Source organism: Equus asinus, chromosome 26, assembly GCF_041296235.1.
Source record: "Equus asinus isolate D_3611 breed Donkey chromosome 26, EquAss-T2T_v2, whole genome shotgun sequence".
Lineage (NCBI taxonomy): Eukaryota > Metazoa > Chordata > Mammalia > Perissodactyla > Equidae > Equus > Equus asinus.
In genome coordinates, this window is record NC_091815.1 from 24,127,281 (window position 1) to 24,230,839 (window position 103,559).

At 53.4% G+C, this 103,559-nt stretch overlaps 7 protein-coding genes across 23 annotated transcripts; 2 read left to right on the plus strand and 5 right to left on the minus strand.

The window, feature by feature from the left end:
• Positions 1 to 17,887: 17,887 nt before the first annotated feature.
• Positions 17,888 to 24,987, minus strand: RINL (Ras and Rab interactor like). 6 transcript variants are annotated; one of them, XR_011498478.1, is made up of 12 exons: positions 24,850 to 24,987; positions 23,662 to 23,750; positions 23,302 to 23,461; positions 22,045 to 22,147; positions 21,039 to 21,111; positions 20,889 to 20,953; positions 20,458 to 20,607; positions 19,946 to 20,371; positions 19,272 to 19,589; positions 18,914 to 19,068; positions 18,578 to 18,741; positions 17,888 to 18,497 (listed from the first exon to the last, which is right to left on the minus strand). XR_011498478.1 is itself a non-coding variant. In XM_070498786.1 (12 exons), the coding sequence occupies exons 2-12, from the start codon at positions 23,709 to 23,711 to the stop codon at positions 18,441 to 18,443; spliced, it is 1,698 nt and encodes a 565-aa protein (XP_070354887.1). In that variant the 5' UTR covers positions 23,712 to 23,750; positions 24,850 to 24,987; the 3' UTR covers positions 17,888 to 18,440. The 6 variants fall into 6 exon arrangements, 4 of the variants coding, with proteins under 4 accessions (XP_070354887.1, XP_070354889.1, XP_070354888.1 ...); XM_070498786.1 differs by having other exon boundaries at positions 18,914 to 19,045; XM_070498788.1 differs by having other exon boundaries at positions 18,914 to 19,045; positions 23,302 to 23,580; positions 24,850 to 24,867.
• Positions 24,988 to 25,184: 197 nt separating this feature from the next.
• Positions 25,185 to 44,355, minus strand: SIRT2 (sirtuin 2). Of its 3 annotated transcripts, XM_014848689.3 has the most exons (16): positions 44,185 to 44,355; positions 43,329 to 43,375; positions 40,222 to 40,270; positions 39,847 to 39,960; positions 37,238 to 37,279; positions 36,979 to 37,085; positions 36,808 to 36,864; positions 36,283 to 36,351; positions 29,379 to 29,508; positions 27,610 to 27,669; positions 27,310 to 27,365; positions 27,080 to 27,156; positions 26,939 to 26,990; positions 26,209 to 26,279; positions 25,997 to 26,063; positions 25,185 to 25,907 (listed from the first exon to the last, which is right to left on the minus strand). In XM_014848689.3, exons 1-16 carry the CDS (start codon positions 44,198 to 44,200, stop codon positions 25,752 to 25,754), a joined length of 1,170 nt encoding a protein of 389 aa, XP_014704175.1. In that variant the 5' UTR covers positions 44,201 to 44,355; the 3' UTR covers positions 25,185 to 25,751. The 3 variants fall into 3 exon arrangements, with proteins under 3 accessions (XP_014704175.1, XP_014704176.1, XP_070354896.1); XM_014848690.3 differs by lacking the exon at positions 43,329 to 43,375 and having other exon boundaries at positions 44,185 to 44,352; XM_070498795.1 differs by lacking the exons at positions 40,222 to 40,270; positions 43,329 to 43,375 and having other exon boundaries at positions 44,185 to 44,237.
• Positions 44,356 to 44,534: 179 nt separating this feature from the next.
• NFKBIB (NFKB inhibitor beta) lies at positions 44,535 to 52,880 on the plus strand. The gene is made up of 6 exons (XM_014848691.3): positions 44,535 to 44,831; positions 50,244 to 50,349; positions 50,431 to 50,764; positions 51,701 to 51,789; positions 51,886 to 52,149; positions 52,710 to 52,880. Exons 1-6 carry the CDS (start codon positions 44,653 to 44,655, stop codon positions 52,803 to 52,805), a joined length of 1,068 nt encoding a protein of 355 aa, XP_014704177.1. The 5' UTR covers positions 44,535 to 44,652; the 3' UTR covers positions 52,806 to 52,880.
• A 179-nt stretch (positions 52,881 to 53,059) lies between these two features.
• CCER2 (coiled-coil glutamate rich protein 2) lies at positions 53,060 to 56,191 on the minus strand. Of its 2 annotated transcripts, XM_044760368.2 has the most exons (6): positions 56,058 to 56,191; positions 55,365 to 55,512; positions 55,082 to 55,122; positions 54,863 to 54,950; positions 54,034 to 54,566; positions 53,164 to 53,391 (listed from the first exon to the last, which is right to left on the minus strand). In XM_044760368.2, the coding sequence occupies exons 2-6, from the start codon at positions 55,444 to 55,446 to the stop codon at positions 53,299 to 53,301; spliced, it is 837 nt and encodes a 278-aa protein (XP_044616303.1). In that variant the 5' UTR covers positions 55,447 to 55,512; positions 56,058 to 56,191; the 3' UTR covers positions 53,164 to 53,298. The 2 variants fall into 2 exon arrangements, with proteins under 2 accessions (XP_044616305.1, XP_044616303.1); XM_044760370.2 differs by lacking the exon at positions 56,058 to 56,191 and having other exon boundaries at positions 53,060 to 53,388; positions 55,365 to 55,596.
• An 890-nt stretch (positions 56,192 to 57,081) lies between these two features.
• SARS2 (seryl-tRNA synthetase 2, mitochondrial) lies at positions 57,082 to 66,545 on the minus strand. Its single transcript, XM_044760360.2, has 16 exons — positions 66,279 to 66,545; positions 63,589 to 63,684; positions 62,132 to 62,161; positions 61,411 to 61,551; positions 61,278 to 61,332; positions 60,967 to 61,030; positions 60,650 to 60,755; positions 59,894 to 59,941; positions 59,542 to 59,650; positions 59,188 to 59,233; positions 59,017 to 59,104; positions 58,828 to 58,937; positions 57,991 to 58,084; positions 57,798 to 57,893; positions 57,631 to 57,696; positions 57,082 to 57,541 (listed from the first exon to the last, which is right to left on the minus strand). Exons 1-16 carry the CDS (start codon positions 66,543 to 66,545, stop codon positions 57,404 to 57,406), a joined length of 1,554 nt encoding a protein of 517 aa, XP_044616295.1. The 3' UTR covers positions 57,082 to 57,403.
• MRPS12 (mitochondrial ribosomal protein S12) lies at positions 66,521 to 69,195 on the plus strand. 4 transcript variants are annotated; one of them, XM_070498796.1, is made up of 3 exons: positions 66,521 to 66,652; positions 67,116 to 67,183; positions 68,380 to 69,195. In XM_070498796.1, the coding sequence occupies exons 2-3, from the start codon at positions 67,135 to 67,137 to the stop codon at positions 68,748 to 68,750; spliced, it is 420 nt and encodes a 139-aa protein (XP_070354897.1). In that variant the 5' UTR covers positions 66,521 to 66,652; positions 67,116 to 67,134; the 3' UTR covers positions 68,751 to 69,195. The 4 variants fall into 4 exon arrangements, with proteins under 4 accessions (XP_070354897.1, XP_014704178.1, XP_014704180.1 ...); XM_014848692.3 differs by having other exon boundaries at positions 66,650 to 66,827; XM_014848694.3 differs by having other exon boundaries at positions 66,650 to 66,822.
• A 392-nt stretch (positions 69,196 to 69,587) lies between these two features.
• Positions 69,588 to 96,037, minus strand: FBXO17 (F-box protein 17). Of its 6 annotated transcripts, XR_011498479.1 has the most exons (7): positions 95,394 to 95,881; positions 75,846 to 76,211; positions 75,039 to 75,150; positions 72,737 to 72,832; positions 71,831 to 71,966; positions 70,166 to 70,475; positions 69,588 to 69,853 (listed from the first exon to the last, which is right to left on the minus strand). XR_011498479.1 is itself a non-coding variant. In XM_070498793.1 (6 exons), the coding sequence occupies exons 2-6, from the start codon at positions 76,192 to 76,194 to the stop codon at positions 70,332 to 70,334; spliced, it is 837 nt and encodes a 278-aa protein (XP_070354894.1). In that variant the 5' UTR covers positions 76,195 to 76,211; positions 95,898 to 96,037; the 3' UTR covers positions 69,588 to 70,331. The 6 variants fall into 6 exon arrangements, 5 of the variants coding, with proteins under 5 accessions (XP_070354894.1, XP_070354891.1, XP_044616312.1 ...); XM_070498793.1 differs by lacking the exon at positions 95,394 to 95,881 and adding an exon at positions 95,898 to 96,037 and having other exon boundaries at positions 69,588 to 70,475; XM_070498790.1 differs by having other exon boundaries at positions 69,588 to 70,475.
• Positions 96,038 to 103,559: the final 7,522 nt, after the last annotated feature.

Below are 103,559 nucleotides of genomic sequence, written 5' to 3' on the forward strand. Positions count from 1 at the left end.
AGGTGTTGCTTAAAAGTTGTAATAAAATATACCCAGATGTTCACCCCTCAGCTTAACATCTAAAATATTAGCAACGCCTTCGAGGCCTCTCCATGTCCTTCTTGAATTGCATCACCATCTCTGTACTCAGACATAACCACTGCCCTCAATTTTGTCTTTCTAAGTCCTTCCTTTTCTTTACGGTTTTATGGATTTGAAAGCAATCTATCGTTTTGTTTTCCCAGTTTGGGGCCCTAATAAAAATGGAATCATACTGTTTGTATTATACTTTTGAGACTCCTCTGTGATGATTGGAATATCTCTTAGTTAACTCACTGTATGGACGTATCCCAATTTATCCATTGTGCCGATAGCGGTCATTTGAGTGGTTCCTAAATATTTGGTATCGAGAGAAAAATGCTTGGTCTCTTCTCCATACTCCACAGTAGAGGCAGAGTGGGGTTTGGCACAGAGGTCAGCCACCACCTAAGCTGAGAAGGGCCCCTTGCATCCGCTCACAGAGCTCCTCCCCCAGAAGCTGCCTACCCCCATGGCAATGTAGAGGGTCAGGGATGGCCGGGGAAAGGCCTGTTAGGCTCTGACTGTTACTGAGTTGATCCCTCGCAGACTTTTCCCACTTTGAAACGTTAATATAGCTGCTAGGAGAGAACCCAGTAAGGTTCCCTCTTTCCCTTTTTTTCCCCCTACTTCTGCATTTTACGCAATTTTATACGTCCATCTTGAAAGAAAATTGGAACTGCCTATAGGTGCTTTGTTGGGCACATGGTCTTGACTGTGAAACTTCCTGCAATCACAGCCTCCGTGAAGGCATCCACAATGCGACAATGGAAGATATGATCATCTAAGCTAATTTGATTATAGCTTATCAATAGAGAGGGAAAAGGTTTTAAAACTGGAGGGTTGGTGCTCCAGGGTTCAGGTAGTGGAGTGACAAGTTGAAGGCGGGCGTTGTTTACAAAGACTCTGTTGATCCTTTCTAGGATCACTCTTTCTTGCGCTGGTTGTCTGTTTCTTCCACCATAAAACAAATAGCAAAAGAACAGAATATAAATTATTGAATGTGACACATTTCTCTCGAAATCGGCTCCCACTGGCTGGCTGAGCTCCCTGATAAAAGATCGTGATGTGAGGGCTGCGTGTTTTTAAAAATACAGAGAAATGAAAGTGTGGAGAGACAGTCTCGAAGTTGAGACTTTTCTGTTGTGCTGATGTTGGTGCCTCAGCCACGGCCGAGGTGCCCAGAAGCAGCATTTTCACATAATCGGTGATTTTCAAATATTTTAAAGCTAGCCTTTTCCCCCTCTATATTCGCCACTGTAAGTGTAAGTCTTTTGTGTTCCTTCCTCCCGGAGCCATTTGTTTTGTAAACAATAAAGTAACAGAGGGGACTGTGGAAAAAAGAAAAGAAAAGAAAAGAAATGCTCCTTGGACCTTCCTAGTATAGTCTTTTCGTGCACATGTGTGGGAGTTTTCAGGGCACATACCTAGGAGTGGGATGGCTGGGTCATAGGATCATCTGCCTTCAACATTACTGGATAATGTCAAATTGTTTTCCAAAATGTCTGTACTGTATGTTCTCACCAGCAGTAACTGAGAATTTCTCATTCTTTTTAATGTCTGGATAGTTTTCCTTGGATGGAAGTCCCATAATCTATCTTATGGGTGGCCACTGAGGTTGTCCTCAGGCTTCTGCTACCACAAATAATGCTGCAATGGCCAGACTGGTACATACATTGATTTCCATATATGCAAATATATCTCTAGAAGAAATGCTGAGAAGTGCTGACTCAAAGAGTATGTACCTTTTATTGTATGAATTACTCTTCAGTATTACATTTGTTCTCTCTTTCTTTCTTTGGGTTTCTTCTGCTGTTCTCTTTCAAGACTTCTTAAATTGGAAAAGCTGATGAATTCAAAGCTTTTCTTCTTTTCAGATACAACCATTTGAGGCTATGAATTTCCCTCTCCATACTGATTTAGCTGCATCCTACAGCTTTAAATGTTTTATAATTTCCATTTTAATTTCTCCCAAACATAAGAGGTTTTTTTTTCTTCTTCTTCTCCCCAAAGACCCCCAGTACATAGTTGTATATTCTAGTTGTAGGTCCTTCTAGTTGTGCTATGTGGGGACGCTGCCTTAGCATGGCTTGGTGAGCAGTGCTAGGTCTGTGCCCAGGATCTGAACCAGTGAAACCCTGGGCCGCTGAAGCAGAGCACACGAACTTAACCACTCAGCCATGGGGCCAGACCCCCACACATAGAGTTTTTAGTTATCGCTTTGTTGTTGATTGCTAAAATAATTGCCAATTGGTACATTTTGCATTTTGTGAGATTTCACCAAATTACCTTCCATTAATACTGTAACAGTTTGAGTTCCCAACATTACTATATAAAAATACCTGTTTCTCCACTATCTCAAAAACACTGCAAATTTTTTTTACATTTACATTTTTACAATCTAAAGGGTAAAATCTGGCTTTAATTTACATTTACTTTATATTTCTCTCATTGAAAGTGAGTCTGTCATATATATACACGTGTGTGTGTGTGTGTGTGTGTGTGTGTGTGTATTTACATGCCATGGAAATAGCTGGGGAAAGAGCATTCCAGGCAGAGGGAACAGCAAATGCAAATGCCCTGAAGTAAGAACTGAAGGAAAGCCAGTGTGACGGGGTGGAGCAAGTTTCGGGGTGTGTAAGAGGAGACAGGTTGGGAGAGGTGATGGGAACAGGTGCGTGGGGCCTAGTGGGAGGTGGTGAGGGTGAGGACTTTGGTCTGAAAAAGGAACCACCAGAGGGTTTAAAACCCAGAGTGACCAGGGGCTGGCACGTCAACTCTGACGCGATTGGCACCTTTGGCTCACATCACATGTCATCTATTCAGAGGCCACAGCGTGCAGGCAGCTGAAGGTGGTGGAGTCTGTCCTGCTGGCAGTGGTGTACGTATTGAGCCCCATAACAGTTTCCCCAGCTGACCTGATCCCAGGCATGCAGGCCGAGTTCTTCAGTTGACTATGTGGCTCTGGATTCTCCGGTGCTTTTGGCACGACTCAGATGCCGTGCTGTGTCACTTTCCACACCCAGACCCTTCCCAGTCAAAGGATGAAGAATTAGGCATCCTTTCTGATGATGAAGACTGAAAGTGTAGATTCAACTCTTTACAAGAGCCAGGTGAGAATTTCAAGAAATCACGGAATTCATATTGTACCTTACAGTTGTAAATGGAAGTGTTTTGGTCAAGAATAAGGGGAAAAAAACCTGAGAATGACAGATCAGATTTTTTAAAAATAACGTCTTTATTGAGATATAATTCACATACCATAAAATTCTCTTCTTTTTTTTTTTTAAGATTTTATTTTTTTCCTTTTTCTCCCCAAAGCCCCCCAGTACATAGTTGTATATTCTTCGTTGTGGGTCCTTCTAGTTGTGGCATGTGGGATGCTGGCTCAGCATGGTTTGATGAGCAGTGCCGTGTCCGCACCCAGGATTCGAACCAACGAAACACTGGGCTGCCTGCAGCAGAGCGCACGAACTTAACCACTCGGCCACGGGGCCAGCCCCAAAATTCACTCTTCTAAAGTGTGCAATTTAGTGGTTTTTAGTATATTGACGAAGTTGTGCAGCCATCACCACTGTCTAATTCCAGAATGTTTTTGTCACCCCCAAAAGAAGCTCCATACCTCCCTTCAACCCCTAGCGACCACCAACCTACTTTCTACCTCTATGGGTTTTCCTATTCTGGACATTTCATATAAATGGAATCATACAATATGTTACCTGCTGTGTCTGGCCCCTTAGCACATTTTCAAGGTTCACCCATGTTATAGGATGTACTTCGTTCCTTTCTGTGGCCAAGGAATATTCTACTGTCTGTACGTGCCACATTTTGTTTATTTATCAGTTGGTGATCCCTATTCCTCACTTCTCCATGGTTTTAGCTGCCAGCTCACCAGCACTCCTGCTGCTCCTATCATCGTTCCTGGTGATTTCCACATCCAGGTAGGTGATCCTCGGACCGTCCTGGCCTCTCGGTTCCTAGACCTTCTCTCCTCCAGTGATCCTGTCCTCCCCCAGGCCCTTCCTCCCATGGGCATGCCTAGACTTTGTTTCAATAACTGCACCAATTTCATATGTATCACTCACGGCCCATCATATCCTTTCCTTCTAGATCATTCCCCCAAAACCTCAACTCCAACAATCCGTTAGCCCTACCACCTTTCCACAACCCCTCGGCCCCCTCATGTCTTCACACGGATTAAATTCGTTGACCAACTGTTATAATAATCACCCTCTTACACACATTCACCATACACTTCCCCCCCTCCACCCTGCTCTTCTGGCAGAACCACAACCCTTGTTAAATCTAAGGCTCCATGTATCGCATGGCTGCATCTGTGCAACTGAATGTGGATGGAGAAAAACACACACCCATGCTAACTGGTCTCGCCTAAAATTCACTCCCACTGACTTGGAGTGGCCCCAAAATGCTGCTCAGCAAATCTGCCTGTGTCCCTGGTCCCTTGGCTCTCCCAGATGACATATCAGACCTTCCACTCGAACCTGCAACACTCCTTCCTCCTCCTTGCCCTCAGCAATGGGCTTGTTCTTGCTTCCTGAGAAAACCACAGCCACTTTCCCGCCACATCCACCCTCCTCCTGCGTCTTCACCACACACTCCGCCTTCCCACCTGGGACTGGGGTAGCCAGCCATGTTCCCATCTGCTAAGTGTCTTTTTTTTCATATGCATGTTCTCATTTTTCACTTCCCCCATTCAAGAAACTGGTTCCCTGTGGGCTCAGGAGAGAAACGTGACAATCTCGAAAGCAGAAATAAGCCAACTTTCTCTTTTTTTTTTTTTTTTTTTTTTAAGCCCCTTTAGGGCTCCATGTGGAAATAACTTCATGGTCTATTAACCTCAGATTGAAAACTCAGATGCCCCCAGGGGCCAATGGGTAAAACCGGCCCCAGAGAGGGAAACCTCTTAGTCTCATTACACAGTTGTGGCACTTTTTTTTCCAGCTTTACTGATGTGTAACTGACATACAAGAAACCACACGTTTAAAATATACAAGGTGATGAGTTTTGACTTATGTATAAACCTGTGAAACCGCCGCCACGATCAAAATAATGACCATAAGGTAATGAACACACCCATCATCCTCAAGTTTCCTCACGCCTCTGGCAAACTCTCCACCCCTCATCCTCCACACACATCACACATCCCCGGACGACCTCTAATCTGCTTTCTGTCACTCTCGGTTCATTTGTATTTTCTAGAATGAAATTGTATAGTATATTCTCATGTCTGGCTTTTTCCATTCAACACAATTATTTTGAGGTTCATACATGTTCGACAATAATTCATTCTTTTTATTTCTGAGTACCAATGCATTGCATGGAATGGTTTGTTTACCAAGTCACCATAATTTATCAAATTATCAAAATTATCAAAAGTCACCTGTTGATGGACATGTGGGTTGTTTCCGGTTTTTGGTGATTTCAGATAAAGGTGCTGTGAACATCTGTGTACAAATCTTTGTGTGGACATATGCTTTCATTTCTCCAGCGTATATACCTAGGAGTAGGTGCCTGGATCATATGGTGGGTATATATTTAACTTTTTAAGAAACTGCCAAGCTATTTTCCAAAGTAGTTGTACCATGGCGTCACTTATTTAATAATAATAGTAATAAACTGGATGAAAATTCAGTCTTTATTTTAATTCCTTCGTTCAACAAATATTTATTGGGTACCACTCTGTGCCAGGCCCCGTTGTAGGCACCGTGGATTCAGCAGTGAACAGGGCACCCAAAATTCCTGCCCACGGGAAGCTGATGTTTGATGTGGATCCTCTCTCATCACAGCTGATTTGGTTCAGAGGTTGGGAGCATAAATGTGCTCAGGAGACAGATGGCCTGGGTCCCAATCCTGGCTCTGCCATTTCTTAGCTGTGTGGCCTTGGGCAAATCCCCCTATCTCTGAGTCTTATTCTGTAAAAAGGGGATGCTGATAATGCAATCTTTACCTCCTAAGGTTGTGGCATTGTTGGTTTGTAAACAGAGGGCAGGGAGAGACCGAAGAAAGAGGCAGAACTCTCCAGATTGGGGGGTGGCAGGTTTAATAAGCAAGGGAACTTACTTGCCAGGCTTGTCTTGGGCAGCTGCTAGACGAGTGGATCTCCGCACCCACCCACCAGAATCTTGGAAGTTGATCTAGACACTTAACTGGGCTCGGTCACGTCTACCGTCCAGATGGTCTCAACAACACTTTGCTTTCTTAAGGCTTGTGTCTTGGAACAGCTCCCACTGGGGGAACTGTGGGCAGAAGTACATTCCAAGCACAGCGGAGGGAGGGAGGAGCCTCTGATTGCCCAAGTCCAGCTCTCGGGTCAATGGGCGGTCACATCCTCCCGATGACCTCCTCCAACACTGCCCCCCTTGTGACCGGCTCTCACAATCTCACAAGCCCCCTCTTCCACAATGTGACCTGAGCCTCAGCAAGGGGTTTTGCGGCCATGGAGGGGGCTCATTTGGCAGCTGTCTGACTATATTGGGGGCAGATCCCACAGCAACAATACAGGCACATGCAAGAGAAAACACAGATTAAAATCAGGATTTCCAAAATGAGTGACAATTTTTTCCACCAAGAGCCCCATGACCCAAACCACTGACTTACTAAGTCCTCTAGGCTGGGATCGGATCACTCAGGGCGTTCACTCGTGCCCTTATGTGATTTAATAAAGACGACACATTAGCAGACTCATCAGATCTGAACACAACAATCTGTTTGGCTAACGGCCCAGGAGCCTCCTTGTAAGGCAGTAATAGGGTCCAAGGCCATCCTCTTTTGGAGGACAGCGTTTCCATTGAAGACATTTCAGGGTCCAGTAAGGACAGGCTCTGTTGGGTGTCATTTAAGGCTTGTTGGGTGAACTCAGTAAGGGCTTCTGTGTGAGCTACAGCATCCTCCAGGCCAATGGAGGGGACAAAGATGGTGGCCAAATGATCGTACCGGTGGGAAAGAGAATGTGCCCACCTGGCCTCGAGGAGAGGGGGGTTGGCAGCTTTAGGAACTTGACCAGGTTGTGCGAATCATACATGTCGTCCGGGGGAAGCAGCACTGTCAGGCCTGACGAGATGGACTAGGGGTGGGATACGCCAGACCAGGACCCCCACGGTCTCCCCTCTTTCAATGGTTTGTGTTGCTTTCCAGGAATAGTGCATTTCAACAGGTCCAGCTTGCAGCAGGACAATGGGATCCCAGCAGAGGTTGTGTCGCTCCCGCTCACCCAGGGATGCGAAGTAACTCGCCCGTCTCAGTGCGACATTTCACTAAAGCTCCAGTAGATCCGCCTTCCCTGGCATGACGGGCACGTGTTCTCAGCAGCATAGCACACTGGTCCACGGCGAGAGTTGGGCGGTGGCTGTTTCCCCAGACTTCCATCCTTTATGGCGCTGAGTGCCTCAGCAGGGTCCCCAGTCTGGCACATGAGGCAGCAGGCCCTGCTGGCTGATCGCTCAAATCTACTGAGGCCTGGGACGGTACTTAGCTCGCCCGGCCAAGGAGGCCTCACCTGTCAGCTATTTAATCTGCTGCTTTAAAGTTCCATTTTCCCTTCCTACCAACCCTGGTGCTGGAGGCTTATAGGGGAGATGGAACCCCCACCCAATGTCATGTTCTTTTGTCCCGTCTTGCGCATCATAACCTTGAAATGTGACCCTCAGTCACTGTCTAATCAACGAGGGCATCCATCCATGGGACTCAGCTTCTCTAATCCACTCATAGTGGCAGCCTGGTCTACACAGCAAGGAAAACTGGGGTTAACCAGAAGCGGTGTCCACACAAACCAAGGCGTATTTAGAGCCCTCACGCATGGGGAGGGGGCCGATATAACCCATTTGCCAATTCCTCACCAGTTGGGAGCTCCAGTGGACGGCAGGCTCCTTAGGCAGCTGCCTTGGGTGTTTAGAACATACAGGACATGCTGCTACTTCATTAACCGGGCCACTGTGTTTCAAGGGCAAATGGCATCCTGGGCAATACGCCATCCCATGCGGGCATGGCGGTGACCACTCTTTCTACGCACCCAACCTGCTGTATCTACTGAAGGGTCGATTGCCAGGGCTGGTCCCTGAGCTGGGGCATCAGCTTTCTGACTGTCAGGGGGTGTCAGCGCCTCATGACCCCAGACATGGAAGACAGCGAGGACTGCCTCAGGCTCTTGCAGGTGAACCCAAATGTCCCTCCACACATCCTGACCCCACAGGGGCGTATTCATGATCACCCACCCCTTGGGCTTCCCATTGTCCCAGCCACAGGGTTAGTCCCTTTAGAAGAGCCCGACGGTCAGTGAGTACAGCCTACTGGCTGCTGTGTTTGTTCCTGATTCCAGGCATTTGTATACTGGGCATCAGCGGGAATTGACCCCAATCCCTCTCTACAGGCTGCAGGGACCACCACAGGAATAGGGGCTGGGGCATCTGGAAGATCTACATCCCGTACAGGGCCAGGAGCCCCCACGTTTCTAGAGACAGCAGGCTGGTGGAGAGGGTGCCCCTCTGCTACAAAGAGGCATGCCACTTAGTCAATGTGGGGGTTTGAGGCATGGCAGAGGTGGGTCGATGGAACATATTCTCAACCCCGCCTCGATAAGAAGGGAAGTTCTTACCACGACATGCCGTTCCTTCGTGAGAGGCTCTACCCGGAGCAGCGCTGTGTACACTGCTGGGAGCTCTTGCTCTGTGGGTTATGTCAGCTTTCTGCCCCCTCCCAGACCTGGGACCAAAATCCTAGGGGCACTGTCCCCGCCTCTTGTCTCTGCCGCAGTGCCTGACCCGGAGTCACAGCCACATCTGACCAAGAGGCAGCCCTGCTCGGGAGATGCCCAGAGCTTCAATCTGTTCACTAGTATCGTTGTCTTTTCAAGGGTGGCGTGCTGCTCTGATCCCCAGACCCACATGTGCCCGTTCTTACCAGGCGACATAAGGGATGGCGGCCCTGTGCCACGTGGGGAATAAAAGTCCTTCAAACCCCCCCATCCCCAAAAAGGCTCACCCCTCTTCCACATTCTCAGGGTTGGATAGGCTCATACCTTATCAATCACAGCTTCTGGGACAATGTACATCTTACCCAACCAAACAGCTCCCAAAAACTCTATAGCGGTGGCTGGGCCTTGAATTTTCTGTGGGTTCACTGCCCATCCTCTCCCTTGCAAAGTCTGCAGAGTGTCCTCAGCAGAGGCAAATCTTCACATGTTAATATTATACCATCAGTGTAATGGGCCCATTTCACTGACACGGGGAAGGAGAACAGGGAGGGGTCTCGGGCGACCACCCCATGAGATGTGGAGGGGCTGTGTGGGGAAACTTGGGGAAACACCTGGAAGGTCCATTGCTGACCCTCCCACATGAAGGCAAATTATGAAAAACTTGTACTTGGCTGAGACTTTCCCATGAATCTCCTTGAAGATGAAGCACTTTTGCAAAAGCATCAGAGTAAAAAAATAACAGCCTATAAATGACAAAAGTCTTAAAAACGGTCATGGTTAAAGATCTGATGAGAGTTGATTATAATGCAATTGACAAGGAAGTCTTGTTATTTCTGTGACATACCTTTTAAAATTTTGACTGATAACATTATACCAGAGCATATCAGATTTTTAGGAATTTTATACAAATGTACCCTAAAGAAAGTTTAGTGTCAACTCTTCTTTGACAATGCTTCCCAAGTAATTTGAAGTATCAAATAAGCCTAATTAGTTTAATATCTCTCTTTTATAAGGAGAGAGAACACACCTTTTGAGATGTTCTGGGGTTAAGTTTGGCACACTCTGCTTTGGTGGCCCGGGTTCTTGGATTCGGATCCCAGGCACAGACCTACACCACTCATCAGCCATGCTGTGGCGGTGTCCCACATGTAAAATAGAGGAAGATCAGCACAGATGTTAGCTCAGGGCTACTCTTCCTCAGAAAAAAAAAAAAAGTGAGATGTTCCAAGGGCCCTCTGGAAAACCCCAAAGTTAGTTCAAGGTCAACAAGACTTCACTTAGAATTTGATTTTTGAGAATTTTGTCAAAGACGTCAAAAGGTTTTAAAACATTTGATTAAATAGGACCATAGGGCACTGGAAACAATGCTTAGTTATCCATTTAACCAAAGTGACAAAGACTTCAAAGGCAAATGCAGAAAGTTACATAGTTGTAAAAAAAAATTAGCTCTTTTAATAGAGACAACTCAGTTTTCTTTAGTAATCAAAGACCTGATAGGGGCTGGCCCAGTGGTGCAGCGGTTAAGTGTGCACATTCTGCTTTGGCGGCCTGGGGTTCACTGGTTTGGATCCCGGGTGTGGACATGGCACCACCTGGCAAGCCATGCTGTGGTAGGCGTCCCACATATAAAGTAGAGGAAGATGGGCATGGATGTTAGCTGAGGGCCAGTCTTCCTCAGCAAAAAGAGGAGGATTGGCAGCAGATGTTAGCTCAGGGCTAATCTTCCTCAACAAAAAAAAAATACCTTATAAAGACAACATGAAACACAGAAATTATTTTGATAAAGCAAAGAATCTTTGTTTTCTAGGTAGATTAATTAAAAGCTAAGAAGAACTGTTCACACTCCCATCAAGAACAGACCAGTAGTCCAAGAAAACTTTGTCCTTTTACCAGATGAAAGAAAATCCTTTCAGTTTTACGTAAGTATGCTATTGATATTAAAGCTTATTTTTCTTTAAGCCAATTAAATAGAACTCTTTTACAAATTAATTTTGGCAATACCTTCCAGAGGCAGAAAAACATCCCAAACACAACATATATCTACAGACATACGTAAACATACAGATGACACAAACAGAGACCCCATAGCTTTCACTCCAAAACTTCAGCCCTTGACAAATAATCTTATGAAGGCTGTGGATTTGGGGCAAAAGGGCTTCTAGCAGTGTATTTTAAAAAGCCTCTTCCCCCTCTTTTCCTTCTTCAGTCTCGCACAGTCATCAGCAGTTTATATTTCAAAGACGTGACATCCCTTCAAGGGCTAGAGAAAGAATGCAAGTCTTCTCCTAGGAGTTTTGGGGTGCATTTCTCTATTATGAGAAGTCTAAGTTAATCACTATTTAAAATTTTCCCTTTGTATTAGGGGTTGGATGGCATGGGGCACTCGGTCTGTTTCATTGTCAGTCATCACAACATCCTCCCCTTTGCTCTCCTCGCTTCCCCAGAGATTCACCTCTCAGTGTCCTACTCAGGCTCTTCCGTAAGTGTTCAGATCTTAATCTGTGTCCGTTGCACCCTCCTAGCTCTGCAAAATGGCACGCTAAGGTCTCCACTTACTATTCTGCTCTCCCACTTTGTCTACCAGCCCTGGAGCCAGCAGAGTGGTGAACAACCACCTGTGCTTCTCTAACTTCTGCTCTTCTTCTGACTTTATCACTTGAGTTTCAGCCTCCGGTTGGGTATCGCTGGCCAGCCGAACTGCCCACAGAAGAGGCCAGCCCTGCTTCAGCTGTTCATTTCCCTTGCTTGCCACAGTGCACTTTGCACAGCTCTTCAAACCAGCTCATTAGACCCGCTGGCGTGTTGGGGGCATCCCTGTACTCTCACGCGGTGGCCTACAAGGAGGTCGATGGCCAACTTGGGATTTCCTATGCCGATGCCCCTTTCCCAAGGCCCATTTCTTTTGTCTCCTGGCTGGCTTGTCAATTGTTGGTTCATAAATTGGCCCCTGTACACAAAGGGCAAGGAGAGACCAAAGAAAGAGGCAGACCCCTCCAGACTGAGAGGTGGCAGGTTTAATAAGCAGGAGAATTTACATATGTGCTAGATAAGCAGATCTATGCACCCACCCACTGGAATCTTAAAAGTTGATACAGAGCCTTAACTGGGCTCGGTCACGTCTACCATCCAGATGGCCTGGACAACACCTTACTCTCTCAAGGCTGTGTCTTGGAACAGGTCCCACTGTGGGAACAGAGGGCAGAAGTACATTCCAAGCACAGGGGAGGGAGGGAGGAGCCTCTGATTACCTGCAGCCAGCTCGAGGGTCAATGGGCGGTCACATCCTCTTGATTACCTCTTCCAACAGCCATGCAAGCCACTGAGCATTAGCTATTTCATATGGTGGGGAGAGCCAGCGATTAAACAGGCAAACATACAGTGTTCCTCAACAGATAAGAAATGGTGGCTCATTGTGGTTTTGATTTGCATTTCACTAATGATTAACGATGTTTAGCACTATTAGCCATTCACGTATCTTCTTTGGAGAAATATCTACTTAAGTCCTTTGTCCATTTTTAAATTGTTTTTGTCGTTGCTGTTGCTGCTGAATTTTAGGAATTCTATGTATATTCTGGATATAACCCCTTACGGTCTGCAAATATTTTCTCCCATTTCGTGGGTTGCCTTTTCACTCAGTTGATTGTTTCCTTTGATCCATGGAAGTTTTGAATTTTGATGTGGTCTAATTTATTTTTTCTTTTGTTACCTCTTCTTTTGGTGTCATATCTAAGAAGTCATTGCCAAAGTCAACGTCATGGAGCTTTTCCCCTGTCTTCTCCTTTTTTTTTTTTTTTTTTGAGGAAGATTAGCCCTGAGCTAGCTACTGCCAGTCCTCCTCTTTTTGCTGAAGAAGCCTGGCCCTGAGCTAACATCCGTGCCCATCTTCCTCTACTTTCTATGTGGGATGCCTACCACAGCATGGTGTGCCAAGCGGTGCCATGTCTGCACCCGGGATCCGAACTGGTGAACCCCAGGCTGCTGAGAAGCGGAGAGTGTGAACTTAACCACTGCGCCACCAGGCCGGCCCCCCTCACGTCTTCTTCTAAGAGTTTTGTTTTTAGTTCTTACATTTAGATCTTTGGCCCATCTTAGGGTGATTTTGGTACAGGGTGTTACCTAAGGGTCTGATTCCATTCTTTCACACGTGGATATCCATCCAGTTTTCCCAACACCATTGTTGAAAAGACTATCCTTTCCCCATTGAATAACCTAGGCACCCTTACTGAAAATCATATACCATACATGGGAGGGTTTATTTCTAGAATTTGCATTTTTAACAAGTTGCTGAGAACCATTGATGTATAGCATCAGGTTAAAAATAAAACAGGAAGGGAGGTGGGACTTTTCAAGAAGTCATATAGGAGGTGACACTTGAGCAAAACCCTGCAAGAGGCAAGGGAGTCAGACATACATGCATCTGGGGAAGATGTTCCAGGCAGAGGAAAGCCAGGCAAAGGCCCTGCGGTGGGCGGCTGCCTGGTGGGGGTAGGGAACAGTGAGGAGGCCTGTGAGGCTGGAGCAGGTGAGTGAGAGGAGATGAGAGTCCGACAGGTCGCGTGGGGCCTTGTGGGGAAGGACTCTGGCTTTCACGCAGAGTGAGTTGGAGCTGTGGGAAAACAGTGGGACTGTGGGATGAGAGGCCTCCAGATCAGCGGGGTGAGTTGTCTCCAGGTGACTTCTGTAAACAGGTCCTGTGACCAACCAAGGGGAGGTGGGGGCTTATGGTGTTAAAAAGGATGAAATTTTCCTCCCAGGTTAAAGTGTCTTCCCATCATAGTGGGACAAGGGCTCAATTTACATATCAAGAAATAAAAAATAAAATTATAGTTCTTGCAAACCTAAGTTCTGGCTTGGAGGTGGACCTATGATCTCTTTTAAAAATTTCCTTCTGGCTCCCATGTGGGTGGGGATTGGAGGGCATCCCCAGGACGGGAGCCAGGAGGAGGGGGAGGTTGGGGCTGGACTGGGATGTGGCCAGGGGAGGGGAGGACGGGGGGAGTGGGAATGTGGGGAGGCAGGTGCCCAGGACGAGGCTCAGGGCTCTGGCCTAGGGACTGGGGGATCAAGAGGGTCCCCTGAGAAAGCGACTAGAAGGAGGAGCACGTTTAGGGGAGATTATGTGGCCGTTTTGGGACACCATGGGAGTGGGAGCCCAAAGGGAGGCGTCCAGCATGAAGCCCAAGAGTGAACAAGAGGCCAAGCGTGATCCCAAAGCCCTAACCAGTGACACCCCAACATCCGGCCCTGGAGTTTCACCTTCCTACACTTCGCCACATAGCCACGCCTCACTGGACACTTAGCTACTAAATAATTTTTTTTAAGTCAACTCACTGTTTTTTTTTTAATTCAACACATTCATTTAAACAGGAAATGCCATTTCACCCCAGGAAGTGGAAAACTGCCCTAAATAGAATATAATAGCACAAATAAATCCAATGACTCAGCAAGGATCGAGAAGAGGTGCCAAAAGCATTGGGTGACAGCTTGTTGGGGGACAGGTTACTCACAGGGTCTCAAGGTGCCACCCATAGATGACATCATAATTCGAAGGGGGAGAGACCTGGTGGTCACTTCCTGTTATGGGCTGAATTGTGTTCAGCCTCATCCCAGGACCTCAGAATGTGACTGTGTTTGGAGAAAGGGCCTTTAAAGAGGTGATTAAGGCAAAATGAGGTCACAGGGGTGGGCCCTAAGGCATGATGGGTGGTGTCCTTATAAGAAGAGATTGGGACATTGCCATGCACAGACGGAGGAGCAGGTGCAGACAAAGGGAGAAAATGGCATCCACAAGCCAAGGAGGGAGGCCGCAGGATGAAATCAACCCTGCCAGCGCCTGGAGCTCACACTTCCAGCCTCCAGAACCGTGAGAAAGCAAATTTCTGTTCTTTAACCGCCTGTCTGTGGTATTCCGTCATGGCGCCGAGCCAGCCAACGAACAGCTCAGTGGGCAGTGGGCAGGGCTAGCATCACTGGTCCTGGGGCCCCGAGGGGATACACTGAGAAGGACACAGTGTCCCCTATGGAGTATTCTTCCCTTGACTGGACGACTGGAATCTAACCATGAGGAAATGCCAGACAAATCCAGAAAGCGAGGCTGTCCACAAGACATCCCCATCCAGAATATGAAGAACTCCAACTCAACAACAAAACCCCCAAATAACCCAACTTAAAAATGGGCAAAGGACTCGAATAGACATTTCTCTAGAGAAGATCAAGAAATGGCCAACGAGCATATGAAAATATGCTCGACATCAGTAATCATTAGAGAGATGCAAGTCAAAACAACGATGGGATATCAGCTCATACCCGTTAGAATGGCTACTATCAAAAACCAGAAACTAAGTATTGGGGTGGATGTGGAGAAATCAGAGCCCTTGCGCAAGGTTGGTAGGAAGGTAAAATTGGTGCCGCTGCTATGGAGAATAGTTTAGAGGTCCCTCAAAAATTTAACATAGGATTATCACATGATCTGGCCACTCTACTTCTGGGTAATATCCAAAAGAAATGAAAGCAAGGGGGCCAGCCCAGTGGTACAGCGGTTAAGTGCACATGTTCCGCTTCGGCAGCCCAGGGTTTGCCGGTTTGGATCCCAGGTGTGGACATGGCAATGCTTGGCACACCATGCTGTGGCAGGCCACATAGAAAATAGAGGAAGATGGGCACGGATGTTAGCTGAGGGCCAGTCTTCCTCAGCAAAAAGAGGAGGATTGGCAGCAGATGTTAGCTCAGGGCTAATCTTCCTCAAAAATAAAAAATGAAAGTAGGATCTAGAAAAGATGCCTGCACCCCCTTTTTCATTGCAGTTTTAGTCACTATAGCCAAGGGGTAGAAGCAATCCACATGTCCACAGAACGACAACTAGAAAACAAAATACGGAACACACACACACACAATGGAATACTATTCAGTCTTCAAAAATATGGGAATTCTGTCACATGCTACAACATGGATGAACCTTGAGGACATTGTGCTTAGTGGAATAAGCTTAGTGGAATTCACCAAGAGATGAATATAAATATGATTTCACTGATGTGAGATGTCTGGAGTCGTCAAAATCATAGAAACAGAAAATAGAGTGGTGGTTATGTTCGATGGGTGTAGTTTCCAATTTACAAAATGAAGAAGTTCCAGAGATCTGTTACACGACAATGTGAGGACAGTTAACATCACTGGGGGCAGGCCCCATGGCCGAGTGGTTAAGTTCACACACTCTGCTTCAGCAGCCTAGGGTTTGTGGGTTCGGATCCTGGGTGTGGACCTACACTCTGCTCATCGAGCCATGCTGTGGTGGCGTCCCACATAGAAGAACTAGAATGACCTACAACTAGGATACACAACTATGTACTGGGGCTTTGGGGAGCAAAAGAAAGGGGGAAGATGGGCAACAGACGTTAGCTCGGGGCCAATCTTCCTTGCCAAAAAGCAAAAACAAAAAAAATTACTGAACTGTACACTTAAAAGTAGTTAGGAGAGGAAACTCTACATTATATTATGTTTTTTACTACAATTTAAAAATAAATTAAAAATAAATACATATGAATATGTATACATACATAAATGCATAAGAAACATGATGAAATTCTTGGTGCCCTGCTTGCCCTGGAAGGTGGCTCTTTCTTGTAGGAAGTGATCCCCTTGCACCTCCTGGGGTCCAGCCGCCCCCCTCAGCTCTGTATGAACATGAGGTCAGAGGCTGCTTCCTCCGGTCTCCCAACCCCTGCTTCACCGCCAAGTGCAGCCATCCTCAAGCTTTTTGGCTTTCAAAAACCATTGCAAAAAAAAAAAAATCTCTATTCTTTGGCACATTTTTTAGTTGATATCTAAATTACAGAATTTTGATCACTATAAAACATAAAATTTTAATAGCAGTTCATCTCTTTGTGAGACAGATTGAGAGGACTTCTCCTATTTTTCTAGTTAATTCCTGTATCTGCAGATCAACCTCCCGTGTTGCTAGAATGAGAGTGAGTCGGGAATCAATTCTGCTGCTGTTTTTCCCTAAGTGCTGAGAAACCGTGTCAGTTTCCTGTGGCTGCGGCAAGAAATGACCACAAACTGGGCGGCCGAACCAACAGAAATTTGTTCTCCTCCAGTTCTGGAGGCCAGAAGGCAGAAGTCAGTGCCACTCGGCCGAAATCAAGGTGCCCGCAGGGCCCCACTCCTTCTATGGGCTCTGGGGAGAGTCTGCTCTTTGCTTCTTCCAGCTTCTGGGGGCCGCCAGCATTCCGTGGCTTGCGGCCGCGTCACACCTGTCTTCAAGGCCAGCTTCAAACCTCTCTCTGCTCTGCCTTCATGTCGCCTCCTCCTGTTTGTGTCAAATCTCCCTCTGCCTTCCTTTTATAAGGATACATGTGAGCCCACTTGGATAATCCAGGAGAATCTCCCCTTTTTAAGATACTTAATTTAATAACATCTGCAAAAACCCTTTTCCAAATAAGGGAACATTCACGGGTTTCAGAGATGAGGACATGGATATCTTTTGGGGAGCCATTTTCAGCCTACGACAAAAACTTCGTTCATTGAATTGCCCAGAAAGCATTTATTGAACACCTACTTTGTGCCAGGCATTGTCTAGGCTCTGAAGATACAGATATGAACAAAACAGAGATCCCTACCCTCCGGGAGCTGACATTCTAAGGCTGCACCATCCAAAAGGGTGGGGACGAGCCCTGTGTGGCTGTTGAGCCCTCGAAATGTGATTAGTCCAAACTGAGATGTGTCGAAGGGTAAAATACACACTGGATTTTAAGATGTAGCACACACAAAAATAATGTTAAATATCTCAGAAATTTTTCAAATTGATTATGTGTTGAAGTGATAATATTTGGGACATACTGGGCTAAATCAAATACGTTATTAAAATTAATTTGACTTGCTTCTCTTTAGTCTTTTTTTAAATGGAGCTACTAGGATACTTAGAATGACACGCGTCGCTGGCATTATGTTTCTGTTGGACCGTGCTGCTCTAAGAGGAGAGAGAAGACTATGGATCATTAACACAATAAATAAGTCTATTATATGGCACGTTGGGGAGTGATCGCTTCTGCAGAAAAAAATACAGATCAGAGTACGGGAGTGTATTAGTCCCCTGCGGCTGCGGTAACAAACCACCACGAACTTGGTGCCTTAAAACAACACAAGTTTATTGTCTGGCAGTTCGAAAGCTGAGAAGTCCAACATAGGTCTTAGGTACCTAAAATCAAAGACTAGGTTCCTTCTGGAGTTTCCAAGGGAAAATCCATTCCTTGTGTTTTTCAGCTTCCGGAGGGTGCCTGCACTCCGGAGCTCCCGGTCACCCCTCCGACCTCTGCTCACATCATCACGTCCCTCTCTGTGACTCTGACCCTTCTGCCTCCCTCTCACAAGGACCCTGTGACTACACTGGGCCCTGGGGAATCCAGTTTAGGGGGACCTAGGAGAGCCTCACTGAGAAGGTGACGTCTGCCTAAAGACCCGAAGGAAGGGAGGAAGGAGCAGTATGGATGTTAGGGAAGGGCATTCCGGGGAAGTAGGAACAGCCAATGCAAAGGCCCAGAGGTGGGCCTGCTCCCTTTTCCCGGGAAGCATCCCCTGCCCCTTGCTGCCCCTAAGCCACAGGGGGCAGAAGTTGGCGCTGTCCCAGGCGCCTCTCCCGTCTGGCTTGAAGAGCAGAAGGGTTTAAGACCCCTAATCCTCATTGATCTCTCGGCACCGTCTCTACCGCCCACGGTTCTTCAAAGGGCAGGTCGGCCTGCGGGGAGAGGGGCAGCCGGGTCAGGAAGGCAACAGGTGCAGCCCTCCCCTCCGCCCGCGGTGCGGCCGCGCGGTCACCTGGGCTCCGGGGCCGCCCTGGCGGTGCAGCGTCCTCCTGCTGTGCCACTGGCGCAGGGAGGCGCGGGCCTCGGAGCTGAGCCCCTGGGGCGCGCGGCCCGCGTCGGGCTGGTAGTGGGCGATGTGGTGCAGAGCCCCGAACCACGTGGTCAGGTAGTACCCGGCTAGGGACAAGAAGGGGAGGTCAGCGCAGCTCTCTCTGCCTCCCCGGTCGCCCGAGGCGCTCCTGCAGTTTGCCCGCCTTCCCAACTGCCCAGGGCGAGGCTGTCTGGGGCGCGGGCAGCCCCGGGGCGCCGCCCGTTGGGTGCCGGCGCTCTGGGGACGACGAGGGCTCACCCTCTCCTCGAAGTTCATCCGGATCCAAGAGCTCCATGAGAAACTCCACGTCCAGCTGCGTCTCCCCAATGTGCGGACTCCAGATCAGCTCCTCCGTCAGCGCCGGCAGGAAGGCGTCAGCCCCCATGGGCTCTGGGGCAGCGGGAGGACAGGCTCTGAGGTAGATGGGGGCGTGTGGACACCTCCCATCTGGTCCCCAGGGCCGAGGGCGCTGGCTGCCCTTCCCTGGGTCGCATAGACGCCTCCCACTGGAGCATGCCACCCTCTCTCCTCGACGTGCGAGCACAGGCGCCTCCTACCTGGTTCCCGCCACCCCCAAGCCACTCCACGTCCAGGTAGACGCAGACGCCTCCTTTACCTTGGTTCTCACCCCGAGCCAAGCCCGCGTAGATGTCACTGCACATCGCCAGCAGCAGCGCCACCTTGCGGCGTGGGGAGCAGGCGGCATGGAGATGCTCCAGGCGCGCGTGGATGCGGCTCCGCACGGCGGGGGCGGGGCCCTGCCCCTCAGGCCCCGCCCCCTGCGCTCCCGGAGGCCCCGCCTCCGCCCGCAGGGCTATTTGTCGCCGCCGCAGTCGTCGCAGCTCCGGGGCTCGGAGTGTGCGGAGTCGCGACCACAGGGCGGGCTTCAGGGGCGCCAGCACCGCCCGGCACAAGGCCGCCTCCACCGCGGGGCCTGCGAGGGGTTCGGGTGGGTGAGGGAGGGGCTGCCAGGCCGACCCACGCCCATCCAGTCGCTCCACCGAACCACCCTGGCTGATCGCCACCCCTCTCTAGCTTCTGGACACCCACCGGTGTAGACATGGGTGTGAACACGCGAGTGGGAGAGGGAGTGTGGCTGTCACACATGTGTGAGATGGAGCAGTGGGGAACAGAACAGGTGTTACTCTATGTAGAAAAGGGCATCTGTGTGCACGTGGAGGGAGAGATGGAAGTTGGGTGTGAACACATATGTAGGGCCAAGAGATGGCACACGTGAAACGGGGGGGTTCAGAGAGTGGCCGTAAGTTCCCTCCCCGTCCTCCTCATTACCAAGATCCTGGTCCTTCTGGGGGGCCCCAGGGCCCCTGCTCCCAAAGACGGCCCTGACATCTGGGTCCTTTGCTAGGTGATCCTGGAGGTCAATGAGCAGGTGCCGCACATCCTGGAGCAGCTCTGTGGCGGGGTCCCCAGGCCTGTGGGGGCCCCGAGCATCTGAGGTGAGGCGCGCCCGAAGGCTCCGAAATTGCCTGGCCACATAGCTGCTCCGAGCCCGGGCCAGAACCCGGACGTGTTGGGTGAGCACATCCTCAGGTCCTTCCTCTTCATCTTTGTAGTCGTTATGCTCCTCCTCCTCCTCCTTCTCCTCCTCCTCTTTCTCCTCCACCAGGCTGGTGAGAGCTGGCCTAGGATGGTGGCCTTCTGGGCTGAGTGGGCCTTCCACCCAGGAGACCCGGTGAGGGGTGGAGTGCCTAGGGGCTGGATGTTGGGAGAGGGGTGGGTCCCACAGAAGAGCAGCAGCAGCTCCCTCACCCCTCAGGGGCCCAGGGCCCTGCCCAGCGAACCTGGATGGTGTCTCTCCTCAGTCTTTGGAAGTGTCTCTGGGGGACCCTGGTCCATCCCCCACTCTCTGTGGGTCTCCAGGTAGAGCTTGTTCACCACGGAGAGCACCCTCCCTGCTGTGTTGAGCTGGATGCTGCCAATCTGCAGAGCATCTGGGGGCCAGCAGAAAGTGAGGTGTCCCAGATGTCTGAGGGGCCAGCCCTGGTTCCTTCAGGGCACCAGGAGACCTAATTCCCAGCCTCATTACTGGAGGAGCTGAGGATTGGTCCTGGGCCCCTCCTTGCTCAGGTCCAGGAGTCGAGCCTCCCCAACTCTCCCAGACCCCCACCCCTACCCTCCCTCGGACCCAGTAGTCTGTCCCCCAAGTGCCATCCTCCTGGACCAAGAAGGCTGGAAAGTTGGCCCCTCCCTCTCTTGGAGAACCATGCCTCACCTGTGTGTTGGTCTCCTGGCCCTAGAGTGGGAGGCGGCAAGAGCAGTGTTCTGGGCAAAACATCCCTGAGAAAAGATAAAGGGGAGCCACGATGGGGCAGGGTGTCTTAGGGAAGGAGTCCCCTTAGCCCTTTTGATGGGTGACCTGTACCTGCTGGCTGATAGGAAGGCCAGGAGATGGAGCAGGTCCTGCATGCAGAGGTTAGAGGATTCCAGAGACACACCTTGGGGAGGGGGCAAACAGGGACAAGTTAGAGAACTTGAGGGCTGCCAGCCTTTCTTTCCTGGGATTCTGTCTTCCCCAGTCCTGCACTCCCCCCAGGAACCCTCTGAACAGGGAAATTTCCACCCCTTGGCATCCCCATTTTCCCCAGTGTCTTTATGCTCACATCCCACTTATGCCACCAAATAGGATTCATTCATTAGACAAATATTTATTGACTAACTATTCATTTCGAGGCACTGGGGATACAGTTGTCAAAAGGCAGACACATTCACTGCCTGCCTGTGCTTACCTCTTACTGGAGGGAGACAGAAAATAACTGAGTAAACAAACAAAGCTATGTGTATATTATATGGAGTGCTGTGGACGAAATGGAGCAATTGAAAATAACTAGGGGCTATGTTAACTGTGGTGGTCACAGATGCCTGAAGGATGGGGACCAAACCAACCATTCAAGGAAGGGCATTCAGGCAGGGAGAACAAAGGAAGAGGCCTTGAAGCCGGGACACATTTAGCATGCTCAAGGAACAGGGGAGAGGACAACGTGGCCAGAGCAGAGTGAATGAGGGGCAGTCGATGGAGAGGTGGGCAGGGACCAATCACACAACATCTTATGATGTTGGAGTTTAAAATTGTACATAAGGATGTTGCATATTCTTTGCAGGGAGTTGGGGGAGGGGTGTGTAACATCTAATCGATGTTTGAAAATACCACTCTGGCTGTGTGCTCGGAATAGATTGCAGGAAGGAGAGGGTGGGACCAGAGAGACCAGAGAGGAGGCCATTGCAATTATCTAGACAGGAGGTGATGGTGGCTTGGACCAGAGTAATGGAGGCAGACAGGATTGGGAAGATTCAGGAGGTATTTTGGAAGTAAAAAGTATTCTTGGTGATAAATTTGCTGTGGCCTGGAGAGTCAGGGCTGGGCTCCTCACCTCCAGGAAGCTTCTGGATCCGGTAGGTGTTGACTTCCCCTGGCAAAGGTCCTGTCCTCAACACCAGGACCTGGCTGGGGTCGTGTCCTGTGACCAGGAAACTCTGTGGGGTGGAGGCGAAGGTCAGCTTGAAGAGAATTCGTGCAGAGACTTTTGCCTGCCTAGCATCCATTTCCCTTATTTTGGGTTCCAAACCCCAAATTTCTTTTACAGAAACCCACTAGTACTCTCAGGGCCTGTGGGTGGGACTAACTCTCCCCAAGCCCTAGGGGTGGGTCCATGATCTGACCTAACCAATAGGATGACAGCACTCTCTGACCACCACTGTGATTGGCCCGGAGATGGGCACGTGAACCAAGCTCAGCCAATGGAAATCTTCCACAGGATTTTTGCTGGAGCCCTTTGGAAGGAGGTCTGTTTTGACGCGGGGGTTGCTAAGCTGGTGAGATGTGTTGGCCCTGAGCTGGGACCAACCATCTCTGCCACCACAGGAGGAGCCCCCTCTGAGGAGGAAGCTGTGGCAGACCTATTAGTTACCTTATCCACATCTACCCCCTTTTCCTTGCAAAACTCCAGCTCCGTTCAGGGCATTAATAGGCCCAGCCGTGGAAGGTGGATACTGCTTGACGTAGGCAGTGTATCCCACTTCCGGCTGTATAATTCCCAGGTGAGTTTTTAAAAATATTGCTACCTGGGCCCCATCCATATATTCTGAATCATTTGTGAGGCCTTTTTTCTTCCCCCCCTGGTAAAAGAAACAGATGCGACTGGTGCCTCCTTTCTTCCCTTCCTCTGCCTGGAATGCATACGTATGCTTGGACCTGCGCAGCCACTGGGCGACCATGAGGGACGTCCAAGAGAATTGCAGAGAAGCTGGCCTTTATGTCCCCTGAGCTGCTGCACTAGAGCCAGCAGCGTCCTTTCTGGTTATGTGAGAAAGACCCACGCCTGTTCATCTCAGCTACTATAGGATCAGCGTTTGTTACTGGCAGCCCCAAATGTCCAGAATTCCCCACACTTTAAAGCTAAGCCAAGCAGGGGGACGAAGAGAAATTCGTAAGTTGTCTGATGCTCAGGATTTAGACATTCCAGAAATTACTTTTACTTCTCAGTTCTTCAGTTATTTGAATCAATAAGTTGCCTTTTTGGGTTGCTGATTTGTGTTGTGTTTGTCACTAGCAAACAGCAAGAGTCCTGAGGGATCCAGGGTGTCATGGGGAGGGTCGGTGGGGGGGGTCCCCGGCTGTGAGTACTCACCCCTGGTGGCCACAGCTCCAGAAGCACTTCTGCCTCCTGTGCATCCAGCTCTGGGATCTGCCACACCCCCCATGTCCTCTGCAGGCGAAGGAGTGGCTCTGGGGTCCTGAGGACCCCTAAGGGGATCTCGCCTGCTCCATTCATCTGTGATGGGGCCAGTCTGGGACATGCAGGGTCCAGGAGACCAAGGGTCAGAGGTGGGCAGTTGGGCACTAAGGCGGGGTCAAAGGCGCAGGAAGGGCAGCCCAGGATGAAGGCTCAGAGATGGGGCTTGGGGTCCTGTGGGGTGTAGGCATTAGATGGAAGGGACTTCTGAATTCAGGGACAGGAGATGGAGATCTCGACCCCAGCAGCCCTCACCTCTCCCCGTCGGTGGGGCCTGCTGCGGCCTTGTCCTCTGGCCAGGCCATCCTCAGGATGTGGGAGGCCAGCGAGCCTTGGTCTGGCCCCTGGAGGGGAGGAAGATAAGGCTCGAGTCAGCTCCAGCCCAGGAGCAATATTCACAATATTTACAGCCAGTATGGCAGAGGCCCTGACCAATCAGAAGGGACCCGAGACCCCCTGCTCTGCCAGGTGTTAATTCTTCAGCTGCTGGATGGTGGGGAGATCTGGGGATCCCAGGAGCGATGCCGGTATGTCTTGGGGTGTGGGGAGAGGACTCAAAATGACAGCTCTTTACGAAGTGGTAGGGAAATATTTCAGATTTTAGCATCTGGAGCAGCCACACAAATGTGGACCAGCTGAATAACGACCCTTGCCAAAACCCAGTGCCTGGAAATGGGCTCGGGGCATAGTAGGCACTCCATAACCAGGACACATGTCACACAGTATCCCCTCCTCCCCACCCCCAGGCCAGAGGGGACCTCAGATATTTCCCCCAACATTTTATGATGAAAATTTTCTGACATTCAGGAAAACTGGAAACATTTTACAGTGAACATCCATATACTCACTACCTGGATTCCACTATGGACATTTCACTCTCTGCTCTATCCCACATCTCTCCCTCCACCCATCCATCCACTGGACCCCACCCTTAAGCAGGTACACAGTCCGACCGTGAGTTATCACTTGAGGAGGGCGTTTTGACTATTTTCCCTGCAGCCTCTCAGAAGTAGGAAACCTGGGTCCGGGAAGGGAGGGTCCACGCATGCATCCATCCATCCAACAAAGACTGACTGGGTTCATGCCCAGAATTAGGAGCCAGAGCCTGGGGAAAGGGCGATGGGCAGCATAGGCTCCTGCTCAAAAGGGCTTCCATTCTTGCTTGGGGTGGGTATGGGAGATGGATAATGAAGAGCCAAACAAATCCATCAGCCCACTGAACAGAAGCTCAGGGTGTCAGGAAGGGGGAGCAGAGAGCAGGTGCCCTCCCCCGGGGAGAGCAGGCGGGAGGAGCGGGGGACGGAGGCAGAGGCTGCCTAGGTACCACGAGAGACAGGAGGAGGTGGGTGGTGCTGGGCCGCATGGGATGGGGCACCTGCCTGATACCACAGGGAGGCAGTGGGGGGTGACAATGCCAGCTGCTCGGCCCCTGGGGCCCCCTACCTGTTCTCGAGGCCTGGAGTAACAGGAAGTGAAAGTGTTCCTCGCAGAGAGGAAGCTGAGCGGGCTGGGGGAAGAGGCGGGGCTGGGGGGTATCTGAAATCGACCTTCCTCCCTCTTTTCCGGGGCTCAGGCCTTGGGAGGAAAGGACCCTGGCAGCCTGGGAGTCCAGGGGAGAGCCACAAGGCTCCCACTGCCCCGAGGCCCCTCTTGGCACCTGCGCTCTGCTCCTCACACAGGCCTGTAGATGCCCCAGTTTCCATCGAGGCCCAAAATCTGACCCTCCCTCCAGTGGCTTCCCGGTGCGCCCACAGAAAGGAACAGCGAGGCCAGACAGCTAAGTGTTAGTTGTCTCTCATTTTTAATTTCTCTCCGATAAGCAACGCCTCTGTCCATCCCCGAGTGGGAAGTGGGTCCTGAGTGAAGGGGGCCCAGCACTCACTTTGGGAGTTGGAGGCAGGGACTTGGGGGTCCCCCACAGGGTGTGAGTCATGTTTGGAAGGCCCCTCCCTGCCCCCAGGGATGGTTAGGTTTTGGCCACAGGCCCCTGGGAGCAGCAGAGGGCGTGGGGGCCCGGGACCCCTGTCCTGGGATCCTGTGTCGGTTAGAAGTGTGGAGGCACCCCCGGCCCTGGGAGCAGTTAGAGATGAGGGAGGTTGAGCCTCACCCTGGGGTGGGTGGAGGCTGCAGGGGTTATAGCCAGGCTGCCCACGCCTCGGCCCCTTGGAGACGTTAGAGATCTGCCGGATCCGGGGGTCTGGGATCCCCGTTTTGGGAGGGAGAGGTTAAGAGACTGAGGAAATGTTCTGAGCTCCCCTGACAAGAGCTAAAAGTTAGAGGGGGCAGGGGCTGGTGGGGCTCAGCTGTCCCAAAGGAGCGGGGCGTCCCGCCCGGGGGACACGCTGTCACTGTGGTTTCTCTCCCTCCGTGGTCCGGGCTTCCTCCTTGGCGGGAGGTGGAGACTTGCTGGGGGAACCTGAAGTGGTGGGGTTGGGGCTTCCCGGCCCTGACTGGGCGTCTATGCTGGCATGCTCCTTCCGGACGAGGTCCTCCAGCTCCTTCTGCAGGGGGCAAAGGTCACAGAGGTCAGCGGACCCCATGTGGCCCAGGGACTGGGCTCAGGGTGGGCTGGGCCGCGCAGTCTCCTCACCTTCCATCCGAGGAGGTCAGCAAGGGCCAGGCAGCCCTGGTCACAGTCCCCCAGCCAGGCCACGTCCCTGCGGGCGGGTGAGAGAGTCAGAGCTCCCGGGCTGGTCCCAGGCCCCTGCCGCTTCTGCCCTGTCCCTCTGTCTTCGCGCCTTCCCTCGCTCTCTGGCCCTGGCCCTTGCAGGCTACCCCCCCCACCACAGGCCCAGGCCTCACCTGTAGGCCTTCTTGGAGTCAAAGTCCATGCCTCCGCCGAGACCCATCATCATTCCCAGGAAGGGGTCCGTCTGCAGGGGACGGGGGGAACGGCGGGGGGGTAGCTAAGAGCACCGACCTTGCAGCCAGGCGGCCTGGGTCTGCATCCCAGCTCGGTGACTTCGCTCCAGGGACCTGACCTCTCTGAACCTCAGTTTCCCTATCTGTCGAGTGGGGGTGATCATGGAACCCACTCCCAGGTGGTCCTGGCAGTGGGTTAATACACAGAAAATGCTTAGCTCAGCATCTGGCACATGGTATGCTTTGCTGCTTGGAGGAAACATCTCTCCCCGGGAGGGAGGCCTGCCTGGGAACGAGGTGACCTCAGGAAAGGAGCCGAGACAGGGAGCGGGGGCCCCAGGGGCACAGCTGAAGGCCGTGGTCCGGTGGGCCCTGACTCCTCAGTCCCGGGAAGCACACGTTCCTGCTTCTGCTTAAGTCGCTTTGAGCTGGGGTTCAGTCACTTGCTGAAAAGGGTCCTGAATGGCGCAGAGGCCTGCGGAATCCTAGGGTCAGAGGAGCTGGAAGCTGACCCTCTCGACTCCAGATGCCTGGTTCCGAGCTGAGGGGTCCAAAGACTGAGACCTAGAGACCTGTCCCCTCATGCCCGAGGAGGCCACTGGGAGGGAACATGGGACCCAAGTGAGGAGGAGGAGGGGAGAACGGAAGGATGTGAATCCAAGCCACTCACCTGGCCAGCTTTCTCCTTGTTGATGAGCAGGCGCGGGGTGGACAGGGGCGCCCTGAGGGGACGGCGAGCTGAGTGGTGAGGATCCCTGGCGGCTCCCCAGTCCCCAGCACCCCACAGCCCCGCCCCCGACGCCCGACCTACTTGCTGATGAGGGATGCAAAGGGCTGCACCTGCAGGGAGGTGCCCATGATGATGAGGAGGTCCACTTTCAGGAAGTCCTGGAGGGGGTGGCCAGTGAGGGCTCTGGGCTCTGGGAGCCTTCCCTGCCTCCCCCGCCCACCTGCAGCTGGCTGAGGAAGGGCCCTCCCCGGGGCGGGGCTGCCCCCACAGGCCGGGAGGGGTGGCGGGCGGTGGCAGGGAGGGACACTCACTGACTGCATGCAGGAGAAGAACCGCGCTGGGAGGCTCTCCCCGAAGAACACGATGTCTGGGGCAGAGAGAGGTGGACAGACGCATGGATGGAGAGACGGAAAGAGACGGTGAAGTGGGGGCACAGAGAGAGAGAACAGGCCGGAGCGGAAGGCAGACCCAGGGGCTGAGGGGGAGTGCAGAGCAGCGGGGACAGGCCAGGGGCACAGAACCCACTCCCCCTGGGGCAGATCTGGGGCTCCGGTCAGGGCGGGGTGAGGGTGAGGGGGCCTGTGGGACAGGGTCGCTGGGGGCGTGCTCACCAGGCTTCACCACGCTCTGACACTTCTCGCACCTGGGAGTCACCTGGGAGAAGATCTTCTCTGGGCGCGGGAAGGGAAGGAGAGAAGGAGCTAAGAGGCTCTGGGCTGGGGCTGCCCCGCCCCCTCCCTTCACAGTCAACAAACACAGCTCAGAAACGGGGGCCTCTGGGGGGGGGGTGCCTGCCCAGAAAGGACCCCCCCTTCTTAGAGAACAGCCCCCACCACCCCCAGCCCCCAGGATTCCGGGGGGCAGGGGGCTCCAGCCCCAGGCTCTAGCCCTTGAATGGCAGAATAAAGGGAGGAGCAGACGCTGGCCCCTAACAGGGGATCACCATCCCCGGCTCAGGGATCTGGACTCAGGGGAGGAGTTCCTCCAGTGGGGCTGTGGGGGCAGCCCTGGCTCAAGCTGTTAGAGGGGCCTGGCGGGTCCCAGGCTGGTGGCGGAGAGCGAGGGAAGCATATGCAGATGCCCCTGGGGTGAGGACAAATGCTTAGGCCCAGCTGCTTCCCACCCTCAGGCTCTGTGACAGACCCCCCCCACCATCCTTGTGACAATACTCCTTATTGCTTATTGATGAGGGACACTTGAAAACAGTTGCTCACTTGCAACTCACAGATCCTAGCTTGTTCGTGCAACTATTCATTAATTCCTTCATCAGATATTCACAGAGCACTGTTTTATGTCTGTAATTTACTTGAAAATATTTCTGCCTTGACAGCATGCTATTCTGTGGGTGACGCATGTGACATCGCCATAAATGAAACACGGTGGGGGGATGTGAATTGTGTGGTCCCCAGCTGCGCACAGCGGGCTGGTCAGGATCCAGGGCCCGGGGCGGTCAGCTGGCCACACTCCTCCACGTGCGGCAGCTGTCCTGTCTCACATGGACACCAGGGGCTTTGTGAAATCAGCATAAAGAAGGTCAGAAAAGGCTTCCCACCAGTGAAATAAGCGGCTTCTTAATCCGCACAATCGATGTCAGAAATAGGGCTTCACTGGTATTCAAGAAATGTAGATTGGCTGGGCTTATTTTTTGGACACTTACATCAACAGGGCCCATGATTCTAGCAAGGCTTGTAGTCTGCACCCTGAGCGACAGCCCTGGGCTTCCTTCCGAACCAGGGCTGTGTCTGGTCCCAGGCACCACAGATTCCACTCGCCTGAATCTGATAACGGCTGAGCGAATCTCGTGCCGCAGCACAGTGCTGGCCAACGTGGTGGTCACAGCCACACGTGGCTTTTTAAATTGAAATTAATAAAAACTAAAGAAAATCTAAAATTCAGTTCCTGGGTCCCACTCGCCACACTTCAAGCGCTCCGCGGCCATGTGTAGCCAGTGGCTGCCGTGTTGGACAGCGCAGCACGGACTCTCTCCCTCCTCTCAGAAAGTTCTACGGGACAGCTCTGCTCTTCTCAGAAGGCAGTCGCATTTGCCTTGACGGGCAGCTCAGTAAGATGAGGTCGGAGCCCCTCGAAGGACTAAGCTCGGGTCTGTACAAGCACGTGGGTGCCTCTCTGCTAAGGCACGTCAGCGTGTGGCTGAAGTTGGTCTGGGGCTTGCATCCATTACAACCTGGCTGCAAGCTGGTGTGGGGAGCAATGAAGCCCTACTGCCACTTCATCTTGGAGGGCTGCCATTATCTGCTAAAAAGAGCCCCAGAGCCGTGCAGGACAGAACTGTGCCACTTGGTGGAGAGCCTGCTCCTGGCGCTGAGGAGGGGACAGTGGGCGGAAAGCCTGTCCTCGAGGATGGCCTCCAGCCGCTCACCTTTCATCCAGCCCAGCGTGTACTCCCGCCGGCAGACGGGGCTGATGCAGTGCGACGTGTAGAAGGTGCCGTGGGCCTCCACCAGGTCCTCAGGCTCTAGCCCCGCCACGCGCTCCAGGGTGTCTATGTTCTGGAGGGAGAGAGACAGAAGAGAGATGGGGAGAAGTAGGGGCAGGGTATGTCTGAAAGCCACTGAACGGGTCAAGGTCATAGACGCTTAAAAGCAGGGGCCCAAACTCAAATGTCTATGAGCCCAGGCCCACTGCCACCACCAGCCCATATGGCATTTTTTGCAAATTCAGGCCACTTTGCTTCCATTTTTCAGAAAATTTGTCTTGCTAGAAGCCCACACTTTAGTGCCACCTGCCAGAAATTGAAATAAATGTACAAATCCACAACGTCTTCACTGTAAATGGAGCCCTCTCAGGCACAGCACCCTCGTGCAGTACTCAACCTGCACAGCTGTACGTGGCAGCCCTGGCCAGGCATTAACATAAATAGACAAATCAGGAGGGGTCATTTGGCTTGAGTCACACTGTTTGCCTACTGAGCAGTCAGGTTTCTTACTATGGTCTGTTTCATAGATGGCATGTTAACTTTCATTCTCTTAAGACAGAGATACGTTCCTCATTAAACAAGAGAGAACGTTCTCTTCCACTTAGACATTTGTGCTCGCTCCTTGTTCTCAAAACACACAGCCTCCTCTGGAGCAGCTTTTGTTTGCCCGTGAGGAATGGTGCTAACGGGGGACACGGGCAGACATTCGACGCATCACACGCGCCCCACAGCTGAACCCACAAGCTTTCCCAGAGGCTCCATGAACAGCATCAGGGTTCCCTTTCAAGGGCAGTGGCTGCTCCCCGCCAGCAGTCAGCTTGTCCCCCGAACGCACAGACAAGAGTCACTGTTCCCAGCTCTGCAGCTCCCCCCCGACTAGAAATCCAAGTTTTGCCTTTGTCACTTGACACAGTCTCCTAGCTGACTCCCGTGCATGTGAGTACGCAGTGTGCGTGCAAATAACTAAAGAACACGGAAAAGAACTGCTAAATGCCTCTGTTATCCTTTGATGCCGCTTTTGACACAGAAGCTACAAACAAGCAAAAAAGAACGAGGCCGACCTGACGGACTAATGTAAAATGATCTCTCCAAGATGCGAAAGGTCCAGAAGAACCAAGGCAGTGGGTCCAGGATGTGGGAAAATGATACGTGAATTTGTGTGTTTGCTTCCCCAAGGGCAGAAGATCTTCGAAGCAGACACGAGAGGCGGGCGACAGCGGTGGCCTCGAGGGCGGGAAGTGGGGGGCTGGGAATACGGCCAAGGAAGTTCTCTGCTAAAGGACAAGCATCAGCGGACGCTCGATGACACACAGCAACTAACACCTGACCGCACAGGGAACGGGGCGAGGTGGGGAGGTGGGCCCGGGGCAGTGGTGGGCCGTTCCTGGAGGGGACAGTGGCCGCACAGCTCCGGCCACCAGCTCTCCCTGGGAAAGTCAGCCAGCGTGCAGCCAGCTCCTCGCACCTTCCAGGAGGGGCCTGGAGCCTGCGTTTTCAGGTGTAACCTCCTGATTTTTAAACCTCTGCTCACTTTTTGCTACCAGACATCGTGTCCCTGGGCATCGACGGCAGCTTTTGAAAAGCACGAAGCTGCTCCGTGGGTGTAGACAGGGAAGGGTCTTCCAGACAAGGAGGGGGAGCGAACAACAGCCGATGACAGACCCTCTGTCTGGTGGAAACACCATATATGTATTTAAAAGAACTCTGTGCTGTTTCGCTGTGTTGATCACGGCAACTTGACTGAACAGGACAACTGTTCTCCTGTTTGAATGGATACTGTGTCTTGACATAAAAATAGCATCGCCCAGCGCTTCGAAAGTGCTGCGTCGTCACAATTCAGAAAGACGGGAAGGCAATGTGTTCTAGAAAACTGGGTCAGTGACTGAGAGGAGCTGAGGCTGAAGGAGAGGGTGACAAGTTTGAAAAAAAATAACAGTTTCATGAAATGTGAGAGTAGAATTTTTTTCCACCTTTATCTATTTTATGTAATATGCCATTTCCAGTGTCTGTGTAGTTAAATCCATGCATTGAATACTGCAAGCAGGGGGGCATGCCCGCACGTTGCACACTGACCCCAGAACGTGCCCACGCCGGCTTTCGTGTAAAAACAGCCTGCAGCTGGTGTGCCCTCGTGGGCAGACAGGGGTTTTGCCTCCGACAGACCTGGGGAGGGAGCAGTCGGTGTGGCCCCGATGGGTTACTTTGCCCGGGGCCTGGGTTTCTGGTGCTGGGGCCCCGGGACCCCATCCCGTCTGCTGAGTTTAAACATTGTCTGTTAGCTGTTCCTCCAGCTCAAGTCCAGACTGCTGCATCCACTGTCTGCCCTCCTCTCCACCTGGCGTCTAATGGGCATCTCAACCTCCACAGGCCTCGACCCAGACGGCTCCGCGGCCCCCACGTCCGCACTTCCCACATCCCAGGAAAACGCCAGCATCGTGGAGAGCTGTCCAGCCATCCTTGACTCCCCTCTTTCCCTCACGGTCATTCCACACCCCATCCATCAGCAAGTCCAGCCGGCTCCACCTTCAGATGGATTCATAACTTGTCTGCTTCTCCCCCTCGATGCTCTCCCCCACCCCCGGCCCAGCCTCCATCCTCTCCCGCTTGGACCATTGCAGCAGCCTCTGCTGGGTGTCTGTGCCCTCTCCCCACTGACCCCCAGTCTGTCCCCTATACGCACCCAGAGGGACCCTGTGGACACCTGGGTTAGGTCACGTCCGGGCCCTGCTCAGAGCCCCCCTGTGGCTCCATCTCACTCAGGAGAAAGGACAGAGTTCTCCCTCTGGCCCCTGAGGCCCTCCATGGTCCACCCTGCTACCTCCCTGACCTCGGCTCCCCTGTTCTGTCCAACTACTGTCCTCCTCGCTCACTCAGATCCAGCTGCTTGGGATTCCTTGAACATGCCAAATACATTCTCACCTCAGGACCCCTGCACTGGCTGTTCCCTTTGCCTGGAACACACTTTCCCCGCAGAGAATCTCGTGGCTCGCTCCTTCCCCTCCTACAGGTCTGTGTCTAAACGTCCCGTTCTCAGGGAGGCTGTCCCTGACACCTTGTTTACAACAGCACCTCCTGCCCCCCTGCACACACACATACACACGCACACAGCACTTCTGATTCCCCTTTCTGCTCAGCTGTGCTCCCCAGACTTCTGGCCCTTTCACACACGCCGTACACTGAGTCCCCATCCCGTCCACGGTCTCTCCCCACATCACAAGGTCAGCCCCGGGGGGCAGGGAGCCCTGCTCCGGCCACTGCCAGCAGGACCTGGCACTGGGTTGGTGCTCAGTAAACACTGTCACAGGAGCTGACAGACAGGGCTGCCAGCAGGGCGTGGTGAGGAGCTCACGAAATCCCACCCAGAAGGCACGTGGCCTCAGGAGAGCAGCTTTTATTGTACCTGAGCCACGTCCCATGGATAAAACTGACCCTCCGGGAAGAAAGGTCAGGTTTATCCGGAGCTGAGGCTCCTCCTGGAAGAAGAGGCCGCCCCAGCCTGGCGCCACCACCTCTCCTGGGCTGGAGCACCTGCCCCATTTGAGAAATCTGAACCTCAAAATAAAAAGAACCATCCTCCCTTCAACATCCACAAGTCAATCAACGTGGTGCACCACATTAACAAAACGAAAAACAAAAACAGCCATTCATGATAAAATGGGCACAGAAGGAAAGCACCTCAACGTGCTAAAGGCCGTATAAGACAGAGCCGCAGCCAACATCACACTCAATGGGAAAAACTGAGCGCCATCCCCCTGAGAACAGCAACAAGACAAGGGTGCCCACTCTCACCACTCTTATTCAGCATAGTACTGGAGGTTTTGGCCAGAGCAATTAGGCAGGAAAAAGAAATAAAAGGAATCCAAATAGGGAGTGAAGAAGTGAAACTCTCGCTGTTTGCAGATGACATGATTTTATGTACAGAAAACCCTAAAGAATCCATTGGAAAGGTATTAGAAATAATCAACTACTATAGCAAAGTTGCAGGGTACAAGGTCAACTTACACAAATCAACGGCATTTCTATACTCTAATAATGAACTAACAGAAAGAGAACTCAAGAACACAATCCTATTTACAATGGCAACAAAAACAATAAATTATCTTGGAATAAATTTAACCAAGGAAGTGAAAGACCTATACGATGAAAACTACAAGACTTTCCTGAAAGAAACTGATGACGACATAAAGAGATGGAAAGACATTCCATGCACATGGATTGGAAGAATAAACATAGTTAAAATGTCCATTCTACCTAAAGCAATCTACAGATTCAATGTCATCCCAAGCAGAATCCCAATGACATTCTTCACAGAAATAGAACAACGAATTGTAAAATTCATATGGGGCAACAAAAGACCCCGAATTGCTAAGGCAATCCTGAGAAAAAAGAACACAGCTGGAGGCATCACAATCCCTGACTTCAAAACATACTACAAAGCTACAGTAATCAAAACAGCATGGTACTGGTACAAAAATAGGTGCGCCGATCAATGGAACAGAATTGAAAGCCCAGAAATAAAATCACACATCTATGGACAGCTAACCTTTGACAAAGGAGCTGAGGGCCTACAATGGAGAAACGAAAGTCTCTTCAATAAATGGTGTGGGGAAACCTGGACAGCCATGTGCAAAAGAATGAAAATCGACCATTCTTTTACACTATTCACAAAAATAAACTCAAAATGAGGGCCGGCCCCATGGCTGAGTGGTTGGGTTCATACGCTCTGCTTCAGCAGCCCAGGGTTTCGCCAGTTCGGATCCTGGGTACGGACATCGCACTGCTTGTCAGGCCAGGCTGAGGCGGTGTCCCACATGCCACAACTAGAAGGACCCACAACTAAAATATACAACTAGGTACTGGGGGGATTTGGGGGGGAAAGCAGAAAAAAAAAAAAAACCAAAATGGATCAAAGACTTAAAGGTGAGACCTGAAACCATAAGGCTTCTAGAAGAAAATGTAGGCAGTACACTCTTTGACATCAGTCTTAAAAGGATCTTTTCAGACACCATGTCTTCTCAGACAAGGGAAACAATAGAAAGAATAAACAAGTGGGACCTTATCAGACTAAAGAGCTTCTACAAGGCAAGGGAAAACAGGATTGAAACAAAAACACAACCCACCAACTGGGAAAAATATTTGCAAATCATACATCAGACAAAGGCTTCATCTCCATAATATATAAAGAACTCACACAACTCAACAATAAAAAATTAAACAACCCGATCAAAAAGTAGGCAGGGGATATGAACAGACATTTTTCCAAAGAAGATATATGGATGGCCAATAGGCACATGAAAAGATGCTCATCATCACCGATCATCAGGGAAATGCAAATCAAAACTACACTAAGATATCACCTTACACCCGTTAGAATGGCTAAAATAACCAAAATGAAAAATAGCAAATGTTGGAGAGGTCGTGGAGAAAAAGGAACCCTCATCCACTGCTGGTGGGAACGCAAACTGGTGCAGCCACTATGGAAAACAGTATGGAGATTCCTCAAAAAATTAAAAATAGAAACACTGTATGACCCAGTTATCCCACTACTGGGTATCTATCCAAAGAACTTGAAATCAACAATTCAAAGAGACTTATGCACCCCTATGTTCATTGCAGCACTATTTACAACAGCCAAGACGTGAAAGCAACCCAAGTGCCCATTGATGGATGATTGGATAAAGAAGATGTGGTATATACACAATGGAATACTACTCAGCCATAAAAAAGGACAAAATCGTCCCATTCACAACAACATGGATGGACCTTGAGGGTATAACGCTAAGTGAAATAAGCCAGATAGAGAAAGACGAACTCTGTATGACTCCTCATATGAGGAAGATAAACAAACACATGCACAAAGAGAAGAGATTAGTGGTTACAGGGGAAAGGGGAGTGGAGGATGGGCCCAAAGGGTGAAGGGGTGCACCTACAACACGACTGACAGACAATAATGTACAACTGAAATTTCACAAAATGATGAACTATCATCATCTCAATTAAAAAAAAAAAGACCCATCCTCCCCCTGGTGGCAGCTTCTGAGGCTGCAGGCTCCAAATCGCCAGGCGCGGGAAGAAAATGTTAGAACACTTGTTTTTATGCCGCTGCTCTCTCGATTTAGAACTAGGCGCTGAGGCATGAATGATAACCTGCACACATCAGTGCTATAGTACACCACGTGACTGCAGTACGTGATCATAAAACAAAGGTAGAGGTGCAGGCGTTTTTCACTTTTAGGGGTGCGACACCCTGAAGGTCCCGTTGACGGGTCCAGAAGTGTACAGTGAAAGCTCTCCCGGCTGAGTCCCCAGGGCGCGGCCCCCGCCAAGGACCGCACAGGAACGAGCCGCGGCCCCACTCCCGGCCCCGTGCGGATTACAGGAAAGCCCTCTCCCTGAAGACGCCGCGTGCAGCGGCTGGAAAACCGTCAGAGCCAGTCATTGTGGCATCATCCGCTGGAAAACCCTAACGAACATAAAATCTACAGGGCGCGCGGCGTCCCCTCAGACATGGGATCCTTCCCCGGGATAGGAGATGGCCCAGGGAGGAGGTCCCTGCCACGTCCCCACAGACCCGAGAGGGCGCCGCTGTGCTGGCCTCTGATTTATAGAAGGGGAAACTGAGGCTGCGAGAGGGGAAGCGACACCATGCAAGGCCCACGATGAAGAAGCAGTGGCCCGAGCTCTCAGGCACTGAGGTGCCAGGACACCTCCGGCAGCCTGACCCCTCCTAGGGCCCGTGCCATCCCCTTGGGGTCCCTGCCCCGCTCCTCCCTGGGCGCTCCCGCTCCGCCCCTCCCAGGGCTGGGGGTCCCACCCTGCTCCTCCTAGGGGGCCCCGCCCCGCCTACCTGCGTGTAGCAGCGCAGGAGCAGCCCCTTCTCCTTCAGCAGGCGCAGGAAGTAGTGACAGATGGTGGGCTGCAGGGGAGCAATCACGACAATGCTGATGTAACCGAGAACACCCCCTCCCCCGCACTGCCCCCAGGAGCTGTCCCAGGCCTGTGTCACCTCACGGAATCCTCCCACGGCCTCGTGAGGCACAGACCTTCCCTATCCCCATTTCACAGAGGAGGAAACTGAGGCCCGGGGAGGCTGCCTGTCTTGCCGAAGCCACACGGCCGGTAAGTTGCAGAGTGGGGGTTCGCACAAAAGCAAGCCCGGCTCCAGAGTCTGGGCTCTCCCGTGGGTTGTTGAGCCTCATGACGACCCTTTTCACATACTATTAATGGCTGCATTTTACAGATGGGAAAACCGAGCCTCGAGGTCATGGGCCCAGAGCCCATGAACTTCCTGACCATGTAATATTTGTGCAAGAGCGCCTTCCCCTTCTTGCTGTCCCCCAGCTGTCCTGTCCCCCCGCAGAAAAGAGCTCACCTTGAACTGCCCAGGATAGAGCTCCTTGGCGAGGGCAAAGAAGGGCTCTGGATGTTTCTGTGGAGAGAGGGCCGCAGGGCAGTGGGCCAGATACCCCTGGCGGGATGAGCGCGGAGCCAGGAGACCCTACTCCCCCAAAGTTACAGACACCCCTCCTGGGGGAGCACACACCTTGAAGTAGCCAATCTCAAAGATGGCCTCCGGGTAAGGAAGGTGGTACTTCTCCAGGTTGGCGTAGAGACCGGTGGACGGGGAGCGGAAGTCAGGGATGCCCGCGGCTGGGGGAGGAGCGCAGGGAGCAAGCAATCAGGGACCTTGGCCCCGGCTATACCACACCCACCTCCCAGGTGAGCGCCCACACACGGCTCCCCTCCTGCCCTGGAAGGGGCGCCCCCACCTGGGGGCGGCTACAGGGGGAGGGGGCACTTACACGTGGAGATTCCAGCTCCCACCAAACAGATGACCCTGCGACCTGCAGGAGAGGAGTTTAGAGATCATGTGACACGGTTTGCTCACGCCCCACAACGAAGCCACCCATCACAGCCCCTGACACGGTGTACCAGGAGCCGGGCCCTGGAGCCAGCATTTCGGATGCATGAACAGTCCTCCCAGCCATCTCAAGGCGGTGGTGTTAACATCCACATTCTACAGATGAGGAAACCAAGGCTCAGAGAGGGGAAGGGGTCACAGAGTCAACTGGTGGAAGAGCCAGCATGGGGACAAAGAATCCACTGCTTGCAATTATGTCCATTTAGACAGTTTTGAGAAAAGGCCACTTGGAGAGAGTCTCTCCCCCTGACTCGATCTAGACAAAAATGCATGAGGGGCTGGCCCCATGGCTGAATGGTTAAGTTCACGCGCTCCGCTTTGGTGGCCCAGGGTTTCACTGGTTCGGATCCTGGGTGTGGACCTAGCACCGCTCATGAAGCCATGCTGAGGCGGCGTCCCACACAGCACAGCCAGAAGGACCTATGACTAGAATATAGAACTATGTACTGGGGGGCTTTGGGGAGAAGAAGAACAAAAGAAAAACGCATGAGATCTTATGAGAAGGCTGGGGCCGGGGTTCCCGGAAGGCCTGCGGGGTATTACAAAAATCTCTGGCAACACTTCGCCTTTTGGACCCGATCTTGGAGGACCATCTATTTCTAGCAGAGTATACACATTCCTTCATCATCTTACTTTTGATTCCTCTGTAAACACACATCAGCCACTGGTAGTTTCCAGGGGAAGACCAGAGATTTGTCACTCTCGGCCCGTGCCCAGTGAGCAGGAACGTGGAGCAGGGCTTCAAATCCTGGCTCTCCTGCTCACCAGCGGGGGCTTAGCCCGGATCACCCCTCGGGGCCTCAGCTTCCTGCCCTGTGAAATGGGCGTAATGACAGTAGGGACTTGGCGGGCCCATGAGAGAATGGAGGAATTCACGGAAAGCTCGGGCCGCTGCCCGGCGCTGAGCAGACAGCGCATATTGTCTACTGCTATTCTCTGCTCAATTGTGCTAAACTTCTCGAGACCCATAAACTTCTTGAGACCCAGTTGCTGGCTGGCGGGCAGCCCTCCAGGTGGTACCCTGGTGTCTGTGCATCAGTTGGGCACGCGGGACACACACAAGTGTGAGGCCCCGAGAACAGGGTGCCTCTGGGGTGTCCTGTCCAGAGGAGGCCAGCAAGGGTGAACTAGGCCGAGGCCTGCCCAGCCTCAGCCCTGGGCTTCGTCTGGGGGATACCATCAGACCAGGCCCGGCTGGACCCAGGGGGCCACGTGGGAGGGAGTATGTGCTCTGGACTCAGGGGGCCTGGGGTCGAGTCCTGACTCTGCCTCTTGTCAACTGTGTGACCCTGCACCACGTCACAGCCTCTCTGTGCCTCAGTTTCCTCGTCTGTCCAGATCACTTGTGTAACGACCTCACAAGCATAATGTGAGGACCAAATGAGAGGACGCCTGTCAAGGGCTTGGTCCAGCCTCTGGCAAACAGCCAGGGCTCAATTAATTGTTAGTATTGATTATCATCCCCTCATAGACACCCCTCATGAGCCAGTGATCCTCAAACCCAGGGGCAGCAGGACAGAAGGAACTAACGCAGTGTGGCCACTGCCTGCGTTTGCTGGGGTCAGTCCAAGCCAGAAGATGTCTGTGGACGGCCGCCTAGCCCGCCCAGGAGAGGGAGGCTCAGGGCAGTGGCCCGGCTGCCCGAGGAGGGAGCCGGCAGCAGCTGGAGGCTGGGGCAACTGGAGAAGACGTTCACAACAAAAGGCCGTTCAGGACCCTCAAAGGGGTGATTGTTCTAGTCGAGGACTGCCGAGGGGCTGGTTTCTCAGACGCTGGTGACCTCAACTTGCACCAAGAAATATAAATTACACGATGGCCCAGGCAAGAGGGACCTCTTTGCCAGACCTGCAACGAGCCTCCTGTAGCAATAGTCACAGGGAGCATTCACACAGCTCGTGCCCTGTTCGAGGCCCATTCCAGGCATTCACGTCTATATTAACTGGTTTAACGCCCAAGAACCCCGTGGGTAGATACTATTACTATCATCTTCATTCCATCAAACATGCCCAGCCAATGAGGGCACAGTCATTGACTCAGCAATGGAGATATGACCCAGGTCTGCCAATCAGAGACACACTGACTGGTCTGCCAATCAGAGACACACTGACTGGTTCATGGGCAGGACCCAGCCTGGGCCAACTGGAGCCAATCTCTGCTGTGTTGCTTGAACAAATGTATGGAAGATATTTGGGAGAAAGAAGCTCTCTTCAGTGGGAGTTGCTACGCTGGTGAAACTTGTATTCAGAGCTACCCCCTCAACACAGAGGAGAGCAACTCCAGAGAAGGTTATGATTTTTGACAACATGGAAGCCCCTGGATCCAGCCATACCTAAAGCTGGATTTTAGTTACAGGGTCAACACACTCCTTTTTTGGCTTTTTTAAAGGCAGGCTGAGTTGGGTTTCTTGTTACTTGCAAACAAAAGATGTGAGTGATTCAAGTGGCTGGGGCTGAGAAGTCTCTTGGGGCCCCACGCAGGCAAGGGACTTACAGCGCTCGCTCTGCATATAGCGGGCCACCCCTTCCAGGGTGAGGTCGTCCAGCAGACGCTCCTTCTGGGTGCCCAGGCCCAGCGTCTGGGAGAAGAAGTTCCGCAGGAAGTCCACTGGCCAAAAAGAAAAGAGACAGCGGCCAGGCGGGCGTTCAGCCGGGGTACACAGATGCCCCGCATGCCGCTGCCCCAGCCCTGGGGTACCCGCCTTCCCACAACTAAAGGCTCAATGCCTGGTCCAGCCAGCTGCCTCCAGGGCTGGCAGCGAACCCATTTTACCTACTTTGAATGTCACCCCTGGTGGAGGTGAACAGTGTCACCCCAATCCGTGCCTGAAACTGCCCCCCAGCAAGGGCTCCCAAGGGACATACTCACTTTCTGCTTCTCCGCCAGCCGCTCCTCCTTCAGTGTCTGAATCTGAGTCCTGGAAGGGGTGGGGGTGGGGTGGCCAGGCCCCAGAAGTGGGGTTAGGGAGGCGGGGGGGAGCGGGGCGACACCCTGGTTCGGGGAAAAGGCTCTGGCTGGGAGGTGGGCCTGAGGAAGTGTGGGGCCATGGAGGGACATGCTGGGGGCCCCTGTGTGGGCACTGGGACAGGCCGCCTGCACTGGAGCCCCAGCCCTGCCACTCGGGAGGAGCATCATCTCATGTGGGTGACTTCACTTTCCTGAGTCTCGGTGCCCCTCATCTCGGACACAGAGTCAGAGGGCCCCCACCCCTGAGGCCACTATGAGATGACACAAGTTAACCTATGCGAGGTGCTCAGAACAGCACCCCACGGGATGAGTGCCTGGGAAGTGCTGGCTAGTGCCACTGTCACCTGCCTGGTGTCCACGTCCATGCCCTGCACCCACCTTGTTTGCTGTAGCGTGGGCCTCACCCCATCCCAGGACCCCCACAGCCCTCCTCATCAAAGCCCCTCCTAGGAATAACGCCAGTGGGAAGGCCTCGGTCCTCGCCCTCCCGCTGGAAGGCCCAGATACACCTGTCCCACCCCTCCTCCTCCTTTCTCTGCTCCTCCCATAGGCCAGGCTCCCAAACACAGGTCTTGGGACTCTGTCCCTGGGCCCTCCCTGCTTTCTCCCTCCGCCTTCCCAGGGCTACCTGCCTCATCCATGCCAATGGCCTCAGCCCAGTCACTGACGATGTCACCTCTCTGTCCCCAGATCCAGTGTTCCCACAGTCCCCTGGATACCTCCCCCTAAGGGACCCCAGGCCCCTTACTCCCACTGTGTCCCAAACCGCCCTCAGCATCTCCCCCAAACCTGCGCCTCCTGCTGGGCCCCATCTCAGTGTGGCTTCCCAGTCTGTCAGACACCTCCCGCCTCCCTCCCCCACCCTCCCGCCATAATGTGTCCCCTCCTCAGGGCTCCACCTGGTCCAGCCTGTCCTCTCCCCACCAGGGCCCTGTCCTGGCCTCCTCCCTAGGCTCCCAGCCTCAGTCTCCATCTCCGATCTACTCTGCTACCCTCCTTGTGATGGCCTGTTGGGATCAGCCCACTCCCTTCCACTGCGAAGGCCCTTCCCTTTGCCATCTCTGGTCTAATCATCTTTTTTTTTTGGAAGATTAGCCTTGAGCTAACATCTGCCACCAATCCTCCTCTTTTTGCTGAGGAAGACTGGCCCTGAGCTAACATCCATGCCCATCTTCCTCTACTTTATGTGTGGGATGCCTGCCACAGCATGGCTTGCCAAGCGGTGCCATGTCCGCACCCGGGATCTGAACCAGCGAACCCCGGGCCATGGAAGCAGAATGTGCGAACTTAACCACTGTGCCACCGGGCCAGGCCCTGGTCTAATCATGTGATCACGAGCATCCAGAGCCTACCACGCTGTCAGCTCCACAAAGGCAGGGATCTTTCATGTTCATCACGGGATGCCCAGCACAAGAACAGAGTCTGGCACCTGGCAGGAGCTCCAGAACTATCCACCCCTGAACAAATGAATACCTGCCGGGGCTGGACCAGGGCTGGGCCCTGCAGGGACCTCGTAAAAATGCAATTCTGACCAACTCACTCTCCTGCTTAAGCTGTCTCCCCCATCACTCACTCTCTGGTTCCAAGCCTTTTAGCATAGGAATCTCCTTTCTAGACATTTTTTATTGCTTCTCAAGATTGTATGAGCTTTGCAAAAACTTTGATCATTAGCCAATGTATAACTTGGGGCACCAGCCTCATAATTCCCTCAGCCACCCCAGCAAAATGACCACTATTAACAGGACAATCATTTTTCCAGGCTTTTTCTCTGCAGATAAACCTCACTGTTTTTCCAGAAATGGGTTATACCATGGTACGATGCCACACCTTGCATCTTCCTGTGAACAATATCCTGTAGCCCCACCTCTGTCTTTTAAGCGGCTACAGAGTTGCACTGCAAGCACGCACCATGGTTCATTTCACCCGTCTGCTGACAGCCACTTGGGCTGTTTCCAGTTTCGCCCAGTCACAGACAATGCTGTGATTTACATCCTCGAATCTCTCTCTTTGGGACTGAGGATCCCTTTTTCACATGAAACCTTTTTCTCTGACAGCGGTTGGCTTTGGGAACCAGAGGGAGCAGCCCCAGCCTGACGGGAGCTCTTAGACCCTCTGCCGGGCATCTGTGGGGTGCACTAGTCACAGCTTCTGCTCTGCCCCGCATCTGAGCAGCGACCGCGTGTCTGGGGGTGGGCTCGCATTCTTTCAGGCTGCAGACAGTGAGGCTCTGTGGAAGGACTCGAGGGCCCTGCCCAGCACATGGGAGCAACTCGCTGTGTGTCCCCCAGCAACAGGGATGCTGGGAAGATGAAATGAGATGATGCCCACAGAGCCCTAAGCAGAGTGCCCAGCTGGAATAAGTACTCCACAAATGCTACCCACGAATATAATTAGCTGACCACCCTTGGCCACTAACTACTGGACACATCACACTCTTTCATGTCCCTGGGTCTTTGCACAAGCTGGACCCTCTGCGTGGAACACCACTTCTCACCTTGCCCCAGGAAGTTCTAAGTCACTCGTCACTGACTACAACGTGTCTGTACCTCAGTCTGACTCCCAGACCAGCCTGTGGACTCCACCATGGAAGGGACTAGCTGGAAGCTCTGTGACCCCACAAAGTTGACTCTAGACTCCCAGAGTGCCCTGAGCTCCTTTCATAATCACCCTGTTACGGCCATTCTCTAGTCACTTGTTCATGAGATCCGTGAGTTCAGGGACCAAGTCGGATCCCTGTCTCTTTCAGCCCCAGCACTCATAAGGTTCAGAAGGGTCGGGCGGGGAGGAGTCTGGGAGGGCAGGCTGGGGCTGGGGCTGCACGACCTTCTCTGACAGTTCCTAGAATCCATCATTCCCCAGGAGGCTGACCCGGGAGGTGGGGCGAGGGACTGGGGCAGTGAGCTGAGGGCCCTGGGGTAACTGTCTCCCCTCTTCCGCCTCCCCCCAGGGGAGCCGGGCGTGGGAACAAGCAGGTCTCTCTCCTTCCCTCCACCCTTTCCCCATCTCACCTGAGCCTCCTGCACCTTCCCTGCCTGGGTCTCCAGAGGGTCAGAGGCTGGGGGAGGAGCGGGGTAGACGTGGTTACAGTGTGGGGAATGGTTAAGGGGCAATGAAGGGCTTCAAGGCAGTGGGGTGGGGGCAAGAAGATCCTCTAACCTAATTATCCTGGGCGGGGGATAGTAAAGACGCAGGGGATGGGGAAAGCAGATGTCTTAGGGTGGAGAGGGCTGGGGGGAGAGGTGGTGAGTGGGGGGCAGAGGCTGGGCCAGGAAGGTTTAGGAGAGGGAGGAGAAAGCAGAGCTTATAGGGCATGGAGGAAGACTTAGGAGACGTTAGGCAGGACACGGGAGCGTGTGCGCGTGTGTGCGGGGAGGGTCAGGTTCACCAGCAGAGGGAAGTTTAGAAAGGAAGGGAGAAGACAGGAAGAGATCCTCTGACTGGAGGAGTGGGGAGAGTGGGGCAGTAGGGTTAGGAGAGGCACGGGAATTAGAGGAGAGAGATAGGCGGGACACCAGGGGTTCCCGAGCATCCTACAGTTCCCTCCAAAAACCAGGTACTCTTAGCAACCGGGACCGCGGCAACCTAAGTCCTTAGAAACGAGGGTCCTTAGCGACCAAGATGCGAGAAACACGCGATCATCAGTAACTTGGGGGTCGCGGCAAACGGACCCTTAAAACCTCACGACCCAGAAACCCACCAACCTAGCAGTATGGATCACTAAGCAACGGCCGCCAAGCCCCCACTCCCCCGCGGCATGCAGCCCCTGTCTCCTGCCCCATCAAGCCCACCCTTGGGCCCCGGGGCCTGCAGCCTTCAGCCAGGCCCCGGCGCGGCCCGACTCTCCCACTCGGGCCCCCGACTCACGGTCCGGCTCGGCCATGGGTGCGGGACAGGGGCCCTCGGAGCTGTCACCGACTGCTCTGTCCCGTGACGGCACCGGAAAAGGAGGGGCAGAGATAGGGCAGAAAACTGCAACTCCCAGAAGCCGTCGCGGCCGCAAACAAGCGTTCGCACGACGTCGGGAGTGAGCCCCTCTTCGGTAAGGAAGCTACGCGAGGGCCAGACTACAAGTTCCAGAGTGCGCCGCGCCAGCAGCCATGTTGGTAAAGGGCGCCCGGAAAATGTGGGAATGGGTAGAGAGCCGCTGTCCATCTGAGTGCTCTGATTGGTTATGGTGTGGTAGGGGGCGGGGCATGGACTATTTAGCCCACTCTGATTGGGTGATTCAGGGGGCGGGTTGGGGAATTCCCCGCAGGGCGGAAACGCCAGACCTCCAGGTAGAGCCCAGCATCAGGCGGGCGGCCGCTGGGGGCCCCTGAGGATTCGGGGGCCATGGCCGGGGTCGCGTGCTTGGGGAAAGCTTCGGACGCCGACGAATGGTGCGACAGCGGCCTGGGCTCTCTGGGTCCGGACGCGGCGGCCCCCGGGGGACCGGGGCTGGGCGCGGAGCTGGGCCCGGGGCTGTCGTGGGCGCCCCTCGTCTTCGGCTACGTCACTGAGGATGGGGACACGTGAGTGAACCTTAGGTTGTCTACCCCTGCCCTAGGATCCGACTTCTGATTCCCTGTTAGTCTCTGATCCCGGCTTCCCAACCTCTCACTCCTAAATCTGATTCCGATGCTTGACTTCCTGACCTCTAACCCCCAAGTCCTAACCTTTAATGAAACCAATTTCCTCTCCAGCTTTGATCGTAATCCAGTCATGTCTGACCTTCCTTGAACTCTGGCTCTCAGAGTTCCACATCCCTATCCATTGATCTCTAAACTCGATTTGACCCTCCTGACCCCAGTCCTGAGACCGTTGTTAAAACTGTAGCTCAGGCAGGCTCCTCTTGACCTCTAACCTCCAAATACGGTCTGTGCTCCTGAGCTCTTGATTTATGACCCTTAGATTTTGATTTCCCAATTCATACTTGACCTTTGACTCTAAGATCCCACCTTTTGAGCTCTAGTTTTCAAATCTTACATTCAAAGAGAAAATATAAACTCCATGACAGCAGACATTCCTGTGTTAAACAAATATTTATCAAACTCGACCATGTTCCAGGCCGTGTTTGAGGTGCTGGTGATATGGCACCTGAAGGAAAAAGACAAAAACCCAGGGAGCGTCCATTCTAGCGAGGGTGTGTGGATGGCCAGAAGGACAGACAGACTGAGAGAAAGACAGGAAGGAAGAGAGGAAAAAGAAAGAGAGAGAGAAGGAAAGAAAGAGAGAGAAAGAAAGAAAGGGAGACAGAGAGAAAGAAAGACAGATGGGCAAGAAACAAAGAAAGAGGAAAGAAAGATGGGGAGAAACTAAGAAAGAAAGAAATGAAAGAAGAAAAAGAAAGAAGTATGGTTTGTCAGAAAGTAGTACGTTCTCTGGAGAAAAATAAAGCAGGAAAATGAGACAAGCAGACTCTCTGGCCAGATGAGCAGTCCAGGGACAAGGAGCAGCGGTGGTAAGGGCCCAGGAGGGGGTTGTCCCTGCGTTTGTGTGTTGTCTTTACTTCTGTATCCCCATAGGAAGACTCAGTAAGTGTTGATCTTCTCAAAGAGCCAGATTTGGTTTCATTACTTTTCTCTTTTTTTTTTTCTCTTTCTATTTCATTGATCTCTGTTCTGACTTTCATTATTTCTTTCTTCTGCTTCCTTTGGCTTTAATTTGTTCTTCCCTTTCTAGTTTCTTAAGGCGGGAGCTGAGGTCATTGATCTGAGACCTTTCTTCTTCTCTAATAAAGGTATTGTGTGCTGTAAATTTCCCCGAGCGCGGCTTTAGCATAGCTCACAAATTCTGATACGTGTGTTTTTAGTTTCTGTTAATTCAGTATACTCTCTAATTTCTCTTCTGAGTTCTCCTTTGGCCAGTGGATTATTTAGAGGTATGTTATTTAGTTTCTAGATATTCGGGGAACTTTCTAAATATCTCTCTTTTATTGATTTTAAATTTAATTCCATTGTGGATAGGGAACATACTTTGACTGGAATCCTTTTAAATTTATGGAGACTTGTTTTATGGCTCAGAATGTGGTGTGTGCGCTTGAAAGCAGTGTGTGTTCTGCTTTCGTGGAGTGTAGTGTCTGCTATATGTCAGTTAGAGGTCGTGTTGGTTTGTAGCGTTGTTCAAGTCTGTCTCCTTGCTAATGATTTTGTCTCCTTGTTCTTTCACCTATTGAGAGAGGGGTGTTGAAATCTCCAACAGTAATCGTGGATTTGTCTATTTCCCCTTGAAATTCTATCAGGTTTTGCTTCATGTAATTTGATGCTCTGTTATTAGGGTCACATATGTTTAGGATTATTATGTCCTCTTGATTAATTGATCTCTTTATCCTTATGAACTAACCTTCTCTATCCCTGGTAATAGTCCTTGCTTTGAAATCTATTTTTTCTGATATTAAAATACTCCTGCTGTCTTTTGGCTGACTGGTGGCATATCTTTTCCCATCCTTTTATTTTTAACCTGTTTTTTTAATATTTATATTTAAAGAGTGCTTCTTCTAGGCAGCATGGAGTTAAGTTCTACTTTTTAAGTCAATCTGACAATTTCTTCCTTTTAATTGGAGCGTTTAGACCATTTACACTTAATTTAATTATTGATATGGTTATGTTTATCATATTGTTAGTCATTTTCTACTTTTCTCTCCCTTGTTTCCGTTTTCCCATTTTTCTGGCTTCTTTTGGAACGAGCAAATTTTATTCCCCTGTATTTCTTCTGTTGGCTTATCAGCTTTAACTGTCTGTTATCTTAGCGGTGGCTTTGAAAGACGAGGGTTGGCAAACAGTGGCCTCCAGCCAGCCACTTGCTTCTGGATGGCTATGAGCTAAGAATGGTTTTTACGTTTTTAAATGGTTGAAACCAATAAAAAGAAGAATATTTTGTGGCGAATGAAAATTATAGGAAATTCTAATTAGTCTCCATAAGTAAAGTTCTGTTGGAACAGAGCCACGCTCGTTCATCGACATATTGCCAATGGCTGCTTTTCCATGACAACAGCAGAGCTGAGTAGTACAAGAGAGACCTTGTGACCCACAAAGCCTAAAATATTTACCTGGGCCCTTACAGAGAAAGTTTGCCGGGGCTGGCCCGGTGGCAGAGTGGTTGAGTTCACGCTCTCTGCTTTGGTGGCCGGGGGTTCACAGATTCGGATCCCAGGCACAGACCTAGCACCGCTTGTCACGCTATGCTGTGGCAGCATCCCACATACAAAATAGAGGAAGATGAGCACAGATGTTAGCTCAGGGCCGATCTTCCACACGAAAAAAAAGAAAAAGTTTGCTGACCCCTGCTTTAGGGCTTATAGTACAGCTTTAACTTATTATGGGCTGCCTTCAAGTGATGTTACACCACTTTGCATAGAGTAAAAGAACCTTAGAATAATGTATTTCCTTTTTTTTTAAAGATTTTATTTTTTTCCTTTTTCTCTCCAAAGCCCCCCAGTACATAGTTGTATGTTCTTAGTTGTGGGTCCTTATAGTTGTGGCATGTGGGACACTGCCTCAGCGTGGCTTGATGAGCAGTGTCATGTCTGCGCCCAGGATTTGAACCGACGAAACACTGGGCCGCCTGCAGCAGAGCACGCGAACTTAACCACTCAGCCACGGGGCTGGCCCCAGAATAGTGTATTTCTATTTGTCCCCTCCTGGCCTTTATGCAATGTTGTCATACATTTTACTTGTATGTATGTCATAAGCTCCACTAAATATTTTTATTATTTTTGCTTAAACAGTCAATTATTTCTTAAAAGTTGTCTTCTAAAGAGACAGACACGAAGAGAAAAAACATGTATTTACTCCTATAGTTACTATTTCTGGTATTTTTTATCCTTTTGTATAGATCCGGTTTTCCATCGGAGAGCATCTACCTTTTGCTGGCAGAGTTCCTTAACATTTCTCGTGGTGTGGGTCTGCTGAGTTCCTTCAGCTTTTGTGTATCTGAAAACACTTTATTTTGTCTTTGTTTTTAGAAGATATTTTTGCTGGGTTAAAGAATTCTAGGTTGGCCGTCTTTGAGTACTTCCAAGATGTCGCCCTACTGTGTTCTCTTGCATTATTTCCCGCGTGAAATCTGTTGTCATCCTTATTTTTATTCCCCTGTACTTAAGGTATCTTTTTCTCTGGCTGCCTTTAAGATCTTTATCTTTCTTACTGATTTTTGAACAGATTTTTTATCACGGGCATTGATGTAGTTTTCTTTGTATTTCTTGTTCCTGGGAGTCATTGAGCTTCTTGGATCTGTGGGTTCATAGTTTTCACCAAATTTGGAAAATTTCCAGACATTGTTTCTTCAGTTATTTTGTCGATCCCTCTCCTCCTTTAGGGACCTCAGTTACAAATATATTAGGCTGGGGCTTGCCTGGTGGTGCAGCGGTTAAGTTTGCATGTTCCACTTCGGTGGCCTGGGATTCGCCAGTTTGGATCCCGGGTGTGGACATGGCACCACTTGTCAAGCCATGCTGTGGCAGGCGTCCCACATATAAAGTAGAGGAAGATGGGCATGGATGTTAGCTCAGGGCCAGTCTTCCTCAGCAAAAAAGAGGAGGATTGGCAGCAGATGTTAGCTCAGGGCTAATCTTCCTCAAAAAACAAACAAAAAAAACCCCCACAAATATATTAGGCGGCTTGAAGTTGTCCCACAGCTCACTGATGTTCTCTTCATTTTGAAATATTCTCCTTGTGTTTCTTTCTGGGTAGTTTCTATCATGAAGTCTTCAAGTTCATTAATCCTTTCTTCTGCAGTGTGTAACCTGTTGTTAACCCCATCCCGTATATTTTTCATTTCAGGCACTACAGTTTTTATCTCTGGGAGTTCAATTTGAGTCATTTTCTTTTATCATCCATGTCTCTACTTAACTTTTTGAATGTATGGGATACAGTGATAATGAATTGTTTTACTGTTCATTCGCTAATTCTAACATCTGGCTCGTTTCTGGGTCAATTTCAACGGATTGATTATTCTCATTATGGAGCATGTTTTCCTGCTTCTTTGCATGCTGATAATCTCCGATTAGCTGCCAGGCATTGTGGATTTTACCTTCTTAGGCTGGATATCTTGTATTCCTATAAATATTCTTGCCTATTATTCTGGGATGCAGTTTACAATACTTGCAAGTAGCTTGATTCTTTTGGGTTTTGCGTTTATGATTTGTTAGGTGGGTCCTGAGCAGTGGTCCATCTAGGACTCATTATTCCCCACTACTGAGGCAAAACCTTCCTGAATATTCTACCCAATGTCCTGTGAATTATGGGTCTTTCCTAGACTGGCTGGTGGGAACAGGGTATTCCTGGCCCCGTGTGAGCAATGGGCATGGTTCTCTAACCCTTTTGGGTGGTTTTTCCCCCAGACTGGGGTATTTCCTTATACCCACGCACCGATCAGTGTTGTCCTAAGTACTCAAGAGGCCCCTCTGCAGATCTCTGGGGTCTCTCCCTGTGGGGTGCTCTCCTCTCGGGGTATCTACTCTATGACTCTAGCCGCCTTGCTCTCCCCAGACTCAGCTCCACCTCCTCACCTCGGGCAGTCTGCTGGGCCCTGGCGGGGTTCCCCCTCACTGCTCTGTGGCTTGGAAACTGTCACCACAGTGAGCTGTGCCAGTCCATCAGAGGACTCATCTCGCTTGTTTCCTCTCTCTCAGGGATCATTTTCATTCATCGCGTGATGTCCAGTATCTTGAAAACTGTTGTTTCATAAACTGTATCTTGTCTGATTTTTTTGAGGGAAATCTAGTCCAGTGACTTCATCTTGGGAGGAAGTAGAAGTCCCACTTAATAAATATTGATTAAACAGATTTGCTGGGTTGACTCAGACCTGCCCCTCCCAGATTCCTGACAACTTCTTCCAGAACTGTGGTCACAGTGCCTAGCACACAGTCGGTGCTCCATGTTTGTTGAGTGAAGAAACATGAGAGTACTTGACCTCTTGCCTCTGACCCCAGTCTTTGTCCTCAGGGCGCTGCACTTGGCTGTCATTCATCAGCATGAACCCTTCCTGGATTTCCTCCTGGGTTTTGCGGCTGGCACTGAGTACCTGGACCTGCAGAATGACCTGGGCCAGGTGAGCCACCGGGGGACAGTGTCGGTCTTGGGGGCCAGGATTCTCAGTGTGGCCCCTAACCCCTTCCCTCTGCTCCTGCAGACAGCCTTGCACCTGGCAGCCATCCTGGAGGAGGCATCCACGGTGGAGAAGTTGTATGCAGCAGGCGCCGGCTTGCGCGTGGCAGAGCGTGGGGGCCACACGGCGCTGCACCTGGCTTGCCGTGTGGGGGCACACGCCTGCGCTCGTGTGCTGCTCCAGCCTCGCCCCCGGCGCCCCCGGGGAGCCCCCAGCACCTACCTCGCTCAGGACCCCGACCACACCCCCAACACTGACCATACTCCTGTTGCCTTGTACCCCGACCCCGACTTGGAGAAGGAAGAGGATGAGAGCGAGGAGGACTGGAAGCTGCAACTTGAGGCTGAAAACTATGAGGGTGAGGTCTCCAGTCCCCGGGCAGGGCCCAGGCTCCCAGGCAGGGCAAGAGCACCGGCTCTTAGCTCAGCTCTCCTGGCTCAAGACCCAGCCCCTTGGGAAGGAATCCTGAGGCGTCAGGGCCCCACGCATCACGAACAAGGACTCCCACCCTGGCCCTGGATTAATAGGAATGGACATGTGGGACCCAGGACTCCCAACTGGGGGCCCCAGACCAGCTGGACCCAGACCTGTCACCCATAAGCCTAGAGCTACGATCTGATTGTTAGGCCAGGGCTCCCCAGCTGGAAGGCACAACTCACCCTGCAGGCCCCCCCACCCCCCCTCGGCCCCCCACAGGTCCTTGCCCACCCAGGACGAGGGAACTCAAGGCCCAGGCCTTCTGTGAAACTTTGGCAGCCCGTGTTCCCAGAAATTGACACTGGCTTCAGGGACAGCCTTCGTCAGCAAGGTCTCATGGGAAAAACGACCCCGTCTACCCAGGGCCCTGGCGTCTGAGTCTGAGCTCCCCCATCTCTAAGCCCAGCTACCTGGGACCAGGCCCTTCCACGAGGAGACTGAGATCACCCAGGACCCAGTGTTCAGGGCCCATCCCACCCCTCAAGGTCACAAGCCCTTCAACTACTCAGGACCCAGGAATTTGGGGGCAAGTCCTTCGTGAAGTAAGACCAGAGACTCAGGTCTCTTGGCCCCGAGATCCTGGCCTCCCGTCCAGAGACCCCAGGCTCCTCACCCATAGTCCCAAGGGCCCCCCACCCCAGGCAGTGGCAGTTCCAGCACGTTCCAGACCACCCGAGACTTAGGCATTTGGGATGCAGGTGCCTCTTTGCCATACCCAGGAGCTCAGGAGCCAGACCCCAAACCCTCAGGCCACAAAGCCCTCCCCCAGGATCATGGCATTGCCTCCATCATCTGACACCAGTCACTTTGTCCCCAGGCCACACCCCACTCCATGTGGCCGTCATCCACAAAGATGCAGAGATGGTCCAGCTGCTCCGGGAGGCTGGAGCTGACCTCAACAAACCGGTGAGCCGCCCCGGGGAGAAGGTGCGGCCGGGTTGGGGCTGTCCCCTGGTAGGGGGGGGAGCGGGCCTCCTCTGACCTCTCTGCTGCCCCTCCCAGGAGCCCACGTGCGGCCGGAGCCCCCTGCACTTGGCTGTTGAGGCCCAGGCGGCCGACGTGCTGGAGCTTCTCCTGAGGGCAGGCGCCGACCCCACAGCCCGCATGTACGGTGGCCGCACCCCGCTGGGCAGCGCCACGCTCCGGCCCAACCCCATCCTCGCCCGCCTCCTCCGTGCACACGGAGCCCCTGAGCCCGAGGACGAGGACGAGAAGCCCGGCCCCTGCAGCAGCAGCAGTAGCGACAGCGACAGCGGGGACGAGGGCGTGAGTCAGGAGGAGAGATGGGTGGCCCAGCTGGGGGGTCAGGGTAAACGGGCAGGTCAGAAGGGGGAGAACAGGCGTCTGGCAGCGCACGGAGACCGACCTTGGGCTGCTGCGATTAGAGAACCCAGGCAGCGGTGCCAGTGACATCGGGCAGCCATGATTGAGACAGGAGTGGGGAAAGACCTTAGCCAGCGGTGAGGGGATTTCATTGGGGAACTCAGGCAGCAGAGGCACTGCCTCGGGCAGGGGACAAGGGTGCCTGTTGGCGGTTGAGGAATTTGGGTGAAGGCGGAGGGAGTGGGCGGAGGAGGGAGACCTCGGGGCTGTGGCTGCTGAGAACCCGCGTCAGCAGGCCTGGAGCCCCGGCAGCAGCCAGGGGACGACACAGGCCGGGGAGAGGCGACCTTGGAAGTGGTGGGGGGATAACTAGGAGCAGGGGAGTTGAAGCAGCGGGGCCCTCGGGCTTCAAGGGCAGAGCCACCGCTCAGGGTGGGTGGAAGAGCTGGGGCAGCGGCAGGTGGCGGCCGCCTGAGCCCTCTGCCTGTCCCCTCTGCCCCCAGGATGAATACGACGACATCGTGGTCCACAGAGGCCGGAGCCAGAACCCGCTACCTCCCGCCCCAGCCTCCAAACCTCTCCCTGACGACCCTGTCTGACCGCCTTGTGAATAGAATCTCCAGTTTAATAAAATCCCAGTTCTGCCAGCCAGAGTGCGGACGGCAAGGCGCCTTCCCGGGCCTCTGGTTCATTCCCGGACCTCTGGTTTATTCTTGGGCCTCTGGTTCATTCCTGGGCCTCTGGTTCATTCCCGGGCCTCTGGTTCATTCCCGGGCCTCTGGTTCATTCCCGGGCCTCTGGATCATTCCCGGGCCCTGGCCCTCGGAAAGCAAGTCCCTCACAGTCCGCCTGGGTGGTTTTCTCTGTGCTTTATTCACTGGGAAGGGTTGGTGGGCAAGATGGGGGTCAGGCGTTTCCTGAGCCGGGCCGAGCCCAGTGCTCTCCCCAGCTCCCGCCTAGCCCCGCAGGCCTGCTTCCAAGGCACACTCCTCATCCCACTCCTGTGGGTGGGGGAGCGGGCTGGGGGCCCTGGGGGTCAACAATCCTAAGCCATTGGGTGTGTTGGGAAGAAGGAGGACGTGAGGTCGGGGGTCAGCCCGCCCTCTGGAGCTCCTCCCCCAACATCGCCGCCGCCTCCTTCAGCTCTTCTCTGATATGCTCCAGCCGCTCCATCTCACGCTCCTGCTGGGATCAGAAACGGGGTGGTCAGCGCCCACCTTTAAGGGTAGGCCTCCTCAGTGGTCACCCATGACCATATCTGTCCACACAATGGTAGCCAGCAGTGGTCATCCTGGATGGCAGTTGTGGCCCTAGCAGTCACCACAACCCTGGAAGAGTTATGTTGGCCAACATGTGAGGTCTGCGTTGACTCCGGAGCCAAAAGCAGCAGACGTGGGCCTAGCCGGGGTGCCCAACCCAGATGCCATGGCCCATTAGTGATGGGATGGCCCCTGTGGCTACTGCCACCAATCGTGGTGACATCTTACATTCCATGACCCAGTGATGGTTCTATAGTTCCGTGAACCAGGCATGGCGGCTGCTTTCCATGCGGCCAACTGGCTTGTTTTGGACTAGCAGTGGTGGCTAACTTGAACGCGTCTGTGCCATAACGGCAGCCATCGTGGTTACTGGAATCCAGTACAGAAGCCGTCTTGGTCAAGTAGAGGCCCTGCTTGGATGTTGCTACCTAGTCCTGGCATCATCCTGGTCACCGTGACCCACTCGTGGTGGATCTCGCCCTGTTTACGGCCCAACCCTGGTAGCTGATGGGTAGCAATCCCACTGACATTTGGTCCACCCCGCGCCCCCACTGCCTCCTCCACTCACCTCCTTCTCCAAAGCCTCTTCCTTCTCCTTCTGCTTGGCCTCAGCTTCTGGCTGGCGGAGGTGGTAGTGGTGCGGCGAGTCCTCGGGCCTCTCTCCTCCCCGCCCCCGGGCCCCCTGCCACAGGCCGCGGCCCCCACCCAGCACCTGCACACCCTTGTCTTCCGCCTCGAACTGGGCCGTCTCCTCGTCATTGGCCTGCTCTGCCACCCGCTGCCGGGGCCCCCCTCCACCCTCTAAATGCCGCTTCCACGGGCCCTCGGAGGTGTCCAAGGGCCCCCTCTTCTTTTCCTTTTCCTCCTCCTCCTCCTCCTCCTCCTCGCGGTCCTCCTCGTGGCGGAGCTGGCTGTGGAGCTCCTTGCGGATGACCTGTTCCCGCACCTCGGACTTGTGGGTCCTCTCTGCTGCCTCCTCTTCCTCGTCCCTCGCCTCGTGGCTGGACCTCGTCTTCCCAGCCTCCTGCTTCTTCAAGGCCCCAATCAGGAGGCCTTTCTCCCCGGCGGACACACAGCCGTGGGGCTCTGTCTCACACATTTCTAGTGGAAAGAGAGGATGCTCTCGGTGCAGCAGACCTGGAAATGGAGCTAGAAGAGTTCTGGGGGGCTGCCTGAGGCCCCACAGGGGGACTGCCAGCACTGGGAGAGGACATTCTCTGCCCCGCTCCCGTTCCTCTGCAGGGAGCCCAAGGGTGGGGCTGGGGCCCCAGCTCCATCAGGCTGGACCCGCTGGGCAGTGCTGTGCCAGCCCAGGCAGGAGGGCCCTGGAGTGAGAAGAGGACCCCTTCCTCCAGGTGGCCCTGGGCAGACCCCTGGGCGCGGCAGGGGCTCCTTACCCTTGTGGAGGAGAGCGGTGCAGGGGCCTTTCTGGGCCTGGCCCAGCGTCAGCACTTCTGTGACCACCTCTGCCAGACAGCGGGTCAGCTGGGATGAAGGGTCAGAGGGGAGGTTGAGGGCAGGGCAGATGGGGGGAACAAGAACAGTTGGAGGGTTAGAGGGGAGACGAGGATCAGGGAGGAGGCTGGCAGGGAGGGCAAGGCGGCCACACTCCTCACCTCCTCCTTGGAGGGTCTTGGTGCCAAGGGAGCAGCGGTGGCTGTGAGGAAGGAGATGGGGGCTGGGCTTGGACCCTCGGCGCTGTCCTCGGTGCTGATTCCAGCTCCAAGGGCCGCCTGGTACCCACGGGCCCCCCGCCCCAGCCCACCTGCCAGGTGCACCAGTCCACCTGGGAGCTCGGCCCATTAAGTGTAGTCCGACTCCACTGGGTTGCACCGTCCCTGCCCCGGTCACCCCACTCCCAGGCTGGCCGCCCCAGTCCCCCCGGTGTCTGGTACTCACCGGCCCCCAGCAGCAGCACCAGCAGCAGGGGCAGGGGCAGTGGCAGCAGCCTCCGCAGGGGGGCGGGCCCACAGCGCTGCATGGTGGGGCGTCGACCAGGCTGCTCAGCGCGGTGCAGCTGGCTGGGCGGCAGCTCCTTATAACCCGCCTGCGGCCCCCCGGGGGAGGAGAGGATGTCACCACGGCTCCCTCCCCGCCCTTGGCAGGGCGACAGCTGCGGGACGGCGGCCTGCCCGAGACCCTCAATTATTCATGGGGGCCCACGCCCTGCACCCGCTCCCCTCTGGCTTCCAGCCCCTGGTGCCAGCATGGAGGGCTGGGGCTTCCCTCCTGGAGAAACAGGGTCTAATGTGCTTAGAGCCACACTGGCAGGCCGACCTGCATTCGAATCCAGGGGCAGCCGCTTACAGATCAACCTCAGGCAACTCCTTCCCTTCCTTGGCCCCAGTCTCATTGGGAAAATGGGTCATTAAACCTCCTTCCTCAGGGGTTGTGCTTGGGCTCCACCACCACCAGCTGTGCAGCCCTGGGACAACTGCTTAACCTCTCTGAGACCTGTCTCCTCATTAGTGAAGGAGGGCTAGTGACCGGCTGCACAGCAAGGCGGGGAGAATTAGACGCGTGTGGATGAGTAACTTAGGCAGGGGACTGCACAGGTCCGAGCACCTTCATCCCAGTGACTTTATTAAGCACCTACTGTATGCCCAGCCTCTTCTAGACCCTGGGGCTGCGGCAGTGAATGACGGGCAAACACCCCTGCCCATGTGGAGCGGACACTGGAGGAGGGAAGCAAACAGCACTCGAATACACGTCATGAAGGAAGGAGGACATGACAGAGGTGGCAGGCCAGCGGGTGAGAGCGGAGAGCTGCAAGGTTACGTTGGCCAGGTGATCAGGGAAGTCCTCTCTGAGGAGGTGACGCTGGGCTAGGGCCTGAGTGATAGAATGGAGGCCATCACACAAGATCCACGGAAGATAGGCCGGGAGGGGACTAGCAGGGTAAGGCCTTAGGTGGGGACGAGTGGGCAGAGTGACACCCGCAGGGCAGAGAATGGGACAGAGAACAGTGGGTTGAAGAGGACGGTGAGGGGCAGGTCATGCGGGGCCTTGTGAACCATGGTGACAACTCTGTCCTTTCCCCACAGGAGGGCTCTGAGCAGGCAACGGATGTGACCTGACGCAGGGGTCCCCAGGGTCCCTGGCCTTGTGTGGGGGTCAGGGAGCAGGAAGACGGCAAAGAGGTCCAGGGAGGGGCCGGGACGAGAGAGCAAGGGCAGGTTCTGGAAAGACTCCGAGGGAGGAGCAGCCAGGGTTTGCTGGAGGACTGGACGTGAATGAAGAGAAGAGGGGAGGATGCCCCAAGGGTGCGGCCGGAGCGCTGGGCACACAGCTGCAGGCACGGAGAGCGAGTTCCGGCCTCCCAGAGCTTGCGCTGCCGGCTGGACCGCTGCCTGGAGCCAGGGGCCGAGGGGTGGGGTTGCAACTGGGGTCGGCGCAAGGTGCCACTTGTCCCAGAGGAAGGGGAGAGGACTCGGCATCCTCTCGGCTCCCCCGGCGGCCCCCAGGCCACCCTCCACGTGCTCCGGTGGTTGCTGGATGCTTCCAGCCAGTCCCTGCAGCCGGAGACCCTTCGAAGATTAAGCACCGCTGAGCCATGGCCCAGCAGCCCGCCAGAGGCCAGGGCCATCCCCCTCGCCCGCAGATCCACAAAGGCCTTCGTTCTGACTGTTTATTGGGGACTTTCTGCTGCGCACGGAGGGAGGGACGGGGAAGGAGTGCGGAGGCCCCTCTCTCTCCTTCCCCAGCCCCAGAGCCTTCAGTCCCCAGACTGCTGCTTTCTAGTGTGGGTCGGGACCCCCAATGACAACAGGTCCCTGACTGATTCTGAGGAAGTAGGGAAGTGGGAGAGGTGGGTGCCGGAGGCCAGGGGGGGACCCTGCCATGGAGCCGACAGGAGGAACGCAGACGTCAGGAAAACAGGTTCCAGGTGTCCAGGGGCCCCTCAGCCCCAGGAAGGAGGAGGAGGATGAGCTCTCAGCTCAAGGTAGGCCGGCCGGGAGCCTGGGCTTCTGGGGCTGGTTGGGGCCGATGTACCGGAGGGGCACGTGGGTGGGGGCCGTGATCCGATCGGTGCCGAGGTAGGGCTGGAGGGCAGGGGGCACGAGGACCGAGCCGTCCTGGGGACAGAGCAGGCCTCAGGATGCTGCCACTGCCCCGGCCCTCCACCCTCTGCCTCTCTGGGTGCCATCCTCCCCGTCCCCCGCACCTCTTGCTGATTGCTCTCCAGTAGGGCGATGAGGACGCGAGGGACAGCACAGGCCGTGGCGTTCACCTGGGGGAGACGCGTGCTCAGGGCCAGGGGCAGGCCAAGGCGGTGTGGGCCTTGGGGAGGGAGGCGCTGGGGAGGGCGGGTGAGGGTGTGCGGGTGCTCACCGTGTGGGCGAACCGCAGCTCCCCGTCCTCCTCTGTCTGGAACATGATGTGGAGCCGGCGGCTCTGGAAGTCCGTGCAGTTGGACGCACTGGTGACCTGGGCGGGGGGCCGGGTGGGCTGAGAGGCTCGGCAGCAGTGGGGGGGTAGTCCCACCCTCTCTCCTACCCTGCATCCCCTGGGGGTGGGGGCTCACCTCGCCAAAGCGGCCGCGGCCTGGCATCCAGGCCTCGATGTCGAACTTGCGGTAGGCGGGGAGGCCCAGTTCCTGGGTGGGCATGTCCAGGACCCTGTCGCCGAGGAGAAAGACAGGGAGAGGGTCAGTGGGGGAGAGCTGACGGATGAGGGGGAGTAGGAGGAAATGGAGGCGACGGAAGAGAAGGTAGCTGAAAAAAGAGGGAAATGGCAGGAAGAAAGGAGGAGGTGACAGTGGCAAAGGGGAAGAGGTGAGGCAGGAGGTGGTGATGGAGACGGTGGAGGAGGAGGGGGAGGAGGGGGAGGAGGGAAGGAGCCGCTGGGCGAGGAGGACCGGGGAGAGGAAGGGCGGGCGGCCGAGTCTGCAGGCTGCTTGCAGGGCCATCCTCACCTTCTGGAAGAACAGCGCCCCCAGGTTTTGCAATGGGTCACCCCCAAAAAGTCAGCATCTCTCAGCCCCTCCCAACAGCTACGTGTGCCTGACTGACTGTGAGAGGAGGCGGGCTTGCGACGTCTGGGGCATAGGCCCCCAGCCCCTCCCCACTGGGGGGTGAGAGCCGTCGAGGCCCATGCAGATGAGGCACGCCCCAGGGATGCGGAGCAACGGGAGGGAGGGGGCCTGGGCCTCCACTCTGGGGCGTCCTCTGCTGCCCATGATGCTGTCACAGCCCTCGAATCCTCTATGGGGCTGACAGACTGACAGGTGGACGTACAATCCTAACACAGGAGAAAGAGGCGAAGGGAGAGGAGGTGGTGAGGGTGTTCAAGGTGGGGAGCACGGCCGGTCCCCCCACCCCTCCCCCACCCACCGCCCTCCACCCCCGCCCCACCCCCACACCGGAAGTGCAGGCCCAGCTCCGTCAGAATCTCCATCTGAAGGGACAGGAACTCCTCCAGCAGCTGTGAGCTCTGCTCCAGCCCAGGGCCTGTCACCCCGAACATCTCCACCTGGGGCAGGGCAGGGGCACAGGGGTCAGGGGCCCTGGGCCGTGGGGGTGAGCCCCCCGCCCGTCCCAGCTGTGGCAACCTTGGTGAAGTGGTGCACGCGATAGAGCCCCCACGGCTCCTTCCCTGTGTCTGTTTCCGCCCGGTAGCAGGTACTGGAACAAACCATCCTGGGGGAGCAGGGGAGGTGCGGTCAGGGAGCGGGGAGGGAATGTCACAGGTGGGGACAAGGTCTCAAGGAATGGGGCGTCACCTGATGGGCAGGTCCCTGAAGGCCACAGAGTGGTCCATGAAGTAGCCTGGGAGGAGAAGGGGACAGGACGGGTCAGCCAGGGCCCCCATCCGTCCATAGGAAACCTTTGTGAGAACCAGAAGAGGTATCCCCTCTGGCAGACACACCCTCACGTCAGGGCATGTGGCTGGATCCTCACTGTACCATTGTGCTGTAAACAACCTACACAACTGTACACGTCAACCCTGGGGTCACTGAAGATATCCTGGGCAGGCAGCTGCCCCCCCAGAATGCTCCTGGTTGTCCCCCTACAACCCCTCTTGCTCTGAGGACACTGGAGGTGTCCTTACCCCCCTGCCCCAGGCAGGTGCTTACCGGCCAGCCCCACCTCTGCCGTCCCGGCCAGGCTGAGGTCTTCAAAGCGGGAGGGGTCTATGTTGTAAATTTGGGATGGGCTGGCATTTGGTGTCATCCCACAGCCTTCCTGAGGAGGAGGCCAGGCCAGAGGTCAGGGGATGGGTACCCTTGGCCTCCTTCATTTTGCAGTCACAACCCTCGCTCCTCCCCTGGAAGCATCTGGAACCCCCTGGCCTCCCAGTTACGGCCTGACCCCCTCCACACAGCCCCAGGGCCGTCCCTCAGGGGAGACAGGCTGGTCTCCCGGCCTGGGCCCCCAGAACCGGGCCTGACACACCCTGGGCGCAGGGGGCGGAGGGTCCTCACTCACAAACACAGCTCCGCGGAGAAGGTCTGGCACCGTCATGGGGGTGAAGCCCTGTGGGGGGAGGCGAGGGGTGAGGGGCACAGCCGGGACCCCCCAGACGCCAGGTTCAGCCTGAGGAAGGGACTCTGCAGAGGGGGCCAGTGGCTCCCCCTTGTCACTCAGGTCCATTCCACCTCAGACAAAATGGGGGTGGCCCGAGCAGGGGGCTCACGGCTGGCCCGGAGCCCTGGGGTCCAGCGCCGGGCCCTCCTGTGGGGCCTCACGGCTCCTCACTCACATCACACACACAGGGCAGCCGGAGCTGCAGTTCTGAAGGACAGCTCGGACCGGGTCCCTCCCCTGCATAAAGCCTTCCATGGCTCCCCAGTGCCCCCAGGAAGGGTCCAAGTTCTTCACCATGGCCAAGGCCCTGTGCATTCAGCCCCGCTGGCCCCTCCACTGTCAACCAAGTCTGTATTTCCCCAACACCCCCTTTACGCCAAGGCAGGCAGTGAGGTGCAGTGGTTACACGCCACTCTACACTAGCCGGGAGACCCTGGGCTCCTCCTTCTCCAGGCCACAAGGTCTCATCTCTAAATTGAGGATAATAACAGCATCCGACTCACAGGAGTTCAACATGTCAATAATAGATGGAAAGCTCTGCAACAGCGACTGGAGCAGAGGTCCCCCCCTTCCCCGCCCCCCCCGCCCCCTGCCTGCCTTGAGCCTTCTGAGCTCAATGCCACTGCCTCCAGGCAGCCCTCCCACCCTGGCCCATACCCGGTGGACGAGCTTGTTGAGTGTGAAGTTGACCAGGCCGTGCTGCAGGAGGGCCCCAGCTCCGCGCAGGTAATAGGAGCGGTGGCCAGACACGTGGGACAGGCGCCTGGGGGACAGACGGGCAGACAGGCGGGGGTGTGTGGGCCAGGGCTGGCGGGGGCAGAGGCCCAGCTGCTAGACGGGGACTGGGCATCAAATATTCATGTGGGGTGCGGCCCTGGCGGTCCCCCATGCTGTGCTGAGCCCGACGGTGGGCCGGCAGCCAGCTGTTGGGGTGGGGAGGGCGGGGCGGAGGAGGGGGCCTCGAGCGGGCTCACTTCTGGCGGATGATGTCGAGCTTCTCGGCGATTTCCAGGTGGCCCCGCGGTTGGAAGGAGAATGCTGGATGCGGGTGAAAAGCGATGGGGTGAGAGAGGAAGAGAGAGGCAAGGAAGAGGGACAGGGAGACAGACAGACAGACACACGCACACACCAGGGAGACACACAGGAAGTCCGAGGTGAGGGGAGATGTGCCCCACGGATGCCGAGGTGGCAAGATGAAGCCGCCTCCCGCACCCCGGGGGTTCCACAGGCACCAGGCCAGGCCCAGACCCCAGGGGCCCCGCCCCCAGTGTGGGGTGTGGCCCACCTGGCTTGTCCCCGACCACATGGAGCACTCGGGCCTGGCTCTCGTCCCCGACGGGCTGCAGGAAGACAGTGGTGTCATGGACAGGTGGCAGGAGGTGGCCCGGGCCTCCCCCACCACCCCGCCTGGCGCTCACCACGTCCGGGTGGGTCCGGTTGGGCAGCCTCAGCGCCCGCAGGTAGAAGCGCTCCTCCAGCTGGGCCTCCCTCGGGTACAGGAGCACCAGCTCCTTCCGGATCTCCCGGCCACGAGCCCGCAGACGCTGATAGTGGGGGTTCTGGGAGTGGGGCGAGCGGGGTCAGCCCGGGAGAGGGGGAGGGCCCCTCAGCCGCTCTGACCTTGAGCTGTGCTAGCTGGACCTCTGTGGGGGACCTCTGTTGTGTGTTCTTTTGGCTCAACATCCTGAATATCCTTCAGGAACCTCCCCTCACTACCCCATGGCACGTCCATGGGAACGTGACTCAGGCCTGGCCTACTGGAATAGTCAGTTGCATTGGCCACAGTGATGGGCTCCAAGACAGGCACATGATCCAAGCCGAATTCATGAGAATCAGCCCCAGGACTATGGCTGGAGCAATCAGGGAAGTGGCCCTATTTGCACAGGGACCCTGCCTCTCCTTCTCCCAAAGGGAGAAAGCTGGTTGGTGAGGGAAGCAGAACCAATTATGGGGCCAGGACCTGGATCCAGCTCTACCTGAAGCCAGCCTTTTTAGTTTCATGAATCAATAGAGCCTGGTTTTCTTTTCTCCCTAATCCTGTTTGTGTTTTCTGTCCCATACAATGGAGGAATCATGACCGATATGGTCTCCTCGCTGCCCACACCCCACCGGGGACAGGACCCCAACTCCCTGTAGTACCTGCTGCACTTGGCTGTTGCCCTGGTTCACCTGGTAGAAAAGAGACAGACAGGGCAGTCAGGTTGATGGACTTGGGGGTGGGGAGAAGGGAAAAAAAGAGGGTGAAAGGTCAGACAGGGCCAGGCATCTGAATTCCTTGCTCTGCCAGGGCCTGGCTGGACCCTCCTCCACTCTGTGCCTCAGTTTCTCTGTCAGTAATGCTGGGAGGGGGCCAGATAACGGAACCACACCTGCAGCTCCGTTTACTGAGTGCCGCCTCGCGCCTGGCTCTGTGCAGGGGCCCTCACACGATCCTATTTCTTCATCACCCACTCTAGGAGGTTGGCAGCCCGTGACCCCCGTTTTGCAGCTGGGAAAACTGAGGCTCAGAGAGGTGGGCTGTGAGTGGGAATCTGGGGGCCTGCCACCTGGGCTTTTGACACCCTGAACCTTCTACGACCCAGAGCAGCAGAGGGAATCAGGCGGACCTGGGTCTGAATGGTGGGTGCCCTTGGGCAAAGCTCTTCCCCCGGCGCCTCGGTATCCCCATCTGTGAAATGGGGCAGTAACAGCACCACCCCAGCAGGGCTGTCGCACAGCCTCCCTGAGAGACGAGCCAGCACTCACTGCACAGTGACGGAGATGCGCCTGGGACGCGCGTGACCCGGGGCCCAGTGCAGACACGGTGGGTCACTGGGAGATGTCATCAGTGTCTCGAGAGGACCCGAGTGGACCGGAGAAGAGCAGCCCAAATGCCCGGGGGCAAGTCCACTGCTCCCCCTTCCCAGCTGTGGACTTGGGCCCATTTCAACCTCTTGGGGCCTCAGTTTCCCCCACTGTAAACTGGGTTTGTATGTAAACCTGCTCCCAGGGCTGTCAGCAAGGAGAGCTCCCAGAACAGCGCCTGGCGCAGGCTGACCGCCGCTGTTGTCACGATGACTCCTCAGCCCTCTGCGGCAGATGCTGGGGCTGGCTAACCGGAGACCCTCCGCCCTCCGCCCTCCTTTCCCAGGGACCCCTGACGCAGGCCACCCTCCCCGAGCCTGCAGTTCAGGATGGGGCCCCAGCTGGAGTGGCCTCCTGCTGATGACGCGGTGGGTGTGGGGTGCCTGGGCCCAGGAGATGAGGGGACTCTGCTGGAAGCTTCGGGGAGGCCCCCCCTCCTGGAAAAGGCACTCAAGCCGGGAGGTCCTTTTTCTGCCCCTGGCAGAGTCATGCGAGGAATTGCTGTCCTATAGCAGCCAGCTTGAACTTCAAGAGGGAAACTGAGTCAAATGAACATGCCAGGCAGAGCGGGAAGGAAGGCAGGCTGCGGACGGTGGGGGAGCCGCGCCTGCATCAACCCCAAGGATGCCTGAACCTGGGTGGGACAGGCGGGAACCAATGGGCGCATCCTTCAAGGCCCATAAATTGGGTTTCCCGTTCTCTGCAGCGCGGGGCCTCCGCCGCCAGCCCCCCACCTGGAGCCCCGTGCTCACCAGCAGGGCCCGCACCGCCTCCGCCACGGCCCCCTTCTCCTCTTCCAGGCTCCGGATCTGCGCCCGCAGCTGCCTCAGCTCCTGCCACGTTGAGATCTGGGGGGACACAGGGGCCAAAGATGTGAAGTGGCCACTGTCCCCCGCCCCGTCCGCGGGAGCCCTGCCCACTGGCCACCTGGACCAGCGGTGGGGTGAGGAGAGACCCCTCTTGGCCCCCGGGAGCCATTCTGCACTCCCTCCCTCAGCACTGGAACTCCTGATGGTTCGTTGGGCCCACGGCTGCCCAGAATTAAGAACTTCTCTGGCCTCCGCTGCAGCCATGCGTGCCCAAGGTCCACCGCGGGCATGAGAGGAGGTGGGAAGTGTGACCACTGGTCACCTCCTTGAAGGTAAGCCCCCATCCAGGACCTGCTCTCTCACTCTCCCTGGACTGGATGATGGACGGTGGGAGAGCCGACCAGGACAATGTCCTCTGAGACTCAGAGCAAGAAGATGAAAGGACCTGGGTGCAGAGGGGCGGCACAGAGCTGAGGGCCTGCCGGCTCTGCCCCCTCTACTCTCGAGGGGGAGCCATACAGCCTCTCCCCGTGGGGCTGCCAACACAGCTGACCCTGCACCCTCCATCACAGGGGGCCAGAGGGCCGGGCACGACCCACACCCCAGCTCCCACTGCCTGGGCGCACCAACCACCGCGGGGTCCCTCGGGGAGCCCACGTCCCTGGGCAAACCCTTGTCCTCTCTGGTGGCAGCTTTCCCTTCGACAAAACGGTAAAACCACTGTCCCCTCTCCCTGGGGCTGGGCACCTGCAGGGGAGGGCGGGCCACAGGGAGGGCTGTGACTCTCTTCGTGGCTCCCCCTGGACACTTCACACTCCTCACATGCAAGAGTGAGTCTAGGAAGAGCATCGCCCCCCACATCTACTCCTTCTCCTCAGGGACAGTCCCTCCCCTTGCTCCCCTGGCCCCACCCCTGGCCCATCCCCACCCCGGAGCCCCAGGCCTCTTCCTGGACATATGTCACCCCCACCCTGCAGCCACGTACCATGTCCCATCCTTTCTGCCTCATGAATGTCCAACAGATCGCTCCGTCCCCATCCCCCACTCCTACCCACCCAGGTCCTGTCGTTCCCCACGAGGATCCTTGTGCCCCCCTCCCAGCCTTGGGGCTCACCCCTCCAATTCAGCCAGCATCCTGACACAGTCCCTGTCCTGCCTAAAAGCACCCACAGCCCCCCAGTGCCCCAGGAACGATCCCGTGCCTCGCTACGGCTGCAAAGCCATGCGCCATCTTCCTCCTCACACTCTGCGCCCTGAAACAGTGTCTTCAAGCTTTGGGGTGTGATCCGCCAGTGGGTTATAAAATTAATTTAGGATCTCTAAACCAGCACTTTTAAAAACCGTGGTAAAATACACATAAAGTGACCATGGTAACCATTTGTGAGTGTACAGCTCAGTGGCATGAAGTACATTCACATGGTTGTGCAGCCATCAGCACCAGCCACCTCCAGAACTTTGTCATCTTCCCCAACTGAGACTCTGTCCCCATTAAACACTAACTCCCCATTCCCCCTCCCCCAGGCCCTGGCCACCACAGTTCCACTTTCTGTCTCTATAAATTTGCCTACTCTAGGCATAAGTGGAATCTTACAGTATTTGTCTTATTGCATTTAGCATAGTGTCCTCAAGGCTCGTCCATGGTGGAGCATGTGTCAGGATTTCCTTCCTTTTCAAGGCTGAATAATAGTCCATTGTATGGATATACCACATTTTGTTTATCCATTTATCCACGGACGGACACTGGAGTTGCTTGTGTCTTTCGGTTATTGCGAATAACGCTGCTGTGAACTTGGGTGTACAAAGAGCTGCTCAATTCTTTTGGGTGTAGACCCAGAAGTGAGACTGCTGGACCACATAGGAATTCTGTTTAATTTTTTGAGGAACCACCATACTTTTTATTTTTAATTAACTTTTCTGTGCCTTAGTTTCCCCTCTGATAACATGGGGGGAAATAATGGCACCTACTTCACAAGGTTGTTGCAAAGCTTCAATGAGGCGAATATGTATAAAGCACTTAGAACAGGGTAGCAGGGGAGTTCCAGAGAGGGCTGGGGGGCTTTGGGGTGCCCACCGTCCCCAGTACCCCAGCAGGGTCTAGGAGTAGGGTGACCCTATTCTAGCTCCCCAGCACATACTACGATATCATGGTAACATCATCACCATCATCATTAATTATTATTACCCACCGCCTTATTCTCAGCACCTGGATCATAACAGGCGCTCCCTCCATCTGTTCAATAGACCCATCCATTCACTGAATACCCCATTTAACCGCCTGCCTCGTGTGGGGCAGGGGCAGGACTCCACTCTCGCTCTCCAAAGGCCAGAGGCTCCCCCGCCCCCACACCGCCGCCCCCCCATCTTCCTTGTGGCTTGAGGGGAAGCCCGGCCTGAGGTCGGATCGCAGAGCTCCACGGAGCAGGCGCAGCCCGGGTGTCTACACAGCAGGGCCCGGGCACCCCGCGGATGACGGGCACGGATGTGGGTACCAAGCACAACACGTGCGCAACACTTGCGGAGGAACTGAAACCCCGCGCCAAGCCCGCCCCCTGCTGGAGAGCATCCTGCACGCCCTCTTCATCCGGAAAGAGCACAGCCAATAGGCGGCCGCCGGCTGGCGCAAGCGCACTCACGATCGCGGGCAGCTCTTCCGGCCGCAGCTCCCCCTTGCGGTGCTCCAGGGCGCGCGCCGCCTCTTCCGGGCATGCGCACAACAGCTCCATGTCGAGCTGAGGGAGCGCGCTGTAGCCCTCGCGCGCGTGCTCGTACAGGAGGTTCCGGTCTCGTCTTTCCGTCGCGAAAGTTCTCCTTGGGCTCTGACTGCAGACGCAGACTCCCCGGGGCCGGAGGCTCCGAGCGCCCGCCAAAGGCCACAGGCGCCGTGCTATGGACGCAGCCATCTTGGACGGGGGACAGGGAGACACGCACCCTTCGTCCCGCCCACCCTACGTTTAGACCAATTGCAAAGCAGCCGTCCTGCGGGGAACAAGCCAATCAGATCCTGGAGGTGGGGGCTGAAGACAGTTAACTGAGATTGACTCTGTCGCTGCCCAATCGTCGTCTGTGCCCCGCCCCCTCGGTGTACGCGAGAGTCAGAACCCGCCAATCCCCGCCGGGATAACTCCCGGAAGGGACTGGAGGCCGGATCCCTCGTGTCTGCGGACCCTTCTAGGGTCGGTGAGGTCAGCGGCCTCCCCGGGTCCTCCAAACCTTTCCGGACCTCTCCTCAGTTTCCCTTTTCCTCCCGTATGCTGATGAAGGCGTTTGGGTCCCCGATAGCCTACGCAGAGCGAGGCTAGATTCACTGAGGGGCTTTGTTAGCAGCATGAGGGGTTGTGGCTAGACTGTCAGAGGAACTGCCTTAGATCGAATCAGGAGGCCCTGAGAGTGGGATGGGGAGAATCTGGACCTTCGCCCGACTACGGCCACTGTTCCCTCTTCCTTTCTGAGTCTTTTATCCCCTAACGCAGGGACGCGGCAGGCGGCGGGATGTCCTGGTCCGGCCTTCTCCGTGGCCTCAACACGTCCCTCGGTTATGGTAAGAGGCGAGGCTGGGTGAGGGTTATCCCCGCTGGGACTCCGGCGCCTGTGCCGCAGCCCGAGGGAGTCAATTTGGAATCGGGGATGGAGACGCGATGGGTTTTGGCGGAGCGCGGGCTGCAAGGGCAAGAGCGGGGAAGCGGGTGCGCTGAGGGCTTCTGTGCGCCCCTCCGGTGGGCGCCAGCGGTTTGGGTCAATGATTTCTTCGGCGAATCATTAACTTATTCCTGCCACTAACATCACATGCCCTCACTTATTCACTCTGCAAGCGCATTTGCCACCCACCTAGGCTCACAAGGCACAGACGTGCCCCCCGCCTAGGGCATCTGGGCTAGCCTGACGTGTGTATCTCGTGGTCGCTCGGGAGGGAGACGTGATTGTGGGGCCCACGATACAGATGGGGACCCTGAGACACTGCGAGGTGAGGCGTCTTGCTCAGGAGCACAGCACTAGGAAGAGGCTTCTAGGACTGGCTCCTCCGCTCTGAGGATGCTGCTGTAACCCGAGACATAAGGACGTGTGGAAATGGCCAGAAAGACCAGGACCTGCCCTGGATGTGGAGGGAGTGTGACATTCGGGTGTGAAAGGGCTTCTGTGCTAGTGAAGTTGCAGGAGAGCCCGCCCAGGGCCGTCACCGTCATCCCTGTGTCTCATTATTGGGGCCGAGACCCAGGAGATGCTCCGTGAACGTTGGTTGAAGAGAATGCAGGGCTGATGCAGTGGAGGAGGGAGAAAGAGGGGGCTTTGCATCCGTTTTGGAGGTTCAGCTGACGATCTGTTCGCTGGGGCTGAAAGTGGATGTGACAGGAGGGGGCGGAGCAGTGACACCTCCCAGGACTACCCCGCAGGTCCCAGGTCGCTGTGGGGACGGCATGAGTTCACGCAGCTTCCATGCATAGAACGGGACGCACAGCGTTCGCTTTGTGATGATGTTTATACAGCATTAAAATTAGTACTCTCCTTGGAGAATAAAATGAGTTAATTCCTGTGAAATGGCTAAAACAGAACCTGACCCGTGGTGGTTGCTCAGTACCTGTTGTTATTCCCGTGATCTGTGAGGACCCCGGATGTAAACCAGTACACGCTTGTCAAGCGCTCGGCGCGGAGCCGACAACCCCAGATTGGAGTCGCTGGTACTATTATCTGTTCATCGGCTGGTAACCCTCCTGCGCCCTCCCGGTTGTGTCTCTGCAGGCCTCGCCCTGGCGCCCCGTCTCTGGGCCGCCCGCCCCATGGCCACGCTGAACCAGATGCACCGCCAGGGGCCCCCGAAGCGGCCGCCCCCGAAGCCGGGCCCCACGGCGGGCCGGCCGCAGCTGAAGGGCGTCGTCCTGCGCACCTTCATCCGCAAGCCCAAGAAGCCCAACTCGGCCAACCGCAAGTGCTGCCGCGTGCGGCTCAGCTCGGGCCGCGAGGCCGTCTGCTTCATCCCCGGCGAGGGCCACAGCCTGCAGGAGCACCACGTGGTGCTGGTGCAGGGCGGCCGCACCCAGGACCTGCCCGGCGTCAAGCTCACCGTCGTGCGCGGCAAGTATGACTGCGGCCACGTGCAGAAGAAGAAGTGACGGCGGCCGGGCGCGCAGCTGCAGCGCCGGCAGTCACCACCCGCCTCTCTGGGCTCCTGCGGGACCTTGGGAAGCTAGGCCCGCTCGAAAGGCGGCTGGTCTTGGGTTCAAATCCTGACCCCGCCTCTCCCATCAGGACCAGCATTGGGTTAGAAAAAGGCGCGTCTGCCAGCATCCTTGGCTCCCATGTATAGAGTGGTGGCGTGAAGGACCTCTTCTGCTGGGACAGGACACGGCACTGCCACCTGCAGGCAAGGGCTTGCAATAAACACAGACCCCCAGGGTTGTGATATGAACTCCTGCCCGCGGTATTCGCCCTCTGTGTGGTCTTGGCGACTGACACCCCTCTGGGCCTCAGTTTCCTTCTCCAGAAATGAGCTCCCCTCGCAGCATGCCCTTTGTTGGGTTTGGTGAAGGTCAATAGATGCTTTGTGTGCAAAGCGCATGCACGTGGCTACTGTTCTAAGCTCTGGAGTCAGGGGTGCAGCACTGAGGCTGTTCCCTTTCCTGCAGGCCGGGCAGCCCCCCCCCCCCCCCCGCCCTACTTCCGGGCTGGGTGACCTTGGGCAGGTCATTTGAACTCCGAGCCTGTTTCCTCCTGGCCTAAGTGGCATTGATAAGGGTGCCTGGGTAAGAGCCATTGGGAGAACAGCTGGGAGCCGCATGGGAGCTGTCCCGTGCGTCCTTGTGGCCTCTCTGGGTTCTCAAAGCCGCCTCCATTTGCTGCATGCCACTTCACACACCTCCTGAAGTTCTCACTAGTGGGATCTTCCCACCAGGCCTTGCAGGATCAGAGCTGGGCTAGAAAGAACACCAATGACAGACAAAAATCCCCCCTCACTTCACACCGAGCACCAGTTTTATTGAGCTAGTTTGCTGGCTGAGCTGAGCGGGGTAGGGAGCGGGAGCTCCCCTCTGGGCACGCCCTGCTCCTGGAGGACGGGGTGTGGAGCAGCGGAGTGTGCTGCCCTGAGGCGGGGCAGGGGTTGGGGTCCTCGGCCTCAGGAATTCTGAAGGGAACAGCTCCAGCCTGGCCTAACAGGGTATGCTGATGGGCAGTGCTGGTGGAGGTTGCAGGGGCCCCACAGCTGAATCCGAGACTCCTGGAAACAACAGAAAGGGATCCTTTGATGTCCCTGGTGGTCCCCTTAAGGGCAGACTGACAGATTCACCTCTGCTCCCTGCCAGCCATCAGCTTACCCCAAAAACACGCCGACAGGAGCCACTGGCCCAGATTGTCGGCAGCTTCCTCCCCCATTAGAAATCCTGGTTTGGCCTTTGATTTGGCTCCGTCTACCCACTGACAGCCCCACGTGGGTAAACAGTTTGCAGGCAAAGGAACCGCCTCCGAGGTACCCTCCGCCCCCCACCGGGGGAGCCGTGAGCAGCCTGGCTGCATCCCTGGCTTTGCGTACAATGTGTGGGCCCCGTGCTGAAGCAGCAGCAAGTGGTGTTCCCTGGAGGCCACGTGGGAGCCCGCTGTCCACGGATGTCCTCGGGCTCCCGGCTGCCAGCCACCCTGGGTGGAAGACGGTGTCTGGCGGAGGGCAGTGCTTCCCGCAAGGCACGCAGGCCGGTGCGCTAGGACAGGCGGATCCTGACCCGCACGCTGGAGTGGGTCACCAGGGCGCCGTAGTGTCCCACCCAGGAACGCGTGTCCCTCCCGTACTGCTCAAAGGACACGTAGCGGATGCCCTTGCCGAAGTTGGTGAAGACATGGGAGACCTGCAAGGGGAGGAGAGCAAGAGGGTCAGGTCTGTGCTCCTCCACCGGCTTGCAGATACTCCCCCCCGGAACGGGTGCCAGGCCTGTCCTGGTGCTGGGGAGACGGCGGTGAAGAAGGCAGCGAAAGAGCCCGCCCTGGTGAAACTGACCATCTCGTGGGGGACCAGGCACTGGAGACGGATGGAAAGGGACAGAGGGAATTCGGCAGGAGGGCGGGGTCGTAAAGTGAGGTGACATTTGAGCAGAGACCTGAAGGAGAGGAAAGAGCCATGGGGGAATCTGGAGGAGAGTGTTCCGGACAGGAACAGTCAGTGCAAAGACCCTGAGGTGGCAGCCTGCTGGGAGCAGAGCACGGGGAGAAGTAAGAGATGAGGTCAGGGAGCTAACGGGCAGATCCTGGGGGTTCTTGTGGGCCAGGGAAGGACTTCGGCGTCTGGCTTTTCCATCTTTTGCAACTTTTTTATTGAGATAAAACTCACCTAACATGAAATGCACCATTTTAAACAGTACAATTTAGAGGTTTTTAGTCTATGCACAGCGTTATGCAACTATCACCACTGTCTAATTCTGGAACATTTCCATCACCCCAGGGAAAAACGCTGAATCCGTTAGCCACCATCCCTCACTCCTCCCTCCCTGTCGGCCCCTGGCAGCCACTCCCTGCCTGGCTCTGCCTGTCCTGGACGTTTCACATAAACGCCGTCCTACACTCTGGCCCTTGGCCCGGCCTCCCACACCTAGCAGGTTTCCCGGGTCCCTCCGTGTGGCAGGGTGGGTCCAGACTCGCCTCCTTTCCACCAGTGCCTGGTGGGACTCTGAGATGGAGCCATGGAGGGTCACAACCAGGGGAGACGTGTGACCTGACTCCCTTTTCAAGGGGATCTTTCTGGATGCTGTGTCTGCATGGTGGGGGGTCAGGGAGGAGATGAGGAGTGGAAATGAGACCACTGAAGGGTTGTTTCGATAACTGGGGTGCAGTGATCGTGATGGCTAATGCTCGGGAGCCAGCCTGGGCTTGGGTCAGGCCCTGCACGCTTCTGTGCCACTCTGGGCCAGGCCTGTGCCTCAGTTTCCTCAACTCTAGAAGGGGCACAGTGTGAGGACTTGGGTTCCCCGCTGCATTCCCAGCACGTACAGCAGTGCCCAGTACACGGTAGGTGCTCAATAAATGTATGCAGATCAAAGAGGCTGGTGTGCTAATGAAATGAGTTGATGCACAGCGCCTGGGCTGTGGTAAGGGCTCAGAGATGGTTGGCGGTTCTGGATGAGAGCTGAGGGCCGCCCCTGAGCAGAGTGAGAGGTGGGGTGCACCCCTGGGCGGGTCGGGGGCAGTCTGGAAGGCGCTCTGGACCCACCTGCCGGCAGCCTGGCTCCGTCCACTGAAGGACAGGGTTGGGCGAGGCCGAGAACTTGACCACTTCGTTCTCGTACACGTCCAGGAGGCGGACCCGCAGCCGGTAGACGCAGCCGCAGTTCTCTCGGGCGCCCCACCTGCCGGGGGGCGGGGGGACGGTGAGCCTGGACGCCCCCCACCACACTCCCCCGTCTCTAGGGTGGGGAGGGAGGCTGAGGGCTGGGCCTCCCTGCGCCTGGACGAGGGTCGCATCCCCCGACGGCGCAGATGGGGAGGTCTGGCTGGGGAATCTGGAGGAGGAGCCTGGGCATAGGAATCTGGACGCTGTGGGGAGGAGCCAGAGTCCCAGGGAAGAACCTGGATTTTCGGCGGGGCAGCAGGAGCTTGAAGGAAGAGCCCGAATGCTTTGGGGAGCAGCGGGGTGCTCTGGAGAGGAGGGGGCTTGTGCTTGGCCCGCAGACTCTGAAGCCGGCCAGCGCCCCCATCCCAATTCTGCCGCTCAGTTCTCAGGACACGGGGATCCCTTCCCTTCTGAGGCCGTGGGTGTCCACAAGCCCTCAGGGTCAGTCTAAGTTGCCGACTATGGGGGTGGAGTGGGTGAGAGAGGCTTGTCTGTTTCAGACCAAGCGATGCCAGTCAACGGCTCCCATGTCAGCGACCTGGGGACTGCTGGGAAGAGGGGGTGGGGCGACGAGTGCAGAGTGAGGGGTCTGGGCTCCCCAAGGCTCCGCCCCTCCCTGGCTCTGCACCTCTGAGAGCATCGCTTCCCCTCTCGAAGCCTCAATATGAAGGGGCAGAGTAATGGGCCAGCCCATGGGGTTGATGGCGGCGGGAAACGAGCGCCTCCCGCAGAACCGCTGCCAGCACCACAGTGGGTGCTGGGGGCAGGTCGCCAATCTTCACTCACCAGTCGGCCACACAGATCTCGATCTGGGCGCTGTCCAGCAGCTCCTGCCACACCCCCTCCATGACCAAGTCCACAAGCTGTCTCTTGAAGCACCATCTGCGAAGTGGAGACCATGGGGGAGCAGGGGCAGACAGTCACAGCCTAGAAATCACCTCCTCCAAGAACTCCCTCCCCCCAACCCTATCTTCGGCAGCCCCTCAGGGTTTGCTCTACCAGCTAAGATGGATGATGGGCTGGGCAACCCTGTTGGCCTCTGCGATCCCCTCCACCATTCTCCCAGCTGCTCTGGGCTCCAGGAGGCTGACCGCTATGCAAGCCTACCCCTGATATTTGTGGGGACCGGGACATGGGTACCAATGGAGGCCCACATTGAACGGGGCATTCTGGGCCTTCTGAGAGTGTGGGGGCCCGGCTGTGGGGCTGTAGTGCCTGCAGAGATGGTCTCCCTTCTCCTCCCTTCCTGTTGGGTCAGCAGTGGGAAGCTCCAGCAGAAGATGGAAGGGAGAGAAGAGAGTAAAATCAGGGTATTTACCCTCCCGGCTCCCTCCCAAGGGATCACTGTGGACTGCTGTGTGCCTCAGGGAAAGGGCACAGCTCCGACGTGGCCTCTCCTCAGAGCCTTCTCTGTCTCACATTTCAGTAACTTCCCCGTGTCGGGTCTAGGGGTGGCGATGAGCTTCCCCAATGTTACTAGCCCGGGCTCCTGCAGTACCGCCTGTGGTCTGCCTACACCTTTGAACACTGTCCTCCCCCCAGTTTGAATGTGCCATAGTAATAGAAATAGTGCAGTACTGGCAGAAGAAGTGATAAACTGGCCAGTGGAACGGAACCCAGTGCTCAGGGACAGACCTAGGTATGCAGAGGAACTTGACAAATGATAGAGGCGGCACCGCCAGTCCATGGGCGAATGGATGGATTCTTTAGACGATGCTGTGGCGAAAACTGGCTCAATCTGTGGAGGGGGGAAAACTGGACCTTTCCTAACACCACATTCAAAGGTGGATTAAAGATCTAAATGTGAAAGGTAAAACTATGAGGTTACTAGAAGAAGGTATAAGAGAATTTTGTTAGGCTATAAGCGTGGGGAAGGGTTTTTTAAACAAAATTTCAAAAACAAATTCTAGAGCGAAAAAAGAGAGAGGTGAATTTGATCATATGAAAATAACAACAAAGAACACCACGGACACAGTTAATCCAGATGGAGAGTGGGAGATTTCCACAGTGTTCAGGATGGACGCGGGACTGACAGGTAGACTCTACAAGGAATTCCTGTATATCAACAAGAATAAAACATCAACCCTAATAGGAAATATGAACAGGCACTTTACAAAAGAGGGAATCCAAAAAGCTAACAAGCATATGAAGAGATGCTTGATTATTAGGAAATCGAAACATGCAAATTAAAACAGCGATGAGATATCACTTCACCCCTAATATACTGGCAACTACTAGAAAGCTGGATAATGCCACAAGAGAATGGTTGACTATGGGGGGAGAGACAAGGAAAATGGTTGTGGGGTATGAGGGTAGAGAGAATCAATAAATCAAACGGTTCTGATGGCTTCATAGCATTTATCACAATCAGCAGCTCTGGAGCCAGAACCCAGATTCCCTGGGTTCAAATCTCAGCTCCACCATTTACTAGACGTTGGTTAGCCTCTGTGCCTCAGTTTCTTACTATAAAGTGCAGATAATAACAGTCTCTACCTCACAGGGTTGTTGCCAGGATTAAGAGCTCTATGCAAAGCATCTGGCATAGAGTAAGTCCTGTTTTTTTTTTTTTTTAAGATTTCATTTTTTTTCCTTTTTCTCCCCAAAGCCCCCCAGTACATAGTTGTATATTCTTCGTTGTGGGTCCTTCTAGTTGTGGCATGTGGGACGCCGCCTCAGCATGGTTTGATGAGCACTGCCATGTCCGCGCCCAGGATTCGAACCAACGAAACACTGGGCCGCCTGCAGTGGAGTACGCGAACTTAACCACTCGGCCACAGGGCCAGCCCCAAGTCCTGTTGTTTTTGCTGTTATTTTACTGGTTATGTGTGTAATGTCTTCCCCCACCCTACAATTAAAATGTAGATGAAAAAAGAGCAGGTTCCTGATGTTGCCGCATTTTCCTTGTGTCTCTGGCATATAAAACAGTGCCTGGTACCTAGCAGGTCCCCAACAAATATTCGTTGATTGACTGCCTGAATAAATGAGTGAGGGAAGGAGAGGATGAAGGTGGGTGAGGGTGAGGAGGATGATGGGGTTGGGTCCCCCTCCCTCCTCGGAGCCCTTGCCCCAGGGATCAAGGGCCACTCACTCGAAAGAAGTCACGAAACAGGTCTGGGAAGGCGCCCCCGGCACCCGTGTGAGGTTCTTTTCCACGGCCCAGCCGTTCCCGCCGTGCTCCACCTCCCAGCCTCTAAAGCCCTCTGTGGGATACAATAGGGTTGAACACAAGGGATTCGCCCGCCAGCTAGCCCGCAGAGCCCGCCACCACCCAATTAGCCCCGCCCATCAGCTTCTCCCAGCAGCCTGCATTCCTGGTCCCACCCCACCACCCCGTCACCCAGCCCTGCCCATCCTCTCAGCTACCCCTCGGCCCCACTCGGTCCCATCCCCTGTTCCACCTCTCTTCAGCCTCTCAATTTACTGGGTTTCAATCCCGGCCCGCCCGCGGCTCCTTCTACCCAGACCCCATCCTCTCCCACCACGGCACCCCCGGCTCCTCCCTTGGCCCCGCCCACTCCTCAGTTCCCGTCCCCAAGGCCTCTCAATACATCGCATATTTCCATGCAAGCTCCGCCCCCTCCAGCACCCAATCGGCTTCTCCCTAGCCTTCCCCTTGGCTCCTCCCTCTTTAGCCACGCCCACCGAAACCCACTGTCCCAGCACGGGGCCATTCCAGCCGCGGCCCCGCCCCCTGGCTCCGCCCGCTGGGTCTCGCCCATCCATTTGGTCTCCCTCCACTGCCCACAGCCCCCGGCTCCTCCCACCCAGTCCGTCTCTTCCCCAGCCCCTGAGGGGCCTCGCCCACCCACTTTCCCAGGAGCATCTTTCCTGGACCACGCCCCCCGGCTCCCGGCCCTGGCCCCGCCCCCTCCCAGGCCCCGCCCCCGGTACCCACGCTCTCCGCAGGAGTTGAAGATGAGGTTGCGGCCGAGGGGCGCGCGCAGGCAGTAGCGCGCCAGGGCGCAGAGCGGGAACTCCTCCTCGTCCTCGCCGTGGGGCGGGCAGCGCTGGGCCGCCGCGTACAGGGCGCGGCCCTCGGCGCTGCGGTCGCGGGCCAGCTGCAGCAGCCACACGGTGGGCCCGTCCACCACGTCGCGCCACGCGCGGCACACCGGGCGGCAGCGCAGCACTAACGCGCGCGGCGGCACGTGGCTCAGCACCTGCACGAGCAGCTCCGGGGGCAGCGCGTCCAAGGCTAGCGGCGGGTCCGCGGGCAGCCGCCGCCGCGAGGGCCGCGCGCCCATCGCCGGCCGCCGGAGGCCTGCAGGGCGAGAGGGGTGGGCGGGTCAGGGTCATCTGGCCTCCCTCCACCGCTCCTCCCTGGACGCAAGCCCGCTGCGGCTGGACTGTGACCCCACCAGGTACGTGGGCCACCCGGGACTGACAGCGGCCGCGAAAACCAGGCACCTAGTTCCGGCCACCTGGCTCCGGAGGGCGATCGATCGGCTTCTCCCCAACTTTCCCCCTGGAGCAACAACCCCCTGGCCTGACCAAGACCCCCACCGGGACTGCTAACCATGGCTCCCATCCCTGGCCGGCGCACTCGTGTCAGGCTAAGCACTTTATAGATGACCATAAGCATACTGAAGACCCCCGAGAAAAACCCAGCGGGGAGGAAACCATTGTCACCTCAGCCCCCAACCTGTCCCAGCTCCTCAGGCCTTTGGAATTCATGACCTGTCTTCAGCAAAATCTATTTCCTCAATCTCTTGACTAGGACATTCTTGTCACCTTCTTGCTCTAATCAGAACCCAGCTGTCCTGTGGCCCTTCCAAGTGGGGAAATCTCCCTGCTCCTTGGTGCTGCTTCCAGACCCTTCTCCCTCCATCCTCCCCGAGCTCCCCAGCTATGAATCTCATCATCAGAGCAGATCGTTGACTACCCCACGGGGGGCATCATCCGCTGACCCAGATCACTACTTTTCACTTCTCCAGGCTCACTGTCGACATTCTTAGTCATTTCACATCCAGGTAGATGATCCTTCCTTCTGTCTCCTGCCCCCTCTCACCCTTTCCTGACCTGCTCTCCTCTCTGTCCCCCCCTCCCATGGTCACACCTAGACCTTGTCTCAATAACGACAGCATCTTCAGAGCCTCAATCTCAGGCATCTCTCCACCCGTCTCCTCCTCTCTTTCCAGCTCTCTCCCCGCAATGCCCTAGACCCCCACTGTCCTTCCAGCCCACTGGGGTCTGCCACCCTGTGTCTCTCCCTCCTTTTCAGGCCCCTCATCCCCTCACATCCTCATTTCTTCCTTATGCAGCTTAACTTCCTTGGTTTCTTTGCATACCACATCACCTCCTCTGGCTTCCTCCTACACAAGACCCTGGTTAAATCCAGCCCCCCGTCTACCATGTGCCTCTCCCACGCAGTTTAAAGCTGCTGAAGGACAACGCACAGCTTCACTGGCTGGTCTCCCTTCGAGTTTATGAACTTGACCCTCGAGTGTGCCCCTAATGCTGCCCAGCCATCAGGTTTACATTTTTCTTAGGCCCTCGCTCTTCCTCTCTGTAGATAACCATTTCACATCAGATCAGGAGTAAACACCCAAGTCAGGTCCTGGCCCTCCCTGCCCAGAGCCCTCGTCTGGCTCCATGTCATTCAGGGGAAAGGCCAAGTCTTCACCGTGGCCCACAAGACCCCTCACAATCTGCCCCCATCGCCTCCCTGCCCTCATCTCCCCCTCACTCACTCTGCCCCAGCCACAGCGGCCTCCACACCTCAGGGCCTTTGCACAGGCTGTTTCCTCCACCTGGATCCAGAGGATTTCTTTGCCCGCCTCCGTGCTTCCTTCAAGTCTTTGCTCGAATGTCAGCCTCTCCACGAGACCTTCCCTGGCCACCTGATTTACAACTTCTGGGCCTCACGACCAGCCCACATTGTAACCACCACGAGGGCAGAACTGTTGTTTCTTTCACATACTGCAAACCACAGTGTCCACAGTGGAGCCTGACATAGAATAATTGTGCGATAAAGAGATGTTAAATGAACGAATGAATCGTCACACCAGAAGCCCACTGCGCAGGTGAGGATGCGAGGCACAGTGAGGCGAAATCCCTTTATTTAACAAGAACTCAGCGATCAGCCCAAGATCTAGTGCAAAATTCATTGATTTCCCTGTTTGGGGCAGAACAGCCTCGTCCTGAAAGTCCGACACCTGGATCCAGCCGGCCCGGGTTCAAGTCCCAGCTAGGCCTCTTCCTAGTAATGTGACCAAGGGCAAGTCACTAATCTCTTTGTGCCTCAGTTTCCCCTTCTGAAAATGAGGATGTTAACAGTGGTTAATTCCTAGGGTTATTGTGAGGATGAAATGAGTTAATATTTGTAAAGCACTTAAAAAAAACTGCCAGTGTCTCACAAATAAAAATGATATTAATCTTAAACACTAAATTATTAGTTGCTCTTATGATTACACATCATAAAAAAATGACAAGCCACCATTTAGCTATATTTCATCTGGCAACATTTCTGGAGCCCTCATTTGGCCGCTGAGCTGAGCGTTTAAGCTGGACCATCTCCCTGAATCCCATCCTCTCAGTGTGATGGCCAAAACCATCCTTGGAGGTGGGCCCGGGTTAACAGCCTTCAGCCAGCTAACGCTTGTCATGTTGTCTAAAGCCAGTGGGTGCCCGGTTCCTGTCAGCTGTTGTTATTTTTAAACAAATCGATGAAGGTCTTGTTAAGAAATCAGGCTCTTTCGGGCAAGCGGTCTGTGGACATGGCTCACAGCCCGACACCCCTTGGCCCCGACGACTGAGTGACCGACATCGTGGAGACCGGCTTTAGAGACTAGAGTGTGCTTTGCCCCCGCAGTTGTTAGTTGCGTTAATAATTAGCAGCAATTTACAAGCAAGTGCACCAGTTGCCTGGCATGGACGGGACACTCACCAGAGTGTAGCGGGTGGGCCCTCTTTGGGAATGCGGAGATGGGGGACCTCTGGAGCTGGGGGGGCCCCTCACACAAGGAGGGCAGCCAGACTTCACTGAGGAGCAAGGACCTTCAAGCGACGTACCTCCTGAGCCCTGGGGATAGAAAACGCTTGTTTAGGATGCTCTACTGAGGGCCCCAAGGCACCTCATAGCTGCCAGGTCCACACGGCTGAGTGCCGACTGCTGGCTGGCTCATGTGGGCCCTGCTGCCGGGGCATTCAGGAGCATGTGCATGTTTAGGGGGGAGGTTTTTACTGGTTGTCACAGTGACTGGGGGATGCTACTGGTATTGTTTCCAGGGACCCATGATACTATGGCAGAGCATGTCTTCCCAAATGGCTATACAACGTACCCTACCTGACACGCTCTTCCAGGGCTGGACCCCTCTCCATTAAGAAGTGAGTCCAGGGGCCGGCCCGGTGGCCGAGTGGTTAAGTTCACGCATTCCGCTATGGCGGCCCAGGGTTTCGCTGGTTCGGATCCTGGGCGCGGACACGGCACCACTCATCGAGCCACGTTGAGGCGGCATCCCACATGCCACAACTAGAAGGACCCACAACTAAAAATATACAACTATGTACTGGGGGGCTTTGGGGATAAAAAGCAGAAAGAAACCAAAAAAGAAGATTGCAACAGTTGGTACCTCAGGTGCCAATCTTTAAAAAAAAAAAGAAGTGAGTCCACACCCCTCCCCTGGACATGGGCAGGCCTCTGCGACTGCTTCAACTTTCAGAACAGCGCAGAAGTGACATTGCTAAGGGGTTTCCGAGGCTGGGTCGTCACAGAGGAGATGCTGTCAGGATGCGCACCTTGGGAGCCCTGAGTCCAGGGGTGTGCTGCTCAGTGTTCAGCAACTGGCTGTCTGGGGAAAAAGGACAAGAGTCTGGGTTTGTAGCATTTGCTGATTTCCTTGGTGTAAGTACACCCACTGGGGCTGATGGCGAGTTCTCACGGTGAAGACCCTGCCCTGTGGGGCTGGAGAGTTGCCCACAGTCCGCTCTCGCCAGCCGCCGCTGCAAGCTGGTGCAGCATCCCGCTGCCTGGACCCTCGCTTCAGGCTGGCTGCCCTGAAGTCATCATTCTGGAAAGCCCGCGTGGGGACAGAGGGCGATGCCTGGGGAGCCCCAGATGTCTGAGTGTCCACATCCCAGGTGCTAACATGGGACTGAATCAGCCTTCAGACGACCCAGCCGCCGTGTGTCGCTGTCTGAGGGCACCTGCCCGAGAGCCCCTAAGAACCGCTTAGCTGAGCCGGGTCAATATCCCCAGAGCCATAAAAAATAACGAGAAAAGAATGGGCATTGTTTTAAGTCACTGCGGTTTTTTTTGTTTTTTTTTTTAAGATTTTTATTTTTTCCTTTTTCTCCCCAAAGCCCCCCGGTTTACATAGAATACATAGTTGTGTATTCTTCGTTGTGGGTTCTTCTAGTTGTGGCATGTGGGACACTGCCTCAGCGTGGTCTAATGAGCAGTGCCATGTCCGCGCCCAGGATTCGAACTGACGAAACACTGGGCCGCCTGCAGCGGAGCGCGCGAACTTAACCACTCGGCCACGGGGCCAGCCCCATAAGTCACTGCGTTTTGAGCGGTCTATTGTGCAGCTACATGTGACGATGCTCAGAGACCTGCATTTCATGGCATGGGTACCACTTCAAAGAGCTATCCTGCCCCGGATGTCAAAGAGCCCCAAGGTATCTATCCAAAGAACTTGAAGTCAGCAATCCCAAAAGTCCTATGCACCCCACTGTTTATTGCAGCACTGTTTACAATAGCCAAGACGTGGAAGCAACCTAAGTGTCCAGCAACAGACGAATGGATAAAGAAGATGTGGTACATATATACAATGGAATACTACTCAGCTGCAAAACAGAACAAAATCATTCCATTTGCAATAACATGGATGGATCTTGAGAGAATTATGTTAAGTGAAATAAGCCAGCGAGAGAAGGACAATTTGTGTATGACTCCACTCATATGAGGAATTTAAAATTATGGACTAAGAACAGTTTAGTGGATACCAGGGGAAAGGTGGGGTGGGGGGTGGGCACAAAGGGTGAAGTGGTGCACCTGCAACATGACTGACAAACATTAATGTACAACTGAAATTTCACAAGATTGTAACCTATCAATAACTCAATAAAAAAAAAAGAAATAGTTTTAAAAAAAAGTAAAAAAAAAAAAAAAGAGCCCCAAGAAGAAAGAACGGGTGCCCGATGCAGACCGATCTGGGTTCAAATCCTGATTCTGCCTATTTCCTATCTGTGTGATTTGGGGCAAAAAATAATTATCTCCACCGAGCCTAGTAAATGTAATGCAGGAAGAGCATGCTTTTCTGTTTGTTTTTAACAGCATGGTATTAAATATATTCATAATGTCATGCCACCATCGCCACCATCCATCTCCAGAACTCTTCTCCTCTTGTAAAACAATAATGCCCGGGGCCGGCTCAGTGGCGCAGTGGTTAAGTGTGCGCACGTTCTGCTACTTGGTGGCCCAGGGTTCGCCAGTTTGGATCCCGAGTGACAACATGGCACCGCTTGTCAAGCCATGCTGTGGTGGGCGTCCCAGATATAAAGTAGAGGAAGATGGGCATGGATGTTAGCTCAGGGCCAGTCTTCCTCAGCAAAAAAAGGAGGATTGGCAGCAGTTAGCTCACGGCTAATCTTTCTCAAAAAAAAAATAAATAAATAAAACAATAATTCCCCATCACTCCTTCCCTCCTCCCTCCAGGAACCACCACACTACTTTCTGTCTCTAAGATTTTGACTACTCTGAGTCCTGAGATGAGGAATCATACAGTATTCATCTTTTTGTGACTAGCCTATTTCATTTCTCATCATGTCCCTTGAGGTCCATCCATGTTGGAGCATGTGTCAGAAGCTCCTTCTTGTTTAGGGCTGAATAATATTCCATTGTATGGAGAGCTCACATTTCGCTTGTCCACTCATCTGCAGATGGACACAGGGTGCTTCCACGTTTTAGCTATTCTGACTACTGGTATTTTTAGTGGTGTGATATCTTTATTTGATTTTATTTAAAAATCTGGAATCTTTTGTACCCTTAGCTTGTGATCAATGACTCAATGATTCGTTTCATGATGAATCTATGTCCTGAACACCAACAAAACATTCTCTGCCAAGACAATTTCAGGCAGCACTACAATTTCACACCGGGCAGAGGTATACTCATTTAGAAAACGTGTTTTTTTCTGTTTCTCAATCTGAGGGCTGGCTATATATGTGCATTCATTTGTAAAAATTCATCAGACTGTACAGTTTGAGCGCTTTTTAGAAAAGGTTTCCTAAAAACAACAATAAAAACAGAGATGGTAAGGAACAAAAAGATAACCAAAAGCTCTCCCCAAAGTTATCAAACAAAAGCTAGGACTGCTATAAATGAAGGAACCCATGGAAACTACGGAGAGTTGGTTCTCTCTCTCCTCAGCAGTTCCTCGAATTGTGTCGGGCTAGAGACCTTTTGTTTTTTGCTTTTTCTCCCCAAATCCCCCCAGTACATAGTTGTATATTCCTCGTTGTGGGTCCTTCTAGTTGTGGCATGTGGGGCGCTGCCTCAGCATGACCTGACGATCAGTGCCATGTCCGCGCTCAGGATCTGAACCGGCGAAACCCTTGGCCGCCGAAGCGGAGCGTGCGAACTTAACCACTCAGCCACGGGGTTGGCCCCTAGAGACCTTTTTATAGTGACTGGAAAATTTTGCACAAAAATACTGCCATGGGACAGCCCCATGGCGTAGTGGTTAAGTCCAGCATGCTCTGCTTCGGCAGCCTGGGTTCATGGGTTCAGATCCTAGACACAGACTTACATAGCTCATCAGCCATGCTATGGTGGTGACTCACATACAAGATAGAGGAAGTGGGTACAGATGTTAGCTCAGGGCCAATCTTCCTCACCAAAAAAAAAAGAGAGAGAGAGAGAGCTGGGGGCTCCTGAGGCATTCCTCTGTCTCCACGTGGTCTCTCCAGCTGAGCATCCTTTTCCCAGAATCTACACTCAAAACGTCAAATAATATAATTTCATTTTCAAGGCTCCTGATTCACTAAACTGTGTTCATTTTATACAGTCATTTTTACTTTATTAATTTTATTCCTTAATTTTTGTTAATTTTACCTTTATTATTTTAGCAGTTTTATTTCAATTGATTTTGAAATTATTTTAATCAATTTTATCAGCTAATAACAGATTATAATGACTTACGCGTAACCCTTATGCATTTATAAATGTATGTTTTTACTGGCTGTGATATTTAGACAGTTTTGTCCTTGAAATGTCATTTTACCAACTTTTTATTTTATTTTATGAATTTGGAAGACTGACTGAACTGTTACTATGAATAGTAATATTTCAGTATCAGCCTAAATACACGGGTAATGTTAGCATCTCCCCTCCTTAGGAGTCAGCGAATATTCACTGTATAATTACTTCAACTTTTCTGTATGCTTGGACACTGTCATAAGACAATCATGGGGGGAGAAGAGACCCAAATGCCCCCCAGCAGGATAGGTGGTGGCTGGAGCTCCCACTATGGAGGCGATGATCTGGGTTCGAATCCTGGGCAGGCCATCTCTTAGGTGTCCTGCTGACCTCTGAGCCTTGGTTTTCTTGCCTGTAATTTGGGGATAACTCTTGCTCTGCCTCAAAGGGTCGCTGTGAGCAGTGAAGGACAAATGTCCCTAAGCCATGCCCAGGACTCAAGCAACAAGACCCAATGGTAATAAAACAAGGGGTAGGATTTTGCTCTCAGGGTAAGTGGATCATCTGAAAGGATGGGAGGCCCTCTGTGGATTCACCTTGGGGAGGGGGGAAAAGGAGAGAGGAGTGGGCGCATGCGTACCTCATCACCCCCGTAAACTCAGCCACTGCCCACAGCACCCACGTTGACCTTGAACCCCTCAGGGAGAGTAAGAGAGCAGGCCACCGAGCCAGTGCCAGAAACTATCCCGACACCACCCCATAGAGAGACAGTCACCAGGGTAAGCTGGGGGATCTCGGTGGTGGGATTCAGGCTGCCGTTCTGCTGTGTGTGCACGTGTGCATTTCTTTGCATTTATAATTGCACGTGAGCCCTGTTTCCAAGATTGGGTACGTTTAAAAAAAACTACCTTTATTTATTTATTTTTTTGCTGAGGAAGATTGGCCCTGAGCTAACATCTGTTGCCAATCGTCCTCTATTTTGTATGTGAACCACCACCTTAGCATGCCTGCTGATAGTGGTGTGGGTCTGTGCCCGGGGAACCGAACCCAGGCTGCCAAAGCGGAGCCTGCCGAATTTAACCAGTAGACCACCAGGGCTGGCCTGCCAAAAAATTACCTTTATTGATGTATAATTCACATCCAATAAAATTCACATATTTCAAGTGTACAATTTTAAACAACTCTACACAACCACGTAACCATCACCACAGCCAAGACAGGGAACATTTCCGTTTACCCCCTCCCAGACAACCCCCACCTCCACCCCAAGGCAGCCACTAATCTGCTTTCCGCCACAATAAGTTCGAGTTTTCTTTTTCAGATTTTGTATCAATGGAGCCATACAGCGTGCCAGTTATCAGTTTACTGCCTTCCAGCTCCAAGCGGCGAAATACGAGTTTGGCCCTTTAAATCTTTTTCCTTCGCCCGCTGACATGATACGTTTTTCCAGTAGAAGGAGCCAGAGAGTCGCTGCCGGTGGGACAGGCTTTGCCTCCAGCTTCCAGACCTGCTCCCTGGAAGGCGGGCAGCTTCTGGGGCAGCTCGGGCAGCGGGCACGCCTCTCCAGGGTCTGGCAGCCAGCGGCATGCCCTGGCCCCCCACGCCGCCATCCGTGGCTTCCTAGCAGGGCGCCCCTAGTGAGGCACGTCCTTGTGAATTGCTTTCCCCAGCATCCTAGAGGACGGACTTCTGGCAGTTTCCAGAGGGTGGATATCCAGCAAGTCCCACCGGTGCAGCCTCCCCAGGGACTCCCCTGCCGTCTAGTGAGCCTCGGCCAAGCATTCTGCAAGGAGCTCAGAGTCTCTGGGGGCTGTCATCTTTCTAGAGCTCTCTATCTTGGATCTTAGGAGTCATGGCTGCTCCTTATAGCTGCTATTTCTATGTTCTTTAGCATTCTCCTAATTTCTTAGTAGCTAATTGCTCTTACACGAATCCTCTGCTATAATGAATAATTCTGTATATTAAACATTCTCCCTTCAAACTACTGTGTGGCTCAGTGTCCTGGCTGGATGCTGACTGATACATATAGTGTGTGCTCCCTGTGTCTTCCTTCCTTCAGGATAACCTTTGCGTGATTCATATACATTGTTGCAGGTGTCGATCAGGAGTTCATTCCTTTTTATTGCTGCATAGTATTCCATTGAACAGGAAATCCACAATCTGTTTATCCGCTCACCATGGTGGACACTTGGGTTGTTTCCAGTTTGGGGTTACTAAGAATAAAGCCGCTATGAACATTCCTGTACACGTGTTTAAGTGGACGTATGTTTTCATTTCTCGTGGCTAAATGCCTGGGAGCGGGACTCTTGGATCATATGGTAAGTGTATATTACCAAGCGCATTTCACGTAACAAGAAAACACCCAGCGGTTTTTCAGCCTTATCGTGCCCTTTGCATTCCCATCAACAGTGTAGGCGAGCTGCAGTTGCCAGCACCTGCTGTGGTCAAGCTTTTTCGTTTTAGACAGGATGGCTTCCTTTTCAGGCCTCTGGGGGATTCCGCTGTATCTGACATTCTCCCTTATTAATTTTAACTTTTTGCTCTTGAATTGTAGTGCTGGGGTTGCTTCTAATCTGCAACAATTGGTTACATAAAAATCGTCAATGAGACAAGGTTAAAATTTTTTGCTCTTTAAAGTGGTTTGCATGTCCAAAGATTTGATGTGGGGCCAGACTGGTGGCATAGTTGTTAAGTTCGTGTGCTCCACTTCAGTGTCCCGGAGTTTGCAGGTTCAGATCCCAGGCCTGGACCTACACACTGCTCATCAAGCCATGCTGTGGTGGCATCCACATACCAAATAGAGGAAGACAGGCATAGCTGTTAGCTCAGGGCCAATCTTCCTCACCAATAAATAAATAAATAAATAAGATTCGGTGTGGCTTCTCCTTCGAGAAGGCAGACTGAGCTATTGATAATCAGGGCCGTACTAGCCTGTATGAGCCTTTGGGTAGATTTTTTTTAAAGGCAGCCATTCTGGGTGAATGCACCCCTGGGCCAGCACTGCCTGGTGGTCAGAGCAAGGGCTGGATCTGAGACCTCACTTACATGGCTGCCTTTGGCTGGCCTCATAATAGTAACAGCTCATATGTGCATGGTCCTGTGCTAGATGCTCTCAAACCACTATCCCAGGAATTCCAAGTTCAAATGTCTACAGGAGACAGGCAGTACCCCAAAGGAGGCTAACTGGTGGGAGAACCAGGGAGTAGTGGGGACCCTGGCAAACCAGAGCACAGCTCAGCCTGAAGGCTGTGCCAGCACTCACTCTGGCTGACTGACTGCCAACTGGGTGGGTGGGGGGCCCAGTTTGGCCATATCTTCCAGTTTTTCAAAAGAACCTGGAAATCTCAGTTTTTATGCGAAATCACCCAATTTTCAAATGTTAGCAATGTGTTAATAGTAATAATAATAATAAATAGTAAAGCAAGTACAGGCCAGATGAGACAGATCTACAGACCCAGGAACCGACTTGGGGTGGCCATTTTGTGACTTCTGTGTTTTCCCACTTGATCTTCACACCATGAGGAAACTGAGGCCCAGAGAGGAGAAATGACTCACGTAAGGTCACACAGCAGTCAGAAGTGGAGTGGGGATTGGAATCTGGGCAGTCTGATCTTGCTCTCAACGGGCATTCTCTCTACGTACGGCAAAGAAGTTGAACAGCAAAGTCAACAGCAGGGAGATCATCAATGAAAAAGCCATGTTGATCTGTTTCTGAAATACAGAAAGCAGACAGAAGTGCAGGGGCTGGGACAGAACTCACAGTGGGAGCCATGGAGCCTCAAGGACCCCAGAGGCTCTGGAGCCAGAGGGTCCCAGGCTGGCGTAGGCGTGCAGGTCAGGACTGAGAGGGCAGAGTGAGGGCAGAGGTTAGTCCATCTTTGAAAAAACCGTGCCTATTGGCTCCCTGCTCATCTCCTTCCTCTTTCACGCTTTGCCACACAGATCTCAGGCTGCCCAACGCTCTCACACCAGAAACACAAGACAAGAATGGATGATTGTTCCCTAAACAAACTGCACGAAGCGTCTGGGAAGTGCCAGGCTGCCGGCGTTTCTGGGTGTAGCCCTCCCCATTCCAGCATCCAGGTCCCAGCAGAGACTGGCTTCCTCCGTGCTATCACCAGACAGAGGGCTCAGTCGGCCCTTCAACTCGACAAAGGCCAGTGGGAAAGAAGGACTATATTTGTAACAGCCCCAAACCTCATCCCAGTTACTTAAAAGAGTCCCCCAGCCCCTCGTTTGTTTGAAAATGTGACTGGACAAAAAGGATCAGCAGATACTTGAAGGAAACTGGGAACCTGAAAGAGAAGGAGAAGCTCCTCAGGCAGAACCAGAGCAAAGTGACCCCAGAGGAAACAGACGATTCAGATGCCAAAGGAAAAGAACAAAACCTAATTAGCACACTCAGGGCCAGCTTCAGGCTTCATGAACATGTGACTCGTGCATTCACACCTGGCCCCACACTTAGGAGGGCCCCATGCTTGTTTTAACGCTCTGTTGTTGCCAACTTGAAATTCGGAATCATTTTTGAGCAAGGAGCCCACATTTTCACATTGCCTTGGGCCCAGCAAATTATGTAGCTGGTCCTGGGTCCACTTAGATTTGAGAAGATATTGAAAACGAGACGAGAATAGGATACTATAAAAAGAAGAATGTCTTCAAGAAGAAAAGAAAAATCTAAGAAATAGATCAGACGAGTTAGAAACAGGAAAATGCTTCTCTCAAAAGGGAAAAATGAAAGCGATGAGAAACTGCAGGAAAAACAAAAAGCTGCTTAAGAAAGTTGTGGTCTGAATATGATAGACACTAAACTGGATCCATGTTGTGTCCATTTGACAAAGTGCAAGAGAAAGGAATCCATGTGACCTGGGGGCTAGGGGCATTCTCCTTAGAGAAGCCTGTTTATTGGTTTTCATGGGGAAAAGATTGCCTTTTTTTTTTTTTGAGGCATAACTGACACATAACATTGTATAAATGTAAGGTGTACAATGCGTTTTGATACTTATATACTGTCATGTGACGACAATTGTAGCATTAGCTAACACCGCTGTGAAAATTAATAAAGGAAACCTCAACTAACGTTGGAGTATGGAGGCCTACGGAGGGAGCTCTCACATCCTACCGCTCATGGTCAGTTTCCCTACACAGGAAGAGACGTACCTTGCATCTCCAACAGGAAGTTGTCTCCATCTGACTACCCTGGCAGGAGGAAGGAAGATTTTCTCCTTGCCCAGCAACAAGCCCAGCCAATGGAAAATGCCGCCGCTCAACCAATGAGAAGCCACTGTCACTCTGAACTCTTACTTTCCTCCAATGAACTTTTCTTAAAGACATTTCATTTTTTTTTGAGGAAGATTAGTCCTGAGCTAACATCTGCTGCCAATCCTCCTCTTTCTGCTGAGGAAGACTGGCCCTGAACTAACATCCGTGCCCATCTTCCTCTACTTTATATGTGGGACACCTCCCACAGCATGGCTTGCGAAGCAGTGCCATGTCCACACCAGGGATCCTAACCAGTGAACCCCCAGCTGCCCAAGCGGAATCTGGGAACTTAACTGCTGCGCCACCGGGCCGGGCCCCAAAACCTTCCATTTTGTTTAACTCCCCAGAGTATCTCTCTGCTTGCCAGAAGAGATACTGTCTGATTCATGAATCATTTCATAAAACCAATTAGATTTTCAAATTTACTCAGTTGAATTTTGTTTTTCAACACATCTATCACGTCACATAATTATAATTTCTTTTTTGTGATGAGAACGTTTAAAGATCTGATCTCCTAGCATGAAGACTGTCTTTTTAACAAATGGTGCTGGGAAATCTACATGCAAAAAAGATGAATTTAGGCCTTTACCTCACACCATACACAAATAGCAACTTCAAATGAATCATAGACCTAAAAGTAAGAGTTAAACCTGTAAAATTTTTAGAAGAAAACAAGAGAAAAATCTTGTGATCCTGGGTTAGGCAAAGATTTCTTATATATAACACCAAAAGTATGATTCATAAATGAAAAGAATGGATTAATTACGCATCAAAGTTTGGAACTTTTGCACTTCAAAAGGCATCATTAAGAAAATGAAAAGACAAGCTATAGATTGGCAGAAAATATTTTCAAATCATACATCTGATAAAGGACTGGTATCCAGAATATATAACGAACACTTAAAATCAATAATAAGACAAACCAATTTTAAAAATTGGACAAAGGATTTGAATAGAGATTTCACTAAAAAATATATGCAAATGACTGATAAGCACAAGAAAAGATGCTCGACATCGTTAGTCATTAAGGAAGTACAAATTAAAATCATGATGAGACGCCACTTCATGCCCACTAGAATGGCTATTGTTCAAAGGATCGGAGAGGATGCAGAGAAACTAGAAACTTCTCATTGCTGGTGGGAATGTGAAAAACAGCCACTTTGGAAAACAGGCAGTTTCTTTAAAAGTTGAACATTTAAAAAAAAAACAACTTAAACTTGCCACAAAATCCAGCAATTCTAGTACTGGATTATCTACCCAAGAGAAATGAAAACATATGTCCACATAAAGACTTGATTGCGAATCTTCATAGCAGCATTATATATTTGGAAAAAATCCTAATGTCCATCAATGGATCTTCAGCGGCCATCCGGTGAACAGAGCAACAAAATGTGGTCTGTCCATACGAGGGGATACTGCTCAGCAATAAGAGGAATGAAGTACTGTACATGTTACATCGTGAGTGAACCCCAAAACAGAATGCTAAGTGAAAGAAGCCAGACACAAAAGAGCTCCTATTGTAGGATGTATTTATATGGAATGTCCAGAAAAGACATATCTAAAGATACAGAAAGATGAGTAGTTGCCTGGGCTGGGCATGGGAAGAGGGAGTGAGCACAAATAGGCACAAGAGATATTTTTGGAGGTGATGGAAATGCTCTAAACTGTGGTGATGGCCACAGAACTCTGTAAATTCCCCAAAATCTCAGAATAGGGCTGAATTTCATGGTATGTCAATTACACGTTGATTGCTGTCAAAAACCCCTTCAAACTTTACAGTTAAAGCAGGCAAGACTGAAGCATGTTACTTATGGCAACAGAACAGACTTGACAGTGGGAAAATACACGGATGACTGACAAAGGATGGGAAATGAAAGGTGGGGGAGGGGGTCCAGGATGCTCAGCTCACCCACCTCTTAGCACGGGAATCAAAAGTTGCCAGAAGAAAAAATAGAAGTGATGCATGAAATTTAAACTTAGAAAGGCTAATAAGAAATAATCCCCAGGGGGCCAGCCCCGTGGCCAAGTGGATGGGTTTGTGCGTTTCGCTTCGGCGGCCCAGGGTTTCACCAGTTTGGGTCCTGGGCGCGGACATGGCACCACTCATCAAGCCACGCTGAGGTGGCGGCCCACGTGCCACAACTAGAAGGACCCACAACTAAAAAAAAATACACAACTATGTACTTGGGGTGGGGGCTTTGGGTAGAAAAAGGAAAAATAAAAAATGTTAAAAAAAAATACCCAAACAGTACAATTATTAAAAAACGCTGGGGCAGTAAAGCAGAGGAATACACAGTTGGCCAAATACCATCTTTCATAGCAGACAGTAGTAGGTGATTCTGGATTTCTATCTATATCTCTGTCATTTCATTGACATCACCCTCTCAGTTACCCAACTGCCCTCTAGGCCACAGTGTGAGAGACGGGGGAGGCGAAGTTACCTTGGCTGTTTGGTATATTCTAATTTAAATGTAATGAATATCATGTGTAATAAAGATATGCTTTTTTAAAAAAAAAAATAATAAACCAATCAACCAGTGCAATGTCACCATAATTTACCTAAAATGCTATCAATGAGGGACCAGCCTGGTGGCATAGTGGTTAAGTTCGTGTGCTCCGCTTCAGCGGCCCAGGATTTGCAGGTTTGGATCCCAGGTGTGGATCTACACACCACTCATCAAGCCACGCTGTGGTGGCGTCCCACGTATAAAATAGAGGAAGACCGGCGACAGATATTAGCTCAGGGTCGATCTTCCTCTCAAAAAAAAAAAAAAAAAGAAAAAGGAAAAAAATGCTATTAGTGAGAACTCACATACACTCCTGGTGGCAGGATAAGTGGGTATAACCACTTTAGAAACTAGTTGGCATTTTTTGCTGAAGTTGAAAATGTGCCTCCTCCAGGACCCAGCAATTCGACCCTAGAGCCAGGAAACTCATACTAGAATATTCCTGAGAGCATTGTTCCTCACAGCTTCAGCCTGAAAATGACCCAGATGCCCATCCACTGTAGGATGTGTAAATAAAGGTAGTCACAGAATGGAATACTATGTAGCAATAAAAAGGAGTTAACTATAAGTACCCACTGCAGACTGAATGAACCTCAAAAGCATAATTTTGAGTGAAAGATGCTGGACAGAAGTCACCCGAAGTGTGGTTCCAGGACAACCAGACAGCCTGGGACAAGCCTGGCTACACCTGTGGTCCCGAGGTAGTTAGGGTAATTATTAATAGTGACTTCTATTGCTTCCAAAATTTCCTGGTTTGGATGATAAATTACTCACACCAATGGTTCTATTCTTAGCAAGTTCGCACACGGGCTAAACTAATCAATATTGTTTACGGATGCGCGCATAGGTACTAAAACCACATGAAGGGGGCTGGCCCCGTGGCCGAGTGGTTAAGTTCGCGCGCTCCGCTGCAGGCGGCCCAGTGTTTCGTTGGTTCGAATCCTGGGCGCGGACATGACACTGCTCATCAAGCCACGCTGAGGCAGCGTCCCACATGCCACAACTAGAAGGACCCACAACGAAGAATATACAACTATGTACTGGGGGGCTTTGGGGAGAAAAAGGAAAAAAAATAAAATCTTAAAAAAAAAAAAAAAACCACATGAAGAAAAGCAGAGCAGAGAAGTGAATAGCATGAAAGTGAGGACGGTGGCTCCTAGAGGAAAGGAGAGAGCTTCAACCAGAAGGAGCACACAGGGAAGCATCTGGGAGCTGGCGATATTCTCGCTGTTGACCTGGGTGCCAGTTACATGGGTAAATTTATAATTATTTGTTAACGGTACATATGTTTTATGTACTTTTCTGTATGGATGGTATATTTCACAATTAAAAATAAATGATGCCATCAATGAACACCATGCTTATTTAAGTCAAAGAACGCAATTGTCTAATTGCATCTTAGTGCAAGAAATAATTCACATTTGTCGAGTGCTTTCTTTGTGGGGCACTCTGGGAAATTCTTTCCGTGCATCCTCTCGCTCCCAGGAGGCAGCGGTGACATTTCTGGGCGAGAGGGCATCACAGGGCTAGCAAGGGACACTGGTTTGGGGAATTACTGGTGACAGCCTGAAGTCCCAACTTTAACTTTTTCATGACTGGGCAAAAAGGCTTTCCTTCTGAGTATGAGATTTCTCCTCTGAAAATGGGATATGTCGGGTCCACATCCCCTCACCATAATCCCCAAGCCCACAAGCTCTGAAAACTGAAAGTCTTTCTCAGACCCAGGTGGTGTCAGAGCTGACTTGACTGGCATGAGGTTTTGTTTATTCCCCTGGGAATGAACAGGCATTTCACTGAAGAAATATCAGTACTTCGGAGCGCACGATGCTCCCCAGCCTCGCCGGGGGTCTCATGTAACGTACAGGATGCATTCCATAGGACTTGCCTAATATTCATTCATAGTCTGGATTCCCAAACGCATTTGGCCTCAAAAGTTTTGGATAAGACACTGAGGATTTCTAATAACTCCCGCCTCTCATGGAGGTGGGAAAATTAAAAGGTCAAGCCTGGCCCTCAACAAATGTTGGTTGTTGTGACTGTGATTAACAGTGAAGGTGGGCGAAGGGACTGGAGTCTGTCTGCATCTCCACACGGCGGAGTCACGCGGCCACTGAACCCACAACCAGAGGAACGTGGGCTGAGGGGAGAAGAGGTCAGAAAGTAAGGGACGAAACACGGCAGAAAACCACACTGACGGCGAAGTCAGGGCCACGTGCTGAATTTTAAGAAGAAAATGCTAAGTTCAAAATCTATCTCTACAAAAAAGAGAGGGAAGGACCCAACAGGGTCATGGCGTTAACAGCGGTTATTCCCAGGGGAGGAGTCTGTCCTGGTTAAGAAACATCCTTCACAAAATACTAACGGCTGCTGTTAACTGAGAACTGACTCAGCTCTAGGTACGTGGGGATGCTTCACAAAACCCCACAGGAGCCCCACAGACAACCCCATGAGGCAGGCGCTGTTTTTCAGCTGGGGAAACTGAGGCTTGGAGGAGGGCAGTGACGAACCCAAGGTCACCAGCCAAGTCAGTGGCAGAGCTGGGATTTGAACCTCGGTGTGGAAGATGCCAGCGTCTGTGCCACTGTGCACATCTTCATCTCTTTGCTAGTTTCTCAATTGTCTGACTTTATTTTCCCCATAAAAATTTCATCATAGGGCCACCCAGTGGCGTATTGGTTAACTGCGCATGTTCTGCGTCGGTGGCCTGGGGTTCACCAGTTCAGATCCCAGGTGCGGACATGGCACCGCTTGGCAAGCCATGCTGTGGTAGGCGTCCCACATATAAAGTAGAGGAAGATGGGCATGGATGTTAGCTCAGGGCCAGTCTTCCTCAGCAAAAAGAGGAGGATTGGCAGCAGATGTTAGCTCAGGGCTAATCTTCCTCAAAAAATAAAAAATTTCATCATAAAGTTGAAAGAATAGTAAAACGAACATCTCTGTATGTTCCACATTTTGCCATATTTGCTTTCTCTCTATTTTCATGAATTCTTAAATATTTCGACATGGGGCTGGCCCAGTGGCGTAGTGATTAACGTCACATGCTCCAATTCAGAGCCCAGAGTTCACACATTCGCATCCCAGGCGTGGACCTATGCCATGCTGTGGTGGCATCCCACATATAAAGTCAAGGAAGATGGGCACAGATGTTAGCTCAGCAACAATCTTCCTCAAGTCCCAAAAGAGGGAGACTGGCAACAGATGTTAGCTCAGGGCCAATCTTCCTCACCAAAAAAAAAACTTCAACTTGCATCTCCTAAGAAAGAATCAGAGCACTTTTTAGGTCTTCACAACCACTTACCACCAAGAGAAGTCCATTCTGCCCTCTCATACCCAGCCCGTGAACAATTTTCCTCATTGTCCCAGAAAAGTCTTCTGCAGCTGTTTGTTCCTGACAAGCTCGGGGGCTTGCACACTGCTGTGGGTGGTCACGGTTCCCCAATTTAATCTAAAACACTGCCCTGCCTTTTCCATTTTCTTAGATTATAATACTTTTATCATAGAAAAAAAATAAGGCACTCTCATTTCTATTTGATTTGTGAGCCACGTGTATAACCTGATTGGGTTAAACAATAAAAATCAGTATTTAAATAAACAGCCAACAGGGAAACTGACAGGAATGCTGTGATCATTAGGAAAGCTGTCGCCATCTATTTTTAGCAAGAGATTAAATGTGTAAAAGCTGATAAACCAAGAGATAACCATCCAAGAATCTGCTTTAAAGATGTGGAAGTAACTACCAGAGGAATCAAAAGCAGAAAAGATTTAAAACGATGCGCCACAGACCACAAGTTACTTTTTACCATTTCTGAAAAGTAACTTAATTTCCAAACGTTTTCATTGGCCGTGGGGCTGGCGGCTGCGGTTTAAAGGATCCGTTATTTTTCCTGTAAAGCTTTGTCTTTCCTATTTGTCCTTTGTTCTTGTGCGTTCCCGGGACGTTTTTAAAAAGCTGTTATTATTTATTCTAAAAGTGTGTTTGCAATAGTGCGATCTTCCCAAAGCGGGAGTGAACAGATGCTGTCTAAAGTTGAAGGAACAAGATACCCAGCGTTCAGAAATATTCCTGGACACTGCAAAAGTTGACTTAGAAGAACCAAATTTAAATTGGGAGGAGCTCAAAACACCCTGTGCCCAGTTGCTAAATCAAGCAACGGCGCCGGCGCCGGGAGACCGCGGATGGGCAGGGTCTGCGAAGGGGCGGCGGCCGGCAGGGACAATGGGCACAGCTGCTGGCGAACGGCCCGGCCCTTCGCCGGCTGCAGCGGACACGTGTCGGTCGCTGCGTTTGGAGGGACGGACTTAATGGTGGCCTCGCAGCGGGCGGAGCGGGACAGGTTTGCAAAGCAAAGCCCTCCCCGCAGGATCTGGGGCTCACTCTGGCCCGGGAGCCCAGGACCGGAGGCCCAGGAAAGGGCGCAGGGGCACAGGACGCCCGGGACCCGCCCCTCCGGGTAGGGTCTGGGGGCGGAAATCCTTCCTGGGACCCCCAGCGGCGAGTGGGGACCGGACGCGGGTCCCGACCTGTGCCGGCGCTCACCTGGTGGCCCGCTCGGAGGCGGCGGCAGGCAAAGATCCCCTTCCCCCCGCTGCTCCGGGAGGCGGGCGGGGGCTCCCCGGATCGGCCCCCCAGGGAGCCCCGGGGCGGGCGGTCCTCCCCCGGGGGTGCTGGCGGCCGCGGCGGCTCTGGATGCGGCCCGCCCTCCTCGGGCGGCTGTGCCGGCGGGCGGGACCCGGGAGCGCGGCGGGCGCCGGGCCGGGCCCAGCTGCCACGAGGCGGGCGGGGACCAGAGCCAGCCCCGCGCTCCCGGGTCTGGGGGCCCGCCCCTCGGGGAGCCTGCGCGGTCCCCACGTGGGGACCTGCGGCCCCGGCGCCCCGCGATCTGACACCTGGGTCCCCGGCGCCCAGCCCGCCGCCTCCTCTGGGGACGCCCCCGGTTCCCCCAGGACCCCCAGACCCGGGTTTCTTTCTCACCCCGGCCTCCCGCCTCCAGCCGCCTCCGCCATTCGCAACACCTCCCCACCATCTGTCCCCTGCTCTTACGTGGCTTAGCTGAGACTGTGACGCTGGGCCTGGTTTGAAACACTGGATCAGAGTTCCTCCCGCGGGGATCCTCTCTAACTTACATCGTGTCCCCAGAGCCTCGGAAACCCGGCCTGCTCCCACGCTGAGCCTCGCTACCCCGCTTACTTCTCTGCGGCCGCGACAACCTGTGCCCCCTGCTTTGGAAACCCGCCTCCCCCGCCTGTATGACACACAACTGGATTAACCCGAGGTTCAGGGCCAGCGAGGCCGAGGCCACCAGCTATTTGTCCCCTGCCCTCTGCCCTTGGGCCCGCACCGTTCCTGCATTGCCCTAGATTGTCCAAAGGTCCTCAAGTGACTGCTCTCAGACATCCCAGGGCCGGTCCCCTGAATGCCAGGCCGCCCACCACGAGTAAAGCCTCGCTGGCACTCGCTCATGGTGTGCACTGTGCGCGATGCTTTATAGGCACGACCCCAGGGACGCTCTCCTGGGAAACTGAGGCCCAGAGAAATGTAGGCTCTGCACCCGGTGCAAGTCGCTTGCTTGGGGGGAGGGGGGGTGGTCACACGACAGGAAAGTGTTCGGGCGTGGGTTCCCCGGTCCCCTCCGCTAGGAGCTTCTGCAAGGGACCCCAGCGCCATTGCCAGGACCGCGTGGGATCCCGCGTGCAGCGCCGAGGGATCCTTACCTCTCCGTCACCTGGACCCACCGCCTTTCCGAGCATTTCTGTCGCAGGTCGTAACATTATTGCATTATTTGTAGCGTTTTTAGTACAGATCCACACACAGTCTCTTATCTAAGAGGCTTGGGATTCCGGATTTTTTCTAGAAGGCGATAGGAGGCATATACCGTACACAGAGTTCTGCAATAGTCCCAGCAGAGTGACGGCCGTGCTCCGTGATCTCGCGATGTTTCTGCTTCAAAGCGCGTCTGGAGAGGAGCACACGCGTAGCGGAGGAATAGAAGTTATAAATCCCCCCGATGTCGCTTCAGTCGGGTCTTACTGGGTGGAGAGCTGGGGGCCTAATTGGTGAAGAAAGTTTGCTTGCGGACTGGAGATAATAGCAATGACTTTTTCTTTCTTTTATTGATACCATCAATAAGCGCCTGCTGTGCACCAGATGCAGACCGCATGGATGATGTGGGTTTACAGGCACCATGCGATTTATGTCAATAAAGGATACCAGCTTATTTTAGATGAGTTAGAAAAATCACAGGGGACTCCAGTAAAATAATTGGATCATCAAAGGATGCTAAAACCATTGGTAAAGGTTGTTGCGGAACATTCTAGAATCATCCCCCCCCCCAGATGACTTATTCATTACAAAGGGGAAAAAATGTACCTACCTAGTGAGGGGGAGTGGGTTCTGGCAGACACCCTCTTAACCGAGTGATCAATATCCCCAAAGTGGGACAGCGTGACATCAAGTCAAGTGCCTCTTGATGTGAAACTATAGGAAGTACACAAAAGTGCCTATGCGGAACTCTTGTAAAAAAAAAAAAAAAAAGCTAAACCTGTGTTTAGTAATGAAGGATATACCCAAGATAACTGGCCAGGGCTTTTTTCAAAAAAAGAGACGTAACACCCAAATGCGGTGTGCACGGTGACCGGGTCCCGGCTGGGCCGTTCGCTCTGGGTGCTCTCTTGCTCTGCTGGTTTCTTCTCCTGTCTGGTGCTGCTCTCCTGCTCCTAGCCATTCTCCAAGGAGAGGCGAGGCCACTGCCTGGAGGTGATGGCGGTGTGCTTTCTGCTGGAAGCCTGGGCCTGTTTTCCTCTGCCCTTGAGTTGGAGCATGAATGGCAGCTTTGTGGCCGGGTGTGGGGCTAGCCGCCAGGCTGGCCTCACATGTGGGTTGGTGAGGCCAGGAGCCCACTTCCTGCCACCCCTCCCTTCTACCACAAGTGCCAGAAGAGGACTGGCTTTTTTAAGAAGCCAGCCCCTCCCTCGTTCCCACCTCAGCTGTCAGAGAGTTGGGTCTTCTTAGGGATCCACCCTGCAGTCCTTGTTTTCCTCGACGTGAGTGGGGGGTGGCCTGTGCCCTGGAGAAAGGGGACGTGGGATGGTGCACAAAATGCAGGCAGGCTGTCATCGGGGCCGTCTTGGCTATCTTTTCTCACTCCTGCCTCCTCCCCACAACCCAGGTGATGCTGGGTTCCCTCTTGCGGGCAGCCCTCTCCTGAATGACCTCTGATTCCTGTCCCCACGCCTCTACCTGATTTGTCTGCCAGAACTGTGTGGGCATCTCCCCAGTGGAGATGGTCTCTGTGGGTCATTGACTAATGGTCCCCTAAAGATGTCCACGCCTGGATCCTTGGAACCTGCGAATGTTCCCTTACATGGCAAAAGGGATATTGCAGATGGAGGAGGTGAAGGATCTTGAAACGGGGAGGTTAACCTGGTTTCTCTGGGCGGGTCCTGAATGGAATCCCAGTGGTCCTCCTAAGAGGGGGACAGGAGGAGGCGGGGATGGCAGTGGACAACAGAAGCAGAGATTGCAGTGACGAGATGTGAAGAGCGAGGAAGAGGCCACCAGCCCAGGAAGAAAGGTGGAAGAAACCAGGAAGAAAGGTGGCCGCTAGACGCTGAAAAAGGCAAGGACACGGATTCCCCACTCAGCATCTCCAGAAGGGACCAACCGGGCCAACACCTTGACTTCAGCCCAGTGAAACTGACTTGGAACTTTTAACTCCCAGAACGCTAAAAGAATACATTGTGTTGTTTTAAGGCACTAAGCTGATGGCAATTTGTTCCAGCAGCCACAGGAAAGAACACAGTCTCCTTCTCAATCTTTTTGCCGTTGTCAGTTGACTTGCTTTTTTATTCCACTGCTTTATACAAATGAGAGAGTGTAAGGACACTCTGAGATGGCGGGCTCCGGGTCAGACCTTATCTCTTGGTGACACCCCTAATTCCTGAGCTCCCCAAGGCAAGTCTCTGTGTTGTCAGTTTCCTTATGGTGTGAGGATCAAGTCGGACGATGCCGAAGTCACGGGTTGGCAGCCTCCAGTTTAGAGTAGACCCACAGGTATGTTTTGTGTCACTTTCAGTTTTGTAAAGTTTCTCATTGTATTTCTTTTGAATAGGAGAATACATTTACACTGTGTACAATTTAAAAAGTATAAAAAGAGGTTTCCAGTGCTAATCTCTCTTCTACTGCTGCCCTCAGCTACTCCAGGTTTTCCCTCGATTCTGATAGATTCTTGCAGAAATTTTCTATATGTAGACCAGGAATTTCACACACACACACTGTAAACAGTAACATACCATATACTCCTTGTTCGACACTTTGCTTTTATCATTTCATATAGTTTGGTGATCTTTCCATATCACTACATAGAGAACTGCCTTCTTTCTTTTTTACTTTTTTTAGGTATGCCCCCCCCCCTTTTTTTTTTTTTGGTGAGGAAGATTGGCCCCGAGCTGACACCTGTTGCCAGTCTTCCTGTATTTTGTATGTGGGATGCTGCCACAACATGGCTGACAAGTGGTGTAGGTCTGTGCCTGGGATCTGAACCCACAAACCTGGGTCACTGAAGCAGAGTGCACTGAACTTTAACCACGAGGTCATGAGGCCAGCCCACAATCTGACCACTTTTCAGTGTACGATTCAGTGGCATTAGTTACATTCATAATGCTTTGCAACCATCACCATTATCTCCTTCCCAAATTTTTTGTCATCTTAAACAGAAGCTCTACCCATTAAGCAATAACTCCCCATTCCTTTCTCCCTCCAGCCCCCATAACCTCTAACCTCCTTTCTGTCTCTATGACTTGGCCTATTCTGGATAGTCCACATTTGTGGAATCATACAACATCTGTCCTTTTGTGTCTGGCTTCTATCACTTAGCATCACGTTTCCATGGTTCATCCATGTGGTGGTAGCGTGCATGAGTACTTCATTCCTTTTTATGGCTGAATAATATTCCCTGGTGTGGATAGACTGTATTTTGTTTATCCATCCCCAGCTGATGGATGCTTGGTTTGTGTCCACCTGTTGGCTTCTGTGGAGAAGGCTGCTAGGAACATTCACCTACATGTATCTGCTTCAGTCCCTGTTTTCGGTTCTTCGGGGTATATACACCTAGGAGTGGAATTGCTGGTCCACGTGGTTATGTTAATTCTATGTGTAACTTTTTAAAGACCAGTCAAAACGGTTTCCCACAGAGGCTGCACCATTCTACACTCCCACCAGCAACGTACGAGGGTTCCAGTTTCTCCACATCCTCCCCAACACTTATTTTCCTTTTTATTATTAATTATTATTATTATAGCCATCCTATTAGATGTGAAGTGGTGTACAATCTCAGCTTTTATTCTCATCAACCATTAAGATCTGGAATATCCAGCCCCTATACGTTTGCCAATTGAATGTGTTATCAAATACTTTAAATCTTTGCCTAAGAAGTGAAAAATGGTAACTCACCGTCCATCGTCTTATTTTGCATTTGTCTTGTGATGAGGAAATTGAGCATCTTTTCTTGTGTTGAAGAACCACTTGCATTTCTTTTCCCACGATTTGTCTGTTAATCAGCCTTTGCCCACTTTTCTGTGGTTCTGGCTCACGGGCTATGTTTTAAAAATACTGTATTGGTTGCAAACCCTGAAAAACCGCAGGGCTGATGTCACACAAAAGTCCAACTTTTATCTCCAGCTTCCCTTGGAAACAGAAAGGCCCGGCAGCTTGATTTGCACTCTCACGTGGAGCGAGTGGCTGGAAGAGGGGCCCCCTGTGGGATCCACCGTCTCCCGCTGTCATCGTCCCCACCCTGAGCTGTGGCGTGCCTGGGCTCTCACCCATCACCATACCTGCCTGGCCCTGTGGGCATTGATGGTGGCAGCTCCCGAGATAATCTTTTCAAAGCTCTTAGCCCAGAGCCCGGCCCTGCAGACCACGATGCTGTGAGCAGAGGAAGGGGATCTCAAAAACAGAGGCAGCTGGTCTCGTGTCAGTGATGGCGCTTCAGGGACCAGTGAATAAACTAGAGCGACAACTGCACGGCGAGGATGTGCACATTTGTCTTTGTTTTTGTCTTTTTTGAGGAAGATTAGCCCTGACCTAACATCTGCCATCAATCCTCCTCTTTTTGCTGAGGAAGACTGGCCCTGAGCTAACATCCGTGCCCATCTTCCTCTACTTTATATGTGGGATGCCTGCCACAGCATGGCTTGACAAACAGTGCCATGTCTGCACCTGGGATCTGAATCGGTGAACACTGGGCCAGCCTGAGGATGAGCACATTCGGAGGGCAGAGAGTTAACATGCAAATGCATTTCAGGTAGAGGAGTCTTCTGAATGACGAAGGCAAGTTGCAAGGGGTGGGATTTACGACATGCTACCCCGAAATATGGCATATTGGATATTTTAAGCTGAAAGAGTTTGAGAAAATGGCAGAAGCTGGAATTAGAGACTGGGTCTTTAATTAAATTAAGACTGGGTCCTAAGAGTAAATTTAAGAGCAAAGGAACACTTCTTCCTCCCCTACTCAAGAAACCCATTTGGGGAACACAGAGAACACCAGCGCAGATGGAGGCGTGGTGTCGGTGTAGGCTCATGCGCTCGTGCACAGATACAGACACACGCACTCGGATCTGTAGGTGCACACGCAGAGGAAGCATCGAGAAAATATTCTCAGCGCACGCCCTGCCCGGAGAGAGCCCCGCCTGCAGGCCCGGGCTGGGTTCTCCGCTCTGCCGGGGGCGCCGTGCGCACTAACGTCGGTGCTGTGGGTAGTTGGCACTGGAGTTGGCGATTGGGACCAAGTATCGTGTGCCCACTCTCTCCCTCCCTCAGCCCCGTGTAAATGTCCCAACGTCCTCTCCCCGGATCCTCCATGGCTGCCAGGACAAACTCGATGCTTTAAAACAACACATGTTTCTTCTATGCGGTTCTGGAGGTCAGAAGTCCAAATTCAGCTTCACCGGGCGAGGAGGCAGGGCGTCGGCAGGGCCGCCTTCCTTCTGAGGCTCCGGGGAGAATCCGCTCCGGCCTCTGGGGCGGCCGGCTCTCCTTGGCTTGTGGCTGCATCGCTCCAGTCTCTGCCGCCCTCGTCGTATTGCCCGCTCCTGTTCTGCAGCTGAGGCTCCCTCTGCGTCCCTTGTAAGGACTTGTGATCACGTGTAGGGCCACCTGGATAATCTGGGCTGGCGTCCCCATCTCAAGACCCTGTGAAGGCCCTTTTGCCGTATAAGGTAACATCCCCAAGTTCCAGGCATTAGGACCTAGATAATTTTGGGGGCCATTATTCAGCCTATCACAAACCATAGATCTTTTATAATACGAGTAGTCATGATCCTAATAGTTGTCAGACAGTAATGTTCCATCATTATTAGCTCTCAAATCTCATGTGCCCGGTGCTGGGCTTAGAGATCCAGGCCCGCTGTCTCATCGAAGCTTCCTGCAAGCTCCCATCACCATCCCAAAGATACAGGCGAAGACAACACAGGAGAGGGAGGAGCTGGATTGGGCCGGGAGCCCGTGGCCACCATCCTGGGCTGACCCCCTTAGGAGTGCAAGAATCCCAGTTCCCCTCGGATGCCCCCTTCCCTGGGGGGGTTTCCTGAGTCTTTGCGTATGTTGGATCTTACAAATCCACTCATTGAGGTGTTGGCCCCTTCACGAACTCCTCCTGCCATCATTTTGTGATGCTGGCCCGCCTCCGCAGGAGCTGCCCAGCTGAAGCAGAGAACTGAGGACCGCGGGGTCCTCTCCGTGCCAGCGCACTGCGGGGACTCTGCAAACCATGGTCACGCCCACACAGATAATACCTCCAGGCGAGCGCTGGGCATGGTTTTCTCTGAGGCAGTTTGTGCCGGATCTCGAGGCTGCAACCTGGATGTCCTTTGAAGACCCGGACTTAGGAAGAAAGGGAGCCGGTGGCTTTTGTCAAGCTGGCCACCTGGGGGACCGGGAGTCTGTGGGTTGCCAGAGGGCTAATGGCTTATGAGAAGACAATCTGAAAAGCAGTGTATGAATCTCAGATCTCTTGCAAAGAAATCTAGCCTTTCCTGGGGCAAAGACAGAGGAGAGCAGTGTTTACAGCTGATGGTGTGTGTGCCTGGGGTGGGTTGCCCTACGACTTACAGGAGACAAAATGTGTTTATTACCAACTGTAATATGTTTTCGGGAAAAAACTAAAAACACGTGCCAGGCACACCAAACTATAAGATCTTGGTTATTATTGATCAAAATGAGGCTAATTAAAAAAAGAAAAAGAGCATGTTGATTAAAAGATGATGTGGGGGTTTGGGAAAAGCCGACATTTCGCTGTTCTAACAGAGATGCAAGTTGGAAGTTTATTTTGCTCTCCCCATTGGTCTCCAGGTTGACGAAATGACTCTGCTCCACAGAGTCAGTCAGGGACCCTGGTTCCTTCTAGGTGTTGGTCTTGTCTGTGTGGTCAGAGGGCTTGTTGTTGCTACCACAGCCCACTGCCTGTGCCTGGCTGCAAGGGAGTATGGGAAATAGAGACTTTCTTTCCGGGCGGGGTAATAGAATCTTCTGGCCAACAAGATTCTATTACTATTGTATTAGTTAGCTACTGCTATGTAACAAATTATGCCATCCCCAAAACTTAGAGACTTAAAACAACAAACACTTATTATTTCACATTTTCTGTGGTCAGAAATCTGATGCTTCTGGTTCAGTCCCTCCCAAATCTACAAGTAACGTGTCGGCCGG

Excerpts from the sequence above, each read along its gene's own strand:
- RINL (XM_070498786.1), bottom strand. The coding sequence starts at position 23,711 with ATGGCCTGGCCAGAGGACAAGGCCGCAGCAGGCCCCACCGACGGGGAG. Across the intron at positions 19,590-19,945 it reads CCAGAAGGACCAGGATCTTG|GCCCCGCGGTGGAGGCGGCC; the intron begins GTAATGAGGAGG and ends AACCCCTCGCAG. Across the intron at positions 19,046-19,271 it reads GGCTCGGGGTGAGAACCAAG|AGCCCATGGGGGCTGACGCC; the intron begins GTAAAGGAGGCG and ends CCGCTGCCCCAG.
- SIRT2 (XM_014848689.3), bottom strand. Across the intron at positions 37,280-39,846 it reads CTATATGCAGAGCGAGCGCT|GTCGCAGGGTCATCTGTTTG; the intron begins GTAAGTCCCTTG and ends CCTCTCCTGCAG. Across the intron at positions 26,064-26,208 it reads GACTCCAAGAAGGCCTACAG|GGACGTGGCCTGGCTGGGGG; the intron begins GTGAGGCCTGGG and ends ACCCGCCCGCAG.
- NFKBIB (XM_014848691.3), top strand. The coding sequence starts at position 44,653 with ATGGCCGGGGTCGCGTGCTTGGGGAAAGCTTCGGACGCCGACGAATGG. Across the intron at positions 50,350-50,430 it reads TGCAGAATGACCTGGGCCAG|ACAGCCTTGCACCTGGCAGC; the intron begins GTGAGCCACCGG and ends CTGCTCCTGCAG. Across the intron at positions 52,150-52,709 it reads GCGACAGCGGGGACGAGGGC|GATGAATACGACGACATCGT; the intron begins GTGAGTCAGGAG and ends CTCTGCCCCCAG.
- CCER2 (XM_044760368.2), bottom strand. The coding sequence starts at position 55,446 with ATGCAGCGCTGTGGGCCCGCCCCCCTGCGGAGGCTGCTGCCACTGCCC. Across the intron at positions 54,567-54,862 it reads CACCGCTCTCCTCCACAAGG|AAATGTGTGAGACAGAGCCC; the intron begins GTAAGGAGCCCC and ends TCTTTCCACTAG. Across the intron at positions 53,392-54,033 it reads AAGAGGCTTTGGAGAAGGAG|CAGGAGCGTGAGATGGAGCG; the intron begins GTGAGTGGAGGA and ends TTCTGATCCCAG.
- SARS2 (XM_044760360.2), bottom strand. The coding sequence starts at position 66,545 with ATGGCTGCGTCCATAGCACGGCGCCTGTGGCCTTTGGCGGGCGCTCGG. Across the intron at positions 59,105-59,187 it reads TTCAGGGACCTGCCCATCAG|GATGGTTTGTTCCAGTACCT; the intron begins GTGACGCCCCAT and ends CTGCTCCCCCAG. Across the intron at positions 58,085-58,827 it reads GAGCTGGGCCTGCACTTCCG|GGTCCTGGACATGCCCACCC; the intron begins GTGTGGGGGTGG and ends CCTCGGCGACAG.
- MRPS12 (XM_070498796.1), top strand. The coding sequence starts at position 67,135 with ATGTCCTGGTCCGGCCTTCTCCGTGGCCTCAACACGTCCCTCGGTTAT. Across the intron at positions 67,184-68,379 it reads CAACACGTCCCTCGGTTATG|GCCTCGCCCTGGCGCCCCGT; the intron begins GTAAGAGGCGAG and ends GTGTCTCTGCAG.
- FBXO17 (XM_070498790.1), bottom strand. The coding sequence starts at position 95,880 with ATGGTGGGGAGGTGTTGCGAATGGCGGAGGCGGCTGGAGGCGGGAGGC. Across the intron at positions 72,833-75,038 it reads TGTTTCGTGACTTCTTTCGA|ATGGTGCTTCAAGAGACAGC; the intron begins GTGAGTGGCCCT and ends TCCACTTCGCAG. Across the intron at positions 71,967-72,736 it reads GAGATCTGTGTGGCCGACTG|GTGGGGCGCCCGAGAGAACT; the intron begins GTGAGTGAAGAT and ends GCCCCCCGGCAG.